We start from the raw sequence: 118,982 nt of genomic DNA, 5'->3' as shown, positions 1-118,982 counted from the left end.
TGGACAGACAGCACGACAGCGGAGGCTTTATTTTTTCTGTCAGTTCTTGAACTTGAGTGTGTGCGTTGCCACTCCCCCCATGCTTCAACAACATAGCTTAATGTAAGAGCGAATTTCCCTAAAAGAGCAGCATAAGTAGAATTTGTCTTTGTATAGACAGCCATTCTATTGTGTCACGACAGAGTGCTTCTTTGTAAAGATGTAATTTTGTCTGTTCTGTTCCAGATGTGGCAAGTACATGGGTCCTAAGGATGGTCATGAGCATTGTCTGTCATGCTTGGGCATATAGCATGTTGAGCCAGCATTCGCTGGGGGTTCATGTACTCACTGCGAGAACATGACCCTCATGGAGACGATAGAGACGATGGAGATGACGATGGAGAGATGGGCTTGTGTTCTACAATGCCCCCAGCTTCTGTTGGTCTTCCCTTGGATGACACCATGTCTGTCACTGCATTGGAAGGGGGTCTCTATTTCTAGCCGACTCTGTTCGACCCCGAGATGGCGGCCATGCTCTCTCAGGCGGCGGCGGCAATCGACTTGGTGTGGACTGAACCTCCCCAAGCTTAAACGTCCCACCTCGACAATTGGTACTTTGGAGCTGCTCGAGCATCTCAACCCTCACCTCCCATAGCATTGTTCCCCGAGGTGCATGATGAGCTGACTCGATCATGGAAAACCCAGTTTTCCTCCCACAACTCTCCGTTTCAGCCCGCGCAATCAACCGCCCCATCATGTGAAGCCGAATACCTCACATCACCGAGGCACTATGGTTTAGAAGAGGGGAAAGACACGACACAGCTATTCGCTAAAATGATAGCAAAAGACTTAAAAGCTGGATAATGTTATGAAGCTTGTGCTTTGACTGGAGGTAATTATAAGCGTACTGTTTATGATGCACATCCACAACAGGAGTTAAACTTTCTGTACATAACTTAGTTGATAACTTAGTTGCACAATAGGTGCACGTTGTATAATACATTTATGTTGTATATAAGGCTTAATGTTATGTAGAATGCGTCATATAGAAAGCACTTCGGTTTGTGTTTAATAACCCTTTAGTTTCACTTCACACAGTTTATTCCGAGCTATTCCTGTAAGAGGTTTCTTATTTCATTAATAATCTAGTATGTGTTCATTGTTCTGTCATAGTTTCTTCAAAATTAAGTTTTAATAAAAAATATTTTCAGTTTTACCATGATGTGTAGTTGATATCCCCAGCCCCAGAGTTAATCCAGTACGTGTTCTTCAGACCTATGGATTAATCGAAATGAAAAAATTTGATAAATGCACATCCCTACGTGCTGTAGCATTGCTGATCAGCTTTCTGAGCGTAAATAGCTGTTTGGTATTGCACCTGCCGCTCATTTTATACTCTCGTGGCTGCTTCAGCCGATGCAAATACCTGCAAGTTCATTGCCATTTTAGTAGCTTCTCGAGGTAGATTGGTCCCGCGAACCATGTTCCCAACACATCGGTCATGACGTGATGTCTCCGTTTCCTTCCTTCAGGGATTGAGGGTTACATACGTAACCCATGACATTCTTAAACATGATTGGCTGAGAGTCTTTGCCAGTCATGTGATATTCCACCCATATCATCACGAGAACCGTTTTACCCTTTGTAATATCCCACCACTTGTTGCCTTAGAATCAGTAACTTACACCAGAGAGAGTCAGTTATGACATTCAAAACAATAGTCATGGAACAATAATGATAGTATTAGATTCCTTTGCTATTGTTATTGGAATTTGGAGCAATGGTGGGCCTGGACCGTGGAGCAAGCATTGCGGCGGCCATCTTGGATTCTGGTGCAGGCATGGTGTGAGCTGGCTGTGGTAAAACAGGCATTAAGGTAGCTGGCTGTGGCAAAACAGGTATGATAAAACAGGCTCTGCTATGACAGGAGTGACTTGAAAGGACTCTGGCTTAGCAGGTATGACTTGGAGACTTTGGCTGTGATATGGTAGGCAAGACATGATTGGCCTCTAGTGTGGAAAACACTGGGGCAGCATTGGGGTCCTTATCCACAGCTCCAACAGTAAATTAAGAGCCGCTTGACAACAAAGCATAGTCTATATCAGGGGTCTTCAACTAAAATTGGTGGAGGTCCAGTAAATGAACCCTCCGCACCAGCCGAGGTCCAGACATGTATTGCACGTAAAAACATAAATTGACAGCTTTCGCCAGACTAAAGAAATTAGTGTAAATATTTGTTTTATTAAACAAAATATAGTGTTATCAAGTATATTGAATAATGTTTCTTCATATGTATAAGCATAAATAATCCTTCACAAAATGGATTTCATGTTATTGCTGTTCTGTTACTATCCAGTAACAATGTCTGACAAAAATATGAAGGGAACAGTGCAAAATGCATTCATCTCTAAATCTTGAAAAACACACATTTTTTCCACATAACAACTTAAAAGGAAAACTAAAGTGTTATTTTCTGCTAAACTGAGATTAACAATCACAATCAATGAACACAAACCTCTCTGGCTTAGTCAAATCATATCACATGTTACCTTCATTCTCATTTATTGTCTGTAGTTAACTAAATGTAATGTTGAACACTCTCCAAGCTTCAAGTTGCACTGGTAAAAGATCATCATCAATATCAGTCAGAAGCACAAACAGGCAAATGTAAACTGACAGTGTTGGCAAAATCAAACAGTGCAGGAAAACATTTCTCTCTTAATTTGTACTGTTCCTTCAAGTCTATAGAAAAAAAGAAAAATAAAATATAGCTGCAAGCAGCGATGGCGGGCCCTCGCACGTATTTTTACCGCTACACGGTGCCTCCGAGAAAACGATGCACGGTGGGCAAGTGCATCAAGTGGGTAAATATCGGTGGACTATTTATGTTGTTACTGACCCAATTGGGGACTGTAGGTAAAAGAAACCCCACATTTTGGACAAACGGGGCGCTAGTGAGCGACTTAAGAGGCACACCTTTATCTGACCTGTTTGTCAACACTTAACAGTTGACAACTCTGATGTGTGTGCCAAATTTGAAGTTAATCTAAGCATGCCAAGAGGCTTAAATATTCCTGAAATAATAGTAAATTTGATGTGTTGCCATGGCAACAGCGTTCAAGATGTCAAAAATCCCTTCGCAATTTATCATCTACTATGTCTTGGCATCATGTTGACCACTTTTGGTGTCAATCGCATAAACATTCTAGGAGGAGTATTTAAAAGAACATCACATGGAACTATCAAAAAAATCAACCTTTGTGACTGCAATACTTCCTGGCGCCTGGTGGTGGCGCTATACCCGAGACTTACAATAGGCACATCGATGCGATCGGAATCTTCAGACGAACAAACACCCCGCGTGTCATCACTATAAGACATTTTTTGCCTTAGATATTAGACACTTTCTGTTTCTCTGTTTTCGCCATGACTTTGCCGCTTCGCCATTGCAACACCGTTCGAGATATCAAAAATCCCTTCGCAATTTAGCAAGTCCAATGTCTTGACATCATGATCACCACGTTTGGTGTCATTTGCTTGAATCCCCTAGGAAGAGTATTCAAAAGTTCACCGCATGCATTTTTTAAACAATCCAAAATGGCGGACTTCCTGTTGGGCGGAGCTAAAATGTTAGAGGGCGAAAGTTGTTCGGGTCGATGAGATCTATATGTGTACCAACTTTCGTAAATGTGCGTACATGTTTGCCCGATCTGCGCACTACTGTTTGCTTTTGCATTACAGGGGGCGCTACAGAGCCCCCGTGCCACGCCCGTGTTCCAGCCTTTGTCTGTTCGCAATGACGGACGACTCTAACGTCTGTGCCAAATTTCAAGAGTTTTCGAGTATGTTAAGGCACCCAAAATGCCCAAAAGTGTTAAAAAAAAAAAAAAAAAAAATTCGAGCAAAAACAATAGGGCTTCGCACCTTTCGGTGCAGGCCATTCTGGCCTGCTCCTCGGTGCTCGGGCCCTAATAAAATATGCTGAACTAAGTTGAACTTAAAGACGAAAGCATAAAAAGTCCTAGTTAATAAAACAATGTTCATTGATCATTCTTGACATGTATTTACTTTTGATAATGTTAAGGGTTGAGAATGCTGACTCGCAACTATACGTTGAGCCAAAAATGCAGCATCACGCACTCCTTTACTACTTCCCCATCTGTAAAGGGCTTGTTATGCTTTCCTAAAATCCACTGTATTTTCAGTGAACACTCATAGATGACTCGTCATAGCTCGTTATTGCAGTGAGTGAGTGGGAGAGGACCCGTGTGGGTCGCTCATACTGGGCTTTTAGTTCATTAATTTTTTGCAGCCTTACCTCTGACCTGAGGGTAAGTTTCTTCAAAGTGTCTATGTTTAGTTTCGTAATGGTGTTTAATGTCCCTACTTTTGAAAACCGCAACAGACTCGCGAGCAGATGAGAGGCTCTCTGCTTTCTTCCCTGCACACCTGCATGTGACTGTTCGCGCTGGCGCCGCACTCGAAACTTGTGTCGATGTAGGACCCATATAGTGCTACTGGGCTGACCATATCCCACATGGAAAGAACCTATATGTGGATATATGTGCATATATGAAACCTATATGCAGCTTATATGCACATATATGCTTCATATATACAGCATATATGCACATATATAAAAATATATATGCCCATATATGAAACATATATGCAGCTAATATGCACATATATGCAGCACATATACAGCATATATGCACATATATATGCGCATATATGAAACATATATGCAGCTAATATGCATATATATGCAGCACATATACAGCATATATGCACATATATAATAATATTTATGCACATATATGAAACATATATGCAGCTAATATGCACATATATGCAGCACATATACAGCATATATGCACATATATATGCGCATATATGAAACCTATATGCAGCTAATATGCACATATATGCTGCACATAATACAGCATATATGCCCATATATGATAATATATATGCTGCATTAATGCAAAATTGAGGTGCATATATGTGCATATACAGGCCATATAGGTCTCCTGTATTGCTGCTTTATATCCACATATGAGCCCTATAAGTTATGTCTCCTATAAAGCAGGATCTGGTCATTTTAGCTCATATCTCACTTTGGCAAATGTCATACATGCCCAGCTCATATTTTCTATTATCAAGGCAATAACTAAGAACTAACAAAAAAAATGCAAGAACTTATGTATGTGCAAACACATGAAATTTGTGTCACATGTAATTGGCATTTTATGGAATTTAACTACACTCTATGAAAGGATGTGTTAATCCTATTTAACACACTATGTGTCATTCCATCTTGATTTTGAGTTTAAATAAAGAAAAGGGGCAAGATGTGTTAAAACAACACAAAGTGTGTTTTCACAAAAATAACACAGAGTTGTGTTAAGTTAAGGACAACACATTAGATGTGTTATTTTAACACATTTGTTTTAAGAGTGTATGGCAAATACAGGGAGAAAAGTTATGATGTCTGCACGTTTAAAACATTTACAAGGTCTGTCTAGGTCTAGGACATGTATAACAAAATGGTTTACAATTTAACAGCTACTGTTTCAAATTCTTTAACAGCGACAGTAGCGCAGATGGTAGAGTGAGACTGTCATTGGTTGGACCTTTATTTATGTTTAATTTATTAGCAGCTACAGATTTTAATAATTTTACCAATATATAGGTTAACATATATGTACATATATGTACATATATGTACATATAATATAGGAAAACGGCCAATTTTATATATGTCACATATATGTAAAACCTATATCAAAACCTATATTGAAACATATATGTTTATATATGAAGAGTTTGGTTCCAAAACGCAATAAACGCCATTTTTGAAAAAAATGAGTTACTGCCAAAATCAGTATTATATCAGGTCAGTAGTTAAAAGTAAATTCTTAATTTTACGCAAAATCCAATATCCGCCGTGTTATTCTGTCATCTTTTCTCCCTTTTTCCCAAAATGCGACAAACGCCACTCCCACTTTTTTACAGAACGCAATAACTCCATTTCTGATATTACAGCCCACCGTTCACGCAATGTAAACAAGCAATGGCGGACGCGCGTAGTACACGGAGTCCTGGTTTTCCTCATCTACTTTGTACTACGTGATCAACAAACAAAACAAAATAATACTTTAATTGCATCGCTAAACCTGTGATGGTTTTCTGTGATGGGAAAGAAACGTAAGCCATCAACATCTAATAATTTCCCTGAGAGGCACTCGGGAGACGGGTGCTTGTTCTCCCGACAGCATCAAGCTTCTCATGCTAACACATTGACCCCAGAGGATCTTATGAAAAACTTTCCATAATTTTACTCAAAGTCAACGAAAATCGAGCAGGACCAAAAACATTTTACAGTCGATCGCTGTGAAAGACGTTAAGCGAAGACGTCAAGTAACCGCAATGACAGTGATCTTAATATGACAAAGTAAGTGTTTTGATTAATAACATTAATGTTTATATTTTTAATTAGTGTGTACAACTAGTCAACTAAATGAATATAACATGGCAAAGATGAATGCACATTTATATAGGCTATTGATTCAATAGATTTATAGCATTTTGAATAAAAACTTGTCATGGATTTATTGCATTTTGTGGAAAAAAGAATCAGTTTTTATAATAAATCTTTGAAAATCAACTTATGGATTTGAATTTTTTATGTTTTTATAACCTAAAGATGCTGTGTGAAAGTTTGTAACAGAAAATAGTTGTTTTCATCTTGTCACTTTCTTGGTATAGAAAACACGTTTTTACCAAAATTTGTCAAAATGGATTTATTGCGTTTTGGAACCAAACTCTTCATATGTTTCTTCCATGTGGGATATGTGCCTGATATAAATTGTATTTTATAATAACGTTAAATAGCGTTTGCTATTTATGTATTTTATTGTGTTAAAAGTCTTTGCGGTCCGGATGGACGCATCTCGCGGTCCGGATTCAGACCGGGGTCCGCCAGTTGGGGACCCCTGGTCTATATACTCCAATAAAGAGCCACATTAAAGTCTACCTGGTAACATAGATCCAAAGAACTCAACCACTTCATCTTCAATAGGTCGGTTGCACTGGGGTAGTTGTAACAAAAAAGCTGTTGCGTCCATGTTTGGTTATATTCCACTGAGAGGCGAGCGATTTAAGAACCCACGTGCAGTTTATTGATCCATAAGTGAGACAAACATAAATATATCAATTAACAGATTGGTTCCTTGTTTGTATGTATGAGGGCTATATACAAACAAGGAACCAATCAGAACATGACACATCAAGAAAAAGGGAAACTAGAGACAACCATGACAATGAACAATATCAAAATATTAATATCAAAAAGACCTTAGCACAAGACAAGACAGAACCCTGACACTAGCAGTATGCTTTACATTGATGAGTAGAGCCCGACCGATTTATCGTTTTGCCGATTTTATCGGCCGATATGAGCATGTCGCAGATATATCTGTATCGGCGTATAAGCCGCAGATATGAAGCCGATATGAACGTTCCTTACAGAAAACATTAAATGCTTAGATGTAAGTACTTGTTTGTCCAGCAGAGCGCACCCTATTGGTTGCTAATGGCGACCCAGGTCACTCACTGGAGTGACACCAGCCAATAGGGTGACCACCTGCTAATAACCCCAAGGGGGGACAAGGGGTATGTTTCTGAGGGACAATGTGGGACCCTGGCGCAGCAGTGCATCCAACCCACAGGCAGATTTATTTATAGTTCTACCATAAAGACTCAGAAGGCAAGTGAACGTTTGAATGACATTTATTCCATGTTGACTTAAAAGACAGAAATTCAAATCAATCTCAAAATTAAATAGATGCTTAAGTCTCGTATAGATTCTTTTGGCATATGCCCCGCCTTTCGTCCGGTTCTAGCTGTAGTCCGGCAGATCCTGCCTGATGTTGAAGGCAGGGGCGGAGCCTACCCCCGGACAAAAGAACAGGGAACAACCTGGTGGTGGTGGGGAGGATGGAGGCGAACTTCAGCTACGACACCTACGGGCAGCAGGAGAGAGTGTTAGTTCAGCGTTTAAATAGTCGGCATTGAGCTGTGATTGGTAAGCCGATTTTATGAATGAATGACGTGGTATTAGAGTCTTCCTGGTAGAACTTACGCTGACGCTTTCATTTCTACCATAAAGACTCAGAAGGCAAGTGAACGTTTGAATGACATTTATTCCATGTTGACTTAAAAGACAGAAATTCAAATCAATCTCAAAATTAAATAGATGCTTAAGTCTCGTATAGATTCTTTTGGCATATGCCCCGCCTTTCGTCCGGTTCTAGCTGTAGTCCGGCAGATCCTGCCTGATGTTGAAGGCAGGGGCGGAGCCTACCCCCAAAAGTGAAGTAGATCGACTGGCTTGATTGCTAGGGAATCAAAGAGATGTCAAACCTGAAACAAGAAAAATGTTAAGAAGGAATCAGACTTCTTAAGCTATAAACGCTATTTATTGGAACCCCCCCAAAAATAAAGCCAGGATAGGCATAGGCATTCCATTTAATTTCTGATTTACACGAAGGGAAAAGGATAAGAATTACAATATGCTTCGTCGTAAAATGCCACGGTAGGCTATACGTGAATAGGTAGCCCCGACAGGCGATATGTAAAGCCACGATAGGCCACAGCGATCGATAGCCCCGATAGGCGATATGAAAAGCCACGATAGGCTACGTCGATCAATAGCCCCGATAGGCGATATGTAAAGCCACGATAGGCTACGTCGATCAATAGCCCCGATAGGCGATATGTAAAGCCACGATAGGCTACGTCAATCAATAGCCCCGATAGGCGATATGTAAAGCCACGATAGGCTACGTCGATCAATAGCCCCGATAGGCGATATGTAAAGCCACGATAGGCTACGTCGATCAATAGCCCCGATAGGCGATATGTAAAGCCACGATAGGCTACGTCGATCAATAGCCCCGATGAGCGATATGTAAAGCCACGATAGGCTACGTCGATCAATAGCCCCGATAGGCGATATGTAAAGCCACGGTAGGCTACGTCGATCAATAGCCCCGATAGGCGATATGTAAAGCCACGATAGGCTACATCGAAGCTGCAGAGATACGTAAAAAGCATGTAAGAATTTAGACGAGTAACCACCTTCAGTTTGCCCTGAAGAAGGACCAGACTTCTAGAGTAAGAACGCTATTTATTAGACCCCCTAGGCTAAATAAACCTTGTTAAGCAAAGGAATAAATCATGAAGGTAACATTATTTGAGAGCCACGATAGGCAGGATAAAACCACAATTGAAATGTAGTCATAAGAACGAAGCATAATTATCATAAAGCTGTGTTGCAGTCATAGTTCAATAATAGACTTATGATATGAAAGCCACTATAGGCTGCATTGATTGAAAGCCCCGATAGGCATATGTGAAACCACTAGGCTGCGTTGAAGGGGCTACGTTAAAAGAGAGGGCATAAAATGTAAGAAACTCGTAAGACAGGTTAAACCACCGCTAATTTTAAATCATGATTAAATTAACCATTACAGTTGAAAGATAAAAAGGCGTGAGCAATGATAGTCAAAATTAGCCACGATAGGCAACTATACTTGATGACGGATTTCTTTTATTAAGAAAATAATAAGAGCCGTCACTATGGCTGCGTTTAAATTTAGAGAGGTCGATGTGAAATTTTAGACGTATAACACCACCACCAGTATCTGCCGTAATAGACATACCTTGTATGCGCGTGAGAGGGTCTGCTGAGCAGTCAGTAATACTGAGTCGGACCTGATATAGGTCTCATAAGCCGTTGAGTTCCACCTGCCGAGCGTTTTGATGGTCGAGTCTGGAATGCCGCATTCAGCTGCTGTAGTAGCAGCTCCAATTCGAAATGAGTGCCCGGTATATAATTTAGGGGAGAGATCGCACAATGCCAAAACTGAAGCTAGATGAGATGAAAACCAATGCTTTGTCATAGGAAGACCATTAGGAAGGATGAATAGGGGGAAGTTATGAGGGGTGCGTGGTCGGGCTTTGAGATATTGAATCATAGATGTAAAGGGACAATAAGGGTTATCAATTTTTGAAATGTAAATTGACACACCTGATCCTGATGTATCTGTTTTTGAGTGTTTAATAAATAAAGCAAAAAAGGTGGGTGAAAAACATAAATCTGAAAATGACAAACCCTTAGCTGGATTAAAACGTTGTGTGTGGCAGGCGAGTTCGCCTAAACGCATAAAACCATAGAAAGCTGTTAAAAACACAGTTTCTAAAAGGGTATTGGTATAAGCAGAGAATGGACCGTTACGTACGGAAGAAACTAATCTGTGTAACAAGTCGAGTGTGATGGGGAGGCGTTTGTCGGGAATCTTAGGAATACTTTTCTCTATGCCTTTTAATAGAAGCCGGATCGAGGGCGTAGAAAAAAGACTTGGAAAGTCAGGATTAAAATATCGTGCGTGGAATTGGATGCCAGCCAGCAATTTACGTATAGTTGCGATTTTAAGATCGCGTGACTCATGGCAACTGACTATGAACGTGCATACAGTTGAAATTAAAATGGGGAATAATGGGATATGAAACGAGAAACAAAAGGTCGTAAACCAAGACCACGCGGAACTGTATGCTTTGCGAGTAGATGGCGCTACTCCTTGTGTAATATAAAATCTGGCAGAATTAAGCAGATGGTTATAGTGGGAACCTAATCCAGGATGATTTCGTGCAGTGTCGGGCATGGTGTTGGAATCTCGTTTGCTGCTGGGCAAAGCCGCCTGAAAGCCTGTAAACGAAAGCGAGAGAGAGCATCAGCAATGGCATTTGATTTTCCTGGGATATGTTCGGCTTTAATTGTGAAATTATTGATGACGGATTGCCATGTTACACGTCTAAGAATAGACATTATAGCCTGGCAATGTGATCGACCTTTGTTAATGATTTCGACAGTGGCTACATTATCGCAGTACATTGTAATGCGTTTACGTGACCAGGCTGGACCCCAGAGGACGCTGGCTACGGCGATAGGATATAACTCGTAACACGCAATCGACGGAGCTGTAACAGTTAAGTGAGAGAATGCAGCAGGCCATTTCTCTGAAAACCATTCCCCCTGAAAGTATCCCCCAAAACCAATAGAAGGGGCTGCATCGGTGTAAAGCTCTAGTTCGGCAGATGATTCGGAATTGTCATTATAGAAGAAGGAAACACCATTCCAGTTCTTAAGCAAATGTGACCAAAACCTGAGGTCTGAAGCACACCCTTCGTCTAAAGTTATTGTGTCCGTCAAATTAACTACTGAGTGAGCCAAGGTCAGCAATCGAGAAATAAAGGAGCGACCTTGAGGGATAATTCTCATTGCGAAATTTAGATGTCCCAGGAGAGACAGCATGTCGTGTTTAGAAACGGTTCGACGCTCGAGAAAAGATTCGATGAACGACCTAATTCTGACGAGTTTCTCGATAGGGAGTGAAGCTTGCATCTTTATCGAATCGAGAATGATGCCGAGGAATTCAATCGAGGTAGACGGACCCATTGTTTTCTCATTTGACAGGGGAATGCCTAATTCACAAAATAAGTGCTTTAAGATATCGAGCACAGAGCGACGTGAAGAAGGGAAGTCTATTAGCAGAAAGTCGTCTAGAAGGTGTAGCACGAAGGGGAGATTGCAAACGTTCAACAGAATCCAACACAGAGCTTCCGACAGGCAATTAAAAATGTGCGGGCTACTCCTACAGCCGAAAGTGAGTCTCACTGCGAAATAGAATTTTGATTCCCATTTAATGCCGAAAAGAGGCCAATCAGAAGGGTGAATAGGCATTATTTTGAAAGCATCTGTAATGTCTGCTTTTGCTAGGCATGCACCAAGTCCCGCTATTTTAATGAGATGAATGGCGTTATCGACTGAGGCGTAGTAAAGCGAGAAAGGTTCTAAGGGAATGCATTCGTTGACACTTGCGAAAGTGTTAGAATGCGGTGACGACATGTCGAAAATCAGGCGTTTTTTCCCGGAATATTTACGTGTAGCTATGCCGATAGAGTTAACACGGAAGGGTGAAAAAGGAGGAGAGCTGAAAGGGCCGATAAGGTAACCTTTATTCAGTTCTTTGGCCACGAGACACGAAACTACATCAGGTTCAGTTAAGGCAGACTGCAAATTATTAGCTACATAAGAAGTGGACATCGGGTACAGGACACCAACCCTGAAACCTTGAGAAAGCCCAGTAATTAAATAGTCTACGAACGAAGGATCAGGGTGAGATGAGAGGTAACTTGAGAGTGTTGTAATGTTAATTGGAGTAGAAAGGTGATCGTTCAGAATCTTTTGTGAGACGGCGCTTGTCCTCTTGTCGCAGGCCTGAAGCGTCGTGGGCAGACAGATTTTGGATGCGGGTCCTTGCAAGAGCTGCAAACATGGGAAAATTTACATTTTGAATAAGTACATACAGATTCATTAAAATTATTACAGACAGGAATGCCATTAAATTCAATAATGGGACGGCCCTTTACGTCTATTGGTACGTGTGCAGAGTCAGCACCATGGACAGCGGGCGCAGCTCGTGCAGTCAGTGTCTTAGGGCAGAAAGGTGCAGAGTGACCGTGCGAGCTGCACACTGCGCAAGCCAGAGTTTTCTGACCGCCGAAATGGCGAACCAAAAGTTCAGAGTCAGTAATGGACCAGTCCAGTTTGGTGTTGAAGAGTGTAACGAACGAAGCGGCTTTGGCTGAAAATGATTTATGATATTCATAAAACAAAGTGCCCCCATATCTTAAGTTAAGATCTGCCAGCATTGCCAGGTAAATGTCTAATTCTTCTCTGCGTTCTGGAAAAACCTGACACATGATATCTCTATAAGTGCCGAAAGCCGTGACGAATTCACAGAACGAGAGGTTGCGATGCAGTCTGGGATCTGAAGTTTTGAGATAGACTGCCACGTCGCCACAGTCAACCATTTGCCGATCTACTGCTGGTGACGGGAGCAGCAAGGCAGCCAGATTGATGTTCTTACCGTTAATTATGTCAGATCTCATTTTTTGAGACACTGTAACGGCGGCGGGTGGAACAAAAGGCCTTCCGAAACTTTGAGCGGCAACCGCCGTAGAGAGTGTAAAATGAGGCGTGACAGATGGCAAGGGGACAGACTGAAATGGAATTTGAGTCTTTGATTGAGGGAATGCCGTAGTTACTGATGACGTGGAGGTTCCCGTGGGAAGATCAGGAAAACTAGGCGGAGCAGAGATAGCCCGAGACCCGGTGGACGTTGAAGGTTAGGATGTTCCGGGCTGCGTGGCGAGAACTGCCTCGAACGCTCCCATTCTGTTTTGTAGGTTTTTTACATTTTCAGTAAGACCTTGAATAGCTTTTAAAAGCTGTGAGTTAGAGCCTCTTGAGTCATGGCTGGGCGATAGCGTTGATGTGGAGGATTTAGATTTTTTGGCTGGAGGAGAAGAAGATTTAGCAGTGCGTTTCTTAGCTGCTGGTTTGGGATGAGCTTGAGTAGTATTAGCCGCTGGAGAAGAATCCGTTGGTTCGGCAGGGGGGTTGCCTATAGTGTTGGAAGCCAGGAGAACGAGGTCTGTGCGTGAAAGGTCGCTTCTTGCATGAATACCGAAATCCTCTAGAGTGTGAATAATTTTGTCCGAGGGCCAATGGTTCCAAGGACATACTCGTGCTTGGATACGAGAGCTCCGGCGTGGTGATGCCGAAGGGGATGGCGGAACTGTATTGTCGTCCGAATCAGATATCTCGAAATCAACGAGCGTTTTTTGAGACATATTTGAGCTACACGAAAGCGATAGATGAAGGCGAACTTCAGCTACGACACCTACGGGCAGCAGGAGAGAGTGTTAGTTCAGCGTTTAAATAGTCGGCATTGAGCTGTGATTGGTAAGCCGATTTTATGAATGAATGACGTGGTATTAGAGTCTTCCTGGTAGAACTTACGCTGACGCTTTCATTGATTTACCCATTTCACATACCACCTTTCACAGCTAAAAATGATTTTCAAGAAAAAATTCTTAGTATTTTGGTCTCGATTTCAGTAAAAACATCAAATAATTCTTAAATTAAGATGCTTTTTCTTGATGAGCAAAATGACCCAAGAATATAAGTCTAGTTTTTCGACAAAAAATATCAAATTTAAGTGATTTTGTGCATAAAACAAGCAAAAAAGTTCTGCCAATGGGGTAAGAAAAAAAAACTTGAACATTTTTCTTAAACACCAAATTCAAGAAAATTATTTGGCAGTTTTTTGCTTGTTTTATGCCAACCCAATATCACGCAAATACGTGGACCAACGTGAAAATGTCGTGTTTTGCCGCGTTTGAACGTGAGCATGTCACGTTTTCTGTTTGTGTCACTGTCACATATTGGTTACTCAACGTTTTTGTCCTAATTTCTTACCATTGTCGCTTCGGTTTAGCTTTAGATTTACATAAAATTACATCCTTACCTAAACAAACTCTAACCCCATCAGGCGACAATTGGTTAAAGTTTAGAAAATATAAAAGAATAAGTCTTGTATCTTTTTTTTATAAACCAATACTTAAAGTGACAAATACTTAAAGTGACATATAACGCAAGCACCAAATCTAACCCTAAACCGAAGCGACAATGGTTTGAAAACAGGACAAAAAAGTTGAGTAACCAATACGTGACATTTTCACGTTGGTCCATACGTGAAATAGTCACGTATTTGCATGATATAGGGTTGCAACTGCACAAAATCACCTAAATTTTATTTTTTTGGTCTAAAAACTAGACTTATTTTCTTGAATCGTTTTGCTCATCAAGAAAACTCATCTTAATTTAAGAATTTTTAGATATTTTTACTAACAAGCCTACTAAGAATTTTTTACTTTAGCTGGCCTATTTAAATTTATTTATTTTTCATTACAATGTATTCACTTTAAATTAATTATAATATAAAATTATAGGAATAACACGAATTGTAGTTGCTCAACAACACAGAAACAGTTTTTAAAAAAGGCTTAACTCACAACTCCAGATGTTCACGGAACGAGAAGGGGGAGGAAGGATGATGAGCTTGCATGTTAAAGGCAGGCGCAGGAAAAAAACTGTTCAGTGTTCTGGAGACACCTTTAGGACTTTCAGCCACAAATATTTATTTTCCCAGTCTTTCTTGATTCTTGTACCCACACCTTCTCTTTTTAATTGATGATGGCGGTGCAGAGTCTCAGTCTCTTTCTCCAGTTTTCAAATTGGAAAGCGCGCATCTAAAAGTGATGCACGTGCGTGGCTGTGTGTGCACTGCGCTGTCACGACAACAATGACAAAGTTAACAACCAGTCTGAGGGTTCAACAATAGTAGCGTGCGCGTAGCAAGTGGTGAACGAGCCTGAACTGTCAAGTAATGTTCGTTTGGATGCCTGGGGCTCGAGGATACAGAGCGACCAAATTTTTTTTGAGCAAGCATTGATTATGCGTGACATGGTCTCAATTTGCGGGACGCATGAATTGTGCTTCAAACGCTGTGCGCGCATGCGCTACGCGGGACGGGTGATCACCCTATTTACAGCCTGTTCACTGACAACACCTGCTCAGAACACGTAAGTTAGTTTAAGCCTCGTTATATTTTCGTTATCACACGATGACTGACATTTTGTCACATAAAATATCTCTCTCCAAACAGGCTTAATAATTTTATAAGCAACTGCTTTGCAACCAAAATAAGTGTCACAGGGTGACGTTTTTGGGGTGGAACCAAAAGTTGGGAAGATTGGTTCCGCCCGACGATGGGTTCTGCCTGGAAGACTAACCGCAAACACCGGAGCTTTCGGTGTTTTCCGAGAGGCAAATCAGGCCGCATTGGATACAGGTGTACACAATAAACAAAGCGATTGGTGATTGGCCACTGAAGAGAAGAGAAGGAGTATAAAAGGAGCTCTGGAAATACAAATGGGGTGCTTTCCTCTGTCTTTGTTGTACGGTGCGTGTTGGACAAACCGATCCGGTGTGGAATAAGTGGAGGCCTGGCTGCAGTCCTGAAAGGAAGAAACAGAGGTTGTAATTGACTGGGCGAAGGAAGTATTAAAGATACGAGTCACTGGCTGAGTATATAAGAAGTGTTACTATCGAAATACGGATGTGTTTGCATGTGTGGGTGCCTTTTGACTGGAACGTTGAGGATTACTCACCTGAGTTAGTGTCTAAGACGATCGGCAGCAGCGAATAAGCTACAAGAGGAATAAAGACCAGCAGAGTGTTTACAGCAATGTGTGAGTAAGAGTTTCCATTTGTACTATGAAGTATTGAGAAGAGAATATTACCTGACGTGTGTTGTGAGTTGGATAAACAGATTTACGGCCCCACGGCGGAGAGAAGCGTGGGCGAGCCGAGGAGTAATACTGAAAGCCCATATAGGAAGCCAGCGCTGTAAAGCATTGCCATCGCACGTGAGTATCATCAATACATTGTACTAAGTAGCTTTGAAGAGGGTTTATTACCTAACGTGTGTTGTGAGTATAGCACTCAGAGTTGCGGCCCCACTGTGGAGAGAAGCGTGGGCGAGCCGGAGAGTGCTATTGGGGAACAACGTATGAAGCCAGCATCGTGAAGTACCGTCCTCTCACGTGAGTAAACACCATATACTGCAGTACGTGGTAGTAAGGAAGATATATTGCTTAACGTGTGTAGTAAGTCAAACTAACAGATCAGCGGCCCCACTGTGAATAGAAACGTGGGTGAGCCGAGGAGTTCAACTAGGAAGCGAGCACAGGAGGTCTGACGTCCATATCTAGGTGCTTTCCCCCCTCTACTGAGAACAACGCCCAATCAGCCACACAACGAACCCGGAACGAGTTTGGCCAAGTCCTTAGTCTACTTAAAGGTGTGGAGTGCCATGGGTGAGTCTTTGTCTTCATTGTGTGTGTGTACTAGAGCTTGCAGTGTAGTGCTGTGCTTGCGTTGACAGAAGCCACTTCGATTTCAGAGGAATCGTGAGGAGATACAGCATGTTGAGGCTAGAGGAACATGAGGTAAAGGCAGCTGCCAATAGGACTTCCTGCGTGTAAACGACGAACCTTTTCGGGCTCTGGAAGAGGGCAGTGGAGAAACCTACCTACAATTCAGTGTGAGTAGACCATCTCGGATACTATTATTTTTGATGGAGGGTCACTGCTATAAACATCTGCATGAAATAACCATCTTGTGTGTGTGGAGCCTCTTCAAGAGTGTGTGGAGCCCCTGTTCAATATTCCTGGAACCGTAAAGGAGGGGGAGCTAGGGAAGCGTTCGGCTCTGCATGACTATACCCGACGTCCTCTCGATACACCCGGTGCCTCAGATAGGCTGCGTGCTACCTCTGCCTTCTGGAGGCCCGTAAATCGAATGTACATTGTGTATGGGTATCGCCCTGTAAGTCCACTGCCCCAGAGTGCACGTTGTGTGAAATATTATGGCTTACTTTACTAAGTTACTTTTTTAAAAACATGATGCACAACCTGAATATGCTATAAAGCAACAGACCTTTCAGCCTAATTCTATTCTTTCTGCATATTCCATCATCTAAAATTAAATCAAATGAACATTCCCTTTTTTTAAATTTTCGACTTTTTTAATGCTGCTAACAATATCTATATAGAATCAGAATGAGTTTTATTTGCCAGGTGTGCACAAGCACACAAGGAATTTGTTGTGGTTTTCAGGAGCTCTTGGTACATACATACATATCAAGTGAGAACAGAATGAACATTTTAAAAAGTACAACTAAGAAAGTAAGTAATAACAAATAAGTAAAGAACTATTTTTTTTACTCTCAGCAGTAAAAGTGAATACTAAACAGGGGTAATTGCTATGTTTAACAGTTTAAGCTGGAGATAGCGTTGGGGAAAAAACTGTTCTTATGCCTACATGTTTTAGTGCACAACAATCTGTAACGTCTGCCTGAGGGCAGTAGTGCAAAAAGGTTATGTCCATGTCTGTGATGATGTTACTTGCCCGTTTCTTCACTCTGGCATTGTACAAGTCCTTAAGGTTGGGCAGGTGTACACCAATAATCAGTGTTGGGGGTAACGAGTTACAAAGTAACGGATTACAGTAACTATATTACTTTTTTGGGTAACGAAGTAAAGTAACGCATTACACTAATAATATTGGTAACTACACTACTTTACTAGACTATAGGAACGCGCTTTCCTGCGTTACCCAAGCAGTGTTTGCCTGGGTGTAAAGTTCTGTCTGTTTAAGTGGTGCGTGCATGCGTGTCCCTGTACGTGTGCCGTTGCCATAGAGATTGATTTGACGTAGCTGCTGGTGCAAAGGGGAGCGGGAAATAAAGACGGAGTGTTTCAGCCACTGGGGCGATATTCACATTACTTTCAGCGTATTGCTCGAAAGTACAAACATATTCGTGTGAAATGCACACTATGCCCACACGACAAGTGTCTTTCAACTGCTGACAACGCGATGAGCAACCTGTCTGAGCATTTGTAAGCCCAGCATGGCAATACAACACTTGTGGCGAAAGATCCTGCTTAATTTACCGTTCAGGGATCGAGAGGTCCGAACCCGAAGACGGAATTAGGTAAGTTAATGAACCTCAATCGAGTCAGACCCAGAGCATAATTCTTTTAAAGAAAATTATTTGAACGTAACCCGAACAGCAATGTCGCGTGCGCCCAATTTATAGAAAAAAGCCAGGAGTCAGGACCGCTGTTTTCTTCATAATCTTACTTCCAAATCTAATCCTATAAACTTTTCGGTGTTTGATGAATCGCTGTTACCGCCCTGCCAGACTGTCTTAAATAGAGAAATAAGTTAATTCCTTGATTTGCGTTGTTGATTCATTTATAAATAATTCCCCCAAGGGTTTAGTTCAGTGCTTTAAGTGGGCCGGAACGCCCCGGTACTCAGTACCGCCACTTCTAAAAATAGCTCTTGAGCGTACCACCACCTCTACGTGCGCCAAGAACGTGCTTTTAGCGTACCGGAACGCTCATCTGTTTAAAAATCAGAGGTTTAATTTAATCATTTGGCTGCGCTGCCGCTTTTCAGAGCGCCCTTAATGTACGCTTCCTAATTCGTTCCACCGAGAGCAGAGACTACATTACCCATACACCCTTGCGTTTACAAGTTAAAAGCGCATGCGTCCTTCAGTCAGTGTCAACGTGCTCTGGAGAGGTGTGTGTTTGTGTGTGAAACGCGCAACCATAGCTGCTCTGTTAAAATGAAAATACAATGAACACGTAATTATTTTTTACAAGGTCGTCTGTTGACTGCTAAATATAAAACCCCTTCAATATAGGAGTCGAGTCAGCAAAAAAAAAAAAAAATAGAGTACCGGCACCTCTTTTGGGCCACCTAAAGCACTGGTTTAGTTTATGCGCAAAAAGCATTAAAATGAATAGAACGTGATGATTACGTCTTTCTTTGGTGAAAAAATAATAAAATAAATAAGCCTATATTAAATGTGTTTCACTTAAATAATTAGCAAATCAACAAAACGAATTCAAAAGTAGCCTATAACCTATATGAGTTTATTTTTTGTGTGACGTGCTCCCAAACCGATGCAGCACAAAACACTTTTTACCTTTAAAAATAGCACAATGTTTTGTTATTATTGCGAGTGTTACTTTACATAAATAAATGTACACATTACAGTTTTGAATGTTGTTTTACTTTTATTTGTATGACCATAATTTAAGGTAATTTAAGGTAATGCAAAATGCAAGCTCCTCACACGTTTCATGCCATCACCCGCGTGGGTTTACACAGGGCAGCGAGAAAGAGACATTAAACTTTAAACATTTAACATTCTACTTGAGTTTTTTTGGACCTTCCTTTGGAATCACGGCAATCATATCATCAATTTATAAGGTAATAATAAATATAAGCGCAGCGCTTATAAGTGTTCAAACACTGCTGTCCTCTCAGCTGTCAATCTGCCGACCCTCACAAAGTTTCACATTAAATGATAATATATTTGAACAGTCATGGTCCATTGCTTATTTCTGTCAATGTTCTGCATGAAGAACTTTAAAGGTTTCTACTTACATCACGATTTGCGGTGCGGCCGGTCGCAAACTTTATGTAAAACGGGTATGAAATAAATTGATGCTGATGTCGGATAACGGGTCAACTGTTATTTTAATCGCGCGGATGCGGGTTATCAAACAGGACTGTGCATGACTCGTATAATGGAATGACAACATGAAAATTATAAAATAGCCTAACTTGCGGTGTTAAAGGGACAGTTCACCCAAAAATAAAAAATGTATCTATGTGGTAAATTAAGAAAAAGGAAAGTAAAGTAATAAGTAGTGAAGTTACTTTTCAAATGCAGTAACTAGTAAAGTAATCTCATTACAATTTAAAGAAGTAACTAGTAACTAGTAACTAATTACATTTTTTGAGTAACTACCCCAACACTGCCAATAATCCTTTCAGCTGTCCTGACAAGCTGTTGCAGTCTTCTAATATCTGATTTGTTGGCTGATCCAAACCAAACAGTTATAGAAGTGCACAGAACTGACTCGATAACAGCTGAGTAAAACTGTGTCAGCAGTGCCTGTGGCAGGTTGAACTTCCTCGGCTGACGAAGGAAGAACAGTCTCTGTTGAGCCTTTTTCACAGTGGAGTCAATGTGATTGTCCCACTTCAGGTCCTGAGAGATGATGGTGCCCAGGAACCTGAATGACACCACTGCCTCCATACTGCTGTCCTCTCAGCTGTCAATCTGCCGACCCTCACAAAGTTTCACATTAAATGATAATATATTTGAACAGTCATGGTCCTGTGCTTATTTCTGTCAATGTTCTGCATGAAGAACTTTAAAGGTTTCTACTTACATCACGATTTGTGGTGCGGCCGGTCGCAAACTTTATGTAAAACGGGTATGAAATAAATTGATGCTGATGTCGGATAACGGGTCAACTGTTATTTTAATCGCGCGGATGCGGGTTATCAAACAGGACTGTGCATGACTCGTATAATGGAATGACAACATGAAAATTATAAAATAGCCTAACTTGCGGTGTTAAAGGGACAGTTCACCCAAAAATAAAAAATGTATCTATGTGGTAAATTAAGAAAAAGGAAAGTAAAGTAATAAGTAGTGAAGTTACTTTTCAAATGCAGTAACTAGTAAAGTAATCTCATTACAATTTAAAGAAGTAACTAGTAACTAGTAACTAATTACATTTTTTGAGTAACTACCCCAACACTGCCAATAATCCTTTCAGCTGTCCTGACAAGCTGTTGCAGTCTTCTAATATCTGATTTGTTGGCTGATCCAAACCAAACAGTTATAGAAGTGCACAGAACTGACTCGATAACAGCTGAGTAAAACTGTGTCAGCAGTGCCTGTGGCAGGTTGAACTTCCTCGGCTGACGAAGGAAGAACAGTCTCTGTTGAGCCTTTTTCACAGTGGAGTCAATGTGATTGTCCCACTTCAGGTCCTGAGAGATGATGGTGCCCAGGAACCTGAATGACACCACTGCCTCCACAGTGCTGTTCATGATGCTGAGTGGGGAGAGTGCAGGGGGAGTTCTCCTAAGTCCACAATCATCTCCACTGTTTTGATCGTGTTCAGCTCAAGGTTGTTATAATTGCACCAAAGAGCCAGCTGTTCAACCTCCAGTCTATAAACAGACTTGTCTCCATCCCGGATGAGACAGATGACTGTGGTGTCGTCTGCAAACTTCAGGAGCTTGACAGAGGGGTGTTTAGAGGGCAGTCATTTGTGTAGAGGGAGAAGAGCAGTGGGGAGAGAACGCAGCACTGAGGAGCTCCAGTGCTGATGGTGAGGGTCCTAGATGTGAGTTTTCCCAGCCTCACTAGCTGCTGCCTGTCTGTCTGCTACCCCACTGAGAGATGGAGGTGAATACAGAGAGCTGGGTCAGTTTATTCAGGAGAGTATCCGGGATAATAGTGTTGAAGGCAGAACTAAAGTCCACGAACAGAATCCTTGCATAGGTCCGTGGTTTGTCCAGATGTTGTAGGATGTAATGCAGTCCCATATTGACCGCATCATCCACAGACCGGTTTGCTCTGTAGGCAAACTGCAGGGGGTCTAGCAAGGGTCCAGTGATGTCCTTCAGGCAGGCCAGCACCAGTCTCTCAAATTACTTCATAACCACAGATGTCAGAGCAACAGGTATGTAGTCATTTAGTCCAGTAATTGTTGGTTTCTTGGGTACAGGGATGATGGTGGAGCATTTGAAGCAGGAGGGGACTTCACACAGCCCCAGTGATCTGTTAAAGATGGTTGACAGCTGCCCAGCCCAGGCTTTGAGACATGCTGGTGAAACACTGTCTGGGCCTTTGGCTTTCCTTGTCTTCTGTTTCCTGAAGACACTGCATACATCCCTCTCACTGATCTGAAGTGCAGGCTGAGGTGCAGGAGGGGGGGTGTTGATGGCTGTGTGTTGAGATGGCCAGAGCGGGTGTGGGGTGTGAGACCAGGCTTTTCAAACCTGCAGTAAAATGTTTTCAGCTCATTGGCCAAATGTTGGTTTTCTACAGTGTTGGGAGATGGGGTCTTGTACCTGATGGTTTTCAGGCCTTTCCAAACTGATGCTGGGTCAGTGGCTGAAAGTTGGTGTTCTAGCTTTTTAGCATTGTTTCTCTTTGCTTTACTGATCTTCTTATTCAGTGTGTACTTGGCCTGTTTGTACAAGGCTTTGTCCCCGTTCCTGTAGGCACCTCTTAGGCCTGGCTAAGCTGTCTGAGTTTAGCAGTAAACCAAGGTTTGTCGTTGTGATGTTGTGATATGATAAATAAGTCCTGGTGGGAACACACATATCCTCACAGAAACTGATGTAGGACGTCACAATGTCGGTGAGCTCGTCCAGATCAGTGGCTGCAGCCTCAAAAACACTCCAATCAGTGCAGTCCAAATAGGCTTGTAAAGTCCGTTCTGTTTCTCTGGTCCATTTCTTTACAGTTCTTACCACAGGCTTAGCAGATTTGAGTTTCTGGTTGTAGTGTCACCGGGTGACTATGATAGGGCGGAACCAAAAGTGGCGAAGAAAGGTTCCGCCTGAAGATGGTTTCCGCCCGGGCCCGGTTTTTAACTGTACCATTTTACTTCCTGGTCTCCCTAGCGACACAGATGATGGACAAACGAGCAACAGGTGTGATAAATCAAGCTGAGCACTCATGATTGGAGGATGGAACAGACGACGCACATAAAAAGGCCCAAAGAAGCCCAAAGAGCAGAAGTCGTTTGGGGCACGAGTTGCTTCACTGCCTAGGGCAGACCCGATCCCACGCTCCGTCCTTAGAGGAGCCGGAGGGCGCCGTTGATCCACGGAAGTGCTTATAGCACATGGAAAGAGTGCGGCAGCCAAGGAAGGCGAAAAGGACGGAGCGGTGGATTTTAAAAGAGCACTGCACCGGAACGTGCTTGTGGTGTACTTTGTATACGCTGTGTTGCTGCTTTGCAGACGGACTACGCTGGCTTGATCGTTCCCCTGGGGAAGAGAGAAAGGCACAGTCAGCTAGCGAAGGAATACTGGGAGACTTCACTCGTGAGAGAGCGGACACAGAGCATTCGACAGTGCAGATATTAGAAGTCATTGACAACGAAGAGTGAGTAACAGCTGTAGTACTTATCTGTATGATACTTGGAAGAGGAGTTGCTTGGTGTGTGTTTTCCTTGTGTTTGAGGTCCCTGGCCCCACTGGAGAGGGAAGCGTGGGCGAGCCGCGGGTTGACCGGAAGCACGGACGAAATCATTGGTAGGAAGCACTGTTCACCAATAGAGCAGTGGCCCTGTGGGAAAAAAGGAAGCGCAGGTGAGCCAGAGGAGCGATAAACAACACGCCGGGCCTGTGAATAACACACATCTCTCATTGGCGGTCCAGCTATCGCCCAACTATCCTCTCGAGGGGGTCGTAGCCAGGTGGCGAGGGCGATCTAAAAATCACGTGAAGTTGTATAAGAGTGCTGTGGGTGAGTTCCACTGATTGATGGTGTTTACGCTTTACTTGCTGTGTGTATGCTGTGCTTGTAGCGCCCAAACTGCCTAGCCTCGGACGAGTCGCGAGAAGACGACATCTGTTGTGGCCTGGGTCCTACGGAGAGCGAGAAAATTAAGCCCCGTGCCCCGGGTGTGTCAACGAGAGCTTCACTCCTCCAAAGAGCAGACAGTGGTGAAACGCAGTGAGTACTGTAGAAAGTGCACCGTGCGGATTGAGGGTCATAGCTGTGTGTGTATTGACCTGTCTAACAGAAGCTAGTGGTGTGCGGAGCCCCGACGAGAGTTCGCCCCAACTCGAGACCCCGGTCGTGGAAGTAGGAGGGGGAGTTTGGGAAGCGTCACTGGGCCCACCAATCCCTACGACGCCCGGACAGCTTGAGTGGATGGGTGAAGGAATACGGTGCACCAACGCTGTAGCGAAAGTCCACTGTCTGTGAGTGAGCGTGAAGATCCCCAGTGCAGTGAGTAATTTATTCTGTGAAGTGGAATTAATCTGTGCTTATAGCAATTACTTACCTGTGTCCTAGCGAAGGCTCTGTGTGTGTGAACGAAGATCCCCAGTGCTGTGAGTAACGTACCCTGTGAAGTGAAATTAATCTGTGCCTATAGCAATTACTTACTGAGTCCCAGCGAAGGCTCTGTGGGTGAGAACGAAGATCCCCAGTGCTGTGAGTAACACATCCTGTGAAGTGAAATTAATCGGTGCTTAAAGCAAATATTTACCTGTGTTCCAGTGAAGGCTCGGTGTGTGAGAACGAAGATCCCCAGTGCTTGTCCCAAGTGGCCCTGGAGGCGAGACGAAGACCTTTTAGTTTTAAATTGCCCTTTCCCCTTTCCCCCTTTCCCTTTTCCTTTTTTTTAAATATTTAATAAAGTTTATTTTAAACGTAGTCTACTCATCTGTCTGGTCATTGGGGTGGTCTTGGGAACCTCCTCGAGGTGGAAGAATTAAGAGGGGCGGGACCTTTAGCATATTCGGGTCCGCCCCCGGCCGTGACAGATTTGGCGTAGTCGGCAGTCCACCTCGGGTCGAGACCAAGGTCCCCCAATGGCCTACCACGTTTTTTTTTAAAGAAAAGCTCCCATCAACGCTTTACCAGTCCCCAAACAACGCGTTCTCGGGACGAGAACGGATTGGCGGGGGAGGATGTCACAAGGTGACAATCTTTTTTTAAGGGCGGAACCAAAACTTCCCGAACTTTGGTTCCGCCCTTAAAAAAAGATTGTCACCTTGTGACATCCTCCCCCGCCAATCCGGAAAGTTTCCCCACCGGGCCATATATGAGGACGGACCTTCTCACTTCCTGGTTTCCAGGACGACGGAATCAGGGCTTGACGAGCCGCAGGTGAGAGGGATTAAGGCAGCGAAATATGATTGGAGGCCGTTTGAAATAAATAGGTCTGCTGAAACACAAGAAGGGAGTTCGGGCACGAGAAGGGAGCGACGCGGGGAAAGCTCCTCTGCCTAGGGCAGAAAAACAGATACGCACCTTTTGAAGAGCCGCAGGCTCTGTTGATCCGGGCTGCGCTTGGAGCGCGCGGAGAGAAGACAGGAGCTGCCTGGGGCGAAAGAAAGGCGATGCGTGGACAGAGAAAAAGGAGCACCCCGAAGAGAGCAGTGTGCGTCAAATTTAGTGTGTGCTGAGGAACGGAGCTGTGCTCGTGATAGACATTGGTGGCTCTCTCACTCGTTTGCAGTCTGCGGTGAAGACGCTGGAGTTAAAGGAAAATCCTACGGATAAAAGAAACATCGGCATACGTGACACATTAGAGAAACCAAGGAAGGAGGAAACGCAACAGTTTTGTAAAACATTAACCAAGAGGACCGCTGTGAGTATTAATTTCAGGATTAAACGAAGTACAACCACTAACCTGTGCATTTATCGAATACCTGCAGGAAGAGGAGGGCGGCCCTACCCCTGATCGAGTGTGGTGGGAGAGCCGCGGGAATATTTGGGACTCGACGGCCACAGCAGCAGAACTAAACACCTCGGCCGTACTTTCATCGCCCCCATCTGACCTCAGTGGAGGACGTCGGGCGTCTTTGTGTACACCTGTAGAGTGGTGGGTGAGTCCATGTAATCTGAAAACCTTTCACGTTGAAGTGGTGCTGTGTATTTGCTGTGGGTTGCTGTGCAAGTGCTGTGTGTCTTGTCAGACGTACCCCGCATCATCCATTTGTATTGAGGAAGAGACGGAGAGGCTGACGGTCGTGAGTAACATCACTTATTGTACGCTGTGTGCGATTTGAGTGTGAAGTGACGGTGTGGGCCTTTGGAAGTCGCCCCCGTCTGTGTGTCGACAGTTTCGGAGTGTGGCGGTGAAGACTCGAAAGCTGGCAGTGTGTGTCAGCCGTCGTAAGCCCGCCCCCGTGCAGTGACGATCAGAACACCGTACAGCGGAGAGGTGAGGAACATCCAAGTTGAATTAACCGTGTTGTTGTATCCAAGCTGCCTGCAGAGAAAAAGAGAATGAAGGTAAACGTCAGGAGAACGAACTGTGGACAGTAATACGTACCCAGAGCTGTAAACAGCGGAGAGGTGAGGAACATCCAAGTTGAATTAACCGTGTTGTTGTATCCAAGCTGCCTGCTGAGAAAGAGAGAACGAAAGTGAACGTCAGGAGAACGAACTGTGGACAGTAATAAGTACCCAGAGCTGTAAACAGCTGAGAGGTGAGAAGTATCCAAGCTGAATTAACCGTGTTGTTGTGTCCAGCTGCCCGTGGAGAAAGAGAGAACGAAAATGAACGTTAAGAGAATGAACTGTGTGAAGACCCAGTTGGTGATGAAGGAGGAGAGCCTGGAGTGGCCGTTATTTTAAGTCCCCCCTTTTTCCCTTCCCTATTTATCATTTTTAAGTAAATTAAATAAAGTACATTTTAATTTATGCTTACCTTGTGTGTCTGGTCATTGGGGTGGCTTTGGGAATCTCCTCGAGGTGGAGAAAGGGGCGTGACCTTATTTACATCTGGGTCCACCCCTACTTGTGACAGTAGGCTGGTAGAAGATGAACCAAACAGTGATCAGAGAGTCCCAAAGCCGCTCTGGGGACAGAGTGGTATGCACCCTTTAAAGCAGTGTAGCAATGATCCAGTATGTTACTGTCTCTGATGGGGAATGTGATGTGTTGTCTGTATTTAGGCAGTTCACAGGTGAGATTAGCTTTATTAAAATCACCGAAAATGATAGTGAAAGTGTTTGGGTAACGCTGCTCTGTGATCTGATCAGCCAGCTGTTCTAGCGCCGCGCTTACACAAGCGTCAGGAGGAATGTAAACACTCACCAGAATAAACGAGGAAAACTCCCGCGGTGAATAAAAAGGCTTACAGTTAATGAAGAGAGCCTCCAAATTAGGGCAGCACATCTCCTTTAACACTGTCACATCTGTGCACCAGCCTTCGTTGATATAAAAACATAATCCACCACCTCTCATTTTCCCAGATGACAGCTGGAAGCCCGGCAGATGAAGCGCGCTGTTTGGGACGGCTTCTTTCAGCCAGGTTTCTGTGAAGCAAAGTGCAGCGGAGTTTGAAAACTCCTTGCTTGTGTGGGTGAGGAGCAGCAGTTCATCTATTTTATTTGCCAGGGAGCGGAGATTCGTCAGATGAATACTCGGCAGCGGAGACCTGAACCCCCGCTGTCGGAATTTCGCGAGCGCCCCGACACGCTTTCCTCGTTTGCGTTGCTTGGAGCGTTTGTATGCGATCGCAGCTCCTCCGACTAGAATGTCCAGTAAAATGTCTGAGTGTTCAAAAGTCGGCGAAAAGTTATTTGGTGTGTTGTGTCTGATATCTAGGAGTTCGTCCCTAGTAAAGCTGATCGGAAAAAAGTTACTCAAAACAGGACAAACAAACAAAACTAACAAAAGTACTGAGACGCTATTTATATATATTTATATAGCATACTGTCTACAAACATTAATAATATTAACATTACTATACATCGTTTAAAAGGTCTACGGGTTTAGCATCAGTGTATGGTCTTTGTTTTGAGATACAGATGCTCTAGCATCATAAATGTAGTATTTTGTGACAGAAATCCAGGTGACAACATGCAAAATATAAGTGGGACTTCTTACCTTTGTGCTGATATAACGATCGCGAGTCGAATCCTGTCTGTTTCAGATGTGTGAATAACCCATGAAAACTGTCTAATAGAATACATCTGATGACCATTTTTGTCCACAAATGCGTAAAATCCAATTTTGCATTTATAGTCGATGTTTACATCAGATTTCGCATGAACGTCTTGTAATAGAATACAATCTGAAGACTATTTATGTTGTAACACTGTATATTGGACTCGCCTGAAAAGTCCACTCCCCTTCTCACTCTCATAATGGGAGAGGGAGGGTGTTACTGCGCCGAGTCGAAGTACTCCCAAAAGTGCTATTACGCCATAAAATACAGTTCCTCTTTTAAATCCGCTTAGAAAAGCGCTACGTTTCACCCTGTACCACCAAACTTGCTCGCACAACCACTCGTCTCAAACAGGAAAAACGTTGATGTGCTTGGTCACCTCCAACCCCATCTCCAAATGGCACCACTGAATGAATGGGGCCAAGCCAAACGCCACCGCAGCGTCGCAGCGCGCTCCAGCGCCCACGTGCACACACACAGACGACAGAGGGATGACTCAACAGTTCTCAGTTAAGGCAACAACATATTTTAATATTGAAAATGAGTAGACTATTCCTTTAAAATCACTGGTAAAACTAATAGATTTAGCACACACAAAGCAAAAACATCATCAATGTATGTTCAACTTTTTTTCCTTTTGTTTGATTGACATTAAGACAAACTGCTTAAAATCTAAGTGATCTAATAATGTTACACATCAGATAGTTTTACCCAACAGTTAACCAAACATTTACTTAAAACATAACAGATTATAGAGCCTACCTGCGTGAATTCTTATCAAAACAGATATTTGTAAAACTGTAATTTTGTGTAGATGTCTATATATCCGGGTCGCGCACTCGCGCCTCTGTGTGCACGCGCTTCAGATGTCAGTCAGTCAGCGTGAGGGGATCGCTTTTGAGTCTTGTCGCTCTTAATAACTCTTTAACATTAATCAGGTACCGAACTTTATCTCTCTTAATAAAGCAATAAACCCCAAGAAGCAGTGGGTTACCAGTGCATTTTATAACAGCTAAGGGGCGTTGTTATAAAATGCACTGGTAACCCAACGCTTCGAGGGGTTTATTGCGTTTATAAAACGGTTACTTCATATGCATAACGTTAGCGGGATTTTATCAAATAAAACACAAACACATAAGTTGTAATTACTAATTATATTAGTATAAATATTACTCTTCCGCCAAACAAAGTAGTTCCTCAGAATCAAGTGTGGCTGCAACAGAGCGCAGTTCACAAACAACAGAGACGCAGCAAAGGCACAATGAAAATATGATTAAAGACTGTGGTGTTTATTTTTATATATCAACATTCATCTAATTTATACATTAACATTTATATCGTGCAACTGTTGAAGTGATGATCAAATATGTTTGTAAGCATGCTTAACTTTTTCCCCGTCATCGTTTTTTTTTAAGTTGCCACCCAGTTTTAGTTGAATGCCTTACAGAAAAATGATCTTCTTTAAATAAACATAAGATATCAAATGAAAGAACAGTCCATCCGCTTTCCAACAACATCAAAAAACGTTTCATCCTACCTTCATTTGTTGTCTTATCAGTTATCACCTCTCAAATTTTCAGCTAAATGCGGAGATAATTCCATTTTTGTGAGGAACTTAGAGATCAGATTCAGAGCCTGATCAAAACACACGCTAAATCCACCACAACGCTGTTGTGTCGAGTGAATGCCTCAGTGTTTAAGTTGGGTAAGATTGCCCTCTAGTGGATAATAGCGGAAATATCAATAAGACAAAAAAAACTTCAGAGAACGTTTTCTCTTTATTGATGAAATGTTTTATTTATTGACATTTATCTGGATATCGCCATAATTGTGCAAAGGTAGAAAAATTAAAAAAATGATTAAAGACTGTGGTGTTTATTTTCATAAATCAATACGCAGCAACAGTGGCGCAGTGATACTTGTGATGCGGTCTGAACCGTGGGTTTACCGGGGTATTTTATCACGGCTTAGAACGCGTTTCAACCAATCAGAATGAAGAACCAGATCGAGCCGTTTTATAATGACTCTTTTAACATCAAGCAAGTCCTGCAGTCTATTTTCTAAGTCATGCATAAAAGCGAAACCAAAATGAATTGAGACGCATCTTTGTATTAGATTAAGCATTAGGAGGACGGTAACGCTACACCTCAGACGTATAAATAAAGATCATATCAGATGTCCAACGAGCATTTAGAGCATTGGATTTGGTAGACAATTTGCTTAATGTTCTTATTTCTATGAAAACCTTTTACTCATTTAGAGAGAGTCACATTTGTCTGCGTCTCTGTTCATTCAACTATGGGCTGGACCAAGGGTCAAACAGAAATTGCGCGTCGCGTTAATCTACGTTAATAAAATTAGTGGCGTTAAAATGAATTTGCGTTAACGCGTTATTAACGCGTTAATTTTGACAGCCCTAGCAAATATATATGTCACCTGAATCTAAGGTCTTCGAGGTCTCTTCGTGTTATCCCCATCCCAGGGTCGCTCAATGTAGCGGCAATTGTGACTTACAAGCAGCGCACCCCGACGAATGGCGACTCCTCCCCCAGTCGGTCCAGCTGATTTGAAGATGTTTCGGCAAAGCTCAGATCAATCGGTTTGCCTCTCCAGAGACGTCCCTTTGTTGCCTGTTTAAATTCAGTAACCGAGGGAACACTCTGTAAACTCAACTCAAATGCACTGGTTCTTGTACGGCGTAAGATAACTTATTTTGCGGCACTTTGACATCTGGCGCAGTATCATCATCACTCCTGACTACTCAAACTTCCGTCAATGTAACAGTCTTTAACTAGGAAAAACATGGAAGTGTTTGGTGGCTTCTAAATTCTTCCCTGTTTGGATCCCAAGGAATGAATGGGGCTAGGCTAAATGCTAACACATTCACAATGTGCTGTACAAAGATTAAGTGCACGCATTGAAAATGGGTATGTATTAATCTGTCTAAGTTGAGGTAAGAAAATAGTAAAATATTGAAAAACTGTGGTGTTTTCCTTAAAAAAAATCTCTCTGCCTGATAAAACATTTATTTAAACTTCGTGCACCCATGACCTTATACAAGTTTTATACAAATCTTGTTCTTCTTATGCAAAAAATAAAACATTTTGAAAGTCAAATCATTCTATACTGAGATAAGAAATCCAGCACAGAGTTGATTTTATTACTGAGGAGAAGAAGAGATTTGAGAAGAAGAGCAGAGACATTGGGTAAGATACTTTGCTAACGTTATAATATTGTACAGTACAACTGAACTGTATAGAAAAGCACCTTTTTTATTTCATTTATAATAGAACAGTAATAAATATTCACAGTTAAAATGCTAAATGAGTCATTTTAACATATTAACTAAGTAAGATCATGTTAAAGAAATTATAGTGAAATTAATTTTTAAAATCAAACTGGCTATCTCAGAAGTAGATTTTTCACAGGCAGGGTCTCATACATCATCATAAACATGATGTAACATACTATTTTACTATTTATAATTACATATATTATAAAATGGTTGCTTCCAGTCCTTGATTATGATTGGTCAACACAGCTTTTTAAACAAAGAAAAACAGAGAAAAAGAAAAATGTTGTTTCCCAGTAAATCATAAATAATAGCTATAACCACCGCGCATCATATGCACAATATGTGCAAATAATTGGAATAGATGAAAAACAAAGGAGATTAAATGAGATAATGATATATATATATACATTTCTAGTGAAAAAACTGTACATTTACTTCGCTACATTCGGCGGCGTTACTGCGCTGCTGTCAAATAATTAATGAATATAGTTGTATAATGCAATGCATGCTGTGTACACCAAAGTAAACTGACATCTCAGTGTACAGGAATTTAAGCTTCAACCTGAAACAACAAGTAACTTAGCTGTAAGTGTCCAACCCAGTATCACGAAATTGCGTGACTATTTCACGCATGGACCAGCGTGACAATGTCACGCTTTGCCGCGTTTGAGCGTGTGCATGTCACGCTTTCTGTTTGTGTCGCTGTCACGTATTGGTTACTCAACTTTTTTGTCCTGATTTCTTACCATTGTCGCTTCGGTTTAGGGTTAGATTTACATAAAATTACACCCATACCTAAACAAAATCTAAACCCAACGTCAGGTGACAATTGGTTAAAGTTTAGAAAATATAAAAGAATAAGTATTGTATCTTTTTATTTTATAAACCAATACTTAAAGTGACAAATACTTAAAGTGACATATAACACAAGCACCAAATCTAACCCTAAAACGAAGCGACAATGGTTTGAAAATAGGACAAAAAAGTTGAGTAACCAATACGTGACAGCGACACAAACAGAAAGCGTGACATGCACACGCTCAAACGCGGCAAAGCGTGACATTGTCACGCTGGTCCATGCGTGAAATAGTCACGCAATGTCGTGATATAGGGTTGAAGTGTCACAGTAATGTTTATTTGAACACTATTAATGGTCATTTGACACACTGTCCGAGTGTTTTTGTCATATGCATTCTTGTGCAAGCCATTACAAATCCTGTAAACCTTACAAACAACACACATTCACACCGGAACATTTCCATATCATTTTCCCACAAAACTAAACAAACTAAACAGCATAATGTAACGCCGTCTTGAATGTATACACAAATCCGGACCACTCACTTACGTGTAGAAAATACATTCAAATAAAAACGGGATTGTATTTTATTTAAATCCTTCCTAAAGAATGTTTACACTTTTATTTTTTATAAGAATAAAGTATGTTTTAAAAAACAAAAATTACATATATTATAATAAATATAGAGTTGATTTGAACAAACAGATAAGTTCCATATGAAATTATAAAAATGATCATTTTTATCAAGCTCCTGTTTATGATCAGTAGTTAATTGCACATGAATAGCAATGAAAATAACCTATTCATATAAAAACATGATAACAAACAGAAACACCTGAAAATATCCCAGCATTTCCTAAAGCGTGTTGACCTTACAAACCCTGTGACATTTGTTTATCAAATTTTGACCAAATCTCACCCAGTGTTTATTTTTTATTTTAGCTTTTCCATTTGGTTTTAACTTTGGTCTTGGAGCTAATATAAACATGCTTTTACATACACTTTGAAAATGCTGTGTTATTCTCAACCCAACATTATGTGAAAAGGGACAAGGGACATGTTTATACTGACCCAATAATGGGTTAAAACAGCAGCACATAGGTTAAATTACAATCCAATGATTTGGGTTTGTCCCTTTTTGACCCAATGTGGGGTTAAAACAACATTGGGTCAAAAAGTATACATTTATATAGGGCTTATTCGCAAACACCGGAAGTAGCTAACCGCGGCCATATTGTTGACATGACATTTGTCCTGCCTCTAGCTGCACATAGATTTGAGTTGAGGGGATGAGTAGCCAAATGGCTTCATCGGTATCAAAAGAAGATAAGCTAGATTGATGTCACAGGGTGACTTAGGGCAGAACCAAAAAATAGAGAGGAGAGGTTCCGCCCGGACTAAATTTTTAAATCCACCGGTTTACTTCCTGGTTCTCCATAGAGACAAATTAAGCCAAATTTGCTACAGGTGCGCAAATGAAACAGTGATTACTGACTGGGCAGTCCCTATGATTACTGCAGACTTAAAACACGGGCTGATGAAGCAGAAAGAAGGTCGATTTTCGGGCGAGTGAACTTCCGCCTAGGGCAACACAGCAAACACCCGCCTCCGAAGAGTTCGCAGGCCCCGCTGATCCGGCGACCGCTAGAAAACAGGCGGAAAGAGCGCGGGGCTGGTCCGGGCGAAAGGACGGCGCGGTCATGTGAAGGAAGTTCAGGAGCTGTGCTTGTTGTTGGTGTTGTGTTGAAGTGCTGCGTTGTGCTCGTCCGGTACGCTGCTGGTGGCTGTCTAGCTCAACAATGGAAAACGTTGTAAACCGAGACACAACAAAAGGAGAAGAAACGGAGTTTATGTGAGTACATACCTGCAGGTAAATTGTGGAAATACCGGAAGTGGCGGTGTAACCCTGTTGGGGGAAGAGACGCCCCGTTTGTGTGGCTGGAGTCGACTGTTTGTGTGAACTAGAACGGAGGACAGTGGGACAAAAAGTTTGCAGCATTCGTGAGTAACAATATTCTGTTGTAGACGCTTTGTATACTAACCTGTCTCTATAGCGGATACCTCCAGGAGAAGGAGGGCGGCCCTACCCCTAAGATAGCGTGGTGGGCGAGCCGAAGGAACATTTGGCTGAAGCTAGTCACAGCGACGAAACCATCAACTAGGCCGCATTATTCATCACCAATCGGACCTGGGCGAAGTGGAAGAAGACGGGCGTCCTTTGTGTACATTGACTGTGGTGGGTGAGTGCTGTGGAAACTTTCACTTTGACGTGGTGCTGTGTATTGCTGTGTATTGCTGTGTGTCTCGTCAGACAAACCCCCGCCTTCGCACACTTCGTCGAGGGAGGACGAAGAGGCTGCCGGTCCTAGTGAAACCAGTAAATTATATGTTGTGGACACGCTTCAGGCCTAACGTAACGGTGTGGTGTCCCGGAACGATCTCCTGTCTAGATATTTGGGTGGTTTTGAAGAACGGCGGTGAAGAGCTGGAGAATTGGTGGATGTGTGAGTACGACAGTGTTGGGCAAGTTACTTCCAAAGTGTAATACATTATATATTACAAATTACTGTCATTTGAAAGTAATTAGTTACATTACAATATTACTGTCTCTGAACTGTAATGAGTTACACTACTTTTGCATTACTTTTGAGTTACTTTCATCAAAAGAACAGAAGTATGACTAGGCATTATAAAATGTTAAAAAGTAGTTTGTTGCTGCTTATAAATCTAGAAGTTATGTGTTGGCCTTCGAGCTTTGAATAGGCAAAGTGAAGATTTATGGCAAAATACAGTAACAATCACTGTCAGAATCAAAAACATAGACAAATGATCTGGTAAAAGTCTGGTAAATTATGGTACACATACCAAACACAATAGAGCCCACTATAATGCAACCTATACATTAATAACATAGCAAGACTCTTTTCATTTCTATTCTTAAGTGATCACTCTTAATTCAGATTCACAGCACAAACCTGGCATGCACTGGATTGACACAACTTATCAAAAAGTGCTATTGGAGGATCAGGCCTCAAGGAATACAGCTCATTTCAGTACAATATAAGGATAACATGTAGGCTAACATATAATTGCTTAATAAAACACAGACAAACAGAGGAACACTGCTTTTGCCAAACAATGAATATAGGCTCCCATACAAAGGCTGGTATTCTTTAAACAGTGATGTTTAAATGTACTAAATTATATTTAGATAACCATGTTTAAGTCTTCACTAATGTTATGTTGTAGTTTAGGTTGCTGTTTGTTATAAAACTGTAGATAGCATAGGAATAGCCTAGCACTGTAATCATAGCAAAGCTTACCTTGTCCTTGCTGGTGTGATATGGATTTTACTGGCAACATTCGTAAAAGTCTCTTTACTTCTGAGGTTCAAGCAGCACAGGAGACCGAAAGAAACTTTCTGTTGCTTTTACTTAGTGCTCTTATTCGCAAAATTATGCGCGTGCGGCGCTACCGGACCTGATTGCGACCACTTTAGTCAATGCTTACGGCCGCGGACTTCCACATGTCTATATTTGACGCGCACCGCGTCCAAATCGCATTTCAAATACAAAGTTAAAGTAAAAATTAACATGTTGCATACAGCATGTGGAAACAGACATACGCTGCGTCTCAAACCGCCTACTTCCATACTATATAGTAGGCAAAGAGTACGAGAAATAGTGATTTTCGCCCACTATATAGTATAGAATTATGCGGTTTGGGACGCAGCCATAACTATTACACGCAGCTTTTTCATGTGTGGATGCTGGTCGCGCGCATTGGTCAAAAATAAAAAAATTAAAATAACACAGTCTAATTTTGAAATGCATTGTTGTAACGCGCTCGTTACTAAGACTGTAACAAGTAAAATATTACCAAAATTTTATTAGTAATGCATTATATTACTGCGTTACAGCAAAAACTAATATATTACTGTAATATATTATATTTTGTAATGCGTTACTCCCAACACTGGAGTACGACTAGGGGTCGCTGTTGTTGATGCTTTCATCTGTGTAATACTTACCGTTGCAGAGAGAGAGGTGTAGGAATTCCGCCTGTCCCGAGGTCTCTTCAAAAAGGGGGGCCTCTGTCCGGTGTTCGATCGCCCAACGGGTAGCGAGGAAAGGGCAGCGCTCGGCCCGGTGAGACGGTGCGACGTTTCCACCCCTCTGCAACCATCGAGCTCGTCGAGAGGGTCCGCCCCCGACGCTACATAGGAACTGCTTGCCCCATCTGACCCGTCGAGAAAAAACAATTGTCGTAAGTCCGCCACCTTGTTGTATTGAATTAAACCCCCCTTAAGTCTGTTGATTGGCAGGGACGGAGAACGCACCGTACAGTAACGGCACGCGAGGAGCACCCCGAGAGGAATCACTGTGTGTCAATCCCGTACTTACTGTACGTCGCACCCAGCAAAGAGGTGAGAGCAAACCAAGCCTAAATAACTGTGCCTCTGTGTCTCAGCTGCTGGCCTGTGGAGAAAGAGAGAGAGTGAGCAACACGAAAAGGAACTGTGTGAATCCTGTACTTACCGTACGCTGTATCCAGCAAAGAGGTGAGAGCAAACCAAGCCTAAATAACTGTGCCTCTGTGTCTCAGCTGCTGGCCTGTGGAGAAAGAGAGAGATAGTGAGCAACACGAAATGGAACTGTGTGAAGTCCCCCACAAGGAGAAAAAGGTACGCAGGAAGGACATTAACCCCAACACTCATTTTGCTTTTCATTCTGCCTCCAGGAGGAAGAGGAGGGCGCCACGGACAGTAAAGTCCAGGCAGGAGCCTGAGTCCCACAACCTCCGGTCTACAGTGCAACTGTATGTAATTTTATGCTAAAGACCTGAGCTTCACTGTCATTTTAAGTACTCGTGCACTTGAAGTTCAGATAGATTTGATTGGCTATCAATGGTTTATCCTTCATCAGGTGGGAAAAATTGCTCAGAAAATGATCCCAACGATGTCGTTCATTGTATCTGTATCGTTATAATTTTGGTGTGAGCTAGTAGTTAGCTCGTTATAATGTGAACGGCCCTTAATTCCCTAGTACAATGGTTCTCAAACTTTTCCAGCGTGCGGCCCCCTTTGTGTACGGTGCATTTCTTCGCGCCCCCCCTCCCAAAGAAAATTGATGTATTTTATAAAAGATGTCAAAAAACGGGGGCCCTCCTGGCACCATCTCGCGGCCCCCCTGGGGTCCCCAGACCCCAGTTTGAGATCCACTGCCCTAGTATCAATGCCAGACCTATTATGTTCATATAGTTATTAATACTAATTTAATAACTGTCTCAATTTATGGCAGCTTATTTGAAAGAGCACTTTCTGTCAGGAATCAGGACACAGAGAACCCAAATGCAGACACGGATAAGGACAAAATTATAATTTATTGAACAAAACTGAAAACAAAACCCACGATGGGGCAAACAAACAGGGCAAACACTAAACTATACAGAACTACACTAAACATGACATATAAACAAAACACTAAACTTAAACTAGAACACACTACACTTAACTTAAACAGGAACACACTGGAAACACTTGAATGGCAAAACCAACGTAGTAAAACAGACGAACCCGCACTGGACAACAAACACAAGGACTCTTAAATAGGGAGAAAGTAAATTACAAACACCTGGAAAATAATCACAAGTAAGGGATCGGGGGTCCGTGTACGTTTTGATAGTCCGCCTTTTCGTCCAAACCAAAAAACGAAACAACGAGAAACCACACGCCCCTCGTCTGTCGTTTCAAACAAAAAAACAAAAACCGGTAAAAAGAGAGCCGCTCCTCCGCTCCTGGCCCCTGAATCCAAAAACGAAAAACGACCAAACCAAATTCAAACAACAGTCCGATTTTGGTTTTTGGAAATTCCTTTTTTCATTTCTCCGTTTGAAGATCTACATTAAAAGAAAGACAGGTTGGTCACGTGACCCGGAAGTTATATTAAATACAGCCTATCAAAATAATAGCCAAGGTTTTAATTAGAACGGTCATAATGCAGCACTAACGTTACACCAAAGTAACGTTAGAAGAAAAAAAATCAATAAATACATAGGCCCATATAAACCTGGACCGAAAGAAACACGCCAGCAACAGCCCATTACAGTGATTTAATATCGTGCCCATCCACGCACACATCGTCACGTTTAATGAGCGCATTGTTTGGTTCAATACAGTACTAAGAACTTATTGTGTGTGCAGAGTTGTTACTGTTAGCGCTATATTATGTAATTAAATAAATATTTAACGTTGTTTCCACCATATGGACCAAACTGTTGCCCCTTTCTGCCGGCGGGTGGCAGTGTTTGAGCGACTGACTGTGTTGTGCCTTTGGTAGCTGCTTTGAATCAAGTTTGCTGATACAGATGTACTTATTGATGTTCATCTCATCCTTCTATATCATTTGCAACCTAGCCACCACCATCGTCTGCATGCCCCTCCGCTTCAACCCGACTCCAACACCATCATCTCCCTGCTGAAAAAAAACTGCATAGACCAGCATAATTCCCATGCTGGTTTAGCTGGTGGTCTCCAGCTAACATCAGAAATGTCCTAATGTAGGCCACCCAGTCAAAACAATGATCCACCAGCGCGCCACACACTGTGTGAATCCCTCCCCTCCACACACACTCCAGTGTGCACAACACACAACACTCCCATTGTGCCACGCAAGCGCAGACAATCCATACAAGTTCCAAACATCCATTCAACACATATAGCACAGACATGCCCTCAAAGACACCGCATGTGCAATCCACGGCCGCAGAACATCCACAGCCAAGCCCCAAAGTTAGAACATTTTACAAGGTCCTAAAAAGAAAGTCCAAAAACATAATTGCATTACTAAAAACAAGCTGTCCATGCCGAGTAAAGCAGCAATAATTGCAACAAAACGTTTCCAGTAACTTTTGAGCAATCCTGCTTATTGGCTTGGATGAATATTTGCCCATTGCTCTGTACAGAACAGCACCAATATTGGTGGGTTTCCTCACATGAGCTGCTTGCTTCCTCATCCTTCCCCAACATTTCAATAATTTTAAGGTCAGAACTTTTGACTTGGCATTTCCAAAACATTCACTTTATTCTTCTTTAAAGTAGGTGGGTAGATTTATTTTGTCACAATGTAACAGGTTATATAATATAAAGTATTAATTGAGTTTGTAACTTGCTTTTGCTATATCAGACAATATAAAATAATATATAAGCAATTATAAAAAACACAAATAAATTATAATCCGTGGAGGAGTGCTAAGATTAACTAGCGTTTACCAGTCCGATTCCTTGGGGGGGGGGGGAGCTGCTCTACAGTCGGGCAGCAGAAACTTCTATTGTTTCCAGAAGGCAGCAGGGTGAACAGGTTGTGGCTGGGCGGGTACTGTCCTTTAGTATCCTTTGGGGTCTGCGTAAAATTAACCATGGTTTTACTAGAAGTAAAACAGTAGTGAAAAAGTAGTAAAAAAACAGTTAAATCATAGTTAGTGTAGTAAACTCATGGTTTTGATTATAGTAATCAATACACCAAAAAAATAAACATATGGTTGATTTTTGTAAGGCACCGCACCCCACAACATCACTGATGCTCGGGAGATGGGTACCAATGATCTTCTGAGCAGTTTTAATTTCCCTGAGTAGAGTAGGAGGGGTGAGAATATGGGGGGGGGGGGGTTGTATAGACAATAATGTGAAATTGAAAACGGGGGTGTATCATCACCAACCTTTTCTGCATGGTTTGCTGTCTTCTCTGGTCCTGTAGACCAGTGGTTCTCAATGTTATTCCTGGATCCCACTGCTCTGCACATTTTGTATGTCTCCCTTATTTAACACACATGATTCAAATCATAAACTCATTAGCAGAGATCTCCATGAAATGTATATAGAAGCAATTATACTAAACAGAATTATAAGCCTTAGGCACGGTAAATGTTCTGCAACCATATATTGCACATGCAATGTCTTTGAAAGAATGTCTGTGCTATTACGTTGAATAAATGTTTAAGACCTTTATGGCTTATCTTCACTTGCGTGACACAATGGGAGTGTTGTATGTTATACACACTGGAATGTGTATAGAGATGAAAGATTCACACAGTATATAGCACACTGGTAAATCATTGTTTTGACTAAATGGCCTACATTAGGACATTTCTGATTTCAACATAGCCTACCAGCATGGAGATGATAGCAGTGTTAGAATCAGGTTAAAACAGAAGGGCATGTAGACGATGATGATAACTAGGTTGCAAACAAAACAAAAAATGAAATGAACATCAATAAATACATCTGCATCAGCAATCTTGATCCAAAACAGCCGCCAAAGGCACAACACAGTCAGTCGTCCAAACACTGCCACCCGCTGGCAGAAAGGGGCAACAGCCCGGTCCACACGGTGGAAACAACACCAAACACCAATTCAATTACACAATACAGCGCCAACAGCAACAACTCTGCACACACAATAAGTTCTTAGTACTGTATTAAACCAAACAATGCGCTCATTAAACGTGACGATGTGTATGTGGATGTAGGCACGATATTAAATAAACTGTTGCTAACATATTTCTTTCGGTCCGGGTTTGTAGGAGCCTATTTATTTATTGATTTTTTTCTTCTAACGTTACTCTGGTGTAACGTTAGTGCTGCATTATGACCGTTCTAATTAAAACCTTGGCTATTATTTTGATAGGCTGTATTTAATATAACTTCCGGGTCACGTGACCAACCTGTCTTTCTTTTAATGTAGATCCTCAAACGGAGAAATGAAAAAAGGAATCTCCAAAAACCAAAATCGGACTGTTGTTTGAATTTGGTTTGGTCGTTTTTCGTTTTTGGATTCAGAAACAAAAAAACGGAAGAACGGCTCTCTTTTACCGGTTTTTGTTTTTTTTTTTTGTTTGAAACAACAAACGAAAAACATGTGGTTTCTCGTTATTTCGTTTTTTGGTTTAAACGAAAAAACAAACTATCAAAACGTACACGGACCGATCGGGGAAAAAGTGACGAGACCCAGGAAATGCGTGGTCAGAATAAACCAATACTACAACCACACATTTCCCACATAGAACATATGTACTGTCAGAACCCTGCCATGCTAAACTAGATCTAAATACCAACAGGATCCGGCAGGATTCTGACACTTTCAGCCACTGCTTACAGCTATGTGATCAAATTATGGGGACAGACTTTTCTGTTAGGTGACGTTAAGTTATCTAAAAACTGAACCGTTTTCTACATGTGATAAAATGATGGGAACAGACTTTGCTGTGATGCATATATCCCTAACATTACCTGTGGTAAAATGATGGGGACAGACTTTGCTATTGGGAGTCTCTCCTTCGCTGGTTCAACTCCTCTGTCTCTTTCCTTTCATGTTTTCTGACAGTCGGTATTGCATAAAAACTAATTCTGCAGGGTTCTTATTGCTGTTGTTAGAACAGCCGTGTATTACACCACACACCATCGCGCTGTTTAAAAAAAGTACATCTATAATACCATAGATAATACTGACGCTGGCTCGCTTGTCAATTGACAGACTGACAGGTGTCATAGGTTTTGTGTCAAAAACATGGCCGCCATGAACATTGATGACGTAGATCGAATAACTCCTATAGAATTTATAGAATGCATCATATTTGTGGTCAGTGTTGGGTAAGTTACTCAAAAAAGTAATTAATTACTAGTTACTAATTACATCTTCAATCATGTAATTAGATTACTTTACAAATTAGTCTCTCCAAAAAGTATTTAATTACTTATTACAAATTACTTTCTAATTCATATTAGTACATGATACAAGGATAGGCTTGAAATGGCTCGAAAGTACATCAATTATTCTGGCCCACTTTAGGGTCCAATTCTCTCTATTAACTACAAACTAACTTTTGACTACTTTTGCCTCAATATACTCCAACTACTGCTTATTAATACTAAAGAAGTTGTTAATGTTAAGTATTGGTAGAAATGGGGAGGGTTAAGGATGTAGAATAAGGTTGTGCAGAATCATGCATTAATATGTGCTACTAAGTATTAATAAACAGCCAACATCTCATTAATATTAATACTAATAATCAACCAGTTAATAGGGAGAATTGTAATCTAAAACCATGTTAAATCCACTATTGTATTATAGTATTTAGTTACATCAGAAGTAACTGTAATTAGATTACAAGAAAAATAAGAGTAATCCCTTAATTTACTTTTTCAAGGGAAAAGTAATTAAATTACAGTAACTAACTACTTAGTAACTAGTTACACCCAACACTGTTTGTGGTGTAGTCTAGATTTTTGTAGTGAGTGATTTTCCCTCACCCTTTATGCTCACTCGTCCTCATAAGCACCAAAATACTCACAGATGCATACAGTATGCATCCACATGTAATTGAGATCATTCTAAAAAGTGTTTACATCATGTCAGTTTATTATAAGCAAGAAAAGACTTTGACAGCCAATGGCATTTACGGCTGGGTAGACTGGATTGATTTTTAGACTAACTAGGATCTAACTTGGGGCACAAACTATTGATAGATATAACATTAATTTAGTGGGGTAAATGTTTTAATTAATAAGATGAACATGAATCAACTCTCATTTGCATAGTTGTTTTATATAAAAAACTTATTTTCTTGCATTTAAAAGCAAAAACATTTTAAGCTTTTCTTATAATTCTTTCACCGCCAGCGTTTTAAAAAAATGTTGCCAGCCAGTGCCAGCGTTTTTCATGATTTTCACCAAAGTTTAATGCCTTCCAGAAAATGTTCTTCTTTAAATATATAAACATACAATATACCAAATGAAAGAACAGACCCTCTGCTTTCAAAAAAAAAAAAGTTTCATTCTATCTTCAGTGGTTAGGTTTCTGCAAAAACACCACATTTTGAGCAAAAAGCAGAGATAATTCCATTTTCATAGAGATCCCATTCAGAGCAATCTTTAAAACAGACATGGACATGCAGGTGCTTGCCATAGGGCAATACTTCCGGGTTTAAAAAGTTGCGGAAGGGCGCCACCTGGTGGTTAAATAGCGGCATTGCGGAAAGACGGATAATCTCGTCATTGGCGGGGAAGGGTTTTCTCTTAATTGATGAAATATCTCATAAATGGCGGTGAAAGAGTTAATAATTATTACAAACCATCTTGTAATAGACACCAAAAGCAAAGTAAAGAAAGATCATCATTCATTCGCGGGTCTGATATGATAATGAATTACCTCACAAGTTTGAGATCATGTCACAGATTGACTTTTTGAAGGGCGGAACCAAAAATGGTGGAAAGAAGTTCCGCCTGGACTATGATTCTCAAACATCAGTCACTTCCTCAAACTCCGGGCAACCCAAATTTGGGTTTTATTAACAGCAGGTGCGCAGATAAGCGTGGCGATTGTTGATTGGACTATACAATGAATTGGAGGCATATAAATAAGTGCAGTGAGAAACCAGGAGGTGCGGTTGACTTGAGGTGAACTTATTTCCGCCAAAGGCGGATGAAGTACCAGCCTTCTAAAGAGTCAGAAGGCCCCGTTGATCCGGCGATTGCATGGAAGCTAGCGGAAAGAGAACGGGGCTGAAGGAGACGAACGGAAGGAAGTTGATTTCCAAGAGACACCACGGGTAAGACGGAGTGTTTGGGCGCTGTAAAACAGGGCGAAGTGGATACATATGCATCTTGTGAAATTCGCTAGGCAAACTGGAGGATCGGATGCAACTGCCCAATCAGGTTTGCCGGTGAGAATTCTTTCAGGAGAAAAGTTATACTTACCAGTTTGTCTGTCGTGAAAAGGCCACGCACATCGAGGGACCGTGAGAGAACCGAAAACAGGGCGGAATGAAGACATCATTTCTTGGAACTGTGAGTAGCTGGAAAGAGAGAAAGAGAGAGAAGATCTGTATCAAGAGAACTGTGAGTATGTTGACTAGCCTTCATATTATCGTCGATACACGAAGATGGATTATTAGTATCTACTTGAGTGTGTGTAACAGCATGTAAAGTGGCCCCACCGGAGAGAGAGAGAGAGACCAATGGGTGAGCCGAAATCAAGTGAAGTGGGCGGAGGTTATTTTGCTGTGGCTACGACGTCTATTTTGGGCCATCCGCCGTGCCTGCAACCCTGACCTCCTCCAGGACGAAACCCGGCCGAGTGTAGAGTACTGACCTTAAAGCACTGGAGTGTGTGTCATGCAGTGGGTGAGTCTGTCCTTGACGTGTGTACACCTGAAGTTTGCAGTGTTGTGCCGTGTCGCTGTCGTCTGTGCTTACCCTCTAGGCCGAGGTAGCTCCTGTTGAAGGGGAACGTGTGCTCTATTGGCGGTATCCATCCATCCCATGCACACCCGCTTATAACTCTGGCCCCTGTGTTCCTGCCTGAAGAAGGCAAAGTCATGCCCACAGTAAAAGTCCAGTGTGCCCCTTTGTATACTCACCGTATGCCTAAAGAAGAGATTCAGTGTGAGCTTCTGTATACTCACCGTATGCCCAAAGGAAAGATCCAGTGTGCCCTTCTGTATACTCACCGTATGCCCAAAGGAAAGATCCAGTGTGCCCTTCTGTATACTCATCGTATGCCCAAAGGAAAGATCCAGTGTGCCCCTCTACATAATCACCTGCACGCCCGGAGCCAAGAGCCCCGTAGACCCAAATGCCCCTTCCCGGTGAGTGCCCGTGACCTCGAAAGACTGAAGATTCCTTTTTTGGTATTTAATTCTCCCCATATGTTTTTTTAAATATTTAATAAAACTTGTTAAATTTTATTGCTTTGTCTGTCTGGTCATTGGGGTGTTTTGGGACCTCCTTGGGGTGGAAACAGGAGGAGCATGACCCGCGACAGGGGCGATCCGCTTCTCGACCTGTGACAATCACATTAAAATCTTGTACGTAGATATAAAAATGAACACTTTTCAAAGACGAAGTTAAACACTGAAGCACTGAAAGAGGAACTATAGGCAACTAAAGTTAATTGGTTATTTAAAAAAACATTATGACATCAACATGGGCTTATTTTAGTGCATTTGGATCCTCACCTTCAGATGAAACTATAAACTGGACCGATGATTTAAAGGGACACTTCACTCATTTGCATAAAGCTTTGTATAGTTAGAACCCCAGTCATGTTTTTGAATGGTCATGCATCATTTTCTCAGTTGCCACTGAGACAGGAGAAATACAGATTTCAGTGTGGCACTTCCTTCTTTCAATGATGTAAGAATTATCATATTGCATTATTGAAAGAAGGAAGTCCAATATCTTTGTTGAGGGGGTGAGACTACAAACACCCCTTTTCTCTGTCAAATAGGCACCAAATTCGAAATGTATGTTACATTTCGACTACATATATGACACACTTTCAATAAAGATTGATGTTTTTACGAGTGATTGCTGTTGTTTAGTCACATGTGTGTTGTTAACTCTCGGGATGTTATGTTCCAGCTCTGCTCCACTCGTTCACTTCTCCACATGGACTGTTTGTTTACAGTGTCGTGCCCTACACACTGTGCACTCAGCATGGACTTGACGCTACGTAGTCGCAGACCGATTGGTGATGTCAAAGTACCTCGAGAGTGATTCAATGCAGAGTTTTCCATATGATTTCTTGAATCGCTCTCGTGGTACTTTGATGTAATTCGCTTGTGGGTTTTTGTAGCGCCACATGAATACACCAGTATCCTTCCGGTCCCAGTCACTTTCGCGCTGCGTTAATTCAATAGTGTCTACATTAATTTGATTTCATACCTCTATCGGATCGCGCAGTGCCACATGTAATACATCAAATATGTAAATTTATAAATGAATGTTCTGAACTTCTATTACAAAACGATGTTGTTACGTGTCATCATGCTCTTTTAAGTATGTATACGTATCATGTATGGAAAAATACTACCACTGTATAGCATGTACTTTCTCACCTTGATATGGATTTTCTCTTTATCTACAAAAAAAATCTCTTTTAAATTCTTTATCTTTCGTAATCAACAGTAGCCTATTGTGTTTTCTTTAACAAAACATTTTAGTCATTACAAAAGCAAAAAAAAAAAATAAACGAATACGTTTTGCTGCAAATTGCTGCCACATGGATTGACATTACTTTATGGTAATAAGCTATGAAGTCGGCAACCAATCCCAAGGCGGAAATGTTTGGCGGCAACCAATCGGAAGGCAGAAACCTCCGCTTGAGGGGATTCCAGAGAATGCATTCGAGCGTCAGAGCATTTTTTGACACTCTCGCTGGCGACGTAAATGTCTGGGTGAATAAATCTATATGCACGCTTAATCTTCATGCCCCCTAAAACACTTGTGCCAAATACAGGAAAATGTTATGTAAGTAGTCAAGTGGTCAAGTGCAAAGACAGCAAGTGTGGTTATTTGGACACAGCCAATGTTTCCCCCTGTGCTAAAAACCCTTTCGTACCCCATGGTACATGACAGAAGTTTTCATTTGGTGATTGTTGTGTTAATACACAACAAATACAAGTTGTTTTACAGACTAATGCTTGTGTGTCATTTGGTCAGTTTATTGTGGTTCTTTGTCTTTTCTTGACTGTAGTCTACACAGCATCCAGTTTAAGCTCAAAACTGAGATACAGTCATGTTTGCAATTCTTCTGACTGTATCAATGTTTAGTCAAGGTAAGAGAACATTTTGTGTAAGAGAACCATCTGTGGGTTTTTTGGATTGCTGTGTTTGGATTGATGGCTGTGTGATCCCATGATCAATGTTTTATCACTCTTTTTAATTTAAAGGTTTTACGATGGTGAGCTATGGAAAAAGTTTCATCACAGCATTTCCAGAGGATTTAGGTTTCTTTTATCCAAACACTTTAAGTAAACTGAGAGTCACCGCCCTCCATGATGGCACTTCTGTCAACATCTTCTACAACGGCAGCAGCACACCAACACAGATGATATCGAACATACTGAAAGGCCAAACTGTAACTGTGGTGTTTCAAAAATCTGCTGAAGTATATCAACTCGACTACTCCACACAATCTATTCGAATCACCAGTAACAAATACATTGTAGTACATTCTGTCAGTAGTACAAATTTTACTATTAGTGAAGTCTCTGCCCAGACCAATATTGTTCAACCTGATGAAAATCTCGGAATGAATTACCTGATCCCTTCACTGGACTACACAACCTTTCTCACAACGTTTGGCATATCCCAGTCAACAACATACAACTCATTCAGACTGATCATCATCAATGCTGAGGACACAGAAAACAATATCACGATAGTCAAGAACATATCAACCCAAATTCAATTAGTAAACTTCACGATCCCATCATATCAACTCATCCAGTTGCAGGCTGATGCTTTACTGAAGATGATTAAATCGAGATGTAAAATAGCTGTGCTGCTGACTCACCCGTGTCTAGATAAAACAAACTGTACATGCAGCATGATAGTCAATCAGATTCTTCCTGTTAGATTTCAGGGTCAGAACTTTGTTGTGCCCTATGTTCGAGGTATAACCCAGAGACAGTTATTTATGACATCAAACGACAAGGCAAACTTACTATCTCAAGACAATACTCCATTAACTCCTAGTTCATCAGGGTATCTGTCTCTTCCGGATCTGAACACTAGGTATGTCACTGCTTCGAGTAACGTGTCTCTCAGACTGATCATTCCAGGACTTTTCATTGAATTGATCCCAGAAAACCAGTTTGCTGCGTGCTACATGATGCCGTTCTATTCTAACTACCAGTGGGCGGTTTTGATAACTAAAACTGACAGCAGAGATCAGCTACGCATAGGTACAGGTCCGCTTATAAATCCTGACTGGTATGAGCTTCCTTACACACAATACTCTAAAGCTGAAATAGTTTTATCACGCCAATTGACCGTTATCTGGCATCCAAGCTCAAAGATTGTTGTTTATGTAATGGAAACAATTGGCAACACAGTTTTTGGAGGCCCAGCTATACCAATAAATGAAAATCCAGGTAAAAAAGCCATTTCTTTTAAATAAGTAAGCAATCATCTGTTATGCAGATGCACAAATATTTGTAAAACAAATTGTGACAATAAATATTTTTTAATTTGTGCACTCAGATCCATCTGGCTGTATGACTCCTGGAGAGTTTGTAGTTGGAGATCAACCTCTTAAATGGACTGAGTCTCTGGCTTACTGCACAACCAATCAAAGTCAATTTGCCTGTCCTACAGATGAAGACGTCCAGATAGAGTTCGCCAAGCAGGTCAACACAAAAAATGTGGAGGGTTGGATCGGTCTGCGTCGTAGTCTAATGACTACAGCCTGGTACTGGCAGACGAATACAACATCAGCATCATCATCTGTGAATTACGTTTACTGGGCCAATGGGCAACCACCGGACAACACGATCGAACTTTGTGCTTCACTGTCACTGAATCATACAGATGATTTTAAATGGAAAAGTGCTAAGTGCTGTGAGAAAAAGCTTCCTGTATGCTACAAACAACCACAAATCTTGCTTCCTTTAACTATGTCTTCTACAATTTACATTCCTTAGGATGTTGTGTATATTTATAATATAATACCTGAAATATCTCAGTGTATTTTTATGAAGTTCCTGTTCTCCTAATGGTAAAAATCATTGTAATTTCTGGTGGAAAACACAAAAAAATATATGTAGTTCAATTATTATCCATTATTGTTAAATTATTCTTACATTAATCAGGAGAAATAGATTGTAATGGATGTTCAATGACATTTCTATTAGCCTTAAAAATATACATATTAATACTAAAAGTAGTCTACGTTTTACCTCACTATTATTAAAACATTGCCTGTAGTAAAATTGCCTCACTGGGGGCTTCAGTTATATTAAGGTGTGATTCTGTAAAGCTGCTTTGAAACATACTGCAAATAAAAATGATTTAACATTGTTCTGGCATTTTCCAACATAAATAATCCTTTAAATGCTGCAGGCGACTCATCACAGCAGGCGACTCATCATCAATACAGTAATGCAAGCATTTAAAAGACAACATTTAAGATCAAATTTTTAAGCTTGTTAAGCATCAGAATAAATAAATAACTACAATAAATTATTAAATAATAAGATAATTTTATATCATAATGTAAGGGATCTTAGGTTTCGGAATGAGAACAAAACTGCAATCGTTCCTGGGTTTCGGACACAATATGTTGGAGAGCGTTGCTAGTATGAATATATTGTTTTGCATTATCCCGGTTTTCTCCTTATCTCACGGGCAGGCAATTTCACATTTCATTACACAATTTCAAATCTCCTACTGTCTCACTTAAACAAGGTGTTCCTCAAGGCTCTGTACTTGGTCCACTATTATTCATCCTATATATTCAGCCACTGGGTAACATCATTCATCGACATGGCTTTAGATATCACTGTTATGCAGATGATATTTAGTTATATACTGCCTGTCATCCAGACTCTGAACATGTAAAATCTTCACTCTCTTCTTGTGTAAATGAGTTAAAACTGGTGGCTACTCTCAAACTTTCTTAGCCTGAATTTGGGTAAAACTGTTATTCTGATAACTGGTCCTCCATCTCTAACAAAAACCGCTCTGTGGACTTTAGTATTGACCTGGATGCTACTATGATTTTCCCCTCTGCTACTGTGAAAAATGTAGGTATCATACTCGACCCCTCACTGTCCTCACGCTCATATTCGAAGCCTCTCCAAAACGTGTTTTTTTTCATTTGCAACGTATTGCCAAGCTGCGCCGTTTCATCCGTAGAGATGATGCCGAAACATAAGTGCATGCTCATATTACGCCCCATCTCGACAACTGCAATTCACTATTTTCTGGTCTTAGCTTTAACTCAAAGTGCTTTAAATCAAAACTAAACAACAGATAAATTAAATAAAACAGATAAAACAGATAAAATAAATTGAAAATTAAATGGTTAAACAACAGTACTGGCTTAAAGTTACAATTGAAATTGTTACACTATAAACGCATGAAATTTTAAATAATACATGTACAATTAACTGTTTCCAATGTATGTGAGATATTACCTGATAGTATAGAGAACAGAGAAAAAAAGAAAAAAGAAAGCTTAGAAGAGAGAGAGTCGAAAGTCAAGAAGAAGAAAAGCTCATGAAAACCTTGAGTGTTATACTCTATCCCTTGACCATGTGACTAAACCTAACATGATACATTCAAATTGACCAATCAGAAGACCATCTTTAAACTTCACTGTACTGGATAAACGACTCTGCCAATAGTCAATGAGCATAGGAATGCAAATGATACATGATAGAATGCAAATGGTACAAGATGGAAATGGAGGTTGTGTCAGAGTACAGTTTTAATACTACAATACACTACAGGGCATTGTAACCTGTTGTCAAGATGGAACAAGATGAGGCAGGCACTATGTGCAATGTAAGGTTTCCAAAGGGAAGCGTGTGCACTGTTGTATTTAAACGAGACCTGTCTGCTACAAAAAGGCTTCCTAAAATTAAAATCTTCCAGTAGCTTTTAACACAAAGGACACAATATAACACACTAGTATCAACTTTATCCAATATGACTGATAAAAAAATCTACAAACAATCCCTAAACAAAGTGAAGAAGTTTATTGTACTATACACTATAGGATCGAGAGGAGCATGGACATGTACTGTAATCCAATCAATGCAAAGAAGCCTTTATATATGGGCTGTGTCTAAATCAGCTCCCTTTTTCAGTAGTCTGGGCACTGATCAGGGAGTCGACCATTTTAAGGGCTGTCTCAATCACAAAAATCCTTCAAGTGCACTGGAACATTGTTAGTTTCCTAAAAATTCCCACAATGCAAAGCAAAACCCAGTGTGCATCGATGCTCATTAAGCTCCTTTGCCAGAAATCACGTGACCTTTTCAAAAACTCTCCAACCGAAAATCCCGCAAACAAACTCAATAAACTTCATGAAATGCAAAAGAACTTTTATCAAAACAATCGTTTGTTTTAATTTTAAATATAAACACATATCTACTAGAAAGTAGGGGCCACAAGCTACTCCATATTTAAATAATATTTACAATTATTTTATAATTAAAATTATATTATAAACAATTAAAATGTAATTGTATGCATAGATATGTAAGAGAATAATAACATAGTTTTTGTCAATGTACTTTTTAAAAATTAATTCAGAGAGATTTTGGTTTTGCCGATTGTTGATGAGTAACAGCTGTGAATGTTCACAACGCGCTAAAGCAGCCACGTCACAGGATAATAAGTGAATAGTGTCCCAATGTCAAGTGAGCTAAAGTCCTTAACAGTGCCCAAAACTCGGGAGCTTGTTAATTTTGGTTCCCTTTCAGTCAGTCACTATGACGTCGTATTGGGAACGAGCTTAGCTGGACCTACTTCAAGAAGCTACTAAATCCCAATGAACTTGTCATCCAGGTATTTGCATCTGCTGGCGATGCCCCCCGCGGGGTATAACACAAGCAGCAGGTGCAATGCTAAATCAGCTTTTATCGCTTCAAAAGCCGGCAGATCAACTGCTATTTAGAAGCTCTCACTCTGCTCTGAAGTACGCCGATTGCTTGAAGTTGTTTGGACAGACAGCACCACAGCGGAGGCTTTATTTTTTCTGTCAGTTCTTGAACTTGAGTGTGTGCATTGCCACTCCCCTGCATGCTTCAACAACACAGCTAAAGAGCAAATTTCCCTAAAAGAGCAGCATAAGTAGAATTTGTAATTAGAAGATGTAGAAGAACTCGAGTTGTAAAATAGCTGTGCTGCTGACTCACCGTGTCTTGATAAAACAGACTGTACATGCAGCATGATAGTCAATCAGATTCTTCCTGTGAAATTTCAGGGTCAGAACTTTTTTGTGCCCCATGTTCGAGATATAAACAAGAGAAAGTTATTTATGACATCAAATGACAAAGCAGACTTACTATCTTTATACAATACTCAATTAACTCCTAGTTCATCAGGGTATCTGTCTCTTCCGGATGTGGGCACCAAGTATGTCACTGCTTCGAGTAACGTGTCCCTCAAACTGATCATTCCAGGACTTTTCATTGAATTCATCCCAGAAAACCAGTTTGCTATGTGCTATATGATGCCATTCTCAACAACTTTGTGCTTCACTGTCACTGAATCATACAGATGATTTTAAATGCAAAAGTGCTAAGTGCTGTGAGAAAAAGCTTCCTGTCTGCTACAAACAACCAAAAAACTTTGGTCCTTTGTCTATGTCTTCTACAGTTAACATTCCTTAGGATCTTGTGAATATTTATAATATAATACCAGAAATATCTATTTTTAATAAGTCCCTGTTTTCCTAAATTGTAAAATCATTGTAGTTTCTGGTGGGAGATACTAAACATATATGTAGCTCACTTATAATCCATTACTGTTAAATTATTCTTACTACATTAATGGGGAGAAATAGATTTATAATGCATGTTCAATAACATTTCTATTAGTCTTAAAAAAAAAAATGTACAATTAGCATGAGGACATTTTAGTAGTGTGAAATGAAAGTAGATTTCTGAACTGAAAGATCTTAGAAACATCTTCCAAAATGTCTGACAAACAAGTTGTCTGAATTTGCAGAAATCAGATTTATATCTTGAAGAACAAGAATATAATAATAATAATAATAATGTCTCAGAACCAGGCCAGAATTCAGTTAACAGATTTATTAAAGCTGCCATCGGCAACTCTAGAGGATTGAGCAGTTTAAAATTGTTTACAATTTCCTGCCCCTCCCCCACTACCACCGAGCAACCTCCCTTCGAGCTCGTCCTCATCAGCGCTTGTGCACCAGTATTATTGTGAACGCATACTTAGCAAGAATACTTAGATTACTTACATAACACTCCGAAATACAATCAATGGTTGATAAAGCACAATTACCTGCCGAGAAGAAATATGGCAAGCTCTGCATCCAGCTTGAACCCTTTAAAATCTTGTAGATTCCTCCACCTTTCAAATGCAGGTCCGATATTAATCCTAGTTTTATTCCGGTCACGGTCGCTTTCTATCTTTGTTTACTTCTTTGTATTTGTTGTTTTCCTAGCTCTGGTTGTTAACCGAGGAATTGGAAGTTTGTTAGTAAATGTTCTCTTCCCCATCACGCTGCGTTCAATCCAATACACTTGTGAACTTCAGGCGGATGCATGTGATATTGTAATGCGCGCGAGGGGGAGGGGGATTTGTGGCGAGTTTAGGAACGGCTATTTTCACATCAAAATGAAACAAAACCAAGAAAAACTACAGCGGACATGACCTCAGTGTCCTCAATGGTAGCTACGGCCATGAATACAGTCCTGGCCAAAAGTTTTGATGATTACATAAATATTGGAAATTGGAAAAGTTGCTGCTTAAAGGAATATTCCATTTTCTTAAAAGAAAAATCCAGATAATTTACTCACCACCATGTCATCCAAAATGTTTATGTCTTTCTTTGTTCAGTCGAGAAGAAATTATGTTTTTTGAGGAAAACATTGCAGGATTTTTCTCATTTTAATGGACTTTAATGGACACCACCACTTAACACTTAACTCAACACTTAACAGTTTTTTTCAACGGAGTTTCAAAGAATACTTAGATGCCCAAACAAGGCATAAGGGTCTTATCTAGCCAAACGATTGTCATTTTTGACAAGAAAAATAAAAAATATGCTCTTTTAAACTTTTCGTCTAGGTCCGGTCCAGCGCGACCTAACATAAATGCGTAGTGACGTAGGGAGGTCACGTTTTACATATATAAAAGGCACATTTGCGGACCATTGTAAACAATAAACTGACACAAAGACATTAATTAGTATCAGTTGACATACAACATCTTAGGAACGGTCCTCTTTCAACACACTTGTAAACACTGGGGCGGAGTTTCTCGTTCGTCTTCTGTGACCTCTTGACGTCATGTCGTATTGCGTGGGGTCAGCTGGCGCATCACGACCAGATCTAGACGAGAAGTTGTGCTTTAAAAGTGTATATTTGTTATTTTTCTTGTCAGAAATGACAATCGTTTTGCTAAATAAGACACTTATGCCTCGTTTGGGATTGTTTATAGTCCTTTGAAACTCTGTTGAAAAAACTGTTAAGTGTTGAGTTAAGTGTTAATTGTTGGTGTCTATTAAATTCCATTGAAATTAGAAAAATCATGCAATGTTTTCCTTAAAAAACATAATTTCTTCTCGACTGAACAAAGAAAGACATCAACATTTTGTATGACATTGTGGTGAGTAAATTATCTGGATTTTTCTTTTCTTTTAAGTTTTTAGAATAGCAATTTGCATATACTCCAGAATGTTATGAAGATCAGATGAATTGCATAGTCCTTCTTTGCCATGAAAATTAACGTAATCCCAAAAAAACCTTTCCACTGCATTTCATTGCTGTCATTAAAGGACCTGCTGAGATCCAGGGACGGATTATGGCGATGATGTGCCCTGGGCACGGATGTCTCAAAGGCCCCCCTTTACCAATTTTTTGGGCAACAGCGTTACACCTGTATGCACAGGGCTCAAGTGTTGGTTCGCCTCTGCCTGTATGCCCCATTTTACAGGATTAACAATGGCACTAATACGCGGGGAGAGAATGCACACAATATTCTGTACTTTCACACCACAAATTGGTTTATTTATATCTCACCAGTATCTGACAACATACTGTACAACATACTCAATCAAAAAGATTGCCCGGTTGCATGAAAGTCCTTACGATAAGAAATCCCTTAAATATAAGCTTAAGGGTGTTCTTAATAAAAAAATGGGTTGCAAGAAAAAACCTTAAGTGAACCTTAAGGCTGTCAATAAGTATTTACCCTTAAATGCTAAAGTATTACCTTAAGTTCTGTTATGCGTTGCTACAAAGTCCTTAAGTCCCATTTTCCCCTTAAAACTTAAGGGACTATAACAGGTCCCTTAACCTCACACGCGATGGCTGATTTTATGGTTATTTAAGAAAATGAAGTACCAACGCGCATTTCTAACGTTTGAAATAATCCCTTAGAGAAAAGTGATGCGCATTTATTAGGAGAATAGCGGTTTGATCGTCCATCAATCTAAACAGTTTCCAGTTTGAATTACTTTCAGGTTTTAAAAATGCGGCACTTTACAGTCTTTTATTTGCGATGTTTTATTGTACACAAATCCGCCGTCTGTTGAGCTGCGTGCGTTGATTTGTTTACGCTGTGAGATTTTGTAATTATAGCAACCGCGTCTCCTCTGCTCTCTTTTGGCAGAGACTATTGTAAAATACTTAGAATAGACACTTAGGTAAGGGTGACAGTTAAGACCTTTGTTGCAACGCTCTTAAATAAATCCCTTACCTCAGAGATTTTTTTCTCTCAGGGAAACCCTCACTTAAGGAGTTTCATGCAACCGGGCAGGCACACCTCTCCAAATCATATCACAGGAGAAAATTCTTATTTGAAAAACGCAGAGTTTCCATTGGAATCAATTGAAAACATGCGCTGGCCGCGAGTGTAAAAGCTTTGTGTGTCCAGCCCCTTAAATCTTAGAATAAAAAGTTGGTTTAAATTTACCTTAGCTTCCACATCATCATCAAAATCCAGTCTCCTCACAAGATCGCATTCAATGGCCATTAAAGACAGTGAATTTAGACGTCCTTGACACATTTTGCTTCTTAGTTCGTTTTTTACTCTTGCCATTAGAGAAAATGAACGTTCTACTTCACAGTTGCTGACTGGTAAGGCGATGAAAAGCTGTCCTTTTTGTGCTTTCTTATCACTCATCCACTTGGTTGGGGTTTTAAACTCATTTTTGTTTTGGTTTTTGAGTAACCGTCTTCTACGCGTGAATTTTATATTACGCAATGCTTTTCACTCGTCTCTAGATGTCCCTCTCAACAGCGCAGCAATACATAAAAATTATTTATTTGATTTATTTACTAGTTAATACTTTGCAACTGCAAAAAACACATTATTCCTCAATGTTTAACACAATTTTACTGAAAATAAAATTAAAATTAAAATATTTATTTGAAAAGAATAGACACAGTAAATTTGACAGGGCCCCCTGGTGGCCAGTGCCCTGGGCAAGTGCCCAGTAGGCCCGTGCGTTAATCCGTGCCTGCACTACTGCTGATACCGGCCAGGCAAAGGATGTTCGGCTTTCTCAGCGGAAATGGCTGATTTGGTATTGCACCTGCCGGTCATTTTATACTCACGCGGCAGCACCAGCAGATGCAAATACCTGCATGTCAAGTTCATTGGCATTTTAGTAGCTTCTCGAAGTAAACTGGTCCCCCGAAGCACATTCCTAATATGTCTGTCACGACTTGACGTCTCAGTTTCCTTTCTTCAGGGATCGAGGGTTACATACTTAAGCGAGACATTCTTTAACATGATTGGCTGAGAGTCTTTACCAGTCATGTTATATTCCAACTGTAACACAACGGGAACCGTTTCACACTTAGTATCATTCCACCACTGGTTGTTTTAGAATCAGTAACTTACAACAGAGGGAGTCAGTAATGACATTCAAAACAAACTTCTGAAAGGGTTACATGTCATCCTGGGTTAATTTAACCCAGTGGCTGGGTTTATGCCTTTTTGACCCAATGCTGGGATAAAAATAACCCAGCATTTTTAGTGTGGCCTCTTTGTAGAACAATAATTATTAAACTCCTTTGTTATTGTTCTTTATTGGTATTGCTCTATTTATTTAAGGCAGTGAGACTGGAATTGTAAATAATCCAAGTAATTATTAACCCACTAAAAGATTTAATTTCACTCACTAGTTGGGACGACCGAAATAACCTAGAATTCTGGGTGAAATGGTAAAGTAATAGGGTCAAACCAACCTAGCAGTATGCTTTACAATGATTAGTTTATCAATTAAACCTTTTTAAATCCATGTGACGTAGGTATTTAATTGTGGGGAAAAATAAAAAAGTAAACTTTCTGCCTAATGAAGCATTTAGTGAAACTGAGAGAACCCATGACCTTATGCTACTCTTATACAAATCTTGTTCTTCATATGCAAAAATAAAACATTTTGAAAGTCAAATATGGGTATACTGAGATAAGAAATCCAGCACAGTTGTTTTTACTGAGAAGAAGAAAATTGAAAAGAAGAGCAGAGACATCGGGTAAGATACTTTGCTAATGTTATACAATTATAGAGTACAACTGAACTCTACAGAAAAGTGCCTTGTTTTTGTATTTAATTTACTATAGTAAAAAACAATACTGAATATTTACAGTTAAATTAATAATTTCTGAAATTATTCTTTTTAGAAAACAAAGACAGCAAAACCAAATACTTTTAATACAATAATATAGTTATTATCCTTAAGTCTTTTTTAGGTTTACTGTTTTTTTTACATAAAATCACCAACATAATATAAAGAACATTCTGTGAAAATATAACCTTGATATCTTTAATACTGAATAATATCGATCATGTCAACTACTAATGGCGTAAATCAAACTCTGATGCTCGCTATCTCATAATTTTCAGAGTTTTCACAGACAGGGACACATGCTTTTTTAAATATCATATAACATACTATATTATATACTATTTACAATTACATATATTATAAAACAGTTACTTTCAGTCCTTGATTATGATTGGTCAAACAAAGAAAAACAGAAAAAAAGGAAAAAGCTCTTTTACAGTAAAATAAGATAAAAGCTATAACCACTGCACTCATCGATTCTGCGTGTCACTGCGCAGCACGCTTAGCAATGTAACAATATGTGCAAATAATTTAAATATATGGAAAAACAAATAAGGAGATCAGATGAAAAGCCGCCAAACGACACCTCCATCAAAAATGAGATAATAATATAAAACAAATTCTTTTGGCACATATTTCACATTCTTCAAATATTTATGCTTCAGATCCATTTAATCCCGTGCTCAGGCCATACAGAAATACTGTTTTGTAAGCAGAATCCATTAAGAGTCTGATAAAAAAAATGCTCATTCACAAAAGCATGTGACAAACACACTTTTTTTAATCGGAGCTCTTCAAATTTATGAATGAATATTACATTGTGGTTACTAAAATAATGACGCAGCATATATGGGATCGCCCTTGTGGGTTGTTTAGTTTTATTGCTTTGGGTTGTTCCTTTTCTCTTGCATTGCAAGAGTTTATAGATTGATAGAAGTTGACAATATATTTGGCTTTTGGGGTGAAGCCTAACATTTATGAATATGATCCTAGATTATTTGATTGCTGAAATTAATTATGACAGATAGGTATCTTGCTTTGTTCTATTTCACATCTTTCATATCATTGGAAAGTAGCCTATACTAGGATGTCCCGTTCGTGTCAACATAGTGTCACATATTTTATTTGTTATGCCTAATTGTTGTATATCATTAATGGTTGCATATGTCAGTTTACTACCGCACGCACCAAGGCGCACCAATCAGCAGTCATGTCATGTTTTATATTTTGTTTTAGATAGAAGTATAATAAGCTGGAAAATAAATAATATGTGTATGACTTTGTGTGCATGCACCTGAATTTATTTACATCCTTTATTTGTGTTTTTGATTTGTTTAAAACAGGAAAAAATTCCACATCTACAATACTAAATCTTTATTGTTTTGAGTTACTATTAGTATGTAGTGTATTGTTGTCATGTATATAATATATGGATTTAATAATTTATTCATCTTTCCATTCATTGATTTTTTGCTTTTGAGATGGTTACAAAACATTTTGGGATGCTTTCCCCCACTTTCCCCAGTAGAGGTCCTCATCAAGCTCTGATTTGAAAAGCTTCAGGGAATTAAACTTTTTTCCGATACAATTGTGCTAAAAGCTTTGGTGGTTCAAAAAAACTTCACTTCGCCATCACTACTTTGCACTTCAAATGGCTGCAATTATTGCTAAAAAAAGAGGCATCACACAAACAGAGAGTGCGTGATACAAGGTATATATCCACATACAACATCCCGGACGAGCCCCCATATGTCATGACTACCTGGCTCACAGCAGCAATTACATAGGGGAGACCACAACAAATGTTCAATTAAATTAGGGATTGACCGATATGGATTTTTTTTGTGCCGATACCGATACCGATTTTTGTTTCGTTAGCCTTAGCCAATGACCGATACAGGCTGCCGATTTTCTTGAGCCGATATTTGGAGCCGATACTGCTTTTGCTCACTCAATTTACATAATAAACATGACACGATGATGCCAAATGTTACAAGTCTCAATTTAAAAAAGTAACATTTATTAAACTTTTTAAAAAATCTATATTTAACAAAGAGTAAAACCACGAGGAACTAGCAAAGGATATTAATGTCTAGCACTTTACTACTACAAATATATAGAGAGATGAGAAATGAAAACTCGCTTTGTGCAGCTATGATCAGCTGTTAGGCCGAGCTTTCGATGTTGTCATGGAAAGGTTGGTTGTTATTAGTGACATTACCTGCAATCGCTTGCAGCTTCCAGCACTCTGTCTGTAAATAATGCCGGAAAAAATCGGCGAACACAGCAGCCACATATCGGCCGATGCCGATACACATAAAACTCCCAAATATCGGCCCGATATATCGGCCGGCTGATATATCGGTCTATCACTAATTTAAATCAAAAAGTAATTTATTACATCATTAATTTTGTTAATAAAAGCATAAGTTAAATCAATAAATGTATCAAGTCATTAAATGTATAAAAAGAAAAGACTAATCATAAGTGCAATGCAAATCAGTAAAGTGTAGACTATGTGTTGTGGCAAAAAACAAAGTTAAAGGAGTATGATGGTGGCACGGCCATCAAAATGTGCAGAGCAGAGAGAGCAGCTGGCAGGAAATGTCCTTTATAGTCCTGCCCATCAGCTGCTATCTGATGGACAGAAAAACAACAACTCCCCTTCAGCCTGGGAGGAGAAAGACAGGCCAAACATATTGGGTCAATAGTAGAGTGAGCACCCCAGCACAGCAAAACCGGGAATGACATGAAGGACACGTTTTCAGGAAGTTTTGAGATTGAGATTTTGGTTTATTTTGTTCATTTTTCATGTCTTAATTTAGTATAATTAAAAGAAGAAGCTTCCAGAATACACAGCTAGATGCCGTTTGTTTTAAGCATATTACACTTCATCTGTTTGTATATTTAAAAGTTTTGTTCTAATTAACCAAAACAAGCTAATCTGTGTATTAAAACATAAAATTCATTAACTGGGGGGTCTGTGATGAAATGCCTTAGTCTTATTCACTTGCAGTGCTTTGTTAAGTATATGCACATGACATTAGCATATTTTAATTTGTTAATGCCTAATTTGCATGTGGTAATTATGATGACATGATTAGACACAAACTTTAATGTATCCACCTGCAATGTCTCCATTATTAATACGGACTACCGGCACATCCGGGAACTTGACTGTAAATTTCGTCACCGCCCCTTTTCGGGGGTTAAAAAAGCAGCGTCTCCATTGGCTTCCATTCAAAATAGCGGAACAAAGCAACGGTTTTACACAGCCGGCAGGCGTAAATAACTTATGAAATCACTCAGATTGAGCATGTCGAGTGTTTGTCTGTCCATCCTGCCTGCCATAGAGCGCGAGAGATACATTAACACATTTAATTTGGTCAATATAAAAACATGTCCCTTTCATTCTCACAGCGTCAAATTTGTGTAACAACGCCATCCAGTGATTGCTGGAAATATCGCTAAGCCAGTTAGTTGTATGGCTGGACGGAAAAGTGCACTCATTACTCTAAATATAAAGACATAATAAATAAATACGAAGCAACTTTCAAATACGAAGTAAAATCATTCCCTTCTTCCCTGTTGACTCGATGAGGTACGAGTAAATGTCCCGGTAAGACACCTCTGGCCAATAGGGAGCGTTGTTACACAAATTTGATGCTGGGAGAATGAAAGAGACATGTTTTTATATTGACCAAATTAAATGTGTTAATTTATCTTTTGCGCTCTATGGCCGGCAGGGTGGACAGATAATTACTCAACGTGTTTAATCTGAGTGATTTCATAAGTTATTTACGCCTGCCGGCTGTGTACGAAGGTTGCTTTGTTCCGCTATTTTGAATGGAAGTCAATGGAACGTCTAGTGCGATTTCCCCCAAAAGTGGGCGTGAACCTGTTCAGAGACATTCTATGACGTTGCGCCGGTTGTGCGTATTGGAAATTTCGGTACATTACCCTGTTAGGCCATGATATAGGCTTATTGCGTTAGCAAAACCTTAGCCAACTTATTACACAAGCTTCTTATAAGTCATGCACGTTATTAACAAGACAAGTTAAATAAAATTGTCTTGTGGCTAATTATGTTTAAAGTCGAGTCTTTTGTTCATCCCAACACACCTTAAAGGGACAGTAAGTAGGCGAAATTGTATTTTGCATTCAAACGAATAGTGCTCTCTAGCGTCTCGCTTTTCCAAATGCATGTTGCAAAAAAAACTACACATTGTTCCTTTAACAACAAGCAAAGAAAAATACAGCTGAAATAGGGTCTGGGAAGGGCCACTGCCTACCTGTTTGATGTGTTAATGTTGCAGATGTGTTCTGACGGAATCAAAATCTAATCAATCATGTTCACATATTTTAGTGTAAATTTATAATAATGGCATTATAGATTATCATATTATTTTGCGTTACAGTCCAGTTGTTTGTGTTTTGATGTGTAGTAGAGTGAATGTTTTGGTATATAAGTGCCAAAAGAGTTGCTGTTCAGACTTGATCAGAGATTTGAGACCTCTGAATAATCACATTTAATGTTACATGAGAGACGTTTTTATTTTGTGATCGTTTCGTTAATTCTCAACAAATACAGCATAAGTGCCTAGTTGTTTTACAAACTAATACTCATGTGTTATTTTGTCAATTTTATCTTGTGGTTCTTTGTCTTTTCTTCCCTATAGTCTACACGGCATCCAGTTTGAGCTCAAAACTGAGATACAGTCATGTTTGCAATTCTTCTGACTGTATCAATGTTTAGCCAAGGTAAGAAAACATTTTGTGTAAGAAAACCATCTGTGAGTTTTTTGGATTGCTGTGTTTGGATTGATGCCTGTGTGATCCCATGATCAATGTTTTAACACTCTTTTTAATATAAAGGTTTTACGATGGTGAGCTATGGAAAAAGTTTCATCACAGCATTTCCAGAGAATTTAGGTTACTTTTATCCAAACACTTCAAGTAGTCTGAGAGTCACCGCCCTCCTTGATGGCACTTCTGTCGACATCTTCTACAACGGGAGCAGCACACCAACACAGACGATATCGAACATGCAGAAAGGCCAAACTGTAACTGTGGTGTTTCCAAAATCTGCTGAAGTATATCAACTCGACTACTCCAATAAATCTATCCGAATCATCAGTAACAAATACATCGTAGTACATTCTGTCAGTAGTTCAAATTTAACGATTAATACAATCTCTGCCCAGACCAATATTGTTCAACCTGATGAAAATCTCGGAATTAATTACCTGATCCCCTCACTGAACTACACAAACTTTCTCACAACATTTGGCATATCCCAGTCAACCTCCTGGTCCACAAAATACAACTCATTCAGACTGATCATCATCAATGCTGAGGACACAGAAAACAATATCACGATAGTCAAGAACATACATGTATCAGCCCAAATTAAATTAGTAAACTACACGATCCCATCATATCAACTCATCCAATTGCAGGCCGATGATTCAATGATAATGGTTAACTCGAGTTGTAAAATAGCTGTGCTGCTGACTCACCCATGTCTTGATAAAACAGACTGTACTTGCGGCATGATAGTCAATCAGATTCTTCCTCTGAGATTTAATTGTCATTAATTTTTTGTGCCCTTTTTTCAAGGTATAACACAGAGACAGTTAGTTATGACATCAAATGACAATGCAGACTTACTATCTCAAGAAAAAACTCCATTAACTCCTAGTTCATCAGGGTATCTGTCTCTTCCGGATCTGTACACTAGGTATGTCACTGCTTCGAGTAACGTGTCTCTCAGACTGATCATTCCAGGACTTTTCATTGAATTGATCCCAGAAAACATGTTTGCTGCCTGCTACATGCTGCCGTTCTATTCAAACAATCGGTGGGCGGTTGTGATAACTAAAACTGACAGCAGAGATCAGGTACGCATAGGTACAAGTCAGCTTATAAACCCTGACTGGTATGAGGTTCCTAACACACAATATTCTAAAGTTGGAATAAGTTTACAAAGCCCAATGAACATTATCTGGCATCCAAGCTCAAAGATTGTTGTTTATATAGTGGAATCAATTGGCAACACAGTTTATGGAGGCCCAGCTATACCTATAAATGAACAGCCAGGTAAAAAAAACAAATTTTAATTTAAATCACTTGTTAAGCAGATGCACTTGATAGTTGTAAAACACATCATTGTGACAATTAATTTTTTGTATTTGTGCACTCAGATCCAAATGGCTGTATGACTCCTGGAGAGTTTGTAGTTGGAGAAAAACCTTTTAAATGGACTGAGTCTCTGGCTTACTGCACAACCAATCAAAGTGAATTTGCCTGTCCTACAAATGAAGGCCTCCAGAAAGAGTTTGCCAAGCAGGTCAACACAAATAATGTGGAGGGTTGGATCGGTCTGCGTCGTAGTCTAATGACTACAGCCTGGTACTGGCAGAAGAATACAACATCAGCATCATCATCTGTGAATTACGTTTACTGGGCCAATGGACAACCACAGGACAACAAGTTCGAACTTTGTGCTTCACTGTCCCTGAATCAAACAGATGATTTTAAATGGAAAAGTGCTAAGTGTTGTGAGAAAAAGCTTCCTGTCTGCTACAAACAACCAAAAATCTTGCCTTTTTTAACTATCCCTTTTACAATTTACATTTCTTAGGATCTTGTGAATATTTATAATATAATGATACTGTATATCTCAGTGTATTTTTAAGTCCCTGTTCTCCTAAATTGTAAAGTCATTGTAGTTTCTGGTGGGATATACTATATGTAGTTCACTTATAATCCATTACTGTTAAATTATTCTTACTACATTAATCGGGAGAAATAGATTTGTAATGCATGTTCAATGAAATTTCTATTAGCCTTAAAAACATGTTAAAATTAGCATGAGGACATTTTTAGTAGTGTGAAATGAAAGTAGATTTCTGAAGTGTACGATCAAAATAAAGCTCTGATCAAATAAACCATTGGAAATTTGTTATTTTAGTCACCATATTAATACTGAAAGTAGTGTACGTTTTACTTCACTATTATTATAACATAGCCTGTAGTGATGTTGCCTCACTGGGGGCTTCATTTACATTAATAATCGTGATTCTGTAAAGCTGCTTTGAAACATACTGCAAATAAAAATTATTTAATCTTGTTGTCCTGGCTAACATTTTCCAACATAAATAATCTTTTAAATGCTGCTAAGTCAGAGCAGGCGACTCATCATCAAAACAGTAATGCAAACATTTAAGAGAAAACATTTAAAATCAAGTTTTATGAGTTTGTACAGTATCAGAACAATTAAATAACTATATTAAATTATTAAATAATAAGATAACTTTGTCTCATAAACTACAGGGCATTGTAACCTGTTGTCAAGACGAAACAAGATGAGGCAGATGCTATGAAAAGCCTAAGATTTTCAAAGGGAAGAGTGTGCACTGTTGTATTTAAATAAGACCTGTCTGCTAAAAAAGGCTTCCTAAAATTAAAATCTTTAGAACTTTACAAGTCATTTTAACTGTATTGACTTAGTAAAGTTAACATAACTAAAGCAAATTCAACTTGATTTATTAAGTTTCAGCAACTTACCACTTGTCAAGGTAGTTCAAAGACTTGTATACCATAGTTGATTAAACGTAAAAATGTAAAAGTTTTTACAGTCCGGTAGGCTGTCCCCCTCAACCATTAAAGTACACATTGCTTCGATATCCGCTCACCATGCCTTGGTAAATGGCAGGTCAGTGGTTCAGCCCGACCTGGTCATTATGTTTTTAAGGGGTGCGCGGCGGCTAAATCCCTCGCCCCTCCCCATTCCTCTTTGGGATCTGTCCTTGGTGCTGAGAGCCTTAAGACGCTCCCTTCGAGCCTTTGCAGTCAGTTAGCATCAAGTTTCTTACAATGAAAACTCGAATCCTGGTTGCATTGGCCACCATAAAGAGGGTAGGGCACCTCCATGCATTTCGATGCAGATCAGATAGGGAGCCTGCAAAGCGGTGCCCCCCGTAAGAAGACCCAACTATGGCTTTGTTATGTCCTCTACGTGCACTGCAATTGTAGGTCAATAAAATTCAACGCTTCAGGACCTCAGACCAGCTTTTTGTCTGTTACGGTGGTTAGCAGAAAGGGAAAGCTGTCACCAAGCAGAGGATGTCTCACTGGATAGTGGACACTATTGCCCTTGCTTATTGAATGCAGGGCACACCCCATGCCCGTTTAACTTAAAAGCTCACTCTACGAGAAGTGTTGCATCATCTTGGGTGTTAGCTTGTGGTTCCACGTGACAGACATCTGCAGAGCTGCTGGCTGGGCAACACCTTACACGTTCACTACATTCTTTAGTGTTCGTATTGAGCCAGTTTCCTCTCGTGTTCTCTCTTCAAACAAGTGAAACACTGAGCACCAGCTCGTGTGTCGGCTTGCTGCACCATTCTGCCGCTACATACGTAGTGCCATTATGGAGCTAATTTATTGTCATAAACACATCAAAAAAGTTTGTTACTCCACCGCCCTTGGCGGCCGATGTTGTGGAGCATCAGCTGTCAGCTTTTCATCAGCTGTGTTCACTGTAACCAGTGATAGGCTGGTGTTTATATAGTCCCCTAAGCGGGGTTCCTATGTGTGTATATAATCAGTGAGGTTAATGCTACCAGCCCACGTTTTCCCTTAGCAGAGCCTACTCTGCATCTCTGTCAAGTTCATGTGACTACTCAGAGACTTCAATATGGGGAACCTATCGGTTGTTCTATGTTGTATATGCCACCCAGTTGTAACCTTCTTAGGGAGTGGCTTCCGCAGCATTCCTAGTTCGGCCCAGACAGGTTCACTTCCCAGTTTGCCTAGTTCACTATCGGCCTTCGGCAGTTAGCCCCGGTTCCACCTCTACAGATCTAGAGACGGAAGGTTTACTCAGGCACTGGAAGGGGCAGCTCCCGTAATGCCCTGGTAGGGATTCCCAATATGTTGGTCAAGACTTGACTTCATAGTGACCGACTGAAAGGGAACGTCTCGGTTACGTATGTAACCCTTGTTCACTGAAGGAAGGGAACGTAGGTGTCATGTCCCTTCTCAAAGGTCCTGCTGTACCATCGGCCAGGCAAAGGATGTTCAGCTTTCTCAGCGGAAATAGCTGATTTGGTATTGCACCTGCCGGTCATTTTATACTCATGCAGCAGCACCAGCAGATGCAAATACCTGAATGTCAAGTTCATTGGCATTTTAGTAGCTTCTCGAAGTAGACTGGTCCCCCGAAGTACATTCCTAATACGTCGGTCACGACTTGACGTCTCCGTTTCCTTCCTTCAGGAATCGAGGGTTACATACTTAACTGAGACGTTCTTAAACATGATTGGCTGAGAGTCTTTACCAGTCATGTAATATTCCAACTGTAACACAACGGGAACCGTTTCACACTTTGTATCATTCCACCACTGGTTGTTTTAAAATCAGTAACTTACAGCAGAGAGAGTCAGTTATGACATTCAAAACAAACTTCTGAAAGGGTTACATGTAATCCTGGGTTAATTTAACCCAGTGGCTGGGTTTGTACCTTTTTGACCCAATGCTGGGATATAAAATAACCCTGAATTTTTAGTGTGGCCTCTTTGTAGAACAATAATTATAGTATTAAACTCCTTTGTTATTGTTCTTTATTGGTTTTGCTCCATTAATTTAAGGCTGTGAGATTGGAATTGGTAATTTTTAACAAAGGAAAACAATTAATTTCACTTACTGGTTGAGTTAACTGAAATAACCTACATTTCTGAGTGAAGTAATATGGTCAAACCAAACTAACAGTATGCTTTAAAATGGTTTTTTTTTTAATGAAGTTTTCTGTTGCAATTTTGCGAAATGGTTCAAATTAAAAAGAAAACATTTTTAAATCTATGTAGGGTTTCCCGCAGAAAATTAGTTAGTTAAGGTGGTAGGGTTGAGTGGATGGGCTTGGAAATCAAAGAGGGCAGGGTGTATGCGTCATGATGAAAATGAAAATATTTTTATTTAAAACTCTCAAATAAAACTTAATTTTGAAGAAACAATGACAAAAAATGAACACAAACTAGATTATTAATGAATTAAATGTTTTTACCTCTAACGAAAATAGCTGTGTGAAGAAGTAAAACTAAAGGGTTAACAAAACACAAACTGAAGCAAATGTTGTAGAACGTAAGGTGAACAATGATAGATAAACGCAAAGATTGTAAAAACTGATTATTTCCCACTATTAATTACATTATCTTAAAGGAGTGTAACTACTGTAACATGTAAATAATGTGCATAAATAACGTGAGCAAGAGTGCTCAACAATTATATCTAATCAACAGGCCCGTGAAATCTAGCTAGCAGGTTGCTCAAACAACAAAAATCACCAGCTAACTTACTTTAAATTTGCAAGAACTACAGACTAATACAATAACAGGCTTAAATATACCCAAAACATAAGTCCACTTACGGTTCTCACGGACAGGCTTTTATTAACTGGCTATCCTTCAGACAGTTGACAAACCATTTCGGCCATGTGGTGCGCGTGCACGCTCGCAGTGTGAAGCGCGTTGTGCTATTTTCCGAGATGTTTTATCAACTGGCTACTCGTTATCCCCCAGACAGTGACGGACCACGTCTATTCTCCGAGATGCACTTTGACGGCCTTTTGTGCAGCAAATTATTTATTTTTATTTTTTGGACAACCTAGTTAAGGCGGTAGGGTTTCCCAGCTTAGGCGGGCCGCCCGAACTGCAAGGTGCTGTGGGAAACCCTGCTATGTGGGAATTTAATAGTGGAAAAAATTTAAATGTAAACTTTCGGCCTGATGAAGCATAGTGAAACTTTAAGACCCATGACCTTGTTTAAGCCTTAAACAAATCTTGTTCTTCTTATGCAAAAAATAAAACTTTTTGAAAGTCAAATCTGTCTAAACTGAGATAAGAAATCCAGCACGGAGATGTTTTTTACTGAGAAGAAAATTGAGAAGAAGAGCAGAGACATCGGGTAAGATACATAGCTAATGTTATACAATTGTACAGTACAGCTGAACTTTATAGAAAAAAGTTTTGATTTTGTTTTGATTTCATTTATATAAAACAATAATGAATAGTTACACACTCTTAAAACGGAGGTGTCTAAAACAGCACATTAGTGTTGATTCTGGGACAACACACTAAATGCGTTGTCCCAGAATCCAGCCATCTCTGTGTTGTTATTGGAACAACAAACTTTGTGTTACTTTTAACACAACTTGGGTTTTATTTTAACACAAAATCAACACAAAATGACACATAATGTGTTAAAATTACTTTCCATTCTAAGAGTGCATTTAAAATGCTAAATGAGAATGATTTCTGAAATCATTCTCTCAAATGAAATCAGTACTTACAAAATAAAAAATAAGAAAAGCTAGAGACTTTTAAGAGAATATAAAGACAGCAAAACCAAATACTTTTAATACAATAATATAGTTATTATCCTGAAGTAGTAGAGGTTGGGAAAGTTGTAACACCTTTTGTTTGAACACATTTGTGACCCTGAATGTGAAAACCCAGCTTATTTATAGATTTACTGTTTTTACATAAAATCATATTAACTGTAATATAAAACATTCAGTGAAAATATAATCTTGATATCTTTAATATTGACTACTGTAAGGTCATGTCAACGATTGAAAAAATCTAACTTTGATGCTTACTGTCTCAGAATTTAATTCTAAGTTTTCACAGGCAGGGTCCCTGTTTTTGCTTTTATATACTATTTACAATAAAATATATTATAAAATGGTTACTTCCAGTCCTTATGATTGGTCAAAGAAAAACAGAGAAAAATGCGTGTCAGTTCTAAAAGCAGTGTGATGAATACATTGTGGTGTGGTTACAAGAATAATGACACAGCGTATAGAGCGCCCTTGTGGGTTGTTTAGGTGTATTGTTTTGCGTTGTTCCTTTTCTGTTGTATTGCAAGAGTGTGTAGATTGATTGAATTGACAATATATTTGGCTTTTGGGGTGAAGCCTAACATTTATGAATATGATCCTAGATTTTTTTGATTGCTAAAATTAATGACAGATAGGCAACTTGCTTTGTTTTATTTCACATCTTTCATATCATTTAAAAGTAGCCCATACTGGGATGTCCCGTTCGTGTCAACATAGTGTCGCATATTTTATTTGTTATGCCTAATTGTATATCATTAATGGTAGCATATATCGGTTCACTGCCGCGCGCACCAATCAGCAGTCATTTCATATTTAATGTATTGTTTTGGAAAGAAGTGTAATAAGCTGGAAAATAAATAATATGTGTATGACTTTGTGTGCATGCACCTGCATTTATTTACATTCTTTATTCGTGTTTATGATTTGTTTAAAACAATCTTTAGTTTTGAGTTATGTATTTAATATATGGATTAAATAATTTATTCACCTTGCCATTTATTCACTCTGATTTGAAAAGCTTCAGGTAATTAATCTTTTTCTGATACAATTGTGCTAAAAGCTTTGGTGGTTCAAGAAAGCTTCACTTCGCCATCACTACTTTGGACTTCAAATGACTGCAATTATTAAAAAAAAGAGGCATCACAGCAAACAGAAAGTGTGTGATACAAGGCAATATCCACATACAACGTTGGGTTAACAAGATAACAAAACACACCTGGGAAACAATAAACAAGAGGACCAATGAACAAAAGAACTACAGACCTGGATGGCAAAGACATAACTTCAAAATAAGAGCACAGGAGCGAGACACAAGACATGACTGTGACAGTTTCAACATAACAGTTTATTTGGAATGCCAGAGAGTTTACCAAGCCATGTTATTTTTATTTGCTGAAGTAAATAAAAAATGAAATCACTAGCAGAATTCACACAATACCATACGTTTCAAAACTTCTTGTTTTTGTCCTCCAGTTCTTTTCAGTGTACTATGGCTTTGCTAGCCTTGATGTCCGTGGTGATGAACTCAAGATCAAACCTGAACTAATTTGCGCTGCTCTTAGTAGATGTTGCTTATTATGGAAATCAGCTGTTGCGGCTGTGTTATTTAATTTGTGCTTATTTAGTAACTAACCCACAGATATTACCACTCTCATCCACGCTTTTTTTAAATTGCGCTCTCATGCTTATTTGCCCCATTTAGTAAATCTGGCTCTATGTGTCATTTTTTGTTGATTTTTTGTTAAAATAAAACAGGAACCCTGACTTCCTTACCCATTTTAATTTCCTCACAGTGATGAAATTTTTTCATACTACAAAATAATCAGCTCACAAAGAGACATGGTCTTCTTAAATCGGGGTGCACGATCTCTGAAAGCCAATGTTGATATTTGAAATCACCTACACAAACACACCCCTACCCCATTCGAATCTGGACCTTCTTTTGATAGACCCGCCCCACACTCACTATCTGCTTGCTACCTGACCGCAGATCAAACTGTAAAAAATGCGATCCCTGTAGACAGCCCAGGCTCCACAAACGGCAATAACAACACAGTGGCCAAACCTAGCACCACGATACATAACAAAGTGTTCCAGCCAATAAACGACAAGAAGGATTTGGGGGTGGGGGTTGGGCGCGTTCATGAAAGCACAGAAGGGAGAGGGAGGGGGGGAGTTAGCTACGCTCCGTTTGTTTGAAAACAGTTCAAACATCAACAAAAAGTCATTTTATGCTGACATTAATCATTGTATTGTATTGTATTCTATTACATGTTTTATAGCTATAGTATATACCATTCTGAAAACTACAGGATTGTTTCAAGCCAAAATGCTGGGTTGTTTTAACCAATGGTTAGGTTAAATATAAGGATTTTCTGAGTGTATTTATCCCAATGGCTGGGTCTGTTGGTTTTAGACCCAAAGTTAAAATGGAATATCCCAGCATTTTCTAGAGCGTCTTGACCTTAGAAGCCCTATGACATTTGTTTGTCAAATTTTGACCAAAGTTTAAAAACAAGTCTTCATTTTCAGTTTAGCTTTTGGTTTTAACTTTTGTTATAAAACTACTATGTGATATATAAACATGCTTTTACATACACTCTAAAAATGCTGTGTTATTCTTAAAGGACAAGTTTGGTATTTTACACTTAAAGCCCTGTTTTCAGATTGTTTATGATGAAACAGAACGGTTTTGACTGAAATTTGGACATATGATGCTGGCCCGTGTTTCTTGTATCACCTCCCACCTTTATAATGGGTTTATAGGTGCACAGGAACAGTCCTTCCTAAAATGCATTAAACTTTCATTTACAAAGATGTGAAACTCATCGAGTGGTCAGGGGTGTTCACTGATATGCTCACAAAAATCGCTGAAAAAGGTGCTTTCCAACAGTTTTTCTCTTAGTTTTTGCCAACTCCATTGACTTGTATTAGATGTGCTGTGAGGTACGGTATTAATCCGCGCTGGGAACCCGTTTGTATTCTTGCAATTGGCAAAGGCTGATTATCGCCACCACCTGGGCTGGAGTGTCTATTATTATTTTAAGCTCTCAGCGGAAGAATATTAAAATTAACACATCATTTCTTAGAATGATTCTAGAAATGAGGTGTTAATTTTAACACATTGTTTTGTGTTATACTATTTAACACGTAGGGCCCTATTTTAACGATCTAAACGCATTGTCTAAAGCGCCCAGCGCAACGTCTAAATGGGCGTGTCCGAATTCACTTTTGCTCATTTAACGAGAGGAAAAATGGTTTGTGCGCCGAGCGCATGGTCGAAAAGAGTTGGTCCTATTGTAATGGGAGTATTTTAGGCGTAACGTCCAGTAAACCAATGAGAGTCACAGCTCTCATCCCCTTTAAAAGCAAGTTGCGCTGGCGCTATGTCTAATCCCTATTTAGATGACGAACTTAACTGAAAAACTAAGCAGAGGAAGAAGATCCCCAGTTTAAGATTAATGTTAAATAATTGTGTTGTTTTTCACTTGTATTGAAATTGTTATTTTTTTATTAAAACCTTTAAAACCCGTTTTCATTTAGTCATGGAAGTGAAAAAGCAGGCTTGTAATTCCTTTAAATGTATGGCAATCCAATATCATCAAAAAAATAATTTACAAGTATGTAAGAGAAGGTTTGTACTCTAAAAATACTTTATTTGTAACAAACAGAAGATAAAGAATTTACAAACGGCTCTCCTCACGTTTCAGCACTTTGGACAGCGTTTTTTTCAGCAAAGAGTTTTTTTTTAAGCATTACTTAAAATGTTTCTCATCTCACCATATCCGCAGGTACAGAGTCATCATATACAATAAATCCGTGAGGTAGCATTAAAAAAAAACATTCAAAAACAGATGCATTTGTTTAAAGCAAAGCATTTATTTACTTATCAGGCTGCAGGTAAAGCAGCTCTTTGCGCCTTCTAACGTCTCATAATTAGTCCTCATTTATGTCCAAGAGACTCAATAATAATCTTTTACATTCAATCCTTTAATCATTCATATTTAAAAGCATTTTTGTGCTGCTGCGCATTCATGTACTTTGTGATAAGCAAACCAGCGTTGTCCTCCCGTTTATAGGCGCATATTACTAATGCGCTCTTTAAATAACATAAAACACATTGCACCATTGACTTTAGAGCAGGTTTTTGTTTGTCAATGGCGTAGTCTATTTTAGTTGCCTCAAAATAGCAACGCGCCAACAATGCGCCTGAACACACCTCGTTTTCAGACCAGAACGCCCATGGGCGCAAATGGAGGCGCAAATGCATTTGCTATTTAAACAACGCGGCGCTAAACGTGAAAATTAGGGTGGAAACTAGCGAAAGACACTTGCGTCGCGCATTGTGCCGGGTGTAAGATAGAGCCCATTATGTGTTATTTCGTGTTGATTTTGTGTTCAAATAAATAAAAGGGACAACACAAGATGTGTTAAAACAACACAAAGTGTGTTGTTCCAAAAATAACACAGAGATGTGTGGAAGGCGCTCTAAGCGAATCTGTGTGATGTCCCTTCTTGTTGACTTTCAAACAAAACAGAGTTTTATGGCCTAAAACGCGTGAAATCGCCTAGAGCACCTTTAAGTTCAGGACAACACATTAGATGTTATTTTAACACATTAATTTAAGAGTGTACACTCTTCGAAAAGATTTACACATCTTTGTGTGTTAAGCTTCTAACACATTATGTGTCATTTTGTGTTGATTTTGTGTTAAAATATAACCCAAGTTGTGTTAAAAGTAACACAAAATGTGTTGTTTCAATAATTACACAGAGATGGGTGAAATCTGGGACAACGCATTTAGTGTGTTGTCCCAGAATTAACACTAATGTGTTGTTTTTAACACATCCGTTCTAAGAGTGTACCAATTACAATATTTTTTTTTTGATTGTATAGATTTATATTGAATGTATATAATAGTATTTTCCATGTCTACTTTCTCCCCTTGAAATGGATTGTATTTTATCTATAAAAATCTTTATTTTTTAAAGTCTTTATTTTTCCTTGTGTGTGACAGTATTCTCTGTTTTCTTTACCTCAAAACATTTTAGTCATTACAAAAACATGGAAAATTACAAAAATAGAGGGTTTTAATTTTGTGATCGTTTCGTTAATTCTAAACACATGCAGCATAAGTGCCTATAGATGTTTTACAGACTTATACTTGTGTCAGTTTAACTTGTCAGTTTGTCTTTTCTTCACTATACACAGCATCCAGTTTGAGCTCAAAATTGAGATACAGTCATGTTTGCAATTCTTCTGACTGTATCCATGTTTAGCCAAGGTAAGAGAACATTTTGTGTAAGAGAATTCTCTGTGGGTTTGGATGAAGCATTGCTGTGTTTGGATTGATGCATGTGTGATCTCATGATCAATGTTTTTAACACTCTTTTCAATTTAAAGGTTTTACGATGGTGAGCTATGGAAAAAGTTTCATCACAGCATTTACAGAGGATTTAGGTTACTTTTATCCAAACACTTCAAGTAGTCTGAGAGTCACCGCCCTCCTTGATGGCACTTCTGTCAACATCTTCTACAACGGCAACAGCACACCAACACAGACGATACCAAACCTGATGAAAGGCCAAACTGTAACTGTGGTGTTTCCAAAATCTGCTGAAGTATATCAACTCGACTACTCCAATAAATCTATCCGAATCACCAGTAACAAATACATTGTAGTACATTCTGTCAGTAGTGCAAATTTTACTATTAGTGAAGTCTCTGCCCAGACCAATATTGTTCAACCTGATGAAAATCTCGGAATGAATTATCTGATCCCTTCACTGAACTACACAACCTTTCTCACAACGTTTGGCATATCCCAGTCAACAACATACAACTCATTCAGACTGATCATCATCAATGCTGAGGACACAGAAAACAGTATCACGATAGTCAAGAACATATCAGCCCAAATTCAATTAGTAAACTTCACGATCCCATCATATCAACTCATCCAGTTGCAGGCCGATGATTCAATGATGATGGTTAACTCGAGTGATAAAATAGCTGTGCTGCTGACTCACCCGTGTCTAGATAAAACAGACTGTACTTGCGGCATGATAGTCAATCAGATTCTTCCTGTGAGATTTCAGGGTCAGAACTTTGTTGTGCCCTATGTTCGAGATATAAACAAGAGAAAGTTACTTATGACATCAAATGACAATGCAGACTTACTATCTCAAGACAATACTCCATTAACTCTTAGTTCATCAGGGTATCTGTCTCTTCCGGATCTGAACACTAGGTATGTCACAGCTTCGAGTAATGTGTCCCTCAAACTGATCATTCCGGGACTTTTCATTGAATTGATCCCAGAAAACCAGTTTGCTGCGTGCTACATGATGCCGTTCTATTCAAACAATCGGTGGGCGGTTGTGATAGCTAAAACTGCCAGCAAAGATCAGGTGCGCCTAAGTACAGACCTGTCTATAACTCAACCCTGGTCTGAGATTTCTAACACACAATACTCTCAAGCTGAAATAGCTTTACCAAGCCCAATGAGCATTATCTGGCATCCAAGCTCAAAGATTGTTGTTTATGTAGTGGAAAAAATTAACAACATCATTTTTGGAGGCCCAGCTATACCAATAAAGGAAAATCCAGGTAAAAAAAATTCTTTTGAATAAGTAAGCGATCATCTGTTATGCAGATGCACTAAATATTTGTAAACACATCATTGTGAAAGTTATTTTTTTGTATCTGTGCACTCAGATCCATCTGGCTGTAAGGTTCCTGTAGAGTTTGTAGTTGGAGATCAACCTCTTAAATGGACTGAGTCTCTGGCTTACTGCACAAACAGACAAAGAGAATTTGCCTGTCCTACAAATGAAGACGTCCAAATAGAGTTCGCCAAGCAGGTCAACACAACAAATGTGGAGGGTTGGATCGGTCTGCGTCGTAGTCTAATGACTACAGCCTGGTACTGGCAGACGAATACAATATCAGCATCATCATCTGTGAATTACGTTTACTGGGCCAATGGGCAACCACAGGACAAGAAGTTCGAACTTTGTGCTTCACTGTCACTGAATCATACAGATGATTTTAAATGGAAAAGTGCTAAGTGCTGTGAGAAAAAACTTCCTGTCTGCTACGAAAAACGAAAAATCTTGCCTCCTTTAACTATGTCTTCTATAGTTTACATTCCTTAGGATTTTGTGTATATTTATAATATAATAGCACTGTATTTTTACCCATGTTCTCCTAAATTGTAAAATCATTGTAGTTGGTGGTGGAAGATATTAAAAATATATGTAGTTCACTTATTATCCATTATTGTTCAATTATTCTTACAAATAGGTAGAAATAGATTTGTAATTCATGTTCAATGACATTTCTATTAGCCTTAAAACATGTTTAAATTAGTATGAGGACATTTTTAGTAGTGTAAAATGAAAGTAGATTTCTGAAGTGTAAGATCTTAGAAACATCTTCCAAAATGTCTAACAAACAAGTTGTCTAAACTTGTAGAAATCAAATTTATATCTCGGGGAAAGAACATAAAAGCTTCAACATTCCTCCTTTCGGATGTTAAGAATAATCAGCATATTTATGACTTCTATAACTTTAATGTGCAAATGGGAAGTTTGTTAATGTAGTTACCATATTAATACTGAAAGTAGTGTAGGTTTTACTTCACTATTATTATAACATGGCCTGTAGTGATGTTGCCTCACTAGTAGGGGCTTCATTTATATTAATAATTGTGATTCTGTAAAGCTGCTTTGAAACATACTGCAAATAAAAATTATTTAATCTTCTTGTCCTGGCTAACATTTTCCAACATAAATAATCTTTTAGATGCTGCTAAGTCAGAGCAGGCGACTCATCATCAAAACAGTAATGCAAACATTTAAGAGAAAACATTTAAAATTGAGTTTTATGAGCTTGTTCAGTATCAGAACGATTACATAACTATATTAAATTATTAAATAATAAGATAATGTTGTATCATAAACTACAGGGCATTGTAACCTGTTATCAATATGAAACAAGATGAGGCAGGTGCTACGTGCATGTAAGGTTTACAAAGGGAAGAGTGTGCACTGTTGTATTTAAATGAGACCTGTTTGCTACAAAAAGGCTTCCTACTTTGTATTTGACCTTTGAAACCCTAGATGATATTGAAAATTGCATCCAATTACTATCTTAAATAGTTTTGCCTATATATGTAGCTAAATCTAAGAATCTAAAACAATCCCTAAACAAAGCGAATTAAATATAGAAATTTACTGAACTATAGGATCAGGAGGAGCATGGTCCATGGACATGTAATCCAACAAATAAGTGCAAAAAGCCTCGATATATGGCCATTCCTTCCGTTTGTGTCGTAGCAGGTTTTTTGCAGCATCCCTCCTCTCACCTGTTTAACTGTTTGTGTACTACAAATAGCGCTATTTTTTTAATAAGAGTTTAAATCTCATTTAAAGTTGTGGTAGGCAACTCTGATGGGGATGATTTCGAATGTTTACAATTTTCATGTCCCTCCCACACTACCACAGAGCAACCTCAATCCGAGCTCGTTCTTGTCAGTGCGTGTGCACCAGTATTTTTGTGAACGCATACTTAGCAATCATTACAATTCAGTGTTTCCTGAATATTGGTAGGGACTTAATCGACGCCCCTGCAACAGTGTGTTCAACTTAATGGTACATACAGATGACATTAAAATACAGCGAGAGCAATTCTAAAGCATATAGAGGTTTCGACTCTCCAAACGCTCTCGCTGCATTTTATCATAGATGCAATGCAATTGACGGTTCCTGTGAAGCTGCATAAAGTCAGTAGGTGTGTTCGACTTCATGCGGCGCCACAAGAATCGACAGCCGGATGACGTCAAAGTACCGCGAAAGCGATTCGTGAAAACATACGGAGGAGTTTGCTTTTAAATCGCTATCAAACATAGGGCGCCATATTTAAAGAATGATCATGTTGCTTTTTCTCATTTTTCTAATTCATCCTTTTTCTAATTGCCTAAAATAGGCCACCACCTGAGCGTAAAAACGTTTAGTGATATATTGGAGATTTTTTTAAATCAAAACTATCATATTCAAATATTCCACTGGCTGCATTTTCTCTATTTTAATTTGTGCCATGAAGATTAATGGAAACATGTCTAGTGTTTGAAAAGGTTAGGCAGAACAGCATGACAATATTAAATTGTTGCTCACTTTTCACAATATTTAATGTTTCAAAGCAACTTCAATTAACACTAATAAGTCCCTTGGTGTCAATCTTACCACCAAGCCACTTTTATTTAGTTAAAAACATGGTTGCCTTCATATCTCAGTGGAATAAGATTTTGTGACTTTTCCAGATTATCTGTCAAGATTTATATAAAAAACTGGGCTTGATTCAGTTGTTCTAAAGAGGCATAAAAAATTCACTTAATTAGTCCCTTTGGGAGTAAAAATAAAAATGAATGGGAAATGCAACAAACCTTTTTTTCTTGTTATTCATCAAATAAAATCAATGCATCCAGACTAAATCTGAAAATGTTGACATAGAAAGGTAGGCCTGGTACTAGAGCACAAATGCAATATAGAAAATACATGCTCAATCACACACACACACACAAACAGACACACACACAAACAGACACACAAACACACAAAGGTATGACTGCCACAGAGAGCATTTTTCACAGAATTTGGAAAAAAACAGCCACATAATGCAAAAAAAAGATGTAAAATGCTCCCACAGGTGTGTGCATGCACATATACACACGCACAAACACACAGACTCACACACACATGCACAAAGACAGTAAAACTTACACACACATAAAGACACACACAGACAGACAAAGTCACAAACACGCACACACGTGCACACACACACTCAAACACACACAAACCATACTGAAAAATCCAGCTAAGAAGCACGTCTCCAGTTTGGTTTTAGGTGGTTTTGCTGGTGTAGCAAGCTGGTCTAGCTGTGTTTTGGTCACATTTTAAGCTGGTCTAGCTGGACTTAGCTGGTCAGCCTGGAAGACCAGCTGGCCCACCATGACCAGCTTTGTCAGGCTGGGAGGACCAGCGTAAACCAGCTAAAACCAGCTACCAGCTTATGCTGGTTTTAGCTGGATTTTTCAATTTTTCAGTAGGGAACACACACACACACACATGGACACACAGACAGACAGACAGACACACACACACACACACGCACGCAGGCAGGCAGACAGACACACACACACACACACACACACACACACACACACACACACACACACACACACACAAACACCCTTACATTTAGTCAAATTTCTGTGGCATTTTGTAAAAACAGACATTTCAAAATGCATCAAAAACTACACAAAAAATATACTATTTGAAAAAAAAATTTAATGACCTTTCTAATGTTTATATAAACATAAATTCACAAAATGTTTCACTAAATATTGATGTTGCGCAGTTGGCCACACACAGTAAAATGAATGGGTCTCTATGGGCATCTGCTGGTCAAAATTATTTATTTCCTAAACTGTAACCATAAAATGTTTTTTTTCTAAACACCAAATGGTCGAATTCAACACATAACATCTAGATCAATATCTAAAAACAATTTAAATCAAATTTAGATAAGAATTTATGTGAATTTTTCATAAAACTTTATATTTTACAGGCAAGCTAATAGTTGATGAATTGAAAGTACTTCATATCTCCCAAAACACAGCATTATTGTATAGATGGGAAGTAAACAAAAAAAAAGATATGATTATTTGTAATCGTTAAAAATGTATATATTTTTTGTAATCACCCTTTTAATTTCTGGTGTCATTTTACCCCCAGGGAACTCTAACGTATACAGGGAAATAGGGGCTTATGAGGGTTAATTAATAAATTAAAGAATTCACTAAAGTCTTTAGTTATGAAACAACTTAGCTGATATAAAATCATAACAGATTACATAACTTTCAGTATTAATAATAAGTTCTATTAATCTTTCAAGGAATAACATTGATTCATACAGATTCAGGAAAAAACAGGAAACAAGTTTTGAAAACTGGGTACACTTTTGAGGAAAAAAGTTTAAAGAACTTAAAGTACAGTTTAAAAATCTGCTTTCATTTCAAACTACTAAAATAATAAGATATGTTATGTTTTGTCTTTGAAGTTAACAGAAATCCTATGTCTTTACAAATGTATTTGTCTCAGTTTTACAATCATGGATTATAAGTGGACTACATATATTTTTAGCATTTCCCACCAGAAACTACAATGACTGTTACTTGTAAGAATAGCAGGCAGGTAAAAATACAATGAGATATATGTGTTGTGCTATAAATATGCATGATAATCTAAGGAATGTATAATGTATCAGACAAAGACAAAGGAGTAATGGTCATAGGGGGCTTGTAGCAGACAGGAAGCTTTTTCTGACAGCAGCTTGCACTTTTCCATTTAAAATTATCTGAACCATCCAGTGACAATGAAGCACAAAAGCCCTTCAGTTTGTTCTGTGATTGTCCCTTGGCCCAATAAACATAATTCACAGGTGGTGGTGGTGGTGGTGGTGATGTTAATGATGATGTTTGCTTCTGCCAGTACCATGCTGTAGTCATTAGACTACGACGTAGACCGATCCAACCCTCCACATTGGTTCTGTTAACTTGCCTGGCCAACTCCATTTGGATGTCTTCATTTGTAGGACAGGCAAATTCTCTTTCAGGGTTTGTGCAGTGAGCCAAAGACTCAGTCCATTTGAGAGGTCGATCTCCGACTACAAACTCTCCAGGAACCATACAGCCAGATGGATCTGAGTGCGCAAATAAAAATAAAAAAGTTAACCATCACAGTGATGTGCTTTACAACAATTGATTGATTTAAATCTACATCTGGGATGATTGCTTAGCAATTTGAATTATAAAGGTTTTTTACCTGGATTTTCATTTATAGGTATAGCTGGGCCTCCATAAACGATCTTGTCAGTTTCTTCCAGTATATAAACAGCGATTTTTGAGCTTGAATGCCAGACAACTGTCGAATCACGATCTTTTAAACTAAATTCAACTGAAGAGTATTTTGTGCCAGAAATCTTTGTCCACTGGAGGCCTTGAATTAATCCTTTATCTGTGTTCAAATTATCACAGTTGACAGTTTCAGCTATCACAAGTATCCTGAAGGTGTTTGTATAGAACTGCAGCAGGTAGCAGGCAGCAAACATGTTTTCTTGGATCAATTCAATGAAAAGTCCTGGACTGATCAGTCTTAGGGACACGTTACTCGACGTGGTAACATACTGGGGTTTATCTGGATCTGAAAGTGACAGGAACCCTGACGAACTAGTCAGTTTAGTACCTTTTTGAAAAAGCGAGCTTGCCCTGTTGTTTGATGTCATAAATAGCCAGCTTGGTTTAATTTTTGGCACAACAAAGTTCTGACCCTGAAATCTCACAGGAAGAATCTGATTGACTATCATGCTGCATTTACAGTCTGCTTTAAGTAAACACGGGTGAGTCAGCAGCACAGCTATTTTACTACTCGAGTTAATCATCTTCATTGAAGCATCGGCCTGCAGTTGGATGAGTTGATATGATGGGATTGTGAAGTTCACTAATTGATCTTTGGCTAATATGTTCTTGACTATCGTGATATTGTTTTTTGTGTCCTCAGCATTAATGATGATCAGCCTAAACGAGCCGTATCTTGTAGAAAAGGAGGCTGACTGTGATACGCTAAATGTGGTGAGAAGGTTTGTGTAGTTCAGAGAAGGGATCAAATAATGTGTGTCAAGATTTTCACTGGGTTGAACAACATTGGTCTGAGTACTGTAATCTGTTTGACTGACAGAATGCACGGCAATGTATTTGTTACTGGTGATTCGGATAGATTTAGTGGAGACGTTGAGTACTTGATATACTTCAACAGATTTTGGAAACGCCACAGTTACAGTTTGGCCCTTCTGTAGGTCTGAAATCGTCTTTGTTGGTGTGCTGCTGCCGTTGTGGAAGATGTTGACATATGTGTCATGATGGAGGGCGGTGACTCTCAGACTACTGAAGGTGTTTGGGTAAAAGTAAGCTACGTTCTCTGGAAATGCTGTGATGAAACTTCTTCCGTAGCTCACTATGGTGAGACCTTAAAATTAAAGAGAGTGTTAAAGAACTTGGATCTTGGGATCACACATGCATCAAGCACAGCAATGCTCCAACCAAAAAACCAAATGCCATACATTAACCATTTTGTAGTCCTATAAACATTCAAAGGAACTGTGTGTTTCAGTTTGTAGTTGGGAAAAGTTCTTTAGACCTTTTCTAGTTCTTCTTTTCAATATAAAATTATTCATTGAGGTCACTGTTAGACTTTTTATTGTATATATGCGGTAACTCACTGTATTTCAACGTGTAACTGCCCCATTACAGTACCATAACTGTACATCTTTTTTACAGTATGATGCCTTTACCGTAGTTCCATTTTATAGTATAATACCTTTACTGTAACCTAGTTTTAAAAAAATATATGTGTCGTAGGTCTGTAACACTACCACAGGCCACAGAGTCACTTGATAAAAGTTACTCGCTACACTCCTCAAGTAGCCTCTTCTGTCACTCTCCCGACACTCCGAGGAGCGAAATCTTGGCGTCATAGTGTTTTGAAGTCTTGAGGTCAAATTCAAATCTGAGGGTCAAGCATTTATCCATGATCCCTTTCTTGTTTCTATCTACAATTCTCAATAAATTATTTACATTGCCGAAAAACAATTCACATTTTGAAATTTGCTTCACTGCTAAAAGCATAACAAATAAAATGTATTTCATTTCATAGATATATTTTATTTTTCCCTTTTATTCAACTACAGTAGCACTACTGCTGTTGTTTTACAGCAGTCTACCACAAATTCAAAACATACAGTAAATCACTGTAAATTAAATGTTAATACCCACAATGCAATGCATATTACAGTAATGAACTGGAAAAAAAATTATGGTATTTTACTGGGCATTTTGTGGTAAGTAACTGTAGAAATTACAGTCTAAGAGTGAACCTAAACTGGTTCTTATGTGGTATCACTTTCCCTTACAAAAATTAACCATGGTTTTATTGTGGTAAAAGTGTAGTAACCATGTTTTTTGGTGTATTGATTACTATCAGCAAAACTATGGTTTTACTATACACAAACCATGATTTAACTATGTTTTTTTAACGTTTGTTTTGTGGTTACACTGTCAAAAATAAAGGTACGAAGCTGTCACTGGGGCAGTACCCTTTAAAAAGGTCCTAATATGTACCATTTAGGTACAAATATGTACCTTTAAAGGTACATTTTGGCAGTTCTTTGGGTACAAAGGTGTACCTTTTTGAAAGGCTACTGTCTGTCACGGTAGGAATACGGAGAGAACCCAAACGCAGACAAACGTAAAAATAAACTGAAGGTTTATTTAAATCACAAAACACAAAAACCCATGAGGGAGTAAAACAGATGATAAATAACAATGTAGATAACAAAACCAGGAAACAACACTGAATACCAAAATAACACAGACTCTGAGGATAAGATTCAGGAAACACGAATGACATGAACTAGTACACTGAATCTAGACGAACGAACGAGCACAAGACAGAGGATGAGAGGGCATTATAAAGACAACAACTCAAATGGGGAACAGGTGCAAATCATTACATAATTACAGCAGGAGCACACAAGGGAGTGGGGTAAAAGTGACAAGACACTGGGAACACGTGACACCAACACATGATGCGACTACACGTGTCCCCACACAAAACACAGTACTGCCATGATCTTGCCATCTGAAATCAGACCTGAATCTAGCACAAAGGTCTGGCAAGACCATGACAGCGACAAGACAATGGGAACACGTGAAAGCCACACACACCATATGACTCCACGTGTCCTCACACAAAACACAGTACTGTCATGGTCTTGCCATATGAACTCAGACCTGAATCTAGCACAAAGGTCTGGCAATTTAAACCTTCACTGTCCCAGTGACAACTTTTGTACCTTTATTTCTGAGAGTGTACCATGGTTTTATTACAGTAAAGTTAAGTAAGTTTTTTGTTTTAACTGTAGGAAAACTGTGGTTAATTTTCATAAGGGTTGAAGAACCTTTTGTAGCACCTTTAAAAGTATAAAGTTTATTTCTCTTACCTTGGCTAAACATTGACACAATCAGAAGAATTGCAAACATGACTGTATCTCTGTCTTGAGCTCAAATTGGATTCTGTGTATTCGTAAAGAAAAGACAAAGACACCACAAGGTGAAATGACAAAATAATATGAACATATGAAGAGTTTCGTTGCAAAACGAGATAACCACCGTTTTTTAATTGTTCAGAAATCTCGTTTTTAGGTTGTGCATTCCAATTAATTTCAATTCAACTGCAGTGGGTTTGTTTTGATTTAAACCTTCATAACTTAAAAAATACAGCTAAGTAGCACCATAAAACAAAATAATAACATGATAACATAATAATAAACATGTTTTGACAAAAATGTTAAAAAATCGATGAAATGACAAAATAATATGAACATATGAAGAGTTTCGTTGCAAAACAAGATAACCACAGTTTTTTTTTAATTGTTCAGAAATCTCGTTTTTTGGTTGTGCATTCCAATTAATTTCAATTCAACTGCAGTTGGTTTGTTTTGATTTAAACCTTCATAACTTAAAAAATACAGCTAAGTAGCACCATAAAACAAAATAATAACATGATAACACAATAATAAACATGTTATGACAAAAATGTAAAAAAAATGGATGTATCTCGTTTTGCAACGAAACTCTTCATATAGTCTGTTAAATAAACAAGCACTAATACTGTATTTACAGTAGTAGCAACAACAGTAGGGTGCCATTGTCATCAAACATTTCAAAACACCTCATACACTATATTACTCTATAATCTCCTACAAAAAATAAGATGTAAATCCGTCCTCCCTTCATTATGGTTTAAGTGTGATGGATGCAATTTTTACAACTAAGATTACTTTTTGATGGTAATTAAATTGTACAGTAACTTCTTACCTTTAACCCTAATAAGACCCTTGGGGTCAATTCTACCCCAAGCCACTTTTCTTTAGTTTAAAAACATGGTTCCCTTTATCTCAGTGGAATAAGATTTTGTGACTTTTCGATTTATAAAAAACTGGGCTTGAGTACTGGAGCACAGATGTTACATAGAAAATACATGCTTAATCACAAGCGCGCGCGCGCACGCACACACACACACACACACACACACACACACACACACACACACACACACACACACACACACACACACAAACAGACAGACACACACAAAGGTATGACTGCCACAGAGAGTATTTATTACAGAATTTGGCAAAAAAACAGCCACATATGCAAAACAAAGATGTAAAATACTCACACAGGTGTGCACACACACACACACACACACACACACACACACACACACGCACGCGCTAATATTTATAGAAACATAAATTCACAAAATTTTTCACTAAATATTGATGTTGAGCAGTTGGCCACAGTCAGTGAAATGAATGGTCTCTATGGGCATCTGCTGGTCAAAATGATTTATTTTCTAAACTGTAACCATAAAACTGTTTTACCAAATGGTCAAATTCAACACATAACATCTAGATCAATCTCTAAAAACAATTTAAATCAAATTTAGGTAATAATTTATGTGAATTTTTCATAAAAATTTGATATTTTTCAGGCAAGCTAATGGTGTAGTTGAGGAATTGCTAAACGGGTATAAAAGTACTTTATATCTCCCAAAACACCACATTAATGTATAGATGGGAAGTAAATAAAAAAAACACATATATAATTTGTATCATTAAAAATGTATGTATTCTTTGTAATCACTCTTTTAATCTCTGGGGTCATTTTTACCCCCAAGGGATTATAACATATACAGGAAAATAGGGGCTTATGTGGGTTAAATGATAAGAATTCATGCAAGATCACACAATCAAAATATTTGTTCATGTAACATAAAATGTAACTCTTCAGACAAGAAGCACTTTATCAGGGAATTATACATGTATATAACATTTAACATGACAGACACTTTTGTGTGTAAACTGGTCATCAGTAACTAATGGCTTTACAGAAAATAAATTTTGAGTGACAATGTCACATTCAACTAACATCAGAGCATCAAAATGCATAGACAGAATTTTTTTTTGTCATTTTGCCATGAATTTGTAATTATTAAAATGTTTTGAGTTATATTGAGTTAAATGGAATACTGTCACAAAACATATTTAAGATTTGTTCTGATCCTTGATTTTGATTCTTGGTTCGAAGCCATTGTAAAACATCCACTTTAACCACACTTGAGACCACAATTTTACTGCACCCCTGCGTGTGTTAGTTCTCAGCGGGTTTGCCTGTGCGTTTCGCTTTGTTCGGCTACTCTCTGCCATCTACTCATATTATTTGCCCTGGGATGATACGCTTATGTCTTGCGTGTCAAGTGGTGTTGGGTTTAAAGTCCCCATGAAATCAAAATTAAACTTTTTTTTCAGGATAAATACGTTAGGCCTAAGTATTTATACAAACTGGTATTGGACAAAACTCTTACCAAATTTGCATTCAGAAGATATAAGCATTCAAAACTTACAGTTTGGCATGTGTGCTAAAAAAAAGTCTAGAATTTTTATGACATCATCCTACACTTCAACTTCTCATCAAATTTTCTGTCCAATAAAATGCTTTTCAGACATTGAAGCATTCTGCCACCTATTACGCGAAACCTGCGCCTAAAATCACATCTGAATGCAGCTGAAATTAGACACTTGTTGATAAATGTACTGGTTATTTTACAAAAGGGGGAGGATCTTCTCAATATTCAATTTCTTGTACTTCGTTTATGGCTGTTTCTCAATTCAAAAGCGCACTTGCTTTGTCATGGACACCAGGCAACCATAAAAGAACGAACCCGGGAAGACCCAAGGGCTGAGAACTGAGATATTTCCTTTTGGTTCTCAACATATTTCACCTTAATTTAACATCACAACATTCCTTACATGATAAACATATCTTTATTATTTACATTATTAATAACATTAGTTTATTGCATGCTTTTGTTGCATTTTGTCATTTTTAAATGCATAAATGAAAATACAAATATGTTATTATATATGTAGTTATATATAATGCATGCATACATACATACATGCACACACATATATTTACCAAAGTAAAACAATATACTTCTCTATGCAGTTCAGTGGTACAACATAATTTAGCTAAAGTCAAATATCTTACCTTATGTCTTGGTCAATGCTCTTCTTCTCTCTAAAATCAACTCTGTGTGGAAATTTATATTGTAGTTTTAAACAGATTTGACTTTCAAAATTCTTGCTCAGATTTGCATAAAAAAATGGTTAAACAAAATACTACAATGCATGTTCCATCTAACAGAATGATTTTTTTAAAATATAAACTAACCAATTGATTATCATACTATACATTCACCAAATTTCCTCACATGCATTTAATAACAGTTTGTTGTTATTTCACCCATTTTGTCAAAATTATTTTGTGTACAGTACAATATCGACACATCCAACTGTGGAACAGAGAATTACTTCACTGGCTCCTACGAATCCACTTTTGCTAATTTAACGGCAGGATAAATGGTTGATAAGCAAACCCGTGTTGTCGTCCCGTTTATAGGCGCATATTACTAATGTGCTCTGTAAATAATAAAAAACATATTGCGCCATTGACTTTAGACTAGGTTTTTGTTGGTCAATGGCGTAGTCTATTTTAGTTGCCTCAAAATAGCAACGCGCCAACAATGCGCCTGAACACACCTCGTTTTTAGACCAGAACGCCGATGGGCGCAAATGCTTTTGCTATTTAAACAACGTGGCGCTAAACGTGAACATTATAATTGCGCAGGGTGGAAACTAGCAAAAGACACTTGCGTCGCGCATTGCGCTGCATTGCGCTGGGTGTAAAATGTAGTTGTTTTTTTAAGTTGTAATAACTCATTTCTTGTCAAAATAAATAATAGTAAGTTGGCATGACTTTTAAATCTGAGTTGATAAAAAAGTAAAAAAAAATTTTTTACAGTTTGTCAATGTCATCCTATAAGCATATGCTCTACTCGTCTGCACAACAGAAACTCTTTTGAAAACCCAAGTCCCATTCTTTTCTTATCTTAATTAAAAATGCATAAAATAACCCTTTATTTGTAAGGAACTACAGAGTCAGGATCCCAATGCAAAAGGTAATTTTATTTGACAATAAACAATTGGGTAGACTGCCAGTGAAGAACAGAGAGAATATGAAGATGCCTCGGCCCTCTTCGACCCTTCTTGACTCGGGGAATTACTCAGGAAACTGAACCCCAAGGATGTGCACAATAGAAAATAGGAGATAGGAGGACACGACACGACACGACACGACACGACAAGACAAGACAAGACACGACAAGACACGACAAGACACGACAAGACACGACAAGACACGACAAGACACGACAAGACAAGACACGACAAGACAAGACAAGACAAGACAAGACAAGACAAGACAAGACAAGACAAGACAAGACAAGACAAGACACGACAAGACAAGACAAGACAAGACAAGACAAGACAAGACAAGACAAGACAAGACAAGACAAGACAAGACAAGACAAGACAAGACAAGACAAGACAAGACACGACACGACACGACACGACAAGACAAGACAAGACAAGACAAGACAAGACAAGACACGACACGACAAGACACGGCGACATACATCAAATGACGGACTCGCAAATACTGAGGGGAATAAGAGAGCTTTACTACTGCCAATTGGGAATAAACAAGCTTCAGGTGATGATGACGACGACGCAGTGAGAAAATCACAGAGAACCAGGAACACCTGTGTGAGACGCGCGTGTGAATCTGTCAACAAACACAAAACGACACAGGGAAACTGGGCATACAGCAAACCGGTAAGACCGAAATCATGACATTATTTAGATATTTACTCTCATCCGAGACTAAAACTGTAACAGAATGCTGGGAACTGGAAATCGCTGCCTAGTTTTAGCAATACTGTTTCAATACAAAACAAATTATTTATGTAGTCCCAACTTAAACGAGTCAAGTTCACACAGGTTGATTTAAAACACGTGATACGCTTGGAAACAACTTAATACTTTTCATTTAAACCAAAAATGATATTGTAATAGATTAAATGAGAAAATTTTAATTATGTTGAACTTCTGGTTTGCTTTTAACCCATGTAAATACTGGACAGAACACACCTCTTGGTTAAGAAATCCCCGATGCTGAGTTGTTTCAGCCATGGTTGGGTTTATAAGTTGAATGTGTTCAGATGATAATGGTTAAAAAGCATTATTAAATGCATGTGAGGTAAGCCAATTTGGATATAGTAATTGATCATTAACTGGTTTGTTGTTTATATTTAAAAAATCTTTCTGCCAGATGAAGCATGTAGGAATGTATCTTGTTTGGCCAGGATCTTTTGCAAATCCTATGCAAATCTTTTTCTTCTAATGCAAAAAAAATGTTCATTTTGAAAGTCAAATCTGTCTGAAACTCAAATAAGAATTCCAACAGACCTGACTTAGAGAAAACAAGAGAATTTACCAAGACATCAGGTAAGATCTTTGACTTTAGCTGAGTTTTTATCTCGTACAACTGAAATGTCAAGAGAAGCGTCTTGTTTGATCTTGTATGATCTATCTATCTATCTATCTATCTATCTATCTATCTATCTATCTATCTATCTATCTATCTATCTATCTATCTATCTATCTATCTATCTATCTATCTCTTTTTCTATGTCATAATTCTTCATGATTTCCTTTTGTCATTATATGCATTTATTTGCAGAAAACTAAAACTGGACAAACTAACAAAAAGATGCAATGTTTTTAAATCTTGAATACTGCAAAGAAAACAAGTTTATATACATTTGCTAATACATTTGTTTAAACAATGGTAATGTTTTTACATGTATTTTAGGAACAATTCAAAATGAATATTTGATTAAATAACTCTGATGTTTAATCACATCTTTCATGTGTCTTGGCACGCTCTTAGTCTTTTACATTGCTGTTTTACTCATGAGTTTTTTTTTGTTTTTTTTTTTGTTAAAATTCAATAGACACTAGGCTGAAATGAGGACAATACATGTAGAAATGATAATTAATTCCAAACTGGATTGGTCTCTTTTTTTCCACGACTGTATAATAATATAAAAATAGAAATTCTATCTATCCCCAAATCGTCAAAGTACACTTACAAGATACATTCTGATGTTTGCTACACTGTAAAACCTAAAAGTTAACTCAACTTTAACTTTCGGCTCTCAAGCGTCTCTTCCCGGCCACTTCTGACTTTTAAATTCAGGAAAACTTCTAAATGTTTTTACCAATTTTATGTGTGCACATACTTCTCTTAAATTGTTCAAATATAAATGTAATTATACTAAAGCCTATAATTTCCAAAATATCATATCAAAATTCATTATATTGTTTTATACATATAAAAACTAAACCATCTGAATATATGAACAATCCAAAAGCAAAATCATCCCATCCAAACCAAATAAATAAATACTAAAAAAATTGTTCACTTAAGAAAAAGCATCACAAATTCGTACACAAAAGTGTGTTTAAAAAGACTTATAGAATAGGGTTGGGAAAAATATTTATAGAAAGAGTTATGTTAAAAGGCATGTTAAAAGATTGTGTGATCTTGTTTGAATTCTTAGCATTTAGAGGTAAGAAGTTATACTGTACGCTTCAATTACCATCAAAAGCTGTGAAATTTCAGCCAGCACATGATAAAGATTTAAATAGTATTATTTTATAAGCAATAAATGCATAAGGTGTTGTCAATGTTTTTAAAGCGTTTTAAAAATGAAGCAGAATAAGAGGAGAAAGAGATGGCATGTCTTCAGTAAAATGCAATGTTTGCTAGGCATTGTTAATTGATGAATAGTTTTTCTTGGCAAGAGAAAATTCAAGAACAATTATAGAAATGTAATCAATGAAACAAATCACACTGTCATAACTTAAATCATCATATGTAGAAATGTTTCATGAAAATGGCACACTACATTTATTTAACAGACTATATGCTCATATTATTTTGTCATTTTACCTTGTGGTTCTGTGTCTTTGTCTTTTCTTTACTAATACACAGGATCGAATTTGAGCTCAAGACAGAGGCACAGTCATGTTTGCAATTATTCTGATTGTGTCAATGTTTAGCCAAGGTAAGAAAATAAAACTTTACTTTCCTTCACAAACGTTTCTTCACAGCTAGGGGTGTCACGATTAATCGTGCAAATGTGCGTTTTCTCAATGAATGAATTTTAAAGGGACACTTCACCCATTTGCATTAAGCTTTGTATAGTTAGAACCCCAGTCATGTTTTTGAATGGTCGTGCGTCATTTCCTCAGTTGCCGCTGAGACAGGAGAAATACAGATTTCAGTGTTGCACTTCTTTCTTTCAATGATGTAAAAATCATCATTTTGCTTCATTAAAAGCAGGAAGTCCAATATCTTTGTTGAGGGGGTGAGACTACAAACACCCCTTTTCTCGGTCAAATAGGCACCAAATTCAAAATGTATGTTACATTTCAGATTCAAATATGACGGACTTTCAATAAAGATTAATGTTTCTAGGGGTGAAATGCTCCTTTAATTAATTACGGTGAAACCCTGTCACATCCCAAAGCCAGGGGGCACTCTCGTGCAGAAATTCCCTTTGAGCCACAGAAGAAGTAGCATTACAAACGCACGTGACGTCACCTTCAGCGAAAATGATTGTGGTTACGCCCACTGAGTGGCAAACATAGACTGCAAAAAAAGATGGACGACGCGACGTCGCCTCCGTCCATTGTAATGAATTGAAGCCAAAAATGTCAGATAATGATCACCGCCATGTTACATAAAAACGTCACTTTGGAGCCAAGGTATGCGCAGAAGGAATCGTCCGTGGAGCCAGAGGCGGAGCCGCGGAATCAAACTTCCGCACGACCAATTCAACCACGCCAATCATAATGACACGCCCGTTTCTATAGCACCAAATTACTAGCTAAAATGAAACTTATCACAAAAATTAACACTTGAACATATATCAGCGTGATAACAACTACTTGAAAGGACCAAAACCATCTTTCGGCAACTTTTATTGAAAGTGTAAATACTTTTTTTATTTAGAGCAGAGTCCCACTCTTTTGAATGGAGAGGGCGGGGTTTATGACTTGTACTGCAGTCAGCCACCAGGAGGCGATCAAAGAGTCAGCGGCACTTTTCAAGACTTATAAAGCACACCCGGTGGCAAAAGACAGAGCGGCAGCATTTGAGTACAGTGTGAAATCAGCGAAAACACGGCGAAACCGCGTCTAAATGGGAAAAAGCTGTTGTGCAATAGTACGGAGCCCACCAGAGGACATGGTGGTGGACAATATTTGGGATGAGAGGAAAAAACATTTTAACAGCTTTTGCGTTCCCCCGAGAAATATTTTGCATTTTCTCGCAAAACTTTTGAGTTCTCTCACAAAAAGAGCCTGCTTTTTTCACGAGAAACCACAAGCGCGTCACCTGAGGCAGTTCATTAGGCAATGACATCCTTGATGTCCGCTGTTTGTAGATTACTGTTATTAAAGAGATATACCATATTTTTTCTATTTAAGTCCAAGTTCAAAATAAAACTCTATAAACCGCTTAATTGTGAATGTATTAAGCCATCTAAACCATTGCTGACAGAATATAAAACAGAAGTGTTTGTCTGAACTTAAAACATGCTCTGTTTCACAATGGAGCGGTTTATAGAGTTGTATTTTGAACTTGGACTTAAATACAAAGAAATAAAATAACAAATATATATATATCGTTGCTGCCCGATGAAACTCACGTATGTCCAAAACAGTTACTTTTCAGGAAGTGAAAAAAACACCGCATATCAAAAGCAGTTGAATGTAGCATTGTCATACTTGGTACGGCATCTTTACATGTAGAAAAATCCAAATAGAGACAGAGCGCAGCGCGTCACAACCTGAAAACCACGCCCACCGGGGGGGAAAGCAATCCAACAGTCTCCATTGACTTTGTATTGCAAAAGGCCGCCTCCTTGTCATTTCTGGCTTATAACAAAAAACTGAATAATGCCTAAAAGCTGCTTTGGGACAATATGTACAGCTAACAAGCCAAAGAACCCAGAAATAAGTTTTTATAAGCTGTCGAGCCGTAAAACCCAGTCTTTACGGAGAATAAAGTGGATCGCGATTACGTTTCCCCCTATTGGACGCAGTTTTACTAATAGGAGTACTATGAAAAGTTGCCTGTTTCCATTTCTGTGTCTGGACGCTCGTTTTTTGAAGTCGACAGCTTATAAAAAATTATTATTATTTTTTTTTGGCGTGTTAGATGTACACCTTGTCACACAGCAGCTTTTAGGTATTATTCTGTTTTTAAGTTTAATCTGTAAATAAGTTTTTATAAGCTGCCGACCCCAAAAAACGAGCGCCTAAAGACACAAACATGGACACAGGCAACTTTTCATAGTACTTCTATTAGTAGAACTGCGTCCACTAGGGGGAAACGTAGTCGGCGATCCACTTTATTCTCCTTAAAGGCTGGGTTTTACGGCTCGACAGCTTATAAAAACTTATTTCTGGGTTCTTTGGCTTGTTAGCTGTACATATTGTCACACAGTAGCTTTTAGGCATTATTCAGTTTTTTGTTATAAGCCAGAAATGACAAGGAGGCGGCTTCTCGCAACACAAAGTCAATGGAGACGGTTGGATTGATTTCCCCCCCGGTGGGCGTGGTTTTCAAATTTGCATAAAGGCGCTCTGTCTCTATAATTTACTCACCACCATGTCATCCAAAATGTTGATGTCTTTCTTTGTTCAGAAGAAATTATGTTTTTTTAGGAAAACATTGCAGGATTTTTCTCATTTTAATGGACTTTAATGGACACCAACACTTAACACTTAACTAAACACGTAACAGTTTTTATCAACGGAGGTTCAAAGGACTATAAAAGATCTCAAGCGAGGCATAAGGGTCTCATGTAGCGAAACGATTGTCATTTTTGACAATAAAAATAACAAATATTGGACTTCCCACTTACCAAATATAGTAGTGCACACACAAGCTGCGCATGAAACAGAACTGATTCAAAATCGTTTCTGAATTGATTTCAGAGGCATTTTTATGGAACACGCGATTAATCGTTCCAGCCCTATTCACAGCAATACCATTGATAAACCATTAAAGGTTCTTTAAAGAATCATGTCTTCATGATCTTTTTATAGCCTAAAAAACTTTTGTGAAACAGATCTTTAAGATTCTTTATGGATGTATGTAACCAAAAAACATGTGTATGTTTATTGGAAGTAGCATTGCTGTGTTTGTATTGATGACTGTGTGATTTTTTAATGCTCACAGGTCTCACAATAGTGAGCTACGGTAACAGTTTCATCACAGCATTTCCAGAGAACTTGGGTTACTATTACACAGACACTTCTAGAAGTCTGAGAGTCACCGCCCTACATGAAGACACTTCTGTCTACATTTTCTACAACGGCAGCAGCACACCAACAAAGACGCTATCAAACATGCAGAAAGGCGAAACCACACTTGTGTTGTTTAAAAAATCTGCTGAAGTATATCAACTCGACTACGCCACACAATCTATCCGAATTAACAGTACCAAAAACATTGTAGTACATTCTGGCAGTAATACATATGACGGAGTTAATAAAAAAAGTGTCCAGACCAATGTTGTTCAACCTGATGAAAATCTTGACACACATTATTTGATCCCTTCGCTGAACTACACAGACCTTCTTGCAACGTTTGGCATATCCCAGCCAGACATCGCTTCCAACAGATACGGCTCATTCAGACTGATTATCATCAATGCAGAGGACACAGAAAACAATATCACGATAGTCAAAAACATATCAGGCAGCATTCAATTAGAAAGCTTCATGATCCCATCATACCAACTCATCCAGTTGCAGGCTGATGCTTCACTGATGATGGTTAACTCGAGTAGTAAAATAGCTGTGCTGTTGACTCACCCATGTCTAGAAAAACCAGACTGTAAATGCAGCATGATAGTCAATCAGATTCTTCCTGTGAGATTTCAGGGTCAGAACTTTGTTGTGCCCTCATTTCCAGGTATTACCCAACGACAGTTATTTACGACATCACGTGACAAGGCAATCTCGCTCTCTCAAAACAATACCAACTTAATGCCCAACTTATCAGGGCTTCGGTCAATTTCAGATCCAAATAAATCCCAATATGTAACCGCATCGAGTAACGTGTCTCTAAGACTGATCAGCCCAGGACTTTTCATTGAATTGATCCCAGAAAGCATGTTTGCCGCATGCTACCTGCTGCAATTCTATACAAACATTAACAGGAATGCCATTGTGATTGCTAAAACTGACAGCAAAGATAAAGTGCACGTGGGTAAAGACACACTTCAAAATCCTGTGTGGACTGAGATTCCTGGCACAGAGTACTCTTCAGCTACAGTCGTTTTAAAGTTTGCATTTACAGTTATCTGGCATCCAAGCTCAAAGATTGCGGTTTATATACTGGAATATACTCTACAGACAATTTATGGAGGCCCAGCTATACCTATTAATGAAAAACCGGGTAAAAATCCTTTTTTTTTTTCGAGATTTACATTTATATGCAATTACTGCTGATTTAAAATATTAAACTGTTGTGAAGCATTTCATTGTGAAGATTAATATTTTTTATTTATTTGTGCACTAAGATAAGTCTGGCTGTGTGGTGATTCCTGGAGAGTTTGAAGTCAGAAATCAATCTCTTAAATGGACTGAGTCCCTAAATTTCTGTGAAAACAATCTAAGAGAATTTGCCGCTCCTACAGATGAAGGCCTCCAGATGGATTTGGCCAGTGGTGTTGATACAACAGATGCGGAGGGTTGGATCGGTCTACGCCGTAGTCTAATGACCACAGAGTGGTACTGGAAGAATCAAACATCATCACCATCACCACCTGTGACTTATGTTAACTGGGCCGACGGGCAACCACAGGACATGACGGGCTTTTGTGCTTCATTGTCACTGGATGGTTCAGATGATTTCAAATGGAAAAGTACAAAGTGCTGCGAGGAAAAGTTTCCTATCTGTTACAAGCCCCCAACAACCATGATTCCTTTAGCCCAGCCATATAACACAGAAATCATTCCTTAAGTTCTCATTTATATTTAAAGCACCAAAATATATAATTGTGTTTTTTAATAACTACCTGTTGTCCTAACTTATAACAATCTTTGTAGTTTCTGGTGGGAGATACTAAAAATCTATGTTGTACACTATTAGAAAATTATTCCTAATACAATTTTCAAGGGAAATGCATTTGTAATGCCAGTAGGCTACAGAGACAGGTTTTATGTGTGCTATGTATGAATTAGCAACAAGAAAATAAGATTAATCAGCATATTTATGACTTTATTAACTACTTGTCACGTGCACTTAAACCATGAGAAGCGTTCATTTAGTAAAAGGTAAGCATATTTACACTAAAATTGTAGGTTTTACCTCGTTATTATAACTTTACAGTACTCACTGGGTCCTTTTATTATATTAAGGCATGATTATGTAAAGCTGCTTTGATACGATACATGCTGTGAAAAGCGATATGCAAATAAAATGATTTAATCATGCTGTTATTATGTGTAACTGTCCCTGTGTTTCATTCGGAAGCGCTCGTTCCTACGACCTAAGATCAAGAGGAAGTTGCACAAATGTGTCTCATATTAAAATACAGGACATGACTATGAAAACGACGTAATTTTCTCTTTATCCGGATTCCGGAGGGGCTGTTTATGTGATGTCCCCAAATCGCGTTACTTCCTGATCTCCAACGCTCGATGGCGCTGTGTACATATAAACGTTGTGATGATTGAATAGCAGCTCTTTTTACGCACTAGCCTTATGAAACTAACCATGGTTTAATTACAAATAAAACATGGTCACTAGAGATAAACGCCAAAAATTACTATGTTTTACGAAAGGAAACATAGTTTAACCATGTTTCTGTGGTAAAACCATGGTTTTACAAATTTTAATTAAAGAGTTTCGTTGCAAAACGAGATAAATCCATTTTTTTACATTTTTGTCAAAACATGTTTAATATTATGTTCTCATGTTATTATTTTGTTTTATGGGGCTACTTAGCTGTATTTTTTAAGTTATAAAGGTTTAAATCAAAACAAACCAACTGCAGTTGCATTGAAATTAATTAGAATGCACAACCTAAAAACGAGATTTCTGAACAATTAAAAAAAAACGGTGGTTATCTCGTTTTGCAACGAAACTCTTCAATTATTAAAACGCCATGTTTATTACACTCTAACTAGAATTAACCCATTTAATTATGTTTTACATTTTAATATGGTTAATAAGCGCAAAAGTGTAAAATATAAAATAATAATCCAACGTAAAAAAAAGTGTTACAAGTGACGTGATTCGCTAGATTACATTCCGACTAAAAAGTCACTGAAACAAACGCGTGCATATGAGAGACAGTAGCTCGGAGATCTGCCCTAAGAGTGAGTAAAGGCATAGGCACCCACTGCAATCCGTTAAGTCTTATAGGACACTTGAACCAAATATTTTTGTTTAGCCTACATTCTGAGTCTTCTTGTATTCAGGAATTAAAGAGTTGAACATTCAGACTGTGAGTTAAATTAATTTTAAACAGTTCGTTTTATACATGTGTTTTACAGTTCAACCCCAAATGTTACATAGTGGAAAAACTACACTGTAGTGTCTACACGGTGATATTAGAAGTAATGCTTAAAATCTAATTTGCGAGTGCCTTACTGTTCTGTACATTTTGTAATGGAGGTACGTTTTTATGTTTATCATACTGAAGTTATGGTTTACTTCACACTTTTACTTTATTTGTTGTTGTATAGCTAACAAATGTGTTATTTGCAGCTTAAGGGGCTAATCACACCAAATGCGCTTTAAACGCTTTGGAAACGCAAAGCGGCTTTTTGTATTGCTAAGAAACCAGTCAGCTGTCTTGTCAATCAAATATTGAAGCGTGAGCGCTCTTTTCCTGTTAACGGTCATGTTAGCAGAAACTTTAAAAAGAGGGCGCTTGCTCTGACCTTGTTTGAGGGTGAGAGGTGAACAAACACGCAGGAGAGAGTGAGCGAGTGGAGTCCGGGGCTGTTTCTCAATATGCGTTTTTCAGCGATCTTGCGTCCTCGTGTCCTCGCTCTACGTCATCATTAACGGTCGAAGTTCATTCCAATTCTCAAGAACGCAAGGACAGAGGACGCATGAAAATACCCGGATGTGTTCTTGATATCGAGGATGCATCGAGTGCAGACTTGCTGAAATCGCTTTACGCCCCAGAAGTCATTGCGGCAAAACTTCCGAGTTCGTTCTTCCAAGGTCGCCTGACAAGACCGATCTCCACAAGGACGCAAGTCCGTTCTTTGCGTTCTTGGAATTGAGAAACAGCCCGGTTCTTCAAACCAACTGTAAACTTATCTCACCACAACGTATTAAGGCCCGCCTCTCCCCTCATTCGATTGGACAATGGAAAGACGTGAATGACGTCGGGCGCTTCTCCGCTCTCAGCACTCCTTCAAAGGCGCGTGCTGCGGCTGGTGGCAAAAACCGCAAGGCGCTCGGCGCACATAAACAGCGCGCAAACGCTCCCTGCCCATAGAATATCATTAAAAAAAGGCGCCTGCAACTGCCATAAACGCTTTTGGTGTGATCAGCCCCTTATTGATTAAAAGGGTGATAGAGATTGTATTGGATCGGTACCGACAGATAGGCTACTCAAGGTTGTGGTATATCGACATCGGTTTCAGACCTGAAAAAGTGGTATTTGCCCATCCCTAGCATTTAGTTGAACTTACTTAATTGTTTTAATTACCTTAGCACAATTATACTAAGTTGATATGGGTAAAAATAACTTTACCAATGCTACTATTATCTAATCATGTTATCTAATAATGCTACAGCAACAGCAAGCGAACCATAACTAACACAGTTGAAAGAGAAGCTGATTATGGCTTAAACATTTCCAATGTAAATGCTTTCAAATCAGTGTAATGCTTTCGGATCAAAACAACATTAAATGTAAAAAATTCTTGGGTTCATTAGTTACATTAGTTAATTTTACTAAAAGTATTATTCGTTGTTGAAATTAAAATTAACAAAGATTAATAAATGCTGTATAAGTGCAGTTCATTATTAGTTCATGTTAATTAATGTAGTTAACTAATGTTAACTAATGAACCGTATTGTAAAGTGTTACCAAATTCTTTGTTGCCTTGAATTTTATTATTGAATCAACTCAGATTTACAAGTCATTATTAACCTTGACTAGAGATGAGTTGTTATAACTACAGATGAGTTGTCATAACTGATAAAATTAAATTGACTTTTTCAACTATATTTTATAAGTTGTAGCAAGCAACTAATCTCTTGTCAAGATAAATAAGTTGACATGACTTTTAAATCTGAGTTGATAAAAAAAAGGTAAGGCAGCAAAGATTGACACTGTCAATGTCATCCTAAGCAAATGCTCTACTCGTAGGCACAACAGAAACTCTTTTGAATTCCCAAGTCCCATTCTTTTCTTATCTTAATTAAAAATGCATAAAATAACCCTTTATTTAGATATTTACTCTCATTATTGAGTCTCACGCGAGACTAAAACTGGAAATGAATGCTGGGAACTGGAAATCTCCGCCCGGTGTTAGGAATATTGCTTTAATACAAACAAATTATTTATGTAGTCGAACTTAAATGAGTCAAGTTCACACAGGTTGATTTAAAACACGTGATATGCTTGGAAACATAATGCTTTTCATTTAAACCAAAAATGATATTGTAATGGACTAAATGAGCAAATTTTAATTATGTTAAATTTAAAAAATGTGTGTACTTTTGACAAGTTTTTGACAACATTCTATTTGACCATTAATTGGTTTGTTTATATTTTTAAAATCATTCTGCCAGATGAAGCATGTAGTAATGTATCTTGTTTGGCCAGGATCTTTAGCAAGTCCTATGCAAATCCTTTTCTTCTAATGCAAAAAAAATGTTCATTTTGAAAGTCAAATCTGGCTGAAACTAAAATAAGAATTCCAACACAGACCTGACTTAGAGAAAACAAGAGAATTTACCAAGACATCAGGTAAGATCTTTAGTCAAGAGAAGCATCTTGTTCTTGATTTTATGTAATGTATAGAACAGTAAGAATGTATAATATAGAATGTAATATATCTATTCTCGTCTATCTCGTCTAATAAAAAAGAAGGATTCACATTTATTTGCAGAAAACTGAAACCGGACAAACAAACAAAATGATGCAATGTTTTAGATCTTGAATTCTGCAAGTTTATATTTTAAACAACACAATGCTAATGTTTTTACATGTATTTTAGGAACAATTCAAAAGTGAATATTTGTTGAAATAACCCTGATGTTTAATAACATACTTTAATGTGTCACGCTCTTGTGTCTTGATGCTCCTGAAATTTGCTTTTGTTGAAATTACTCTAGGCTGAAATGATCACAATACATGTAGAAATGATGATTAATTCCAAGCTGGATTGGTCTCATTTTCCACGACTGTATAATAATATAAAAATAGAAATTCTATCTATCCCCAGTTCTAATGTTTGCTGTGTATACATTGATTAAATAAGAATTTTCTATATATAATGTAAGACAGAATTCTGACTCTTTTAAGTCAGCCAGATGATTCAGCTCCATGCATAAGGCTCTTTCGACTCCCAAACGGCTGTTCTCAGCCATGTCTGACTTTTAAATTCAGGCAAATTTTCTCCTTGTTTTGACCTTTGATTTCACTTAAATCATTTAATTACACTTAAGCCTATTATTATATATATTTAAGTTAAACAAAATGGTTTTATAGCCAATAAATTTAGTCTATAATGTGTTGTCAATGTTTTCAAAACGTTTTATAAATGAGGCAGAATAAGAGGATAAAAAGATGACATGTCTTCAATAAAATGTTCTTTTTGTTAGATATTTTAAATGAATGATTATTTTTTTCTCAGAAAAAGTTGAACAATTATAAAAAATGTGATCAATGATAAAATTCACACTGTAATGACTTTAAGTTCATACTGTATAGAAATGTGATGTTTGATGGCTATGGCACTAACTACAAAATGGGCTCTACGCAAGTGTCTTTTGCTAGTTTCCACCCAATTATAATTTTCACGTTTAGCGCCGCGTTGTTTAAATAGCAAATGCATTTGCGCACCCTTTTGCGCCCATGGGCATTCTTCTGGTCTGAAAACGAGGTGTGTTCAGGCGCATTGTTGGCGCGTTGCTATTTTGAGGCAACTAAAATAGACTACGCCATTGACCAACAAAAATTGCTGTGGCCGGTTGCATAAACATAGCCGTGTCATTAAGACTGCGTCTTAAGAATGATTCTGACTAACTAGCAATTAGTTAGGGCTAATCAGTCTTATTATTTGGATTTGAATTAGACCAATCTACCTTTCTATGTAACATACTTAAAACAGTTATGATCAGTTTTGAAGAAAAAAATTCATGACTAACTTTAAAGACTAAGTTTTATGCAACCGGTTGCTGGTCTAAAGTCTAAAGTCAATGGCGCAATATGTTTTTTTTTTGTTATTTAAAGAGCGCATTAGTAATATGCGCCTAAACGGGACGACAACGCGGGTTTGTTTAACACGTACATGAATGTGCAGCAGCACAAAAACGTTTTTAAATATGAAAGATTAAAGGATTGAATGTAAAAGATTATTATTGAGTCTCTTGGACATAAATGGACTCTTGGACTAATTTTAGAAGGCGTAAAGAGCTGCTTCACCTTTAGCCTGGTAAATAAAACAAATGCATCTGTTTTTAAATGTTTTTTTTTAAATGCCTCACGGATTTATTGTATATGATGAATCTGTACCTGTGGATGGTGAGATGAGAAACATTTTTAAGTAATGCTTAAAAAAAACTGACGCTGTCCAAGTGCTGAACCTTGCAGAGAGCCGTTTGTAAATTCTTTATCTCCTGTTTAAATAAAGTATTTTTACAGTAGGGGAGACCGGGGCTGGTTGTCTCACGGGTTGGTTGTCACACCAGACATACTACATGGCGCTGTGGTACAATTTTGATATCGATCTGTTAACTTTTAATAGCTTACTCATTTGCACTTGTAATTTTGCTGAGCAGACACAAAACATTGAGGTTAGGAGACAATTTTTATTTTTATGGGTCAGAGTAAATTTTCATGTTGGTGTTGTTTTTTGTTGAGATCTTGTAGGATATTAGTCATTCAAAAACAAAACACTCATTAAAAAGCTAAAAGTAGTAGCTTTATTTTGAGTCATCTTTTAGCGATCAAGTTAAAGCTGTGTGGCAGCTAGCTTAGCATGTTTGTCAAGAAGTCAGTTGGGGATGGTTGTCACATAGCTTGCGGGGTTGGTTGTCACATGTGAGTATTGGACATGTAGACCTTTTAAGACTGTTTGTCTGTTTGTTTTTGTTTGCTGTTAAAATAAAATAAATAAAGCGTTAAATAAAGAGGTTTTTACACTAAAAATTATTTCATTTTATTTCTCAACACAGTAGACATAGTCTTTATGCCCAGCTGCACTACTTCCTGAACTTCAGCCAGCTTCTTGTTTCCTGTCTGCCATTATTGGACAAACTGATTAATCCAGGTGTGCCTGACCTCAGTAGTCACAACAACAATAATCAGACTCACCTGGATTAATCAGCCTGTCCAACAATGCCAGACAGGAAACAAGGAGCCGGCTGAAGCTCATAGTGCAGCTGGGCATAAAGCCCATTCAAGTAACTGATCACCCACTTTAATCCCATTGTTTAAACATAAGGGGCATTAATAACAACTATCATAGGGGTGGATTCATATTAAAACTTATTTGGAGTTTCTAGCTTAAAAAACTAAAAGGTCACACATTATCTTTTCAGATCCCAATTTATCATTATAATTCCTTGCATTTATATAGCGCTTTTCTCAGTACTCAAAGTGCTTTACATATGAACGGGGGAATCTCCTCAACCACCACCAATGTGCAGCATCCCCCTTTCGAAGGACATCCTGGGATTTTTAATGACCACAGAGAGTCACAACCTATCATTGAGAATCATTGAAATCCTATTAAACCTCTATAGGGACAACCAACCACAACCAACCCCGTGATGGGGTTGGTTGTCACATTGTGTCAGAGTGTCTTTGATGGCTTATTACTTCCTGTTACAATACATTCTAAAGGTAAAAAGTATACACATTTAAAGCCAAGACTCCAAAGTTTAATTTCATGTAGGAATTACTGCTGAAAGATTTTTTGAAGATGAGCAATTCATGCATGAGTACAAATTGTGACAACCAACCGCTCTCCCCTACAAACCATTTCTTACATACTTGTAAATTATTTTTTGATGATATTGGATAGCCATACATTTAAAGCAATTCAAAGCCTGCTTTTTTACTTCCATGACTAAAAGAAAACGGGCTTTAAAGGTTTTAATAAACAAATAACAATCTCAATACAAGTGAAAAACAACACAATTATTTAACATTAATCTTAAACTGGAGGTCTTCTTCTTCCGCTTAGTTTTTCAGTTTACAAAGTCCGTCATCTAAATAGGGATTAGACATAGCGCCAGCGCAACTGGCTTTTAAAGGGAATGAGAGCTGAGACTCTCATAGGTTTATTGCACGTTATGCCCAAAATACTCCCATTAATCATTAAAAAAAATAGGACCAACCCTTTTCGACCATGCGCTCGGCGCACAAACCATTTTTCCCGTCATTAAATTAGCAAAAGTGGATTTGGACACGCCCATTTAGACGTTGCGCTGTGCGCTTTAGACAATGTGCTTAGATCGTTAAAATAGGGCCCTATAAGTGCCAGTTTCTTTTATATAAATATATGCTCATATCATTTTGTCATTTCACCTTGTGGTCCTTTGTCTTTTCTTCACTACACAGCATTAAATTTCAGTTCAAGACAAAGATGTTTGCAATTTTTCTGGTTGTGTCAATGTTTAGCCAAGGTAAGAAAATAAAACTTTACTATCCTTTACACACAAAAATGAAGGTTCTACCAAAATGTTTCTTCACATTAATGCTATCGATGAACTATTAGAGGTTCCTCAAAGAATAATTTCTTTACTATCTTTTAATAGTCTTAAGAACTTCTTCCACTATAAAAAAAAACATTTGTGAAACAGAAACATTCTTCTGGATTAAGGTTCTTTTTGAAACTATGGTTCCTCAATGGCTGGTAGCACCTTCATTTTTAAGAGTGTATGGTTTTTTTGGATGCAGGATTGCTGTGTTTGTATTGATGCCTGTGTAATTTTTTTTAATGCTCTTTTTAATTTCAAGGTCTCACAATAGTGAGCTATGGTAACAGTTTCATCACAGCATTTCCAGAGAACCTGGGATACTATTACACACACACTTCTAGAAGTCTGAGAGTCACCGCCCTACATGAAGACACTTCTGTTGACATCTTCTACAACGGCAGCAGCACACCAACAAAGACCATATCAATCAGTCAGAAAGGCAATACCGTAACTTTGAAGTTTCCAAAATCTGCTGAAGTATATCAACTCGACTACGCCACACAATCTATCCGAATTAGCAGTACCAAAAACATTGTAGTACATTCTGGCAGTAATACATATGACGAAGTTAATAAAAAAAGTGTCCAGACCAATGTTGTTCAACCTGATGAAAATCTTGACACACATTATTTGATCCCTTCGCTGAACTACACAGACCTTCTTGCAACGTTTGGCATATCCCCGCCAGACATCGCTTCCAAAAGATACGGCTCATTCAGACTGATTATCATCAATGCAGAGGACACAGAAAACAATATCACGATAGTCAAAAACATATCAGGCAGCATTCAATTAGAAAGCTTCATGATCCCATCATACCAACTCATCCAGTTGCATTTCAATGCTTCACTGATGATGGTTAACTCGAGTAGTAAAATAGCTGTGCTGTTGACTCACCCGTGTCTGGAAAAACCAGGCTGTACATGCAGCATATTAGTCCATCAGATTCTTCCTGTGAGATTTCAGGGTCAGAACTTTGTTGTGCCCTCATTTCCAGGTATAACCCAGAGATGGCTACTTGACACATCAAATGACAAGACAAACTCGCTCCCTCAAAACAACACCAACTTAATGCCAAACTTATCAGGGCTTTGGTCAATTTCAGATCCAGATAAATCCCAATATGTAACCGCATCGAGTAACATGTCCCTTAGACTGATCAGTCCAGGACTTTTCATTGAATTGATCCCAGAAAATATGTTTGCCGCATGCTACCTGCTCCATTTCTACACATACAACAAGCAGGCCATTGTGATTGCTAAAACTGACAGCAAAGATGAAGTGCACACTGGAGAAACACTTCAAAATGCTGTGTGGACTGAGATTCCTGACACAGAGTACTCTTCGGGTACAATAACTTTAAATGAGGAATCATCAGTTATCTGGCATCCAAGCTCAAAGATTGCTGTTTATATACTGCAAAATCCTGTAGAGACAATTTTTGGAGGCCCAGCTATACCTATTAATGAAAAACCGGGTAAAAATATTTTTTTTTTCAAGATTTACATTTATATGCAATTACTGCTGATTTAAAATATTAAACGGTTGTAAAGAATGTGATGTTTAATGTTTAAGAACCATTGTGATGGTTAATATTTTTATTTTATTTGTGCCCTAAGATAAGTCTGGCTGTGTGGTGATTCCTGGAGTGTTTAATGTCGGACATGAGCCTCTTAAATGGGCCGAGTCCCTAGATTCCTGCGCACACGATCAAAAAGAATTTGCTTGTCCTACAGATGAAGGCCTCCAGATGGATTTGGTCAGTGCTGTTGATACAACAGATGCGGAGGGTTGGATCGGTCTACGCCGCAGTCTAATGACTACAGAGTGGTACTGGAAAAATCAAACATCACCATCATCACCATCACCACCTGTGACTTATGTTAACTGGGGCGACGGGGAACCACAGGACACCCTGAAGGGCTTTTGTGCTTCGTTGTCACTGGATGGTACAGATGATTTCAAATGGAAAAGTGCAAAATGCTGCGAGGAAAAGTTTCCTATCTGCTACAAGCCCCCAACAACCATTGTTCCTGAACCCCAGCCATATCAAACAGAAAACATTCCTTAAGTTCTCATCTATATTTATAGCACCAAAATATATCATTTTATTTTTAATAACTACCTGTTGTCCAACTGGTAACAGTCTTTGTAGTTTCTGGTGGGAAAACAAAAAAAGTATGTCATACACTTCGAGGGAAATGCATTTGTAATGCAAGTAGGCTACAGAGACATAGGTTTTATGTGTGCTTCAAATAATGTATGAATTAGCAGCAAGCCATAACTTAAAAGCTTTAATGTTTACCCTTTGGGATGTTGTAGGATTAATCAACCTATTTATGACTTTATTAACTACTTGTGATGTGCACGAAAATCATATGAAACTTGTTTATTTAGTCACTAACCTTAAGAGGTGAGCGTATTTACACTAAAATTGTAGGTTTTACCTCACTATTATAACTTCATACTATAGCTATGCGGTTTCACTGGGGCATTTTATTATATTTAATCATGATTATGTAAAGCTGCTTTGATACAATACATGCTGGGAAGTGATGGGCAAATAAAATAATTTAATCATTTTGTAATGTGTAACTGTCCCTGTGTTTCATTCTGAAGGGCTCATTTCTACACTTGAGGAAGTTGCACAATTGTGTTTCATGGGCCCTGTCCAAAATGGCGCACTTCATGTGGACATTCGGTCTCGTGGCCTTAAATTGTGTGTGCTCCCTTAAGGGCTCGTTATAGTTGTGGCGTACCCTCTGCGTAGGTTCCGCGTCGGTTTTCATTAATACTTTTGCGTCGTCGTCCGCGTCAACGTGCAAACACGTGCAGAACGCTGGTTGGCAGTATCCACGCATCTAAGCACAGTAGCAGTGCGACTGTCAAAGAAGAAGCTTGGCAAGTTAACCCCCAAACGAAGAAGAAACAGAAACTTGTTGAGAATACCAGCAATGATGGAAGTAAATAAACAGCGACTTTTGTTCCAGTTTGAGTTAAATCACTCCTCAACTTGGTACATCTTTGTTTTCACCGTCGCAAACGGAAATACGACGCAGGGTTTTTTACCTGACGGGAGGGTTTCTGGTGGACCAAGAACTGACGCACTGTTAAAAAATTGCATGGTGCACGTCAGGCTACGCAGAGCTACGCACAGGCTACGGATAACCTACGCCATAGCTACGGCGTAGATCTTACGCACGACTATAAATCGGGCTTTAGTCTACGAGTCCGTAGGGTGTCCTATCTGGCCCTGTCCCAAATGGCACACTTGTGGACCTCCTCAGAGTCCACACTTTGATGATATCATATTTTGGGACAGACTTTAGCGTCAGGTCGGAAATAGGAAGAGAAGTTGCCCATTAGTGTGGACTCACGTCAAGGGTCCCTAAGGTCTGTCCTACATGGTGTCATCAAAGTGTGAACTCTGAGGAGGTCCACAAGTCTGGAGTGTGCCATTTGGGACAGGGCCATACTGTGTTGCCCCGTGGCGAGGCTACTTAAGGGCCAGGGTAGCACTGGCCCACTCTGATTGACGGCTGTCCCATCAGGAGACACAAAATATTTTTGTGGTAAAGGAGCAGAAATCATGCATAAATTATAATCATCTCTTTAATAATAATCGCTCAAACGCGCATCATTAAGAAAGTTTATTACTTGCATGCGTTTCTTAACCTTGCGAATGTTAAAATTCAAGCCATTTGAAAGAATTTGAGTGCAATAAGATAAAGTGAGCTGTGTTCTGTAGGCTACGTGCACACAGAAGCAAACACAGAAACTCTCTGCGCTTGACAGAACACATTTGTGCAAAATTATCTCGAAATAGCACAGGCTTGGCAAATATTTTCATAAAACAGTCAGTTATATCTTAAAGTGAACGCAAACAGTTCAGAAAAATCAGATGTGTTTGTCAGTTATGTAATCTGTTTAACCACTATATTGGAAAAGTACGTAATTTGAGAGTAGGCATTGAGGTCCACCCTATTTCACAAAAATCCATTCAGTTTAAAATTTCTGGCCTAGCCACTGGTGTAGCCTATTATAGTACTAGGCATGCATGACAATGAAAACGACGTGATTTTCTCTTTATCCTGACCTGAGCGGCTGTTTATGTGTTGTCCAAAAAAGTTGTTTTTTCCACAAATCGCGTTACTTCCTGATCTCCAACGCTCGATGGCGCTGTGTAGATATAAACGATTGAGGTTATGGAATTGCAGCTCTTTTACGCACCAGCCCTATGAAACTAACAATGGTTTTATTACAAATAAAAACATGGTCACTTAAGTTAAACGCCAAAAATTAACTATGGTTTTACTAAAGGAACCATAGTTTAACCACGATTCTGTGGTAAAACCATGTTTTTATAAATTAAAATTAATACGCCATGGTTACACTCTAACTATAATAAAACGCATTTAATTATGTTTTACGCGTATGAGAGACAGTGCTGCTCTGAAAGCTCTCAGATCATTCATCTGCCCTAGAAGAGAGAGTTAATGTGGTGGTTAGATTTCGCAAAATATAGTAAAACTACAAATCCCAAGATCTCTGGCGGCGCTTTGCGACGGAGTTTCACATTAACCGGCAAAACTTGAGCTGACGTCACACAGTGTAACACGCGAGTTAGCAAGCTACAAAAGTAACGTTATAACATTTGAATTGCCTTCACTATAGCTTTAATTATAGTTACCTCAGCGATTTTAAGGAATATTTGAACTTTTTACAAATATTTGAAGCTCACAGCTGTTTAGCAAAAGCCTGCAGCCATTTGATCGTGCTAGCCAACTTGCTAACTTACCCTAGCAGAAGTCCAAGTAAGTTAAGTTTTTGCAAAGACTCGAATGTTTCTGTGTATATTAAGCAATTTATCAATTAATTTACATATTTACGGTACGTTTGCCTTTTGAGTTTTTATTAATCACAGCTAATAAAAGATTAGTCTTTTCAGCCTTTGACATGAAGATAGCTTTTCGTTACATGCTTGTTTATGTCGTTAAGTTTAAACCACACACAGATAACAAAGCTGAAATAGTTTAGAAATTATGCCAATATGTAAAATTTCTGCATTAAAATCCAAAAACGAATAGCTCAGTGTTATATGTTTTATTCTTATGTGTAACTTACTTGCATAACCTTAACCATGTTTGAATCCAAAGAATTAGCAAAAGAAAGCGTTCATCTCTGGGTCGCTTGTCAATGGTGTCATGTCCGAGTTATTCTCGGTTTCTGCTTTTGCTGCCATAGAAATCATACCTAACTTTGTTTGGCAGATTGGCTCTGTACAGATCGATCAGCTGATTGCATCTTAATAGGTGTGTTCGACTTCATGCGGCGCCGCAAGAATCGACGGCCGGATGACGTCAACGTTCCGCGAGAACGATTTAAAAGCATACTCCTCGTATGATTTCGCGAATCGCTCTCGCGGTACTTTGACGTCATCCTGTTGTCGAATTTTGCGGCGCCAGATGAAGTCGAACAAGCCTAATATCACTAGAGCGATTTTAAGCAGTACTCTCGCGATAGTTTTATGTGACACAACGATCAAACTGCGCAGCCAGTGAGGCATGCGGACTCCAATGTGGCTTCTATCAAGCCATACTTGGGGGCTTACAATATAATTGAACAGTTACAAAGCTTAATTTCAATACGTAATTTATTAACATTATTTGTGAGTACTGGCAGATTGATTTCTATCGACATTAAAGGTGAAGACTGTTATCTTAATATACCAGTGATATATTATATATAAAGAGTATTGCTTTTTCTTAGATACATTTATGAATGCTACTTAAATGTCCTAATTTAACTAAGACTTACTGGCTTAATAAAAGCCCTGTGTGTGACCATTTTTTTGGTTTTCTGTAGTCTGGTTGGCATGATAACCTAAAACCAATGTGCCTGCATTTTACCCTTCCATTGCACAGATAAAGTCTAAATGACATGGAAAACTACAGAAAAGCACGCACCGTGGAGCAGCCGTGCCCGTGTCCGTTTCCTAACCTGCCCAGCGGCACTCCTGAAGTTAGGGTGAAAGATGGCAGCAAAATCCGCAACCTGATGAGGTTTGCGTTGAGCCGTATGGAGGGTAAGATAGCCCCAGCAGAACAGGCAGGCACCCAAGAAGGTTCAGAGGTGACGACCGGGTCAGAGGAGAAGCTGTGCCGGCAGATCGTGTTCACGGGTACGGGCCCCAGCGTGGCTAAAGCCATCACGTGCGTGGAGATCATGAAACGTCGCGTGCACGGCCTACATCAGAACACCACGCTGCTCTATCGAACCATCCAGGAGGTCTGGGAACCTTTGGTGTCCGATGCAGGGCTGGACAGTCTCACGGTCAGTAGGAATGTGCCTAGTATATGGGTACTGCTCTCCAGAGACTCACTTGACAGCAACCAACCAGGTTACCAAGCACCAGGTTCCTTCGATGCCCTGTGGGCACAGGCTCTCAAAGAGGAAGCAGGCACTCAGAGACATGCCCAACGAAAAAGGAAGGGAGGAACGGGGACTGGTAGAGGAAAGGGTATGCGCAAGCTCCCGGGGCGACCTGGAGAGACACGTAAACCTCCAGGTCATGCAGGAGGTGGGCGTGAATGAATGTTGCATACTTCATACTGACTCAAAAGTTTGCTCATATCATGTTATGCAGTTATATGCATATGTGTTTTTTATAAAGGCTGGTGTTTTCTCCTTTTGTTTGGAAAAACTGGTAAGCTGATTGTAGAAAAATTTTGCAACATGAGCATGTATTTTGTTAAAATATTTTATTGCAGGCAGAAGGAAGAAAGGCTTTTATGTTGTCCAGCAAACATGCTTTAAACAAAGCATTTCTGGGTTATTCAATAGGTTTTTCTTTTTGATATATGATACCAAGTTAGACACCAGAGTTTTTTTTCAACGACCGAACCCCTTATCTGAAGGTGTGGCCAAAGTGACACATTATCTAAAATGTAAGAGTTAACAAACCACATATGTTCTTTTTATATAGTGATTACTTGTTTGGTAGATTAAGTATATGTGTGCAAAAACTGGGTTGTTTTGAACCAACTGAAGAGACAACAAGGGACAAACCCAACATTAGGGTTAAAATTAACCCATGCTAGGTTGTTTCAACCCATCGTTGGGTCAAATATGGACATATTCTTGTTAATTTAACCTAATTGTTGGGTTTGTTCCTTTTTGACTCAAACTTTTTTTGAAAAGAACCCAGTATTAGTGTAACATTTTAGTATCTCTGTAATGAAAGTAAGTAATTGATCTTTATTTGTCACTGATCCCTCCTTTATTTTATGCAAAGGATAAGGAAAGTGTGTCTATTTTGAATGTCAAATGTTTGTGCAAAATATAAACATTATTTTGATTAAAAAGTGAGAGGGCTGTGTATTTTCCTTATTTTAATGGCATGATTCAAAGCTTGCGTCATGTGCCTTAAGAGCTGTTTATCATTAGTTTATTTGAAAAAAAAAATGTATATACAAAAATAATTATACAATTTGGGCCATATCAGCATTGGTTAAATGTTTATAGACAAGCTAGACCTGAATTTCTGGATGTTTTACTATTTTTGAAAGAAATTTAATTACATACACAGTGAATCCTTATGAGATAGACAATGGGTAATATGTATTTATTCTTTAGAATTGTTTTTTTTTTTTGAGAGGGAGAGATTGAAAAAAGATTAAACAGCATAATGGAAAAACAAGGCCAAACATTGGACACTTCTATGTTAGTGACCTATTTCGATTAAGTAAAGTGTGGATTCCTGTAACACTGTTGTTGGATGTGCTATTTTTGTAATTCATGCATTAGCTACCCGATTTTATTTAATGCAACTTACGTCACAGTACACATTTGTTTGCGTGTTCTTTGGGAATTAAACATGGGAGGACACTATGAAACTTGTTGATTCTAAGATACTGATTTCTCCTGGATCCAATGCAAATTCACATGGAGAGAGGAAAAAGATATTTTGAATGTCAAATATCCTGAATGATCTGAGAATACATTGCTAAATTTGTCCAGATAGAGGAAGAACTTTGCCCATGATTAAGGTAGGTTGATTGTTTTTGGGGTTTTTAAAACTAATTTTTAATCACCGAATGCTTCCTTTATTAAAGTGAATCATTGGATACAGCTTTTGTACTTTTAGGATTTTAAAGCATTCTGCAAAATTTGAAAATCAGTTTCTCTTAAGGCAAGGCTGAATAATGACGGATCAAATCCATGGAACTATAAAGCATTTTTGTACAATAGCGGATTTTGTGGATTCATGTATTCATCACAACGAACAAATTATGAGTCTGTATATGATCAAATATAAGTATATAATTTTTTTTAATAATATTACTTGTGTGAATCATGCTTAAACCATTTAGTATTTAACACGCAACAATTCATGTGTTTTTTAGCATAATATTAACTGAAATATTATCCATGTTTTACATCTCAAGGTAAAGGTTTAGATCCCACTGTAAAAAAATGGTAATGATTCATGCAAGTTTAATAAAATTAGTTTTGCAAGTCAATCGAACCTACTATAGTTTTCAAGTTATAAAACAAGATGAAATTATTTAACTTAAACTAAAATAAAAATGAATATTGATTTGACAATTTTTTTTTACTGTGTAGGGTAAAGCATCAAAAAGCTTTTTTCTTTTTTTTAGAAATTCTGAAATATAAATATAAGAAATATAACCGTTTGATTCAGTCACAATAATCCACATAGTTTTTATATTATTATATTATTATTAATTGTATAAAGAAGCTTTGGCTGCTATAACAAAATCTTCTTACAAATACTGTATAAACATAACCGTCTGTCTTTAATATCTCTTCAGTATATTTTCTACAGTAGACACAGCAGTTTTACCAATCACACGAGGAGCTGTTTCAGAAGAATAGGCAGTCATGTTGGCTGTTCTGTTGACCATTTTCATGTTTAGCCAAGGCAAGTAATGCATACAGTCATTTCCTTTTTGATCTGCATTATTGAATTTTAATTATTTTTACTATTGGCTAAAACTATGAGAGGCTAATAGTTCACCCAAAAATGAAAATTCTATTTACCTTTTTGTCATTACAATGTTTAATATTTTAGTTATTTTCCGCCACAGTTTTTTAGCAGGCTGTCAGAAAAAAATAGTAAAAAATGGTCCCAAGCTGTGACTTGGCAGTACTCTTTATAAAAGTCTTAATATGTACCATTATTTACCTATACACCATTTTTTCTGACAATGAAGGGACCTATGATCTGACATTTTTTGACACTTGACATATAAGGATGCACCCTTTTCCCAATGCGACTGTATATTAAGACACATATTTTTATAAGTAATATGAGTCCACCATGATTAACTTCATGTTTACAATCCTATAATTACTTTTACATGTAGTAGTGCAAATGCACATTTTATAAAATATTTGCAATATTACCATGTATTTTAATACCATCTTTGCTATTTTGCATCAGGGTACATTCTGTAAAGCTGCTTAAATAATGCCAAATGTGAAAAGCACTAAGGAAGCCATATCTTTCACTATAGAGAAGATAAAAGAAGCTTTGAGAAAATAAACAAATAACTGTATAACATTGAATATTGCATTATGAGCATTTAAAGGGACACTCATTTTCCAGCTCCCCTTGAGTTAAACACTTGATTTTTATCGTTTTGGAATCCATTCAGCTGATCTCCCGGTCTGGCGGTACCACTTTTAGCATAGCTAAGCATAATCCATTGAATCTGATTAGACCATTAGCATCATGCTCAAAAATGAACAAAGAGTTTTGATATTTTTCCTATTTAAAACTTGACTAGTTACATCGTGTACTAAGACTGACGTAAAATTAAAAGTTGTGATTTTCTTGGTTTCTTCAAAACTCTTTGGTCATTTTTGAGCGCGATGCTAACGGTCCAATCAGATTCAATAGAACATGCCAAGCCAGGCCAAAAGTGGCACCGCCAGACCCGGAGATCGGCCGAATGGACTCCAAAACGGTAAAAATTAAATGTTTAACTCTTAGCTGGAAAATAAACCTTTTTTAAAAAAAAGTGGAGTGTCCCTTCAAGCTTCACAAAGAATTATCTTGATAATAATTTTTTCTGTGCATGCTTATAGATGAAGCAATGAATTGCGTTTTCTGGGTAAACTTTTTTTTAGCAAGACACCAAAAATGCATTACTAATTACTTGAACATTAACAGGGCTTTCAATGGACAATCGTGGAACAAATTTCATCACAGCATTTCCAGAGAACATCGCATATTATTTTCAAAACAACTTTAACTTTCTCAAAATCACTATCCTCTACCCGAACACTGACGTCAGTGTCATCTATGGAGGTAACGGCAACAGCAGTACTAGAAGCTTCAGCACTGCTGGGGTCACTTGGACCTTGAATGCTTCAAAAGATGTTGAAGAATACCGGCTTACATCATCCAATAAATCCATTATAATTCGCAGTAATAACAACATCACAGTCGTTTCCATGACAGGATGGCCAGGAAGGCTTCAATCTCACGTCGTCCAGCCTGAACAAAACCTCAGGACAGTGTATACTATCCCCACTCTGAATTACGCTAACATAATGGGAACATTCGACCTTTCAGTGTCCTCGGAGGTAAGGTACAATTCGTTTAGGCTGCTCATCATCAACGCAGTGAACGCAATTAATACAGTCAGCATTACAAAGGCAGTTACGGGAGGTCAAAACCAGGTATCTACGCAAACGCTTAATCCGTACTTCCTTTATCAGCTGCAGACTAACGGTGAGGTTATAGAAGTAAGAGGGACAGACAAAATAGCAGTGATATTGACTCATCCGTGCCTTGAATCCAAAAGCTGCTCTTGTAACATGGTGATGAACCAACTTCGCCCCGCAATGCCGAACGAAGGGGTTGACCGTTTTCCCATAACCGTAGGCTCTACTGAAGTCAAGCAGCTCTTCCTGACAACAAGCCAAAGTGTACAAGTCGCTGTAGGTGATCTACCGTCTGGAGGTGGCACTCAGGTACCATCTTCCTCGGATATCCTGCCCTCATTAAATAGTTTCAGTAATGGACCCAATTTAATTACAACATCCATGCCAGTTTCCCTCAGATTAATCATCCCTGGAAACATTTTAGACCTCATTCCAGTAAGCATGTTTTCTGGCTGCTTCTTGGTACATTTTTATTCCTCAAACACTAGTTTCATCGTGATCGCAGAGACATCTAGCAAATCCTCTGTGCAGATGAATAATGCACCTTTAGCTGCAACTTCATGGACTGAAATAAGTGGCACAAAGTACTCCATGGCAACTGGTAATGGAAATACTCAAACTACATCAGCCACCATTTGGCATCCCAACTCAAAAATCGCTGTGTACATGAAAGAAAACTGGCAGTTTGCCAATAACTACGTAAGCCCAGCTATAATTATTAATGAAGAACCAGGTAATGTGTGTTTTTTTATTATTTATTTATTTATTATAAATAATTGTCGTGAGAGGTGTGACCATCTAATTTTAAAAATTAAAGTTTGAATTCACTTATTGATTTCACTTGAATTTCAATCTTTGACATGCTCATGCTTATTCAGTAAATATTCAAGATATCAAGGTTATAACTTCACAGAATGTTCTTTACTTATGCATAATGATTTAATGTAGAAAACTGTAAATCACACAAAAAAATGATTTTCATATGGAGTCCCAAATGATAATGATATGGCACACATATAAAGCACATTTATGCACATTTCAATGAATATCCCAATAAATATCAACATTTTGTTTCCGTGCATTTAGATCCTAAAGGCTGTATGGTGACTCCTGGGAAATTTGTGGTTGGCAACGAGGACATGAACTGGACGATGTCCCGTGAGTACTGCAAACACAATTTTGATAACTTAGCCTCTATCTTCGGTAAAAACAACCAGGACAGGATGGCCGCAAACATAATAGTCCCAGAACCCAATGAAGGCTGGATCAGTCTGCGCCGGAGCCTGTTTAACACAGAATGGTACTGGAGTAACAGTGACAACACTACTACCCCACTAAACTTCACTTACTGGGCAGATCAACAGCCTGATCTACCCCAGAGAGGTTTATGTGCTTCAGTGTCTATGGACCCCGGGAAGAACTTCACGTGGAAGAGTGCACCCTGTTGCTCTATAAAGAAACCCATTTGCTATAAAACCCCTACATATCTCATTCTCAATCAAACTTCTGTATCTTAATGTAAAAAATACTTTGTGGAGAATGAAATGCAAAATCTATTCAGTAGTAGTTAAGGAAGTATGCTTAGTTACTCTGGCTTTCAATCATTGGCTTATATATTTATGAAAAATAAAATAGTGCTATTTAAATATATATTAAGTTTATATAAAATTTGTGTCGTAGCTTTGCATATATTATGATTTTAATAGAACAAAAACTATGTTCACTTCTCTAACTAAATATTATGACATTTATATTTATTTGTGGAAATTTGGGGACTTTTAGTTTATAAAATCACTGTCAAAACTAAACAGAGATTCTTGGTTTAAATAAATATATGACAGAGTTGACTGAGTCAAAGACAAACAAACTGATTATGTTTTATCTCTATTTTATCTAAAGGTTTTGGTCTTATTGTAAAAGATTTGCTTTTGCTTATTATTCCAGTAAAAAGCATATTTGCTCATGTACTCTTTGTTAAAAATATAATAACTTCACTGAAAGGAAAGATTCATTGAATTTGATCAATTTTTCAAAGGTAAGTGGTTGCAATCAATTTATTTAAGCTACATTTAAACAAAAAAGATTAGTAAAGTAAAATAAAATATAAAACTTTTGTTTGAATGTAGCCTGGATGGGTTGATTGCAACCACTTACTTTAAAAAATTGATTGAATTCAATGAATCTTTTTTTTCAGTGTAGCTTTTTGCCTGAATTAACTAACCCACATTTTGTCTCCTGGTTTTATTTAAAAATGTGGCACATTATGGAATTAAAATGTTTATATGTAGTGAATGTTACTGTATAGTTTACATCAGTTCTTTATTTATCTGTAAATCTGAATAATAATATTTTTTTCCAGATAAAACGATAAAGTTAATATTTTTAAATAGATAAAGTAAATATTTTATTGATACAGGAAAATAAAAGTCTTTAACTATTTCAACCAAAATACTGTTACACTGAAAAAAATGATTCATTGAATTTAATCTTTCTTTTTCAAGGTAAGTGGCTGCAATCAATTTACTCAAGCTACATTTAAACAAAAGTTTTATATTTCATTTTACGTTACTAATCTTTTTTGTTTAAATGTAGCTTAAACAAATTGATTGCAACCACCCACCCCAAAAAAATTGATTAAATTCAATGTATCATTTTTTTTCAGTGTACTATTATTCACTATTAAATCATTTTAAGCTGACATGGGGTATACTTATAGTCAAAAAGGGGATAAAAAATGTTGCAAGTTGCATATAAATCATTTTGGTTTGATTCGCTTTTACATGGCAAAGTTTTGTATCAGAATGTGTTAATAAAACTCATGTGTGATTAAAGTGTCCTTTCATTGGTAAGAATGTACACTCATGTTCTGGGTCCTCATTTATAAAACTGTGCGTAGGATCCTTACTGAAAGTCTACGTATGCACAAAACCCAAAAATGGCATACGCCAAAAAATATTAGGACTTATAAAACAAAGCAATGTTCCCTTTATAAATCACAGATCAACTGCATGTGTGCGTACATGAATCAGGCTCAGATCCCACCCTGCAAGCCCATTCTCCCATTAAGTTTGTTTTTTATAGATCACAACCTTTGCGTGGGAACTGGCACGCTTTATAAATGAGACCCCTGGTGTTGCACCAGATTTTGACTCTCCTGGATGAACCTGCTCCCTGATTAGCTAATCCTAACCACACCCCATATTTATTCCTAACCCTAACCATACTGTGGAATGAGGGGTCATAATCTACCAAGAGTCATTTTCACCAGGATTCCACTCATGTGTGAAAACACTATTAAACTTCAAAAATTGCCCATTTATTGTTATAAATTAAACAATTCATCTGTTTGTGATTCACAGAATAAAACAGTTATATGGACTTGAAACAATGTAAGTGAATAAAAACTTAGGCAGCTGACTTGCCTCACTGCCTCATGAGGCAATGACTTCGTAGGCAAGAAGGCAGCTCAGAGAAACACTTTCAGACACACTTCAGTGTTTGAAATAAAAACAGAGAGCACCTTTGTGATAACTAATCACATATTTGAAAACTACAATATTATTTCTCACTAGAAATGCAACTAAAAGGTGTATAAAGTGAAAATATACATTTATTTACACCAAATATGTGCTCCAGATGCTTTCCACCATTTTATTTTTTCAAACTCGACCAGGCTCAACCAATCACATTCCCTATGCACGCACACGCATAGAATTGTGAGACAAGATCTCAGGAGTCAGGAGGTAAACCTAACATTGGATTCGGACATGCCTTGATGCCTTCCTGCCTTGGAATGCTGCCACAGAAGGCAGCAATTTAGAGTTGTCGGACGCAGCCACTGTTAGGTTTACTTCCTGACTCCTGAGATACTTCCATCGTCCTGTCCCACAATTCTATGCATGTGTGCGCATGGGGAATGTGATTGGTCGAGCCTGGTAGAATTCAAAAAATAAAATAGCGGCCAAGAAAGCATCTGGAGCACAAATTTTGTTTAAATAAATGTATTTTTTCACTTTTTACACCTTTTTATTGCATTTCTAGCGAGAAATTATTATTGTAGTTTTCAGATATGTGATTAGTTATCACAAAGGTGCTCTCTGTTTATATTTCAAACACGCTGAGTGTTTCCGAAAGTGTTTCTCTGAGCTGCCTTCATGCCTCCGAAGTCATTGCCTTATGAGGCAGCAAGGCAAAAAGTCAACTCCCTAAGTTTTCGGACCCAGCCAATGATTCAAAACAAAAGATTCGAAAACGTCCATTACTACACTCTAAAAAATTTGCTGTAATTTTGCAGCTGGTTGCCAGTAACTTACTGTAGAAGATAAAGTCAAAAAATGTTTCATGTTCATTTAACTTAGAACAAAATGTTGCCAGTAAATAACATAAATGTAAAATCTACAGTAAGTTACTGGCAGCTAGTTGCCAGTAATACCCATTAATACTGTAATTTCTACAGACTTTTTACAGTGTAGCTGTTTCTGGTTGACC

At 38.6% G+C, this 118,982-nt stretch overlaps 8 protein-coding genes and 1 long non-coding RNA gene across 10 annotated transcripts; 7 read left to right on the top strand and 2 right to left on the bottom strand.

The window, feature by feature from the left end:
* Window positions 1–8,763: 8,763 nt before the first annotated feature.
* Window positions 8,764–12,999, bottom strand: LOC141367384 (uncharacterized). Its single transcript, XM_073872735.1, has 2 exons — window positions 12,490–12,999; window positions 8,764–12,373 (listed from the first exon to the last, which is right to left on the bottom strand). The coding sequence occupies exons 1-2, from the start codon at window positions 12,997–12,999 to the stop codon at window positions 10,676–10,678; spliced, it is 2,208 nt and encodes a 735-aa protein (XP_073728836.1). The 3' UTR covers window positions 8,764–10,675.
* A 17,855-nt stretch (window positions 13,000–30,854) lies between these two features.
* LOC129448514 (uncharacterized) lies at window positions 30,855–48,976 on the top strand. The gene is made up of 4 exons (XM_073872701.1): window positions 30,855–31,256; window positions 46,676–46,757; window positions 46,872–48,077; window positions 48,187–48,976. The coding sequence occupies exons 2-4, from the start codon at window positions 46,718–46,720 to the stop codon at window positions 48,624–48,626; spliced, it is 1,686 nt and encodes a 561-aa protein (XP_073728802.1). The 5' UTR covers window positions 30,855–31,256; window positions 46,676–46,717; the 3' UTR covers window positions 48,627–48,976.
* An 8,163-nt stretch (window positions 48,977–57,139) lies between these two features.
* LOC141367365 (uncharacterized) lies at window positions 57,140–62,810 on the top strand. Its single transcript, XR_012371732.1, has 3 exons — window positions 57,140–57,170; window positions 61,943–62,024; window positions 62,139–62,810. It is a non-coding gene; the product is annotated as an uncharacterized lncRNA (long non-coding RNA).
* A 5,386-nt stretch (window positions 62,811–68,196) lies between these two features.
* On the top strand, window positions 68,197–76,402 carry LOC129447666 (uncharacterized). The gene is made up of 4 exons (XM_055209414.2): window positions 68,197–68,228; window positions 73,877–73,949; window positions 74,069–75,274; window positions 75,383–76,402. The coding sequence occupies exons 2-4, from the start codon at window positions 73,910–73,912 to the stop codon at window positions 75,820–75,822; spliced, it is 1,686 nt and encodes a 561-aa protein (XP_055065389.2). The 5' UTR covers window positions 68,197–68,228; window positions 73,877–73,909; the 3' UTR covers window positions 75,823–76,402.
* Window positions 76,403–79,015: 2,613 nt separating this feature from the next.
* LOC129448511 (uncharacterized) lies at window positions 79,016–109,145 on the bottom strand. The gene is made up of 5 exons (XM_055210948.2): window positions 108,924–109,145; window positions 105,925–105,957; window positions 83,786–83,858; window positions 80,554–81,753; window positions 79,016–80,431 (listed from the first exon to the last, which is right to left on the bottom strand). The coding sequence occupies exons 3-5, from the start codon at window positions 83,823–83,825 to the stop codon at window positions 79,974–79,976; spliced, it is 1,698 nt and encodes a 565-aa protein (XP_055066923.2). The 5' UTR covers window positions 83,826–83,858; window positions 105,925–105,957; window positions 108,924–109,145; the 3' UTR covers window positions 79,016–79,973.
* Window positions 90,807–96,357, top strand: LOC129448509 (IgGFc-binding protein). Its single transcript, XM_055210947.2, has 3 exons — window positions 90,807–90,882; window positions 94,068–95,291; window positions 95,416–96,357. The coding sequence occupies exons 1-3, from the start codon at window positions 90,843–90,845 to the stop codon at window positions 95,856–95,858; spliced, it is 1,707 nt and encodes a 568-aa protein (XP_055066922.2). The 5' UTR covers window positions 90,807–90,842; the 3' UTR covers window positions 95,859–96,357.
* On the top strand, window positions 99,762–106,363 carry LOC129448508 (uncharacterized). Its single transcript, XM_055210946.2, has 4 exons — window positions 99,762–99,837; window positions 103,660–103,724; window positions 104,059–105,276; window positions 105,419–106,363. Exons 2-4 carry the CDS (start codon window positions 103,685–103,687, stop codon window positions 105,868–105,870), a joined length of 1,710 nt encoding a protein of 569 aa, XP_055066921.2. The 5' UTR covers window positions 99,762–99,837; window positions 103,660–103,684; the 3' UTR covers window positions 105,871–106,363.
* rpp25l (ribonuclease P/MRP 25 subunit-like) lies at window positions 108,358–111,173 on the top strand. 2 transcript variants are annotated; one of them, XM_055210951.2, is made up of 3 exons: window positions 108,358–108,613; window positions 109,724–110,379; window positions 110,473–111,173. In XM_055210951.2, the coding sequence occupies exons 2-3, from the start codon at window positions 109,740–109,742 to the stop codon at window positions 110,613–110,615; spliced, it is 783 nt and encodes a 260-aa protein (XP_055066926.2). In that variant the 5' UTR covers window positions 108,358–108,613; window positions 109,724–109,739; the 3' UTR covers window positions 110,616–111,173. The 2 variants fall into 2 exon arrangements, with proteins under 2 accessions (XP_055066926.2, XP_055066925.2); XM_055210950.2 differs by having other exon boundaries at window positions 108,359–108,613; window positions 109,724–110,614.
* A 152-nt stretch (window positions 111,174–111,325) lies between these two features.
* LOC129448512 (uncharacterized) lies at window positions 111,326–116,487 on the top strand. Its single transcript, XM_055210949.2, has 4 exons — window positions 111,326–111,847; window positions 112,634–112,743; window positions 113,998–115,227; window positions 115,581–116,487. The coding sequence occupies exons 2-4, from the start codon at window positions 112,704–112,706 to the stop codon at window positions 116,009–116,011; spliced, it is 1,701 nt and encodes a 566-aa protein (XP_055066924.2). The 5' UTR covers window positions 111,326–111,847; window positions 112,634–112,703; the 3' UTR covers window positions 116,012–116,487.
* Window positions 116,488–118,982: the final 2,495 nt, after the last annotated feature.

Source organism: Misgurnus anguillicaudatus, chromosome 10 (assembly GCF_027580225.2).
Source record: "Misgurnus anguillicaudatus chromosome 10, ASM2758022v2, whole genome shotgun sequence".
NCBI lineage: Eukaryota > Metazoa > Chordata > Actinopteri > Cypriniformes > Cobitidae > Misgurnus > Misgurnus anguillicaudatus.
This window is presented reverse-complemented; position numbering and strand designations above follow the sequence as displayed.

Bases quoted from the DNA above. Each gene is read 5' to 3' on its own strand.
- LOC141367384 (XM_073872735.1), bottom strand. From the start codon at position 12,999: ATGAGATCTGACATAATTAACGGTAAGAACATCAATCTGGCTGCCTTG. The intron at 12,374-12,489 runs GTACCAATAGAC...CCATGTTTGCAG, and splicing joins ATGGTGCTGACTCTGCACAC to CTCTTGCAAGGACCCGCATC.
- LOC129448514 (XM_073872701.1), top strand. From the start codon at position 46,718: ATGTTTGCAATTCTTCTGACTGTATCAATGTTTAGTCAAG. The intron at 46,758-46,871 runs GTAAGAGAACAT...TTTAATTTAAAG, and splicing joins TGTATCAATGTTTAGTCAAG to GTTTTACGATGGTGAGCTAT. The intron at 48,078-48,186 runs GTAAAAAAGCCA...TTGTGCACTCAG, and splicing joins ACCAATAAATGAAAATCCAG to ATCCATCTGGCTGTATGACT.
- rpp25l (XM_055210951.2), top strand. From the start codon at position 109,740: ATGGAAAACTACAGAAAAGCACGCACCGTGGAGCAGCCGTGCCCGTGT. The intron at 110,380-110,472 runs GTGGGCGTGAAT...TTTTTTATAAAG, and splicing joins ACCTCCAGGTCATGCAGGAG to GCTGGTGTTTTCTCCTTTTG.
- LOC129448511 (XM_055210948.2), bottom strand. From the start codon at position 83,825: ATGTTTGCAATTCTTCTGATTGTGTCAATGTTTAGCCAAG. The intron at 81,754-83,785 runs GTAAGAGAAATA...TTTAATTTTAAG, and splicing joins TGTGTCAATGTTTAGCCAAG to GTCTCACCATAGTGAGCTAC. The intron at 80,432-80,553 runs GTAAAAAACCTT...TTGCGCACTCAG, and splicing joins ACCTATAAATGAAAATCCAG to ATCCATCTGGCTGTATGGTT.
- LOC129448508 (XM_055210946.2), top strand. From the start codon at position 103,685: ATGTTTGCAATTTTTCTGGTTGTGTCAATGTTTAGCCAAG. The intron at 103,725-104,058 runs GTAAGAAAATAA...TTTAATTTCAAG, and splicing joins TGTGTCAATGTTTAGCCAAG to GTCTCACAATAGTGAGCTAT. The intron at 105,277-105,418 runs GTAAAAATATTT...TTGTGCCCTAAG, and splicing joins ACCTATTAATGAAAAACCGG to ATAAGTCTGGCTGTGTGGTG.
- LOC129447666 (XM_055209414.2), top strand. From the start codon at position 73,910: ATGTTTGCAATTCTTCTGACTGTATCCATGTTTAGCCAAG. The intron at 73,950-74,068 runs GTAAGAGAACAT...TTCAATTTAAAG, and splicing joins TGTATCCATGTTTAGCCAAG to GTTTTACGATGGTGAGCTAT. The intron at 75,275-75,382 runs GTAAAAAAAATT...CTGTGCACTCAG, and splicing joins ACCAATAAAGGAAAATCCAG to ATCCATCTGGCTGTAAGGTT.
- LOC129448509 (XM_055210947.2), top strand. From the start codon at position 90,843: ATGTTTGCAATTATTCTGATTGTGTCAATGTTTAGCCAAG. The intron at 90,883-94,067 runs GTAAGAAAATAA...TAATGCTCACAG, and splicing joins TGTGTCAATGTTTAGCCAAG to GTCTCACAATAGTGAGCTAC. The intron at 95,292-95,415 runs GTAAAAATCCTT...TTGTGCACTAAG, and splicing joins ACCTATTAATGAAAAACCGG to ATAAGTCTGGCTGTGTGGTG.
- LOC129448512 (XM_055210949.2), top strand. From the start codon at position 112,704: ATGTTGGCTGTTCTGTTGACCATTTTCATGTTTAGCCAAG. The intron at 112,744-113,997 runs GCAAGTAATGCA...GAACATTAACAG, and splicing joins CATTTTCATGTTTAGCCAAG to GGCTTTCAATGGACAATCGT. The intron at 115,228-115,580 runs GTAATGTGTGTT...CCGTGCATTTAG, and splicing joins AATTATTAATGAAGAACCAG to ATCCTAAAGGCTGTATGGTG.